At 39.7% G+C, this 142165-nt stretch overlaps 10 protein-coding genes, 1 long non-coding RNA gene and 3 pseudogenes across 21 annotated transcripts in view; 7 read left to right on the top strand and 7 right to left on the bottom strand.

Moving 5' to 3' along the window:
* Window positions 1–3310, top strand: part of LOC146470530 (uncharacterized) — a 23961-nt gene extending 20651 nt beyond the window's left edge. For all 3 annotated transcript variants that reach the window (XM_085122026.1, XM_085122027.1, XM_085122025.1), the window contains exons 7-10: window positions 755–887; window positions 1659–1783; window positions 2009–2122; window positions 2632–3310. In XM_085122026.1, the coding sequence (XP_084978152.1) occupies window positions 755–887; window positions 1659–1783; window positions 2009–2122; window positions 2632–2735 (476 nt within the window). In that variant the 3' untranslated portion in view covers window positions 2736–3310. The remainder of the gene's footprint in view (window positions 1–754; window positions 888–1658; window positions 1784–2008; window positions 2123–2631) is intronic.
* Window positions 3311–6177: 2867 nt separating this feature from the next.
* Window positions 6178–25590, top strand: LOC146470529 (uncharacterized). Of its 3 annotated transcripts, none has more exons than XM_085122645.1 (10): window positions 6178–6345; window positions 15445–16671; window positions 17073–17344; window positions 18557–18652; window positions 19327–19443; window positions 20092–20236; window positions 21702–21834; window positions 22515–22639; window positions 23799–23891; window positions 24343–25590. In XM_085122645.1, the coding sequence occupies exons 1-10, from the start codon at window positions 6288–6290 to the stop codon at window positions 24438–24440; spliced, it is 2364 nt and encodes a 787-aa protein (XP_084978771.1). In that variant the 5' UTR covers window positions 6178–6287; the 3' UTR covers window positions 24441–25590. The 3 variants fall into 3 exon arrangements, with proteins under 3 accessions (XP_084978771.1, XP_084978773.1, XP_084978772.1); XM_085122647.1 differs by having other exon boundaries at window positions 6211–6345; window positions 19333–19443; XM_085122646.1 differs by lacking the exon at window positions 6178–6345 and adding an exon at window positions 10022–10166.
* A 5364-nt stretch (window positions 25591–30954) lies between these two features.
* On the top strand, window positions 30955–53418 carry LOC146470527 (organic cation transporter protein-like). Of its 3 annotated transcripts, none has more exons than XM_085122627.1 (10): window positions 30955–31052; window positions 43835–44138; window positions 46181–46409; window positions 46813–47011; window positions 47683–47898; window positions 48235–48369; window positions 48898–48992; window positions 49749–49860; window positions 50540–50612; window positions 52024–53418. In XM_085122627.1, the coding sequence occupies exons 2-10, from the start codon at window positions 43851–43853 to the stop codon at window positions 52231–52233; spliced, it is 1557 nt and encodes a 518-aa protein (XP_084978753.1). In that variant the 5' UTR covers window positions 30955–31052; window positions 43835–43850; the 3' UTR covers window positions 52234–53418. The 3 variants fall into 3 exon arrangements, with proteins under 3 accessions (XP_084978753.1, XP_084978754.1, XP_084978751.1); XM_085122628.1 differs by lacking the exon at window positions 30955–31052 and adding an exon at window positions 31058–31131; XM_085122625.1 differs by lacking the exon at window positions 30955–31052 and adding an exon at window positions 42033–42148.
* On the bottom strand, window positions 35064–35970 carry LOC146470528 (uncharacterized; annotated as a pseudogene).
* A 3955-nt stretch (window positions 53419–57373) lies between the features above and the next one.
* On the top strand, window positions 57374–60067 carry LOC146470526 (uncharacterized). Its single transcript, XR_014867016.1, has 3 exons — window positions 57374–57495; window positions 58862–58939; window positions 59501–60067. It is a non-coding gene; the product is annotated as an uncharacterized LOC146470526 (long non-coding RNA).
* A 257-nt stretch (window positions 60068–60324) lies between these two features.
* LOC146470525 (uncharacterized) lies at window positions 60325–61826 on the top strand (annotated as a pseudogene).
* Window positions 61827–62539: 713 nt separating this feature from the next.
* LOC146470524 (uncharacterized) lies at window positions 62540–65352 on the bottom strand (annotated as a pseudogene).
* Window positions 65353–67982: 2630 nt separating this feature from the next.
* On the bottom strand, window positions 67983–89298 carry LOC146470523 (DNA-directed RNA polymerase II subunit RPB2). Its single transcript, XM_085122624.1, has 23 exons — window positions 89123–89298; window positions 88786–89012; window positions 87431–87543; window positions 86344–86887; window positions 85985–86181; window positions 84938–85057; window positions 84501–84564; window positions 81577–81983; window positions 80921–81032; window positions 78160–78314; window positions 77194–77392; window positions 76195–76363; window positions 75335–75431; window positions 74670–74764; window positions 74006–74127; window positions 73380–73460; window positions 73248–73295; window positions 72227–72316; window positions 71821–71928; window positions 71059–71172; window positions 70415–70575; window positions 69085–69280; window positions 67983–68387 (listed from the first exon to the last, which is right to left on the bottom strand). Exons 1-23 carry the CDS (start codon window positions 89139–89141, stop codon window positions 68286–68288), a joined length of 3540 nt encoding a protein of 1179 aa, XP_084978750.1. The 5' UTR covers window positions 89142–89298; the 3' UTR covers window positions 67983–68285.
* Window positions 89299–91345: 2047 nt separating this feature from the next.
* Window positions 91346–97568, top strand: LOC146470522 (uncharacterized). Its single transcript, XM_085122622.1, has 2 exons — window positions 91346–91468; window positions 95477–97568. Exon 2 carries the CDS (start codon window positions 95504–95506, stop codon window positions 96755–96757), a length of 1254 nt encoding a protein of 417 aa, XP_084978748.1. The 5' UTR covers window positions 91346–91468; window positions 95477–95503; the 3' UTR covers window positions 96758–97568.
* Window positions 97569–97965: 397 nt separating this feature from the next.
* Window positions 97966–105259, bottom strand: LOC146470521 (uncharacterized). The gene is made up of 4 exons (XM_085122623.1): window positions 105144–105259; window positions 103781–103865; window positions 102693–102733; window positions 97966–101833 (listed from the first exon to the last, which is right to left on the bottom strand). Exons 1-4 carry the CDS (start codon window positions 105162–105164, stop codon window positions 101099–101101), a joined length of 882 nt encoding a protein of 293 aa, XP_084978749.1. The 5' UTR covers window positions 105165–105259; the 3' UTR covers window positions 97966–101098.
* Window positions 105260–107100: 1841 nt separating this feature from the next.
* LOC146470520 (SCO-spondin-like) lies at window positions 107101–118102 on the bottom strand. Of its 3 annotated transcripts, none has more exons than XM_085122619.1 (2): window positions 117930–118102; window positions 107101–113145 (listed from the first exon to the last, which is right to left on the bottom strand). In XM_085122619.1, exon 2 carries the CDS (start codon window positions 113085–113087, stop codon window positions 107844–107846), a length of 5244 nt encoding a protein of 1747 aa, XP_084978745.1. In that variant the 5' UTR covers window positions 113088–113145; window positions 117930–118102; the 3' UTR covers window positions 107101–107843. The 3 variants fall into 3 exon arrangements, with proteins under 3 accessions (XP_084978745.1, XP_084978746.1, XP_084978747.1); XM_085122620.1 differs by lacking the exon at window positions 117930–118102 and adding an exon at window positions 113752–114929; XM_085122621.1 differs by lacking the exon at window positions 117930–118102 and adding an exon at window positions 113431–113586.
* Window positions 118103–123054: 4952 nt separating this feature from the next.
* LOC146470519 (RING finger protein 37-like) lies at window positions 123055–130316 on the bottom strand. Of its 3 annotated transcripts, none has more exons than XM_085122616.1 (4): window positions 129921–130316; window positions 128003–128969; window positions 126296–126442; window positions 123055–124725 (listed from the first exon to the last, which is right to left on the bottom strand). In XM_085122616.1, exons 1-4 carry the CDS (start codon window positions 130287–130289, stop codon window positions 124466–124468), a joined length of 1743 nt encoding a protein of 580 aa, XP_084978742.1. In that variant the 5' UTR covers window positions 130290–130316; the 3' UTR covers window positions 123055–124465. The 3 variants fall into 3 exon arrangements, with proteins under 3 accessions (XP_084978742.1, XP_084978741.1, XP_084978743.1); XM_085122615.1 differs by having other exon boundaries at window positions 124322–124725; window positions 126296–126454; XM_085122617.1 differs by lacking the exons at window positions 123055–124725; window positions 126296–126442 and adding an exon at window positions 127457–127700.
* Window positions 130317–130361: 45 nt separating this feature from the next.
* LOC146470518 (F-box only protein 22-like) lies at window positions 130362–134329 on the top strand. Its single transcript, XM_085122618.1, has 2 exons — window positions 130362–131019; window positions 131972–134329. The coding sequence occupies exons 1-2, from the start codon at window positions 130390–130392 to the stop codon at window positions 132410–132412; spliced, it is 1071 nt and encodes a 356-aa protein (XP_084978744.1). The 5' UTR covers window positions 130362–130389; the 3' UTR covers window positions 132413–134329.
* A 1232-nt stretch (window positions 134330–135561) lies between these two features.
* Window positions 135562–142165, bottom strand: part of LOC146470517 (uncharacterized) — a 7150-nt gene continuing 546 nt past the window's right edge. The window contains exons 2-6 of the mRNA XM_085122043.1: window positions 142096–142165; window positions 139783–139948; window positions 138242–138753; window positions 136698–136942; window positions 135562–135662 (exon numbers count right to left, since the gene is read on the bottom strand). The exon at window positions 142096–142165 is cut by the window's right edge and continues 37 nt beyond it. Coding sequence (XP_084978169.1) covers window positions 135601–135662; window positions 136698–136942; window positions 138242–138753; window positions 139783–139948; window positions 142096–142165 — 1055 coding nt within the window. The 3' untranslated portion in view covers window positions 135562–135600. The remainder of the gene's footprint in view (window positions 135663–136697; window positions 136943–138241; window positions 138754–139782; window positions 139949–142095) is intronic.

The following is a 142165-nucleotide window of genomic DNA, read 5'->3' as shown; positions in this document are numbered from 1 at the left end:
CCACCAATGCCAGCATGGAGTGTTGAAAAACAAAAGAAGGATGAACAATGGAGGCATTTTTCTTCAGTATATTTTTGCATCCCTTGAGGAATTCTCGCCAATGTAAAAATAAGCCGTTTATCGGCCTTCAGCTCGTGGTTATGTGATTTATTCCCCTCGTGCTTTGCCCTCGAACGCACGATCGAGGGGAATAAATCACATAACCCCTCACTTCAGGGCGATAACTATTACATAAATCTCTCATAAGCGATTTTTGAGTTACTGGAATACAATCTTGTGTCAGGGAAAGTTTGCAAAAATGTCTTCTCAATCTAACAGCTATTCCGAAATACGATTAACTTAACGGAGCCCTGGTAAGAACGTCCATTATCTTGTCCGCATGTTTTGAAGGTGACAGTTTGGCTTGAATATAAATGTGCAGTCCAAGAGACCAAATTATCCGTCACATATATGTATACAGGTTGGTTTTCGTATCGGAAGCACACTGTACTACTTCTCAGTAGTTTAGGTACACATAAAGTCATTGTGTTACAGAAGTACTTTACCCCGTAACTTTTATGAACATTCTTAAAAACCGGTTTTCAGGACCAAAGCATCAGAAAATGGAAAAGTCCCAACTCTTCCTAAGCTCGAAAACTAGACGTTCTTATAAATAGATAGTATTCATCCTCTGTCAGGCCAACTCTAGATCCCTCATGTGTGCCAATACAACAAGAAAAAGAAAAGAGGAATAAAATCTTGTGATTGTTTGCAGTTGTTGGGCGCGGAATTGTTGTGCATGCGGAGGACGGTGGAAAAGCTCGTATCGCCTGTGGTACAATCAAACCAGTGCCTTCTTTGTATGTGGAGAAAACACTGCAGTATGTGGAAGGAGCTGGATTTTCCCGGTACGTTTTTAACTGAAACCCTAAATGTACAACCTGGTGTTGGGTGAGGAAGCCTACATCACAAAGTGGTTTACAGAAGGGTCCTTAATTAATACCAAACCTAAATTAAAGTAAGATCTACACTAAAATTAAAGAAACTAGCAATAGATAAGTCAAAGTAAATTAAGAAAGGAGATAAAGTTAGGTTAATTACATGCTAAAATTCATGCTAAATATATACTGAAAATAGAAAATACAAATTAAAAAATTGGCTTTGGACAAGCCACGCTTAAATGCAGTTATGGTGGGTGTCCCTCTTAGAGTAATGTCTGGAGCATTCCATACATCAGCAGCGAAGTTTAAATTTTAGAGTAGTCTAATGTACCCATCTTCTAGAAGCAAAAGATTTACAGAAATTAAGCTTAGATCTAGTATTAAAACTGCTATTGAATGAACAGTAAAACGAGTGCATTAAAAGGTTGTTAACAGAATTGCATTTTCCCCTTTATTTACATACATATTACAAGGACACATAGAGTTGGAGGGTTTATCAAGGCTAGCTTAGATTAAAGATCTTGTGCTGCTTCGTCCCCCAGATGCTCTATGGCTTGCTAGTCAAGCGTAGGCATTATGTTGGGCTGCTGTGAGAATTCCTGCGGGAATTCCCGTTGTCGCTGTCAGGGCTGGAAGTATAGATTTTTAACCAGAACAAATCTTCCTATTGGCTAGGCAACTGTCAATCATTTACAAAACGGACTGTTCCTTAACTGTGCGTGTGTTTTATTTTTGTAGGAAAAACTTCGTAAAGATGGTTTCTGAGATACTGAATATTTCGAAGTGGAGGTTATTTTACCTTAGGATAAAAAAAAGCAAAGTTCAAGGATGCGTGACTGTTAAATTTGGTATCATTGGAAATGGTAAGTACTAATTTTTTTAATCTGGTGGTCCATGAATTTTCTTCTTTATTTGTCATTTTTATCTTGAAGTTGGCATTTCTTTCAAGAGGTTTCAAAATTATCATTTACTGGGATAGTTGTACTATACAGTGATTTCACATCAAGAGAATCTCTTCAGAAATCGGTATGCTTAACATTGAAGGAAAGAGTTTTAAATCGATCATTTTCTTCTTGGTATCATTCCAGAAAAGCAAATCGATGAGCCTTCCAAAGCTTTTGATCTCATTTTAAGGCGCTCTCCAGGAAAGTTAAAGGAATTTCAACCAAGGAGTAGATGCCGCGTCGCTTCTTCGACAAAAAGTAAGGAACGTTTCGGAGTAACTACAAAGCACAGCTTGTGTATGTGTTTGATATCTACTTTAGATAATTCACTTTGCTTTACAAATACTCAGTCTAGTATGGTATAAAAGAGTCCAGCCAGTCGTTAAGAAACATTGACGTTAGCATGGGTTATTTACCATTCAAAGACATGCATTTTCTCCACTCATGAAACAATATTATGTTCCCTTAATGATACTGCCGAATTTCTCCAAATAAAACGGATTTAATTGCAATATTCGAGAAACCAGTCGTGGTTTGTTCCTTATTCCTTGTTAGATAACTCAAAAAAGTTAACAATCCTTTACTTGTAGAAAGTATGTAGGTTCATTACATACTATAGGATGAGCTTCCACGCATTGCCCGTTCAGTTTCCAGTAAGATTGGAATAGGCCTCACTCAAAGCCTTTTAGTGTAAGCAGAAATAACAATCAACTTCACCTAAGCGATGCTCAGTATTAACTTTTTCATTTTTCCCTTGGTCTCCTTAGAAACACCGACTACTGTACCCAGCGGCGCACGAGCCAATCACGGGAGTACTTTGATCATGTTTAACATGATCTTAATCTCTGCACTTGTGGCGTATTTGGGATGAATATTTTCCCAAGTGGGAGTATCTTGTTCCTCTCTTGGTAGCGGTTAATCATGAACTAGTTTCAACAGATCAACGCATGTCATTTGGAATGAAACTTACTGTTTTATATCGTTCAACGTATCATATCTAGTAAGGAAGGAGATCAGTGCACTAAGCTGTTCAGCAGAAGGTCTTTCTTTAGTAAAGGTGCTTTGTCATAAGAGCTAGCCTTAAAGTAAAGCAAAGAAAAGAGAACAAAAAAAAAATTACAAATGGGTGCGTTCGATTGGACTCCTATTGGCGTAAGAATACACTGAAAGAGCGAAAGCACCACAGATCCCTTATCTGAAATTTTGAGTGAGCAGTTTCAGTGTGATCTGATATTGCACTTCAGGTATACAGGCTAAAGATTAATATCTGAAGACAATTTCGTTAATTCTCGTGCTTGAATTCGGCCATTTAGAGGCACCCTTATAAAATTGCAAAAAAAAAAAAAAAAAAATTTTGAAACATTTGCAAACAAAATGTCGAATTGGAGTGGCTCAACAGACGTACTGACCAACTTGTATGGTTGTGAAACCAGTGACAATAAAGCAATTGCGTTGTTCTGATACATTTGTTCGTATTTATTTATTTATTTTTATTGTGATGTTCCTTGTCACCCCTCAGTAGTGACAGTGGTGATTTACGTTACGAAAATGGAGTTCGTTTGGCAAGCATTTGGAGTTCCTGATTCGTACCTAGCCTTATTTTCTGAGGTCTTTGATTGAATCCCAAGATGATAGGACTCGAGGGGATGATTTAGAAACCAATGGGACAAGTCATCTGGGTTGTATATTCAGGTGAAATTTCGCAATACATGCAATCTCGATTTCCAATGCAATTTCCGAACCAATGCAATCGCTTAACCCGATACTGACCCAATATTCCCCTCGCCACGGGAACAGCTGCTGGGCACAGTTGTTCAAAGCCCGATTAAGCTAAACCTGGGTTAACGTGAACTTTGGTTCAAGTGTAATTTCTAAATAAAAAGGATTCTTCGGAAAGCTTTTTGTCCCTCAGTCTTGACCTAGACTTTTCTCTACCATTAGTTTAAAATTAGCCTTTAAAAACATTTTTAACGAATGGAAACCTCGGTTAACTTTTAATCGTGGATTAGTGTTAATCGGCTTTCGAACTACCGGGCCCTGGTCAAGAGGCTGAATAGTGCGCTACTGATTTGAAACAGCAGGTGAATTTAAAGCTGAAATGGTAGGTTGTTGGGAGTTTGCTTTTATTTTTGGCCAAAATTGTGCTAAGACAAATGAAATGGTGATCTTCTCTTTCCAAGTGTATCCGTCATTTTAATGAAATTTTAAAAAGTAGCAAATTCCACAAGGTGTGGCCCAGCTTAAATCTGCAAGAAATCCTCCAGTCAGGATTTATTCGGTTGATAAAGGGTAATTACATAGAACACGTAGCGTTTTAACAATCTCTGAAGTAAAATTGTGCATTATTGAATCATCCTTTATTTATACACGTTTAGTAATTGAAGCGCAAAATTATTCTTGAGGGGTTGTATATAGTTAACATTAACTAATATTTAATTTTCTTCAAAGTACAAGTTACTTATAATAGCTTAAAGTACCTAAAAGTACAACCTGCACACACCGATTTAAAATTTAAAATTTTCTTATGATAAATTTGAACCAAAATTGCAACTTATGGAATTTAAAATCTAGTGTCTTTGGTAAATATTGGACAGAATTGACACCAAGGTTAAGTGCCTGTCGTTGTTGTAGTCAGACACAATGTCTCAGAGTACCGCTCCTATTTAGCTATAGTATAAGCTGACTGATGTCCTGCTTCCTTTTCAATTTTCATTTGAAAAGTTTCAATATGCTCAACGCTTCGATCCAAAATCGTAGTCTAGAGAAAGGTATTGTATAACCAAAACCTCCGATCCCTCCCCGCGCTGGCCGACCGACCCACTTTTCGATAGTCTTTGAAATAGAGGACAATGAAGAAGTCGAAATGATTTGATAACATAACTGTCACTAGAGACTAGTTTTTGATCATGTTTGTTTGTTCAGTTCATGTATCATACATGAACTGAACAAACAAACATGATCGCATGTGCGCCAGTAGTTTTCTGAGACCTCATGGTTAGAGTTCAAAGGAAGTCGGAGTCGAAATAAAGATGTACACTTAGGACTTGTCTAATTAAAGGGCCTTAGTCAGCCACGCCTTTGTTTTTTTTTTATACGCGAGAGTTTGGCTATTATATTTTAGTATATACCACACAAGTGAATAGTACTTTTCGCGCGCGCTGATTGCTAGCTCGGAGGTGATTAGCCAATACTATTCACCTCCGGAGACTGACAAGATGGCTTCCCATTTTGCCACGGTTACTTAAGAGGAAATTATTTTGATAAACGGGGCGTCTGTTAAAAAAAATACATAAATGGCAACAAAGTTTTGTTTGACGGCATTAAGTGGTAAATTGTTTAATCTTTTCAACCTCATATTCCAAGGCGAAAAATGAAAATACAATCCACCCTTGTTTACGACTACTGCCGAGCACTAAAATTACAATGAAAACAACGAAACATCTAATATTTTTTAGAATGGTTTCAACAAAAAGACGATTTCACAGAAAAATATGGAAGAAATGACTCTGTAGGAACTAAACAAGTGCCTCCAAAAGTTTTATTTGTCTGCAAGAAAGCGAGACGGAACTTTCTACAATAAGAAATCGCTTACCGCGTGGCGCGCGAGAGTTTAAAACTTCATACCATTTGTCGGTATATTGTCAGAAATAAAATAATTTTTTGGTTTTCTAGTTATTCAGCTTGTGTGGTATATACTAAAACAATTATTCACCTCAGTGTCGGTGAAAGTGATTGATATTTACCTCGCCGCTTTGCGGCTCGGTAAATATCCATCACTATTCACCTCCACTTCGGTGAATAATTGTTAATTATTCGGAGCATGTCGAAATGAACGAAATCACTGTGAAACTACTAAAGATAATGAAACATACTATCAGGAACACAACTTACAGTAAAGCAATAAGATTTCGCTTCACAATACAATATCAATAATTTCGACGGCATCGAAAAAGGCAGAGGCTGACTAGGGTCCTTTAATTAATTATTAATATTGTTCCCGTGACTGAGTGTTCATGTGCAGCATCGACTTGACAATAACCACACGTCACGGTTGGAAAGAAACATATTGTTTCCGAGAATTTTTAAAAAGCCAAAAACAAAAAAATGTTTTGGTTCCCTATTTGGCGTGTCTTTGGTCACCTTTCGTGATTTTTTTTGTTTATGTAACTCTTAACCAGTTATCCAGATATCAAGTAGATTAGTTAATATATAAACAGAGAATACTAAATATTTGTTCATCTGATCACTTTTGCGTGACTAATTTATTTCGCAAGCATCCGTCAATCTTGTGTCAAAAAGTATGCAAATTTTCTACCTTGTGATTTTAATCTCTTGCTGCTGTTTGCTGCAAGCTGATCGCACTCGCGGAAGCCTAGGACTAAACATTGTGTAATATAACACTAGTTACAGAACGAGGTTCATAATGGTTGAAGCGAAAGCCTTGGTGGTTCTCACAGTTGCCAAAATAATTCTCTTTGCAGGTAAGTCTGAGTATTTCAAGGTCGTAAAATGCTTATGTAACCTTCAGGGACTGCAATTTCTAACTCGACTCAATTCATTCGTGTACCTCATCCTTCGGACGCCGCTTACAATCAATTGATAACGAAATTGTCGCCGTGCTTCCTTTCATGATGTATTCATATATGGTTTGCAATTTGTCATGTATTGGCCTGCATCTAAATGATCGCGGCTTCCATTGGTTTACCGTTCTCACGGGCCGTTCTCCCCCATCGCCCGCACGGCACTGGTAATTTTACCAAACGAACGAATTCTGTCAACAGCAATGGCACAATCCACTGTACAATCCCGGCACAATGGACAACGAAATACACGCGTGCAGGAGTGGTTTTTAAAAGGTTTTTATCTGCCACAGTGGTCCAATATAAAGTGAATATAACGCAATCAAACAACAAGAAAAAGTCCCTTTGTCATCGTGAGATCATAAGCCGCTTATCACACTGTTCATAATTATTGAGTTTTGCTGGCCTTCGGGAGTATGTCGGGAAAGAAAATAGAATACTATACTGACTAAAAATTTCTTTGCTCCAAACAAGAAAATGTATTTGGATCAGAAGATGTCAAATACCTCTTGAAATATCGGGTTGGGGTGATATGTTTCCGCATACGGTATGCGAGGTTATTCATTAAAGTTTAAGGAGAAACAAATGTCTGTTACGTTGCTTGGCATATGATATGAAGTACTTCACAGATCTCGATCTCCGCTCACTCAGGCACTCTAACAGTGTTCTAAGCCTTCCCGTTCAATCTTGTGCAGTAACGCCGGCACAAATGTCACGTTTTGAAGCGGCTGACAATATTCACCGAATATACAAAACACGTTAATGTTCAGCTTTGCTCTTATCCGTCTTGTTGGCAGCCTGCGAACGCAGACGTATTTCTGGCTGTCGCTTCTCTCCGCTCGGTGGAAAGAAGCGGTGTGCGACAAATGCAGACTGCAGACTTGCAGACTTGCAGACCTGCAGACTTGCAGACTTGATGGACTCAACATACTGGCCTTTCCCAATTCATTTTAAAAATAATGTTGTGTAACCTCCGCCATTCCACATCACGCGCTGTCCGCTTAGTACGCTTTAAGGCTACTTGGTTACTTTCACGGTTGTCCTTCAGGACAACCGTGAAGACTTGCCGACCTGCATACTTCCGGATTTTCGCGACTTTGGAATTTAACGAGAATTGTATGCTAGTGTTGTTGATTCCATGGAGTTTTGCTGATTCACTAGCTCGCGGCCTGTGTTGTTTACGAAATTTTAAGAGCTAAAATCTCGCGCAGGTATTTTAAAATTCAAACTAACTTTGGCATGGCGACCACTTGAGCAACACGTCTACATAATTTTTGTGCTATTCTAACTTTGAACTCGGATATCTCGATAACCAATCAAAATATCGGAAAAGCCTTATAATGTCTTTTGAATAACGCTGTGCAGCTAATTCGTTCTTGCCAGGCGTTCGATACCCGATAAATTCAATGCAACAGGCCTCGTTCGTCGGAGAGTTTACCCGATCCTGATATTTTAGAAAATAAAAAAAATCACTAAAATTGTATTTTTGTCAGAACCTAGCCCTCATTATGCTGTTTGCTACATAGTTTGACAACGTTTTCTCAAAACTGGCGCACGCAAGAATTTTATTCCTGAAGGAAAATCGTGAAAGTAGCCAAGTATCAAAGCGTACCAAGCGGACAGCGCATGATATGGAATGGCGGAGGTTACACAATATTGTTTTTAAAATGAATTGGGAATGGCCAGTATGTTGAGTCTGCAAGTCTGCAAGTCTGCAGTCTGCAGTCTGCATTTGTCGCACACCGGGAAAGAAGCTGTCAAACACGTCTGCGTTCGCAGGCTATCTTGTTTGCCCAGTCGCAGAAAGTAGAATACACATCGTGGCCCTCCTCTTCAATCCTTGTGAAAAGTTGTGCTACCTGAACTGCTTTAGACTTCTTATTTAGCTCTATTGCGCAGTTTGCCAGATACGAGAGGGGTCCCAGGTCGAAAGTCCGAGAAAGCAGCCTTCCTTGTACACTAAAATAAGTGATAAACGTGAGAAGATTTGGAGAGAACCGCACCTATTGAAACCTCAAAATTCTTCATTGACTCCCTGACTTTGAAAGTTATCTGATGTGGCGAGAACACGACTCGTCCAAGCTAGATGAAATTTCTTCCAACGGTGCAGGCCGTCGGTAGGCTGAACCCCGAGGCCATTTCACATCATTTTGCTCTTTTAACTGTGTGATGAGTCTTGTCACCCGCTGTTACCATGTAAGAAGGGTTACTTCATTGTTAACGATGCTTAATTAGAAATCAGCAGTCAGACACTACAGCTAAGAAAGTTCGTGCCTGTAGCCCAGTAGTCTGTCAAGCACTGAGTGTGCAGCCAGGCGAAGAATTTATTTGATTGGATAAACCCACAACAGACAAAACTTGTGAATAACAAACTCACAAAAGTTGTCACAGAATTGTCATCTGAACAAATCTAGCTTAACAACTTACTTCTCTAAGTCACATGCTTCATACTGAGTCATACTTTCATGATAACTTAATCTGAATTTCTGAGACGATTAAGGCCTTACAAACAGATATTACACCCGAAACGAACCATTGGTGTCCCTGGTACAATGAAATCTCTCAGTGAAGTATGCATAAGAGCTGTTTTAATTTTTTGGTTTTCTTGTTTGTCTTTAGTTTTAGAACTTTGTAGTTCCGTTCTGCGTGATCAGTTTTGGGTGCCTAAGTGATTCGAAAGTGCGAGTGACCCAGTTGGCCGTCACTGTAACTGGCCTTTTTTTCCCCGCATTCTTAACGACGTACTTTCCCTCCAAAAACAAAAGCGAGTAGTTTTTCAGCGTTGGGGACGTCTAGTTTTGGAAACCTTTCGCTAAAGAAAACCCTATATTTTTCTTCAAAGTTTAATCCGAATTTTTGAGGCGGATCATTATGTCCTTCCAAACCTCCTGTTTCAAACAGACATTCCACCAAAGGGAACTGTCAATGTTCCTGTTTAAATTATTCAGACTATTCATCATCCTTTCGAAGGTAATAAATCAGTGTTGAGGGAAAGTGTCATGGGGTTTTTGACCTCTTTAAAATGGTGGAATAAGACCTTCACATAGCTATAAAACAATTTTAGAACAACGAGAGGAAAGAATTCAACTCAATTCTTAAAAGGAACAACTCGTGATCTGTTCTAGCGCGTTTTGGAAACAAAAATGCGAAAACTTGAAAAAAGTTAGCCAAACATTTTTCAAGTTTCCGCAATACATTCCAACCTACTCTGTCTCTGGCCAGAGGCACTAATCGACAGTTTTATTGCACTGGAGTGATAATTTATAACAAAACAAGACTATTGTTTTTTTGTTTCTATTGACAGACAAGCATTTTTGGGTTTTGAAATGACATCAAATTCGCGTGATAGTTCCGCTTTAATGTCGTCGTCGTGTCTGTTTTTTCTACAGAAGAAATGAACTCTTCTGTTTCGAGGAAACTTTTTTCTAATTCTTATCGTTGATCCGTAAGGCGAATTAGCTAATACCTGTTTTTGAGTATTTATCGTTTCTCCGTGGAAGAAATGGACTTTATTATCACCCTCTCGTCAGCCAATCATGTTTCCCATTAGCTTGTGCGTCATAAAAAGCTTTGGGATCTGTGTGAACCTGCAAAAAGCTGTTTAGTCCGATCGAGGCGTTTGAAGTTGTTACATGAAACGCCGGGTTTAGTCATCTGACATTCAGAAATGGTGTCATGGCAATGTGGCTTTCCGATATTGACATGCTTGTTTACATTTGCAAGTAAGTTGTTAAAAGCAATCTAAAACATTTACTCTGAGGTTGATAGTTGCTTGTCGTGCACAATACTGATATGTATAATCCCACCGCGCCGAAGGTGATCTGCGAACAGATCATGAAGAAGCTAAATCAGAAAAACTTAGCTTCGAGTCCAGTGGAACTTAAATAATACTGTTTAGATTTAAGTCGGAATTCTGTGAGCAGCGTTACAAGTTATCTAATGTTTATTCATTTGTTAATCACCCAGTGGAGTAAAACCTTTTTTTCTGTAGATAAAAAAATTCAAACATCCGAGAGAAACAAGGGCTAATGGGGTTTGAAATTGCATTCGGCAAACATTCTCAGCTTCATTTAAATTGTTGTGAATGTCCATGCACTTGCCAATTCAAGCTCACTTGAAATGACTTTGACTGATTGCTAATTTGTAATGCCACTGTGGTCGTACTATCCAATTAATTCGTAAATAGCACGCCGGAAAACCCACCATCTACCTGGATTAAACTCTAATTAACAGCTGTCGAAAACAAGATACAAATGCTCTTTAAAATGTTCCTACATCCGTCGATTATATGGTTGAGGCTTTTGAAGTTTACTTTTGTTTAACGCACGCCGGTTTTTCATTAGGCTGTGAATAAACTGCTTCAATGAATTTGTTTGTTTTGAAAAATCAATCTGTCACGTATCCTTATTTTATCAGTACTTAATTGCCTTGTGTTGCGATTACCGTATTTTTCTCGGTTAAACGCCGGCCTCGTGTAAACGGCGGGTCAAAACTGCCGATTTTTAAATAAACGCCGGGTGCGTTTAATCGGGGCCCCGGCGTGTATTAGCATGTAATTAAAACTTAAATAATCAGTTTGCACACATTGGCTGACACAAACGAGGAGAACGTTAGCGATAAACTTAAAACTTTGTACTCATATCATTTACTTGCTCCTACATCATTCATATATTGTTTATGTGCTGTTTGTTAGTGATACAAATCTTGATTGCAACATGGTACACGTGCCGTATGTACGGTACCATAACACTGTAACTTCGGGTGATCCAGGGGAAAATTGTCCAGCACTGACAAACTGCCCCTAGGTTTCCGAGGATCGGTAATAACAAATCAACGTGGGAAAATGGCTGAAAATCGCATTTGATCAATAAACGCCGGACCCGGCCTCGAAAAAACGCCGGGTCAAAACTGCCGAATTTTAAATAAACGCCGGGGTGTTTAATCGAGAAAATACGGTAAGTGTTCAATATTCAAACACTAGTAACATTGTAAAAATTGCAGATCACGTATTACAAATACATAAATTCATTAAAAAAAAAATAACGCTCTGAGACGTCTTAAGTCCTTGAATTCTTGAAGTATCTCAAATTGTTTTGGAGATATGTCAAAACTTTCAAATATGGCAGGATATATTTTGACAAACTATTTTTAGTTCTGCAATTTGTCTTTGTTTTATTTTTATCTGTTGATAATCAGTTCTTTCGTATCCGTTTTGTTATGTAGTGGAAGATCTGCAAGGTTTGGTGCAGCTACTACATCTCATATACAGGGTGTTTCAAAAGTTCGTGGACATTTTAAAACGTCTATACTTCATCCAGATTTCTTATATTTCTCTCCATTTTCTTGCAGATATTAACAAATCTTATTGTTTATCGATTTTCAGAACTTTTGTATGAGTCAGATAAAAATCCCCGTTGAAATAAATATTTTCCCGCCAAAAGGTGCAAATCTGTAACGTGTGTGTTTCTGTACTTTCCCGCCATTTTTGTCTGTTTTCAGTAGCAACTACATACTGTAGATTTTCCACGTCTTGGTATAATTTTTAATTATGAACCCTAAAAATGCAGTCTATTTAAGAGCACAGGCAGCAATTCTAGGATCATCTGGAGTATCTGTTCGAGAAACGGCTAAAACACTGCAAAAAAGCAAGAGCTGGGTAGCGAAGTGGTATTAAAGGTTCACAAGAGTTTTACGACAAGCCAAGAAGTGGTCGACCATCAGTCCTTGACAGAACAGCAAAGAAAGTTATAGAAAAAGCAAAGTATAAAAGAGGAAATTCTACAAGAAAATCAGCAAACAACTGAAGAACAGAGGTCTGCCTGGATCTGCACCAACAGTGTGGAGGTATATGTCAAGAAAAGGATGAAAACCTTTGAGACGAAAAAAGCTTCCATTTCTGAGCAACAACCAGAGGAAAGCTCGCTTAGTATTCGCTTAAAAATATCATAAATTGACAGCAGATGAACGGGAAAATTCTCTTTAGCGATGAGTACCTTAAAAACATTTTTCATTTTCCGAACCCTAAAAACAATAGCGTATGGGGCTCACAGAAGAGTCAAGTTCCGCCATCGTACCAATTTAAAGGAAGCGCCAAATGGATGGTTTGGGGTGGCATGACAGGCTGCGGCCTTACTGCCCTACATTTTATCCCGCAAGGACAGACTGTAACGGCAGAGTATTACATCACAAAAATCCCTGAGAGAGAAGTGAAGCCTCTTTTCAGCCGAAGATCTACAACAGAAGAGCCTGTAAAACGAAAGCTTTTCACAAACAATAGCAATGCGACCCTCGTTCAAGATGGCGCACCAGCTCATACGGCGAAAGCAACACAGCAGTGGGGCTAGAGAAACCTCCCGAATATTATCCAAAAAGATGAGTGGCCAGCAAATTCACCTGACCTTAACCCCATTGAAAACCTATGGAGCATCATCGACGAAGCTGCATACAGAGATCCGATCCCTAAGACGATGGGAGAACTAGAATCAAGGTTACGGCACGCCTGGCAGAACATACCGCTAGCAAGCCTAAGGGAGCTAGCTCGTTCCATGCTGCAACGGCTCAAAAACGTTATACAGAACAATGGGGGGCACTCTGGATATTGATGTTTCAACAGTGGTCAAAGGAAACAATGTACATAAAACTGGAAAACCTTCATTAATATCGGATTTCTAAAACTATCATTTATTTGTATTAAAATAAAGTGTCCACGAACTTTTGAAACACCCTGTATAAGATCCTGTATTGATAATGCATATTTGTAGATTTTTAGCAGACTCGCACTCAGTCGCTATTTACGTGTTTTGTGGGGTGAGAAGATTAGATACGAAGATGGAATGAGGCGCGCGGGGTGTCATGGGAAGAGGCGAAGGAAAAATAGCGACTGGCAGATTTCGATCCAATATGGTGTTCGTCCGAAGAGTGATTTCTTTTTTGTTGGCTTGTAATGTCGTGCTGCCGTAATAGCTTCTTCGCGGGAATATTCGCGGGAAGACGAAATATGACTGCGATACTAACCTTCGATCCACAATTCACTGAAAAAAATGTCCAAATCACCCACATCGTCTTCCCGCGAATGTTCCCGCGGAGAAGCCATTACAGCAGCACGACGTTACAAGCCAACAAAAAAGAAATCACTCATCGGACGAACGCTTTAGCTCGTTAAATACCAAACTAGAACCCGCAGTGAATTTTGACTGCAAGAAATGTCTAAAATTACTCCGTTTTCTTGGAAAAGAGCACTGCACGGTTCCACGCACGATTGTACGGATCTGTCAAACAAAATATGCCAGTCACTATTTTCCTTCACCTCTTCCCATGACACCCCGCGCGCCTCAATCCATCCTCGTATCCAATCTTCTCACCTCACAAAACACGTAAATAGCGACTGGGTACGAGTCTGGATTTTTAGTATATGTCGATCGATTGCACATTTTAATTAATTATACATTTCGTATTTTAGACTCTTATCTATTCTGATACTCGCATTTCTAGTTTTGTATCTATGTAAATACGCAATTCAGCTTTCGGGCTGCCAAGTATTTTATCAATAAATTCAACGCTCTTCATTAGAAGTAAAACTCAATAGCTTTTGATCACAATAACTTTTCCTTATTTGTTCTCGGATGCCTTGATCATACGCGTGTTGGTTGACATTTATTAACAATCCACCGTAGTGAAAAAGATGGCTGATACTTTTTACTCATAATTCACCGTACGAGAACCCTAAAAACGCTCATAAACACGCACAGAAACGTTTTTAAAACTTCAAACCTCAGCATACGCAATATTGTTATTACAGGGAAGCATTTTGCCAAAAAATATGTGGCTTTCTGTGTACCTATTGGCTGTGTTAGGTTCGCAAGGTATCGTGGTAAAAGTGTACAGCCCCTTACACAACAGAGAGAGTTAAAAGTTCGTTTTATTGATGAAATGGTTTTTATGATAGGAATAACAACGTGATGACGACTTTTCTGAGTCTTCTTCGTTTCTACTCCCACCGACGTAGGACCGCAGTTTCTTTAGAAACTAACCCCCTTATCCATTTGTTATATACGTACTCGAGTGTTTACATCAGGTAACTTATGTAATAGCAAAGTGGTTACTTCAACGAAGTCTTTTAAAATGAGGCCAGTGAAACGTACTGCGGTGTCAAATCCAGGTTTACACAGCATCATGAAACAGCTTAACGGCTACCTAACCTCCCACGCAGTCGTTTTTAGGGGACTCGTATTACCTACGCGGCTACCGTGGTCGCAGACGTTTCTTTGTTCTCTTTCGTCCAACAAAATTGAGCCACGAAGAGGCGACAACAAAAATCTTTGGGACCGAGGTACAGCACAACCAATTGGAATTAACCGTTATATAACGAGACGGAGGGGGATAAATGTTAGTGGTAGTTCTTGGTGTAGAGGTAAATACCAAACATTATTCCCTGACACTGAGAATATAACAAACCGATCAAAAACCGGACAAAATTGACCACTTTAATTTTGACACACTGGCCATAGGACTGACATGCAAAAACGGGCCGGACAACGTCGGGAGGTAAATAGAGTATGAGAAGCAATTCACACCGCGTAAGTCACACTTTCCACTGGTTAAATTTGCCCAGAAACAGAGAACTTACGTATTCTATGTTGTAAATTTCGTTTACACTAAAAACTGTTGCAACTGCCGTTCAAAATACATTACATATTGTATCGCAGATCATGTCATGTTGAATATTGAAAGAAGTCTTTCAACGTGTTCAACGCTGTTAAACAAAAAAGAGCTACGCTTTATTTCGTTCGAATATTGGAAAGTACAACAAAAGAAAAACAACAGGCCACAGCGGGGAAGAACAGTTTTTGAGCAGCGATTTGAAACATGTCACATTTTCTTTTAACACTCTTACACTTAAATAATAGACTTTTGAACTGTTTTGCGAGAACATCACTTACGCCCAAAAGTTTTTGGTTCGTTTGTGTTTTTGTATTTATTGGATCGATCTATTGATTTCAGGTCTTGCCTCGTCGTCCCATGATGATTTACAAGCCATTTTCAGCATGGGTGGAATAAAAGGGAAAGTCGTTTTTTCACAACCTCAACACCACGGTCCTACAAGCGTGATGGTGGAATTATCAGGCGTTAACGAGACCCTGAAATGGAGTATTCATCAGCTGCCTATGATCTACGATGGCAACGCAGCTACAAGCTGTGTAACAGGAGCAGTTGGGGAACTATTTGACCCCATGATGGCTAAGAAAGCTGCAGACTACAGTACACAATGTCAAGCTGGTAGTAACACTAGATTCGAGAAATGCGCGGTTGGAGACTTGGGGATAATGCTTGGAGACATAGCGCCAAACACAGCACAGAGCAACCACACAGATCAGAAGTTGAGAATTCCAGCTGTAGGTCCACACAGCATCATGGGTCGGACACTGGTTCTTTACAGCGGCGCCACACCCAAGGCGTGCGCACTGATTACTCCTGTACGTTCTATGAAAACAGCGGTGGCAGTATTCAGGGCTCCAGTCGCAGGGTTTGTTTACCTCAGACAAGTTGACGAGCACTCGGACACTAGTTTGTTTGTAGATCTCTTCTTTGTCAACAATGCCCAAGCTCAAAGTCAATTTAAATGGCAGATTAATCAAGGAGTGGTGGACACTGATGCGTCTGACCCAGCAACGTACTGCAAGAAGAGTCTGGGCGAAATGTTCAACCCAAAGAACAGCAATGGGGCAAACTGTAACCAGACAATGCACGCAAATTGTCCCATTGGTGACTTGGCATCCAAACATGGAAATATTACTGTTTCACTAGCATCCTCAAAACAATCAACGAGCAAAATGGCATTCACCGACACTAACTTGCCATTGAGTGGCGAAAACAAAGTCATCGGTGAGTCGATTGTTTTGTTTTCCGTTAACAACCCAGGAAAACCCATGGCCTGTGCAAAGATTGAAAGCCTCGAGCCTAAAGTACTGAAAGCTTCTTTCAAGGCTGCCGTCAATGAAGGAGTGGATGGGTATTTCAAGTTCACTCAGGCTTCCCCTTTTGATGGCACGACAACTGAAATCAGCCTAACTGGCCTGAACCGCAAGGCCCAAGGTCATCACGTGCACGCATACCCGAGCCCGGAATACAAGCACTTGTCGGCGAGTGAATCTTGCCAAGGGATTGTTGCTGGAGACCACTGGAATCCCTTCAATATAAATATTAAGACAAGTCCTGCTGCAGGAACAGGTATGATATTTTCACAGCTGTTTTTATAGTGTACTAGAGTGAACGCACCTTGAAAGACGATTCTGATAAGTGAAAACGCATTGGCAAAAGGAATAAACACTTCACCGACTCGCCAAGTCTAACATTCGGGTTCGTTAAATCTCGTGTTGATCTTACTTCTCTCTGGCGCACCGTTTATGACCTTTTGAGAAATAAATTGACCCGTTGGCTGACTTAAAACGTGCCTAGTTAGATGGTCATTTTAAAGAGAAACTTTGACACATGTCCACAGTTTTATTACAATACTCTTTTTTAAAAGTACGACGTCGACCTGAAGGACTTCAGAAAGGGTTTCAATCGTTGGCTTCCAAACTAAGTTTCAGCAGAATTAAACACACTTCTTCCTTTGTTCTTTTCTCTAGGAACAGATGATGAATATGAAATCGGCGACTTGAGTGGAAAGTATGGTTCTTTCTTAAATTTTACGAGCTACAGCAAGGAGCATATGGACTACAATCTGCCGTTGTTTGGTAGAAACAGCATTCAAGGTCGCTCGGTTGTTATTCACAAGTTGAAAATTCAGGACAATAACGCGCGGTGGGTTTGCAGCAATATTAAGCTGGAAGGCGCAGCCTACGTCATGAAAGCTTTCGCGAACTTCTCTGGGCCGACCCTGGAGGGAATGATTATAATTGTGAGTTGAAAAAAAAGTAACGTAAAACATTTCAATAGGCCATTTCCGAGTTGCTTTGAACCTTATTATGAAAGCAAGGCTAAGTACAAAGTTTTTTGTTTTGAACATAGTTTTCATTCATATGCAAACAAAATTTAATTTTAATATGAAAAGTTTTGCAGTTAGCCTCGCTTTCATAGGGAGGTTCACAGCAACTCGGAAATGGCCTATTCCTTCCCATTCGCCTCGATTAATAAACTTGCAAAAAAAGTTCAATCAGTGTTTTTCAAATAGTGACCTCAAAGTAATTCATGACATCGGGGGAACCCAACGAGAACATTCAAGCAAAATAATTAAAATGCTGTTTCCTGTCGTTTTCCTTTAGCTAACAGAGTTTGTTCCGTGTTCAAATTCTTTAGCTAAAATTTTAAGTCGAAGAAAGTTTTTTTGGGCCGGAATCTTACCTCCCCCTCCCCCCAAGTCCCTAATTTCCGAGTTGCAGTTGCTTTCCGAAAATGCTAGCTTGTCGTTCTCAGCACTTTTGACGCTGAAATTTGCCTTTCCGAAAAAGCAGTTTGAAAAGCGAGCAGTCAGGAATGACAAATTAAAGGTGCGCATGCAGCACAATGTGAAAAAATTAAGCGACGCTCATCGTGACAGACAGTACTACTGAAGCCACGAAACATCAAGACACAAATCTTTCTTCCTTATTTAATGCCTTGATCACCTAAAAGGCAGGCAGTAAACGCTACCAACAGTGCAGACAAAGTCGTTCGCTCACGAGCCCGTAAGATTTCTTGCTTATATTATCCATGTCAGGCTGCTTAGGAACTTTTAAAGGAAACCGCCGGCTCCCTCAGGCCTCGTATTATTGGCCTGTACAAACATAAACCACATCAGTAATCGTGCGATTTGTGACGTTAGCTGTGTAACGAAAATCTTTATCAAACAAACTCGTGGACCGGAAAAACACTGTTTCGGAAGAAAAAGAAAGAAAAATAGCTGTTTCGGTATTTCGTGGTCTAGCAACGACCTTACATATATAGCTTCATAGCTTCAAATCAATGGAAGGTTGTTTCTGTCATGAAACAAGTGGAATTGCCGTTCATGGTGATTTGAAGTGACAGCTTTCCTTGTTGGTTTACAAACTTCAAAGGAGTGCTGTCATGATTATAGCGCGGGATGCTTAACTGTTAGAAAATATACTTTTCTTTTCTTCTTCTTCTTCCCCAGGACCAGCACTTTTCTAGTGAGCCAAATGTTGCTGCCCCCGAGAGTACGGTTTTTGTTGAGATCACCTATATGGATCAGTCCCAAGCCTCGCCTACAGTAAGCTGTTATTTAGAATCTTATGCTTTAATTAGTTTTCTGCTGCTATCAGGCGTACAGTTAGAAGGAAGCGATGAACAAAATGGCGTGAGCGAAAAATATATTGTGTGTTGAAAAAGGAAAGAGGACTTCCTCTGTGTTTGCCAGGTTTCCTCGTTTCTGGGATGCATAATCTGAACGCCCGAAACATGCTATCAGCTATTTTTCAAGAGCACAGACAATAAAAATGACGTCAGATGTAACGCGCGCGCTTTCTCAACGGAAACCAAAGAAAATTCCCCTCGTTCTTTTTCCATGTTATTGCAAAAAACAAATCGACGGCAGTTTTCAATGGTATTTTCTCCAATAGGCCATAAAATGACGCCATAAAATGTTCAATACTTGGCGGTGAAACTTGCCTGTGCCACTGGTTCCACTTAAGTTTTGAACATTTTATGACGTCATTTTATTGTCTGTAAGTGTATTGACCATAGAAAACTGCCGTCGATTCGTTAAATATCCTATATTGGAAGTGAAATATATGACCATTACAGTTAGTACACAACTTAAGTAGTTGCGAAAAGAAAACGCGAAAAAATTCTTATTTTCCCTGCCAATAACTTCACACCATGTCTGCCAACTGATAAATCTGCTTATCATATCTGGTAATAACTGTCCTATCAACCTCTAATCAGGATAAGCACAAATGGGGCATATACAAAAATGCTGTTGGAGATGATGCTAGTGCCGAAGTCAGCAAGAGATGTTTGAGTTTGCAGGGAGACTTTAATCCTTTCGAAGTTGATACTGAGGTAGGAGGCTTTTCTACAGGAAATTCTTATCAACCACGCGTGCGATTCTCACCCAGTTCGTTCATACCCAAATCAAATTGAAAATTGGAAATGTTTCCTGGAAGGTGGAAGCTCTTCAAATCACGAGAAAAAACCCTAAAGGGTCCTAGAGCAAGATAAAAGGTAGCAACAACTTTAACTCACATATGATGCCTTTAATATCTGAGATTAAACTGAGGCCCAGACCTAATTGGCGGTAGGTAAACAGCCTCAGCTCTTTACCAACCCAGTCCCCCGTGCATTTACTAATTAATATACTAAGGAGACGGAATTGAGTGCTTACAACCCGATATTGAACAATTAAGGCTTTCAGCTTCAGGTTCATAAATAAAAAAACGGTAGAACTTAATTTATTAATGAGAAAGTTCTGAGGTATTTTACAGTTGAACACCTTCACAACGGCTTCCTCCGGAGAGAATTTATTGTGCCTTATGTAAGGGTGACCGTTATGGGAGCATTTTTATGGAGAATAGATCAGCTGTCGGCATTTTTAACAGGGAGATGTTTATATCATCATCGTCCCAAATGTGCGGACGGATCGTCTCAGTGGGTCGACTATTTATCTATCTGTCTATCTGGTTATTGTGCCTCCTTTTGTTGTTCATTTAGGGAACCTATTCTTCGGCTTGCGGACCATCCAATCTGCTCCGCTGTGAGTCTGGAGACCTGAGCAAAAAACACGCCCCTGTTATGGTGGGCGGTGGTCGGCAGCTCTACAATGATGCCAACCTTCCAATGTTCGGCAGAAACTCAGGTAATGATGAAAGTGTAAGAACATGTCATTTATCTTTGTTAAAGTGTTTGTTTTGGCGAGTGCTTGTCTCGAATTGCTGAATTGTCGCATTTGATCTTCATGCCACTATCGTCTGTAATTTATTCAAGAAAAAGGATTTAGTTTAGATGATCGTATCCTTTGCAAGGCATGTCATTTCTTTGGTAGAGTCTCCATTCTCTTAATTTAAAACAAAATAGATTGGTTTTCTTATAGTTTAAGCGCTTTTGAGTTTCTTCGAGTGTAGCCGTCGCAATGGCCATGCAGTTTTCTAGCCGGTACAGTATATGATCTTTGACCTTACACAAGGTGCTCTTTCCCTAATCATTATTCTGTAAAATATCATCTTTGACAAGGGTATTTTAACATGTAATATTGTGGCTGTTTCTTATGTATGATGCACAGCAACAAAACATACCAACACCAATACTACACAGCATTAACAAATCACCAACACCCCCAAAGTCAACACCAACACCAATACCAACGTCACCAACATCAAAACCAATACGACTACCCCAAACATTAACACCAACAACAAAAACAATACTATCACAACAACGACAACAAAAACTGCAACAGCCACAACAAAACCAACATCAATACCACTAAGACTACATACGACGACCACGCCTGCACCAACAAACAACAGCAACACACAAAGAAAGTGAATCAACATCAAAACCAATTTAAAACAACAACAAGAGCAACAACAACAACAACCACACCACCATCAACAACATCAAGACCAGCACTAACACCAACAATCGAACAAAACATCAGCACCATGCAGCAACAGTAACACCAACAGCAAAGTTACAAAGCACTGGTGTCGCCTTAAACGTTTCACCCTCAAACACAAAATGTTTATTTTTCAAAGTATAAAAACAAGCAAACAAACAAAAAAACAAACAAACAAACAAACAGCGCCATCTTTACGTACTGCACGGAAGCTTCCATTTGGAACACCACTCTAAAGCATTTCACACAGGCTCTGAAGTTGGAAACACATTAAATGTCACAAGAACTCTAAGACTGGGTGGATCCTTAATCTTTACTTAGCATAATTGCCATTAGCAAAGCTAATCCGGCAATGGAGCGGCCAGCGGACGCACAATAGGTTAAATTATACATGCAGAACATATAAAGAACTAATAAATTCCGAGTAAGTGCCAGACTTGACGTTGTCAGGTGGTAATGCATTCCATGCTGGGATTGATCTTACATAAAATGAGTGTTTGTAAGCGTCGACTGAAGAGAACGGTAGACTTATCTTAAAGTCATGACTCGCCCTTGTACGGCTGTACGCGGGCACAGAGGTAAGCTCGTGGGGGAGGGAGATGTTAACGTGACCTCTATGTATTTGATAAAACATGCAAACAAGTTTCATCGATACACCCACCTGGATGGTTGTCGGTAAACAATAAATGAATGTTGTTTTATTCAGCTGTTGGTCGTGGCATAGCAGTTAACGAAAAAGAAAATGGAGACGGCCGTCTTGGTTGTGCAAACCTTGTGGCTGACTCGACCCTATTTGTGGAGAAATCTCTGGGGTTCATTAAAAAAGACCCGTTCTCTAGGTAAGTATAATACCATCAGATATGTATTTGTTACCTTTTATCCATTTTACCCCCCCCCCCCCCCCTATGTTTCGCTGGTATAACAAGTAGCTATGCTAAAGACCAGACTTAAAGGGAAAGTATCACGCAAATTTGATGTCATTTCAAAACCCAAAAATATTTGTCTGTCATCAGAAACAAAAATACTACGTGGCTAGTTTTGTTATAAATTATCATCCCAGTGCAATAGAACTGTCGATTAGTACCTCTGACCAGAGGCAGAGTAGGCCGGAACGGATTGATTCTTGAAATATGTTAAGGCGTTAACTTTTTCAAGTTCTCGCATTTTTATTTCCAACAACTGATTAGGAGTTGTTGCTCTCAAGAATTGAGTTGATTTCTTTCCTCGCATTGTTGTAGAATTATTATGTAACTATAAGTGAAGGTCTTATTATATCATTTTTAACAAAAGAGGTCGAAAACCCCATGACACTTCCCCATTAAACCAACAGATTGCTCTGACCACTAAGCCACTGCGTCTCCACAATAAGCTGCCAAGACTCTCAAAAAGTCAGCAACAAAAACAACAACAACAAATTTATTGAATAAATGATAAAATTACATTGAAGGACTTGAGAACCCGCAGGTAGCAGGTACCTCAGTCTGGTGTTTCGCTTGATTTTTGGTTTCTTTTCTTTCAGTGCCGATTTTGCCGATGTCGTATCCAGAGCGCTCAACATTCCCAAGTGGCGGTTGTTCAACATTCGCATTGAAAAGGCCGAGGTTGACAAGTGTCAAATAGCGAAGTTTGGGATCATTGGCGAAGGTACTAATTTTTTATTTGATACCTTTTTTTGTTATTTATCATATTATAGTGTCTTGAAACCTTAATATAACCAAAGCAAGCACTCTAACCAATGGAAAAACTTTAAAAGCCCAATGAACCAATCAGAACTTGATGGAAGTACGAGCAAATGTCCTCTACCGTTAGACTACGCGTTCGAGTATCATCAGTATCATAACCATTGTCTGGGGTTTTACTGTTCTAATTGGTTTAGGAACGTGAGTTTTGTAACCAATCACAGAGCGTAGCAAAGCAAATGCGAACTCACTTTCGACTCGCATTAAAACCTCTATCGCAAATAACCGTATAATCTTTTAGCATATAAATCTTCTATCTCACGAATTCTGGAATTTGATTGGCTACGCTACTCACTTGCTATTGTGTGATGGATAGTACGTGGTGAAAAGACACTCGACAAGCGCAGTTCAACCTTCGCAATGACAATTAGACTTTCTTAAGGTTTTGAATAACAGCAGCATTAGGGACGGAAGCTCCTTTTGCTACTGCGCATTCGATCTGCGCATCTCGGGATGGTCTGAGAAGCCATGATTTCTTAAGAATGGCGTCTTCTAATTCAAAGGTATTTTTCACGGTTTATGTTTATATGGGAAAAGAAAATCTTAGCAAGAGCTATTGGAATTTAAAAAAAAAAAATGGGGATAACCACGGATTTTCAGAGATAATCTAGTGGCAATTTGGAAAAAATTAATACATTGTTATGTATGTCAAACCTTTTAAGAATTTTGTTGCCTAATTATCTTTGAAAAGTGCATGGTTACCCCAAGTTTCCTTTTGGATTTCAACAGCTCTTGCTAATAAGATCTTGATTTCCCGCATAGCCGTCAATCGCACAGTGAGGCACCGTCTTTGAAGGCAAAGACCGTCTCGTGACTTCCTCGGTTAACTTTGATTGTCATTTTAAGTACATTTGACGCCGAAAAACAGGCTGTGTTTATGTAAATCACAAGTACCTATACTAGGCGTTTGTTTAGCATTCATATATGTAATTTTTTCATGAAAACTCATGAATTAAAACTGGACCGCGGGACTTTTCTCTAGTGTTGACTAAAAGAGATCATTTGAGAATATTAAACCTACAATATAAGCTTGCATTGGAAACCGTTGTCACATTCTTTTACAGAGAACCAAGTCAGCCAGCCTGTACAGCAATTAGAGGACACCATAAAGAACAATCCAAGTGCACTTGGCCAGTATGGACCGAGCGAGGACTGCGGTGAGTGGTATTAAACAGAAAGAAAGACCATCGTAGTTATTTACGTAACTTAAGCAGTTGCGAACAGAGAGACTGAAAAAAAGGAAGGCTTGAACGGGATTCAAACCCATGACCTCTGCGATGCCAGTGCAGTGCTCTACCAACTGAGCTATCATGCCATCTGCATGGGAGTGGTCATATTGTGAGTTCATAATATACTCGTGAAGGATGAATAAACGAATATGAACATATGAAACATATATTTGAACTACGGATGAAAGATTAGATAGACGAAAGACCCTCGCAGTAACATACCCTTCACGGGAAGATTGTTTTTTTTTTTAGATCTGTAGCTAAATATAGCTAGATTACACTTTCAAGATATCTTGTCAAGAACTTTCTGGTAGAAATATTTCCAGACACGAGGCGTTTTGGGAAAGTTGTTTTTTAATGTTAACCTTTACTTCTGCAGAAACCACAAGTGGAACACGAAGCAATGACGTGAACGTCTTTACATTGGTTATGGCCGCTTTGGCAGCAGTTGCTATGACAAGGCTGCGACCAATATAAGTTCCATTGTTTTTTTTTGTCTCGATTGCTTCATTTAGCATAGTATTTTATCTACGTGGACTAGAGAGGGATGAAGGCATTTTCTTTTGGGATTTTTCCGAGCGCACAAAAACTCAGACGGAGCTGAGAAATTCAGTTCGTTCTGAGCTAACTATGCTGAAACCAGTGGCGAATCCAGGGAAGGGAACCGCGGGCGAGACTGCTCACAGTTTTCTATCTTTCAAATTAAATCAAATCAAACCAAGAACTTTATTTCAACACGATAACAGAAATCAGCGGAGCTGGTGGGGTCGTCCGTGTGATCGTCGAGATCGTATACTATCTTGCTTTTATATATCATGTTGAGCGCCATCACGGGAGATTTGCCCAACCTACCGTGGGGTCTGTTGTCAGGGCGTGTAGAGCTCCATTCGGTAGTTTTAGCATTGTTCCCAGATTGCGTTCCACATAAAAAAGCAAGATAGTCGCCGTTTGATCAAAGCGTACAACCTCTATGAAGATTACATGAAAAAATAGAGGGGTGGGGGAGGGGGGGGGGGGGGGGAGGGAACCCGCGACGCACAACCTTACACGATATCCTGAATTCGTCTCTGGAAACTTTCATCCCGACTAAAATGACGTGCTTACAAGACTCATGTTATAGCCATGAAATCTCAGTCCGGATTGAAAAGTGAACCTGGGCGTCTAAGAGCATCGTGCTTTCAATGAAAAAAAGGACATCATCAGGCCAGTCTTCTCCAACATAACCTCACTTGTGCCTGGGCTGGCTGAAATTCATCGTGTAGTTCCAACCCTGCTGAAATTCGCCATGTAATTAGGCCCTGTAGGAACAGTCCCAAAAGAATGCGCAATAATATTGTCACAACAATTTCAATTCTGAATAAGGAAGATAGTCAATTAGAAAAATTGCATGCTGTGCCTCGTTACTTGTAGGTAAATAGGATAACATTCCAATCCTGAGTGTGCGTAGGATTTATTCCTGGGATATATTCCTATATTCCTTTATACACGTTTATTCCATTGCGCAGATGCTAAAATAGTTTGTTTAATTTTTAATTTGGTGCTTTATTAAAATATCTGTGCTTCGCATTTAATACTAAAAGAAAGTAGTCGTAATTGCAAAATAAAAGGAGAAAAATTTTTTTCCACAGTACGTTGTTTGGGTTTTATTAAGTGATGGGCTGACTGAGCAATACAGCCATACACAGTGACCGCCTTTTTCTAAGTTTCTAATGCCAGGCCAGATAGTTCCATTGTGCTTTCTTTAGAACCTTCAAAACTGACTTGGGATGGTATTTATAAATGATCTTGGCTGCACGCATGTGCATTTTTTCTAAAAATTGAAATAAGGTTTTCGGTGTCAGCTACCCCAAATTAGTATGAACGCCGTGCGTAATGGAGAGTAAAACGACGCTGAAGTAGAAATTATCTAACCTACCACTTGACAAGAACTTTAGCAATCTCAGAAAACAAGTTTCTCTGCAAACAGTTTTATTGTTTCCTTAAGATGAGGGGTGAGGAGAAGGGGGGCTTGGGAAAACAACCAGCTACAATAAACTGGGATACCGCTGCCTAGAACAATATTGCTACTATTAGTTTTTCCCGGAAAGTATACTATTTCAATCATTTAGATCAGGATCTGCATTCTATTATCTCTTTTCTCACTGGTTGAAATCTCATGCGTGACAGTGGGGTTTATGCATACAATATTTTCTTTTACCATCCAAATATTATACCGTAGCGGTATAATCCCCTAATTTTTTATCACACGATCTACTCCCATGAATGGGTCTCTTCACAACACAGGTCATTACTATCCTTCGCAACACAGCTCTCCGATAATCCGTCTGCATAAACTGAGCAAATGCGTACATCTCCTGAAAAACCGTTGAAGCAATTTGCCTTTTGCTCAGTAATAGAGCATCTATTATCAATTTCTGTTCCTTATACATCAGGTTCATCATGCCGAAAAAAGAATAGGAAACCGGCTTTCCGTATCGATGGATGTGCCATATGACACGAACAACGATTTGGGGTATGGTTGAATGATTACACTAACCTTTAGTGAAATCACTAAAGCATGCTCTAAATCACGTCCTGCGTCAGTTATTCGTGTGAACTCCCTGAGTAAAACAATACACAGTTCTGTTTACGAGTTTCACAAGGATTTCGGCTTGCTTCAACAGTATTGAAAAGATTAACAAGTTCTGAACTGAAAGCAATTCTTTTACTTCAAAAAACTACTTCCAAACCGTTATTGTCAGTCATATTTCTTGCTGGCCCCTGCGTTCGATTTTGTCAAGTGTTTCCCTCTCAGCAGCGGAAGTCTTTCGATATCTACAAGTGTTTCGTCATTAATGTTTTTAAGAGAAAAATGCCAACTGCTGATGGTGTTATAGGAATTTTTGATGAACTGAGGAGAATCAAGGTACAACTGAGAAAGGAAAAGTTTCTTTACTTGCTTTTAATTGTCATTTCCGCGGCCTAATAGCCCTTTTCACGGTTAATGTTTCTCATTTGCATTACAATGTTATCCAACGTGGATGCGAGGCAATTTCGGGCTAAAACAATAAAAAAGCCCGAAATTGCCTCACACACATGCTAGATTTCATTGTAATTCAAATGAGCAGAGTTAACCGTGAAAAGGGCTATTTGCTGGCAACTGAATAATTTTAAGAGCTAGTCATACGTGGTCTGTTTTAGAAATTTTTGTAATCAAATAATTTTGGACATGACAAAGAATGTTGTTCTGATGAACTAATACAGCTAAAATCGTGCATGTGACATTCAATTTGTTTTCTTTTCTCACTTTCGAACTACGATACTAGTTTATAAAAACTAATTTCATTTGTAGCCACGCGATGATATCGATAACTAATCGATGGCTAAAAATTTTGTGGCCTATCGATTATTTATTGATCATTGATAATAATAAATGACTAATCAACTGATTACCCATCGATTATTCATTGATGCCACCGGATGGCATTGATGGCATCGATTAGTTATGTCCGGAAACATTTTGTCGCCTTTGAACAAGCTCCTAAGTGAGGAAAAGGGCGAAAAGACCCAGAGCCCAGCGCGGTCTGTTCGTTGGCTAATTTATTTTGAATATTAAATATAAGTCTGCTCAGAGAATATACAGGTTTTCAAAAACCTACTCCGGCTTATTTTGGACCAAATACATAATTATTCATGTTTTGTTGAAAATCCGTCGCTGTTGACCGCTTTGGGCAATTCGGCGCACCACGTAACAGTACTCTGCTCGCAGAGTACTGTTAATTAATGCCTTTGGGACTGAAACGAACTGAAATGAATTTAGAGCTTGCGCGGCAGGTCATGATTAAACCCCCTCCCTCCCCCACCCCCAAGAGAGCTTGCTCGCAGGCTAACCCTTTTCCAGTCAGATGTAATCATCGACACATGTAAGAATGGCCTCCAAACAAAGGCACCGGGCAACGACATTGCTAACAAGTGGACTCAGTAAAAACGTCACGCCTTTTCTTCCTCTTTGTACCATGTCAATTTCTCCTCGCCCGAGCTCTATCCGTGACAGCAGGAGAGTGAAATTGCTTCACTAGAGTGTCACAACAGAATTACGCACAGAAAGCAACAAAAACAACTGGTCCATATCGAACTTAGACTGCGAGTAGTCCCTGTTCTTAGGGATACTATTAATGAATGATTTTCCAGTAATCAGATACCTATGTTATGCGCACAGGATTCTGGGATCGCCAGGGGGGCAAACATTGCAAGTCGCCAGAAAGAACTGTATGGCATAAAGTTGTTTCTTCGTCAAAAACAGTAATTTCGGGCAAAAATAACGCATTTTCGCCGTAATTTGTGAGAAGCGGAGGTGACTAATGTTGGTGCGTGGAAATTGTAAGATTTGTGTTATAACTGGGATGAAATCTATCGATAAATGCGAAATGTTGATTGTGCAATCTAATGAATCTACACCAAGTAATGGTGACCAATAGTCTCGAAATAATACAAACGTAGGTATTAATTTGAGGGGATTGACTCAATAAAGCCTTTTCAGTTGTAATTGTATGTGTGCCGATAAAACAACCTATGCCAGGAGGTGATCACTGTGCTATATGAGTGTATAAATATAGGGTTGACAAGCCTTGAACGCGCTCACGTGCGTGTTTTAGTTTTGCCCTCACGGGTATAGTTTTGAGAACACCCTCTTATTTATGAAATGAGCGGTGTCCCCCGTAAATTTCCTTTAAGAGCTTGATTTTCTTCTTATTAAATGCCATTTATGGTTTGTAGGATTTGCGTGATGTTCACTGTCGCATGTTTTGTATTTTGATCTCAAAGGTCATTTCTGGGTTATGCGTATCGTTTATTAGAACTCTTGTTGTTTCTGTTTAGCGACTACCGTTCTTATGTACTTTGTGGCATTTGATTCAGGTTTGGTATGGGCCATTTCAGTGCATCCGGTGACAGTATAGCCTCTGTTTTTATCACTGTAAGGATAGGATTTGAAAGGTGTACATGTATCTTGCAGCTTTTGTGTTGCTGAGCCCGGCTATTTGCTTTTGCGGTTGTCACAAGATGTTGTGTGTCTTATCACGGCTATCTGTCTTTTGATCCTTTCTTTATCATTGTAGCTTGTTTGAAAGCTATGCAATGTGTTAAATTGAGGGCTTAAGTCCTCTTTAGTCCGTTTGTGTTTTTGTTAATATCCGGCTTCGCCGATCCGCTCTGCAACTGTGAGGTTTGTGTAGTGGGAGCTTTAGTTAGTATCTTCCTCCTGTGTTTTGATTACGCCACAGAATGATTAGACAATTATCCTGAGTTAGCATTCTCGTTGCTCTGGCCAGGGGAGATTTCCCCGTGTTAACTATCACTGGTTTCAACCCTCCACAGCGCAATAACTCGGTAATTTCCATCCCCTCGCACAATAATTTCTCTTCTTTGTTTGGGTAAAATTTCAGCAGCCATGAAGTTATAACACACGTACGTAACTAAAAAGAAAACAATCTCGACACACATAATTACAACTGAAAAGATTTATTGAGTCAATCCCCTCAAATTTACACCTAAGCTGCCTAAGTTTGTACTTTTTCAATACAATAACTTGATCTAGATTCAGTAGATTTCACAATCAACCTTACGCAAGAGTATTTATCGATAGATTTTATCGCATCAACCACACAAAAACTTACAATTTCCACGCACAAACATTAGTCACCTCCGCTTCTCAAAAAATCACGGCGAAAATGCGTTACTCTTTGTCCAAAACCACTGCTTTTGACAAAGAAACAACTTTACGCCATACATTTCTTTCTAGCGACTAGCAATGTTTGCCCCCTGGAGATCCCAAAATCCTTTGCGCATACATGGGTCTCTGATTACTGGAAAATCATTCATTAAAGGCGAGCGAACCATCCACCGCCAACCTGAACCACGAGGTTGGCAAGCGCGCAAGGAAATTGCCATCTGCGACTGAGGCCAGACCCCCGGGGTGGGACTCTCATATGAAAGGGGCTGGGATGTTCATCGGAAATTTTGAATTAAACCCCTAAAGGAGCAATCTGGGCATAGCCCAAACTTTGTTGACCCCCTAAAAGAGACCATTTTAAAACACAGACAAATAAAAAATACAGTAACTTTTCGCGTGCAACCCTAAACGAGACCTTCACGGCTAAATATAATGGCGTTTTGCCCAGAACACAATAAGTGAGACCCAAATCCGAAATTTACACCCCTAAGAGACTCCTAAGCAAGACGACGAGCCTCCCCACCACTTTCATATGAGAGTCCCCCCGGGGGGCCGGACGAGACACACTTTTCGCGCGCGCTCGTGTGGTTCACTCGCTTTACTAATCCTAAGAGAAATATGAGAATACACTCAGTTCTTTATAAGAATGTCGAAAGTTAGCCGGAACTCAATGTTCTTGTTGTTAAGGACATTTCGTAAGCCGTCTAGACATGATCGGAAGTAATATAGTATTGAGCTTTGTTGCTGTTATCACGTTTGAAGTATAAAATAAAAAATAGTAGTTTTTATGCCTATTAAATGTCGCGGTTTTAAGAAACATTTTAACCTCTAGAAAATCCCGAAGAATAGACAACTTTTACAGTATTAGCTCAGTTTACTGTCTATTAACAGCGGACAAAATGTATTACAGGATTCCATAAGAGACCATAAGACAAATTAATCAACTTCTTAAAAAAATATATTTGAAAAGCGCTCTTAAATTACAAGTCTCAGCCTTGACAACATTCTTAGAATGTTAATAACATTTTGAAAAATCCCAGGCTCATTTAAGTTCTTACAGAAAAGGTGGCTTATAAAAAAAACTGCGCTTATGAAGACTGGACTGGAAGGAAGGCTTTGAGAAAATTAAATCGCACGGCTTCCGCAGTTATAAACCTCTATTTCTGACCACAAAATTTGCAAAGTAAATAAAATTTTCTTATTGCTGACGGGCTTTCAACTTCAGGAAACCCGAGAGGAAAACAGCGAGACTCACTTTTCACGCCCCCTATGACGTTCAGTAAACAAAACCTTTTGTAAGAGGTCGGGAGAGGTCATACTCACATACAGACAGCTTGACGACGCAGTTTGGACACGCACAGCTCCTGTTTGAGTTTGTGGTAAGTTTCTCTAATAGTTATTTTGAGCAAAAACGTTTCGGTTTCAGTGGAGAAATATCGCTGATAACTGGCCGAAAAGGTTTGTAAATGGCGCGTGAAAAACATAGCCACTCGGATTACCACTGACTTTAGTCTGTTTAGATAGAGAGATGGGATGTTTCGGTCACACAATCATTTCCTTTCTTCCTTTCTTTCCCTTCGACATAGTTTACTGAGCTTAAAACCTTGTAGCCACTGCGATTGTTGAATTAGTATAAGTTTTATATAAATTATTTCAAAAGCCTGAAAAGCTAGACACGGTATGATGCGAAACTGGAAATATGATTACTAACTATTACGCTCTTCATTATATTTTGTTTATATTTCTTAAAGACCAATATGTGCGGAGTGATCAAAGAATTCTATCGATAAAAGCAACAACAGAATTCAGAAACGTGACCTACATCTGAGAGAATTAAGAATAAGTAATCGGCCGTAACAGGAGGCTTATAGACAACTCATAAACCTCACGATAACTCACACTACCTAAATATATATTGCTTATCAACCTCTTCTTTCCTTAGTTGTAATTACAGTACTGTGGAGCATTTGAACAACTCGTTTGTCCCCGCTGCATGGCATTTGCCGAGTTGTTTTCAAAAATTCCTAATGCCCGGAGGTATGACCGGGCCGGTGGGGGGAGGGGGGGGGGGGAGATGGACACTATTGGTAATGACTGGTAATGACTGGTTACTTATGGGGAAGAAAGCTCGAATTTTTCTCAAATAATTTTTTTTAGATAATTGTTAAAACAAGAAAGGGATGCAAAGTTTCGTGAAAACAGCCGTTAGAAATCTTAATAAGAACGCGAGCTATCTGAAAAACAAAGTTTTGTAGGAAAAGCGGTGAGCGAGCGACGGTGTCATAATCCAATTTATGCGGAACTGTGTTGAGATATTACGCGGCAAATCTTGAATTACCGGCAAATTTGCATATTTTTGTCTACATCGTGTTCATCGCATGTCACGGCGTTGTATGTAAAATTTTCCTGTGAAACAGCGTTCCTTTTTGGATTCAAGCATTGCGTAGAAGGTTGTTATGAAGAAAGCGAAACTAGAAAAGTCACCTTGGGTGACAGTTAGGAAAAAACCCGGCCCAAAGAAGGTCGAAAGATCATTTGACGAAACCAAAAAACTTCAGCTGGCGGAGAGCGACAAGGGTTCTTGGTACAACCAGTCAGATTTTCTACAACTGCCTCGGCAGTAGAGAAATTCAAGAACGAGAAATCGGATAGTGGAGAGTCGAACATCAGTTCGGAGTCCGAAATCGTAGATGCCGGCGACAATCCAGCCACTTTCGCCGTTGTTGACCGGCTGAAAATAAGCAGCGAACCTCAACACGCAGCCTCGTGTACTGACATGATTGCGGTGAGAAGTGCGTGTCTTGTGTCAACTCCTCTGGGGCTGCCAGTTTCATGTTCTGCGTCTATCTGCAGTTTTCTTCTTTGTTTTGGTTTAGCCGGTGGCTTTTTTTTTCCCATAACGAAATCACTTTATAATATAATATTACAGTAACACTAAATGCTTACATAACTCCCCAGGGAATGCTTCTTTGTGTTTGATTGGCCGGCGGCGTGAGCGCGTTGCCAAGTATTTTAACGAGGTGCGAAAACTCGGAAAATGTTTCGAGGCCGAAAACACGGCTTTTGTTTTTGCGCGAATTCTCCATCTTCAAATGAATTAATAGGGTATGTAGATTTGCCAGATTTCAACGAAATTTGGCCAAAATGGTCATCAGATATTAATGCATCAAAGTGTGTCAGGCTTTTACGAAATTCAAAATATTTTTCCCGTGATGTGTTAACATCTGACGGGACTACAAAAATTTTCCATTGTCCATCTTTAGGATGGGTTTTCTCACAAACCAATAGGAATAAAGAAAAAGCCTGACACACTTTGTTAGCCTATTATCTCCTGATTGATATTGTGCAGTCTGTTTGGTTTTGCGCCTTTACGTGAGAGTGGGTAATTCAGTTAAGTACACGTCGCTAGTATTGAGTTTGCAGACCTCTGAGCGCTTATGTATCCAACAAAATAAAAAAACATTGATATTTTCGCAAACTTCAATTTATCAGCTTTACAGTGATATATAGTTTTCCGTGGTTTTATTGAAAGCAGCGCGCGTACGCTAGATTTCCCTGAAGGCACTCGCGAAACATGGAAGTAACCTTAACAAAAGAAATTTAATCCTCGGTTTTGGTCATTTCTGGCAAGAGTTTTCTTCCCGGTGCCCGGTCCCTCTCACTGTTCACCTGATACATGTGTGAAATCAATTCCTACGGCAGAATTTTATCCTGTCTTCAGGAAAGGGACAAAAGTTCATCACAGGATAAAAAAAAATCCATAGGCCTTAACTCTGGAAATGTGTTTTCTTTCCTTTTTCGGTTCCGATAAGTACAAGATTATATTTTAGTTTGTTTAAATTTTTGCCACACAAAGAATCAACATCTTCTCAGCTACTGCTCAGCTAATAAACTGTCTGTAAGCTTCAAGAAAACCCACTATATGACAATTTACCCAAGCAGATCAACCAAAGTTCAAACAAAACAAAATAAATATATACGCTGCATATTTTTTAGCCATAATAGAGAAAGCAGTACACCCTACTTCAAACTACTAGACATACTCAACATAGACAACATTTTTAGACTTAAAATTTCCCTGCTAGCCCACAAAATCCCACAAAATGAAGCCAATATCCCTTCTCTGGCGCGTTTACTGTTCAACAGTGTTGCCGGCCGAAGGCCAGTACTCAGGGTCGTAACATGGTATATCCGGGACCCATTGATCCCTATTTTCTTGCCGTAATTTTGATCCCTGAGCCCCATTTTCCCCAAAATGTTGATCCCTGAGCCCTGATGAAAAAAATTGATCCCATCCATTTTTTACACAATTTCAACTGAGAAAACTTCTTTTATGTCCATATATAAAAAATATAGAACACGTTCAAATGGGCTGATGAGAAAAACATTAACTCTAAGTCTTAGTTGAAGTTGTAAGTTCTATCATAACTTTAAAGATATAGATGAGTTGACCTCTGTGCATTATTGTTAATCCAAACCTTAAAAGTATAGGCCACTTCCCTTTACGTATCACACGTCTTGAAAGATGTTGCGGTGGAAACTTGAGCTTTTCATATGTAACGTTCATCAAGAGTATCTACTAAGGTTTATTACTAGTGTTGCTCATGATAATACGAGCAAGGCAGGTTTTTAAGCCGATCAGAAGAAAGCATAAGAATCGAAATTCGAATAAATCAGTATAATTTTAGCCAAACAGCAGTAACAGTGGTTTGTCCCCAGTGGAATTAACAGCACTGTAAGGAACTTCTGAACGAAGGTCTTCCTCTAGCTTTCCAATTCCTGTACAGTACGAATATCTACTTGCTCGAATAAATTGTCCAGTAAATGTCCGGTCTCTTGCAACCAAATATTTCACGTGGGCCGTTGAATCTACAGGCAGCAGACATACCTTTTGGCATTGAGATCTTTTTCCTCCTTCTGGCTAACAGGCGTTAGTGGTCTACAGTGATGTATTATTGAAAAAGTGTAATCGTTTGTCTCACGATGTAGTCACTTAATGATGTAGATCTCGACGTTTCAACTGCGTACTGCGAGTGTTTATCAGGAATTGCAACACTTTGAACTTATATGACTCCAGGCTCGGTTCTGGTTGATCGGTTCTTAACTGCTGGGATTGGTGCATTTTGTTTGAGCTGTTGCCTCACTGGTCCGTTGTCTTACGGATCTCCTACTGCTGTGTTTCTTGGTCAAGGGCAACCAACTTTTGGAATTTCTTTTCCGCCATCCCTATTGATGTTGTTGGGGTTTAGATCAATTACCAATAGCAAGCCACCTGCTTAACATGAAGTGAAGAAAGAAAAATGAAATGGTGCAGGCCACAGGTTCTGCAGCTCAACAGCTTTTCTGTATCAAGCCCGCCATTGGCTTTTCCTGATTTAATGACTAGATTGTCAAAGGACATATCTGGTTGTAGGTCTTCCAGACCTACTCCTTCCAGCTTCGAATCTAATGGGCTCTGAAAAGTTGTCCACCTGACCTTGCTCCCCTTCCTCCTCATCACCACTTGACTCCGATGAATCATCTGATTCAACTGACCCCTGGAGCAATGCAACTAGGCGTTGTTCTTCATGGTGGCTCAAACAGAAGTTGTTTCCATCTTTTATTATCTCAACTTTCTCAATGTTACACTCCGGTGAATTTCTGTCGTCCTGGAGCCCAGTCTTGTATACAAGGGGATCTTCATCTGACTGTTCCAGCCATCTCAAACTCATGCGATCTTCCAGGAATGCATCACCGTTATGGTGGAGATCTTCTGAAAGAACTGCAAGGAAGAAAGGAATAATATACCTCTTGTAGTTGTGCTTGAGAGCAACTACATCTCCTTTTCAGTTTTGAAAAGATAATCTCCTATTCCTCGACGGCGTCATGAGCTGTAGATTGTCCTTCACTACCTTGAACCTCTTTCAGTAGATCGATTTCTCCATATGCCGACACATTCCTTCTGAACATACTCAGGGCAAGTGGAAGTGTACCAGGTCTTTCTTTGGTCTTCCCTCTTGTTCTTTGTTGTCGTACACCCCGTCCAAATTCTTTCGCAAAGCCCTGCAATGCCTTCCTTTGTCTCTCCTTTTCCTCCGCGCTCGTTTCTTCGCCCACATCCTCGTTACCCTTGCCGTGGGACTTTCGAAGCCATTCCGGTGCCTTTAGACCCAGCTTTCTCTGTGTATAATGGCTTTGAGGACCGGTATGAAAGATGAACGAGGATTGGTATAGCCTCTCTATAGATTCTAAAATGCAGCTGGGCCTCCGCGATGCGTAGTCGTTCATGTCTGGGGTTGGGCGGAAGGGTGTTCTCATTCCACTAAAAAATTGCTCCTAATCTAAGGTGGTGAAGGAAGAAAACAAAAGCCCTTCTTTTAAGTGGTCAAAGTCATCAACAATCTCCCTTACTTTCTTGAACGACTTCAGAAGCATCGAAAAGGAATCTCTGCAAGGTTTCGTGAGTGCCAGATCTGGGCCCTGGGGGCATCGCTTCCCTGTGCGAAAGTAAGCTGCTCGTAGTGTTCATTGTGGTGGCAAGGTCTTTCAGTGTCGCAATTCCTTCGTCCAGTGTTGGTCCTGCTCCCTGGTAGGCAAAATCTTCATCTAGTTGGAAAAGGTCTATAAAGGCTGAGAGCTGCCTGCCAAATTGCTTGTAAACACTCATACTCGACACCAAACGCAGGGCCTTGTTGTTCACATCGCAAACGAAGATGTTCTCTTGAAATGACGTGATGTGTGATGGAGAGTTGAAGCAAGGTAACCATCTCGAAAACCTTCTGATTCACCCAATGTTACTGTCACTTTGTTATCAGCGAAATAATTAAGAGTGTGGTCAGATGCATCAGAGAATACTAGCTTTTCGGAGGTTTTCGTCATACCTAGTATTAAGGATGGTGCTTTCTCAAAGACATCAATGACTCGGACCTGGGACTGGTTGAGTTACTGTACGCATCGGATGCCCTTGTTGTGGAGACTGACGTAAATTCCATCAAGACCCTGGTATATGCATAACGGTTGTTAGCCGCCGCCAAAGGCATAGTAATTCTCGGCTCTCATCTTGGCGATTGATCTCTACCAAAGTAAACAAAGTCGCAAAACTTGTAAATGGATTTATTGCAAGACAATCCAAACAAAGTAGTGTTAGCAGTCAGTTGCTCTCTATCACCATTTGGTTCAGACGTTAATGAAATAATCTTGGCAATGTTTAAATTCTCTGCTCTTGACCAAATTCCGTCGTGTCAGCAGAGTTGATTTGCCTCTGTGAACTACGCCATTCCAAAATTATTTCCGATACGTCGGGCGCTTATGAATTGGGTGGTGTCTAATCCGTCCACTATAAACAAGAAACATTGAAGGACGCCCGACACCATTTCGTTTTATTCTTTGGCTGAACGCTTTTGCTCTCTGCTCGCTTTAAAATCACACGCACGTTGCCAAGACGCCAAGGACTCTGGCAGGAAAAAACACAGAAACTTGCATTGGTACACTCACCTCCTGTGGCAGCTAGGTGAGTTACTTCGCGAAGAAGTTCTCCTTCGGTATGAAGCGCGGTGTTTTGATCTACACATTAATAGCCCATTAACAACCGTTAGATTCAGTGGAAGATTGGGACATTTCATGGACATTTCTTTTGCAGAGTTTTACAAATATCGTTTTTAGTTTGATAAATGTACTTTCCCGAGGTCAATCATTAACATAATATTTGTTCAATTTCTCAGCTAGGGCGGGGGGAGGGGATAAAAAATTCCTGTATCAGGTGTAAGGCAGTGTGTATGGCCCAAAGGGCTCAGTGAAATTATTGTAGTTCAATATTGTCAATTAAGTCTGTAAATCAGCTGTACCAAAAAAAAAAAAAAAAGGAGCCAACGGACGAATGAAGACTGAAAACATTGTGCAGGAAAAAAAATCACCCATTCCCTGCTCAAAAATCAAGTAGTTGGCCCCCAACTGGTGGCGTTCCATTCTGAGTACTTTATAATAAAATTTCCGCAGACTATGCTACGTGAACCGCGTATGCAACATTCCTTTCACTAATAAAACCGTGTATTTCACAACTAAAACTAAAGAAAATAACTAATAAAAGCTTTATTACTTTGCTTTCACCTAGTTAAGTCTCCGGTGTTCCACTTATTTTTCACTAATTGTAGATTATTTATCATACAAGCATTTATCAGCTATACAGTAACGGAATGTGTCCTTTACTTTAGCTGAACCGATCTCGGTTTCTCATCAGAGTTCGACATAACCCTAAACACGATGCAATTAGAGCAGATTTATTGCAGTTATTGAATTGCGAGAAAACATTTATTTTGTAACGAAGCGCGCGAATTCATTGTACAAGTATACTACTTTAGACGGCCATTCTAATTATTTAAGCACTAATTAAAGGTTAATTTATTAGTCAAAAAATACTAACCTCGATTTATGGTCGCCCTTTGACTTTTTGGAGGCGATGACTCGGCGATAAGGCGATCGGGACCTATCAGTAAATCAAGTAAATTCCGCTTTTAATGAATCGGTTTGTCTATTGTCCTGTATTGTTATGCTTGAAGACTTGCCAGGACACAGGCGGCCCAAGCTCAAGCTGTGAGTTGTGGTGATCATCTTGCATAATAACCGTCAAAGAGTTTGTATGGGAATATTTACGATCGGGTTTAGGAGGTAAAAATTCCGAAAATTTCTCAATAAAAATTACATACCTTGTTTATACGGTGTGCCGTTTTTTGTTTCTCTGTCTCCTTTTGCTGATTTGAGGTCATTTTAGCGAGTTATCGTTTCCTGGGTTTCACACTCCTAAGAGAAGGGCAAGGCATCACAGTCCCTTTCGGAGCGCCCCTTCCGAGAAGCGAAAAATCCCACCACCAAATGATCGAGCAGCCACAAATCCAACGCAGAATCCCAGCACAAATGTCCCACTTTCATTTGAGATAAATAGCAACGCAATCCGGGCCCTGCAGCTGACGCCAAGCGGCAGTTTAGTTTCAATAATCCCAGATCTCAACAGTGTAAATGCCTGTGTACACATTCACTACGACACACGACCGTTGAAAACACAATTTTTGTTTTGAACCCCGGGTGCCCTCGGGTCAAATCGACAGGCACGAATTTGAATCAGTTGAATGATTGATTGAGACAATGGTCTCCTGTCGATTTGACCCGCATGACAGGAATTGCCCCCAGCCGGAAGCAAGAATAGGAAATGTACGTCGGCCAGGAAATTCTATGGACAGAAACCTTATTACGCGGAAAAATATTGTGATAAGAGACTTTTTTACCGTGTGTTCATGGTGTGACAATTCTGATCCCTGATTCGAGCTCAAAAGCCTTGTGATCCCTGATCCCATTCTTCTGAGCCCTGAGCCCTTTCCTCTGAGCCCTGATCCCAGTCATATTTTGGGCTTTGAGCCCTGAGCCCATATACCATGTTACGACCCTGCAGTACTAGTACTTTCTCTAGTACTTTCTCCAAGTAGCGGTTTTCGGCCGGAAACACTGTTGAATAGTAAACGCGCCAGAGAAGGGTTTCTACGGCTCGGAATGGCAAAAAAACACCACGCGTGACTCAATCAACATTTCCTTGAAACTTTATTTCAACATAAAGGTAAAAGGCGACTTTAAATATCTCTACTCAGTAAAAATTTCAACCGATCGTGTCGCGTGAAAGTAAAGTCTCAAGTTGCAAACAGTCATTACACGACACAAAGAGAGGGTGGTCGGCCTGTGGTTGAACTCCTCGCATGCATTAGACTGTTCAGAGTCCCCCTATCTTTCCGTGGGATTCTCGAGACCGGTACGCTTCGATGGAACCGCCGTCATCTTGGTTTGTAAAAGCGAGCGTGATCTGAGGACAGTGTCTAAACTACCGAGGGGAGCGGGAGTGGGTGTTAGTGTAGTGATGGAGGGGAAGCCGCCTCCCAACTCCGCTCCCCTCCCCCTCGGTAGTTTAGACACTCTCCCCAGATCGCGCTCGCTTTTACAAACCAAGATGGAGGCAGCTCCATCGAAGCGTACCGGTCTCGAGCCCACGGAAAAAATAGGGGGACTGTGAACAGTGTACGCATGCATGTGAACACTTACAATATTTCGAGGCAAAATCTTGTCCTGGTACATCGAAACTTGAAATAACAGGTATGCTTGAGGTACGATCTGTTATTTTACTGCAACATGTAAGAAATCTAGTTTGGGTATACATGTAACATTTATAGTCAAGTGTTAACAAAATTTAACAAAAGGGAATTTTTTTGTGTATTTTAATTCTTCGAAAAATCGCAGTGGTCACGCAAGCACTAGTTAACACATTTGAAATACATTTAGTTTGTATAATATATTTTCCAAAGAGAATGACAAAGTTATCGCTACAATACAAAATGTAATACTCCAAACAGTTTTTCTTTGCTGAATATTCCTATACAAAAAATTATTCACAGTTAGAGTGAGTGATAACTAATGCCACAGCAAAATTTGTAAAGGCCGATTGCCGTGGCAGTTGTTTTCTGATAACGCAACGTCAGAATGATCGACAAATTTCATTATCATTATCATTATTATTATTATTATTATTATTATTATTTATTATCACGCAAGTAGCACGTTTTTCACTAAACAGAAGAGTGACAATTTGCTCAGTTCTTAAATGAAGCAACAGCAAAGAGCGACATTTTCTACCTCACAGTCCATAGCTAGGGTTAATGACGTATTTACGTTTTTATAACTACAGTGTAGTATCCAAGTTGTATATACTTGCCGCTTCAATACCGCTGATATGAGATAAAATTCCATTTTGCCCGGCGCTTTGGCACATTTTCGAATATAAGGTTTCACCTACACGTGGTATTGCTCACTGAAGACGAAACTTCCATCAAACAAACGTTGCGGTATTTTCATCTTTCGTCTGTCTGCCTGTCAATAAACGACCTTTATCGTAGCTAATTGAACAGCATTTTCTGAGTCTTTTTGAGTATTTTCTTCCGTAGTAAAGAAAATAACATTGATTTAAAGTTGGTTACAACGCATTCACCTTGTTAATAGATACATAAGTTTGCTGAAAGTAATCCCTAGATCCCAGGCGCTTGCTTTTTTCCAACGGGCCCTCACACAATCTTGAGTGAATATGACATTTAAAAAAGAGGACAATGAATGAAGTTAATGTCGGGAGAAGAAGAAGGGGGGAAACTATTGTTTTATCTAAGAGGAGGGTACCATGTGGTATAGAGACACAATACTCTGGTCTTAGAAGGAAAGGTGACTGATAAAACTTAAACAAAAAAAGAGAAAATAATCTTCAAAAACCGCAATGGTCTCAGCAGTCATTCTATCGCTGTGGCTACTTTAATTTGAACGAATTTTGAATCTCCTTCAGTACACACATACCCTTGCACGTAAAAGGTATTCAACAATAATCCGAAGTATTTCCGCACTACAGACGTCATTTGATAGTAACTGCAAGTTTCTCATGCTCACAAAAAAAGCAAAGCAACATGCCGTACCTCTAAGGCCTTTATTCGATTCACCGATGATGATGATGATGGTGATGATGATGACGATGACGATAATGGCGATGGTGATGATGATGATGATGATGATGATAATGATAATAATAATGATAATGATGATGATGATGATGATGATGATGATGATTTTAGGGCTTATTTAGGCATATCTGGGTTTCGCGAGCGCGAAGACGGGCAACGCTTGCGCAATGCTAGTCACGCAGATTTTCTCACTCTCGACCCCTTCCGACTAAACTAGACGCCTAAACTAGATATATACGGTCTTCGTTGGCGGTAGCCTCCCACGCAGTCGTTTTGAAGGGACTCGGTAAGGAGATGGTCAGATTGTTGTTCGACTCAGTCTTTCAGAATATCAAATTCCATCAATGTAAAGACTTTTGTTCTTGGGTCATCGTAGCTTGATCAGAAATATCACCGCTGTTTGTATTCCATCAATGCAAAGTCAGTAAACTTAACTTCATATGCTCAATCAACAACATCAGATGATCGATAACTTTACTAACATGCGCGTGCGAGGATTGTCAGTTTTGTCGTCAGCAAACACCTTCCTGGCGTTGGGACCTGGATGACTGGAGATATCGTTTTGGCATTCACCCAAAGAAACGCAGGTTGCTGTAATAGTACGAACTTTGACCGCAACCGGACTTGTCGTCTATCAAGGACGGAAATGAGCACGGAGCCATAAATGCAACCGAAAATATATAGAAACTGCAAAATATGACATCGCGGAAGAGGAAATACAGTTTCTAGTATCGAGCAAACCACTCCAAACCAAGAACGCACATTGCTATTTACAACCATTTTGCGTCATTGTTTATAAATAGCAAGTTTAAAATAGCTATGTGCACAGTGATGGCCATAATATGCAACAACTTTGGTCATTTTCTGGTGCTCTTCTATCCGGATCGGAGTGAGAAGGGTGGACTATTGCTCGCATTAATGGGGATGGTTCATTAAATGCCTATTTTACAGGCATTGGAACAGTAAGCGCTCATTCAAATATATAAATGTAAATTATAGCCGTGTAGCTGTTGAAGATAATATTATGGCCACTCTTGCACTAAAGTGAAAGCATGATTTCTTCTACCGGCTCTGATATCTCAGTTGTTTAAGATATATAGTCTAGGACCTGCAAATTGAAAACACAGATACCTTGTTCTTCAGCTTTCAGAATTCTCGTCTTCGCTTGTCCAGCTCAATGTAGTGCGGCTGTCACGACATTTTATAGCCTCCAACGCAGACGTCCTTAGGGGTTCGTCACGCGTTTCCTCGTGGGGGGAGGAAACGCGTAACGAACCCCTAAGGGAGGCTAGACATTTAATTGACAGACTTTTCTTTGACAAATCTAGGATTTTTAAAAACTGCAACTTTTCGCAACTTTTCTGAACCAAAGGCGTTTTTCACGCAAGTCGATTAGTAATTTAATGAAACGTTATCGTTTGTTGGGGGATTCAGATACACTTTGATATGAAATATTTACTGATTTTGTTTCGTAAATTTCGATGTACCAGGAAAAGAATTTTGTCCGCAAAGTTTCCACGATTTCAAGTGTCAACAAAAATACTGAAAATAGGAATCTTTAGACTTTGAAAACTGAATGTAAATAAGAATCCTCCAGCAATATTTTCATAAGACCGTATTCTCAGAAGGATGCACTTAAGGTGGGGGTACACCTGAATTTGGATGGAATTTTCAGAGGTTTAAGGAAGGGATAGAAGAAAGAAAATGATTTTTGGGACACTAACAGACAGTTGATACCCACGCAAGAGCATCCCAGGTTGTTAGTGGACTAACTTGGTATCCGTCTATTAATTATTAACTACAAATTCTAATTTTAAAACTTCGCTAAATCTTCAATATTCCTTATTTCTCTTAATTTTACTACTCTTTTGAGAAAAATTATCTCCTCCCAAATATACCTAAAAGTCACCCAAAAATTTACAAAACACCCCAAAACATTGATTTGTGTAATGAGCATAGGGTTTTTGTATTGCTTGAAACGCGAACGAGATATTTCCGTTGAACCGATTTTAAGCGGCGTGAAAACGGCTTTCAGGTGTACCCCCGCCCTAACTTCAAAAGATCGTTCTAATACGCTAAGCCGTCTTCCTTCCCGAGCAATTTAAAAATGCACCAATTTAGCGCCGGCTGCGACGCGATCACGGCATTTCACATAATTTATGCCGGAATTCTCGAAAACGAAAAATCTTTGGAAAGTTTTATTGTTATTTTCGTAAATAGTTCTCTAAAGGGATTCTTCTGACAAAATATGAGGAAATCCGAAAGTTCAGTTTTGACCGCAAGGTCTCGATATTCTCAGGCGATATTCTCTTAAGTTAGTTCCATGGCGTAAGGACGTTAAATAAATAAATAAATAAATAAATAAATAAATAAATAAAAGTAATGAGCTAGAAACTGTTGTCTAAGCAAAGATTTATTCCCGTAATCCGTGAGAAAATGTTTTTTGTCACATCGTAAACAAAATCAAAAGGTCCCCATGGAAAACCTTTAAAAATAGCCTTATAACATTTTTCACCTCTCTCTCACAAAACGCAGAATTCAAAGTCGAACGTCAATTCAGATCTTACGGTGGTAATAATCGTGTCCTAGTTGGTTCTTCATTTGGCTTTGCCAGACTCAAGTTGACATTTTCTTCTCTTGACTTAAAGGGAGTTAATCGCAGACATGGGTCTCACCGTTGATGATGTTTTGGAGAAAATAGGCAGTATGAGCCGATACCAGTACAGACTTGTGATGATTATGGGTTTTATGAAGATGTTTGGATACGCCTTCCAGGCAATGATCTCCACATTCCTTAGCGCTGAGCCGCCGTGGCGATGCAAAGACAACAGTTCTGCATGCAACCTTACTGGAATCTTTAGACCAGGAGATAAAAACTACACATTTCGCTGCTCCATTCCTCGTGGCGATTGGGAGTTTGACACGAGTGAATTCAACTCAGTTGTCTCCGAAGTAAGTAACAGTTAAGTAACCGTAATTCAATCTATTCTTCTAGACCTGCACACATTGAGATGCATCTGCTGGACTTAGCAAACGAAATAACAAGGAAGTCAAGTTTTGCTAAATATTCTTGCTTTGTCACATTTCTATATTTACATTTTGGAGGATTGGATACCCTCGTATAAAAGCTATGTGGGTATGTTTCGTCCTAAGAAGCATGGCTTTTTAAAACGGGTGTAGGGCTTGATCTGTAATTGGGATATTTCATGTCAATCGTCTAATAGATATTAGTATAAATCTACTAGTGTTCTATCACGAATGCCGTTGTCTGATTGGCTACGCTACTCGCTATCTATTCTGTGATAGATAGTGAGTAGCGGTTTTCAACAAAATGGCGGCCGCTTCATCGCGTTTTCGAAGTGTCTGCGATGAGGATATAGATAATTTACTTGCTTATTTTTGCACGACTAGTAGATTTTTACTAGAACAATTAGATTATTCGCTCTCGATTTCTATGCGTGATAGCTGATTCGGGCTGCGCCCTCATCAGCTATCACGCGATAGAAATCTCGAGCTCATAATCTAATTGTTAAATAGATAACTACCATTTTGCTTGACAGCGGAAAAATGGCGAGTTTTAGTTATTTGTATGGTTTGGTCTGATGACACTGATTTTTGCTTGTGAGGTACGCTGCGTAGCCAGCGTTTCCGTTGGGGTGTGTGAGGTTTTGTGCGAAACCCCACGAAACGCTTACTACGAGGCTACCGTGTGACGCAGACGCATGTCGGCTCACGTAACACAAAGTGCAAATCTCGTCCCCATAGCCCGCTTTCCCTTTGGTCAGCACTTGCTCCACTGAAAAAAGGCTCCAGGGACGAGATTGGAAACTTTAGGAATATCATGTGTGCATACGCCCTTAGAATACGGTAAGAAAAAGTCCAAAAAAAAAAAAAAAAAAGTCACGTTTCACTTGCTGGAGCTCACGTTCACCGATGTTCACGCGTGAGGCAAGTACCAAAGCAGGCGTAAGTTTAAATTTTCCTTTTTCTTGCGTTCGCGTTTGCATTGGCGCTAATTCGATCACATACCTGTACTTAGTTATACTTGCTTTTGCGTTTGTCTTTGCTTTTGCCTCGCACGTGTAAACCAGGCTGACACGGGCAAGGGGTTAAGAATAGGTGGTGCACACTCCATACATAAAAAAAAAACAATTTGGACTTACTGCTCTGAATTTCCACATATCCTGAGAAATGCAATGAACGACAATGGTTTCTTAGACAGGAGAATGGGTGATATACTCTTGAGTTTATCTCAACACTTCACATTTCTGCAATATGAGAATTGCAACATTTGCAAGAGTAGGTGAAGGAATACAGGATGTTACAGGTAGTGTAATGGGTGATATAATCTTTACACTCCCTCAATACGAGAATTGTAGGTTAAATTGTAAGAATTAAATTGTAGGTTAAATTGTAAGAGAATTGTAGAAGATGATACAAGTAGAACTCAACCACTTACAGTGTAAAACCTCTATTTAAAAGCCCTGGGGGCTTATTTGGGTTTGGTTTGGGTTTTCCATTATGGTAAGGGGAGGGAGGGGGACTTAACATAGAAGGGGGAGGGCTTATTTAAAACACTCGGACCTCCTAAACGGGAGTTTACTCCGGTATTACATTTGCAGAGTGTCCACATTTACCATTCTTCTCCTTCGATCACAAAACTCGCCAACTTTTCAGACATTACAAAGTAGAGAAAAATCACCATTGAATTAATAATCTGTGGGACGTTACACACTGTTCGAAAAGAGTAGAGGACGTAATCCTCGGTGCGGTGGTCTATTTCTACCTCTGATTTCATCTGTCTTTCACATTCATGCATGGGTTGGGTGGGTGGGTGGGTGAAATCAGTACATGGACTGATGGCGGCTGCCAGTGGCACATTTACATGCTGACGTCCGATCTCACTCCACAGAAGAATTGTAAACAGCCATGAGACCAGGTGATATGTGCGGTATATAAATACATCACCATATGATTCCCCATTTTACTTTCAGTGGGATTTGGTTTGTGACGCATCAGCTCTGTCCAGTCTCACCAAGTCTGTTTTGTTCCTTGGGTTTTTGATCGGGGTCCTGCTTGGTGGGGTACTGTCGGACAAATTTGGCCGCAGGCTGCTGGTATACCTGCCCTGCTCCATGTGTAACTTGTTGGCGTTACTCGCAGCGTTTGTTCCGTTTTACTGGCTGTATGTCCTCCTCAGAGTATTGGTTGGTGTCTGTGTTGGTGAGTAATGCATATTTTAACCCTCGGGAGAGGGATATCTCCCATTTCAGAACTTAGCCCAACTTCGCTGTACACAGAACAGTCTTCCCTCCTAAGTTTCTACCAGTACAATGTTGCACGTAGTCTGAGAGAGCAGAACTGGCCGGCCAGATTAGTCCGTTCATAAAGTGAATTTAGCGAAATGGCAGGCATTAATTAATGGAATGGTCCACTTTGAGAAAGGATAGGTAGAACCATTGCTTCAAAATAACACATACCATTAAAACAGGTACCGATCGATCTGGTCGGCCATTCAGCTGACAAGTGTTTAGCGCCCTTCCCATTTGTTGTTTATCAGTTCGTGTATCGTGCAGGAAGCGGTTTGCAAAACCTTTTTATCGTTAACAATCCTCTTTACCACCAGGCTGTGGTACACTCTGTGCATATGTCTTGACGGTGGAGTATGTGGGTAAACGTCATCGTCACGTGGCGGGAACAGCACTGTGGTTTTTCTGGCCTACGTCACTGATGATGATGGCGTTGATGGCTTACCTCATAAGGGACTGGCGCACACTCAACATAGTAGGAGCAGCCCCAGGCCTCATCCAGATCTTCCTCTGGTGGTAAGGATACAGCTGCTATACACGTACACTTATGGAATTTGTTAGAATGGTGTAACGATGTTGGTTACTATAATAAACTTGGGATTTTAAAGGAAATAACCAACTAAGATTTAACCTTTCTTGGTGTTAATATTGTCATTAACACTTCGTTTTGTTTGCGTTAGTGGTACGTGAGCAGAAATAAACTGTTTCAGTGAATCACACAATGAATGACGTTTTTGAGTGGAAGCAGATGTTCCATACACTTACTTGGGGCATTTTTTCCACATCTTCAATATTTAATAAATTAAATCATTTAATTATTTTTTAAAGGTTTGGACGTCCTCTCGACGTCCTTTCGTCCGTATTGGTCCCATAGACAAGGAGCTCTTTTTTCCCTTAACCTGCGAACAGATTCCTAAGGTAGCTCTCTGTCGGGAGGAAAAATTCTCTTGTATATCCGGTGAGGCCTCTTCGCAGGTTGATGTTCTCCTCCCAAAGTTTCAACAGGAAAGCCCAAAACCTGATTAGGCATTTACCTGCTGTAGATTGGAATCTCATTTAAGGGAAATTTGTGACACTGGGAGATGCTTCGTGCTTACAACGAAAACTGCAGTTAGTTACTGGCCTTGTGGGTTTGTGGGTAGGGTGTGGTTTTATCTGCACTGACGTTTGTTTGTTTCCTCCAAAAGGTACATTCCTGAGTCATGCCGGTGGCTTCTTGTGAATGGCAAAGAAAAGGAAGCCTTGGAGCAACTCACCAAGGTCGCAAAATTTAACAGAAAGGAAATGCCCGAGGAGCCTCTTTGTCTTAGTGATGGAAAGTCAGTAGAAAGACTTGGCGACATCCGCGACCTGTTTAGTTCCATCAAAATGATATCCAGGACACTAATAAGCTGGTTTGCTTGGTAAATATGAGATCTATAGGTGACATTTTCGTTTTCATTTACTGCATTATAACATCGCCCAATTATCTCAGTTGGACAGGAGCAACAGACTGCTGAGCAGGAGGTCGTGGGCTCAAATCCAGGCCGCACCACCAACCAGGTTCTTTAAATAACTCGCTACTGAGGCATTTTGGCATTGCTTAAAACATCTAATAGAGAATAAAGATGACACGCTGGAAATTTACAAAATCGTTCCATTTAACCTTATTCATCCCCTTGAGAAACAACTACTTGAGAGGCTACTGTTTTATTGATCAACTTTGATTCTTTTTATTTTATCCTTTATTGTTTCAACAGGTTCGTGATTGCGTTGGTGTATTATGCTGTCTCATTCAGCGCGGGAACGTTTGGCGGGAATCGTTATTTGGTGTTCTTTTTGACCAGCCTCGTAGAGATTCCTTCCAACTACACCGCAATAGTGGCGTGCAAAAAGTGAGTTTGTTTACGATAACCTGATTTAGCTGTACAATGGAGTTCCATCTTGGTTCATCTCGTTATTATGCACTGACGTCTTCCATGTGTTTTTCTTGAAATAGATCATGGGTAAAAGCCAATCACAACGCGCAAACGTTCGTTATTGCATAACAAAAAACATATAATAAGGTAGTTAGTATTCCACTAACTTCATTGTACACGATATGCTTGACCGTAAACCGGTGAAATTGTAAAACTTTGTTGCCGTATTCTCCTGTCCTAATATAGTAAAATGGGGGTAGAAGTGGAACTGCCTATTCATTTTGCAGCTACAGGACGTTTAAAATATCAGTTACTAGTGTAGGAGGAGCAGAGACCCGATATTCGAACACTCCTTCATACTTAAGCTTTGAGGCTTCGTTTTAAACTCAATTTCTCGACTGCAAACACGAATAGCCAGATAGAATAAGTGACGATCAGGAAGAGCGCTGTAATCCTTATAAACAAAATCATAGCATTTTTTAAAACTTGTCTCTTTGATTCTAGGATTGGCCGAAAGAAGACCACTATCATTGGGCTGATAGTCTCAGCTATTGCTTCGGCAATCGCTGTCCTCTTTCAAAGTGATCTCTCAAACACAGGTAGAATAATGTGTAACTGATAGTACTATGAAAGGAAAAATAATAAAAAAAGAAACAGACAATGGAACCAGCTCGGCTGATAAAGAGGCTGCTCCTTTACATAAGCCATATAGTGTTGCATTTTTGAATTATTTCTGCATATAGGGTTAGATATTTGTGTTTTGTTACGTAGACTGTATATCTAGGTACGACCCAACAAGGTGCAAAGCTTCAACATTTTAACATTATTTAGTAAAAAAAAATTATACAGGAGATGTCTAATTCAGCAGGGCTGGCTTAAACGAGTCCCGTATTTGCGCTCGAAATAAAATACTGATATTAAGGACATAATTTACATTGAAATCAGACACATAAATATGTACAAAATTATCAACTAAAGAGGATGGAATAGCACTTTTGAATTCAGTATTTTATCATGCTTAATTGAAGGCTGCCTGTCTCTCTGTCGGACGCGTGCATTTTGACCATCATGATGTCTGATTATGGTTTGCCGTTCCTCCAAGAATTCCCTTGGTATCTCTCAGATCTTATTTTGGTGTCATAGGAGCACTTCGTGCGGGTAAACTGAAGATTCTTACCCACACCTTTTTACCAACACCTTCAGTTAACTAAAGACAAGAGTCATCCCGTGATGTTCTCTTGCCAAAGACGTTTACTGATTACGGGTTTGCAAATCATCCGTAATGGCTCTTTTTCTTTAAAACTTTTATCCTTTTATCAGTCACACAAACTGGTCTTTTGATTTTTGCCTCACAGGTTTTCTGGTTGCCAGAATCATCTTTGCCTCAGTGATCGCCAAGTTTTTCATCAACATGGCATTCGCCACGATATACGTATTCTCCACTGAACTGTTTCCAACCGTCATCAGGTAGCCATGTTAACTTTCAATTCGGAAATTGTTTGGAGCGTGCCCGCTATGAGTGTTGGACTACCCACAGTAGGAAGGCTGTGCAGCCCCCTCAACCCCCACCCCTCCCCTACCCCTCATCGATTCGTTCTTATAGAATCGACGTACAGCTAGAATAGACATGCTTATTTTAGTCATTAATCTCTAAATTAAAGTTGTTTACACTTATAGACCTAATCAGTTACAGTCCTGAGCTTTGAAAAAGAATATCTGAGTTGGCAATTGTCGCATTGTATGTATGAATTCCCATAAACTCGCAGGCTCGTGTTGGTGATAAAGACGAGATTTTTTTGGAATTGTCCTTCCAAACAACGTATGGTAGCCGGTCTTGGACCAGTGTCCCCCCTCTGGTCCCCCAAACGGCAGCCATTCATGTAACCCCATCTTACCTCCTCTTTGTTACCAAAGTTGTGCTAGATGGATGGATGGATGGATTGATTGATTGGTTGATTAATTGATTGATTGATTGATTGATTGATTGATTGATTGATTGATTGATTGAGTGAGTGAGTGAGTGAGTGAGTGAGTGAGTAAATGATGACTGATCGACTGAGAGATGAATTGATTGTAGTAGCTACTGGTTGAAAGATCGATCGATTTATTCAGTTGATTGACTGATTGATTGATTTTCATTTTACAGGAATATAGGTGTGGGTACTTCCTCTGGCGTTGGGCGAGTGGGGTCGATGGCTGCACCCTATGTTATATGGCTGGTAAGATGATACAGAATGAATTCCTATTCATTGTTTACCAAGATGTGTAGATCTATAAAAATAATCATAGCTTATGGCGAGTCAAGACAAGAATTTAACATTTCAGCGTTTAGCATTTTTCGTTCGTCATGATGAACGAGACTAGTGGTGATTTCTTTTTATCTGTCCAGTCAAAACGTCCCATAAAATACACCTGTAACAAGATGAGTTGACAGACAGTTTGATTTGATTTGTTTTTGTCTGTTTCTTTGTTTACTTGTACTGATGCTTCACAAAAGGGATAGAAGAAAACTATGACCCAAGGGACATTTAGTCCGCATTGAAAAGTAGAATTAATTTTTTCCTTCCTTCCTTCCTTCCTTCCTTCCTTCCTTCCTTCCTTCCTTCCTTCCTTCCTTCCTTCCTTCCTTCCTTCCTTCCTTCCTTCCTTCCTTCCTTCCTTCCTTCCTTCCTTCCTTCCTTCCTTCCTTCCTTCCTTCCTTCCTTCCTTCCTTCCTTCCTTCCTTCCTTCCTTCCTTCCTTCCTTCCTTCCTTCCTTCCTTCCTTCCTTCCTTTAAACCAATGTTGAAATGAGTGTAACATCTTTACTTTGTACAAGAAAGGTTGCCAAAATGAAATCCTTCTAAATTGTGTCCGTTTTCTGCTTCCATACCTTTCGGCTATATCTTTTATTGCTTATACGGTTCCTGGTACAGTTTCCGCCGTGCTTACTTGCATATACCGAGGACTGACCAAAGTATTATGGGCTCGCAAAGTTACGAAAGGTTTGCTTATAGTGACTTGCCTCGTTAGGCGGCACCCGCGGTCAGTTTAGGCCCGTTTAAACTGTTTCAACATTTGCTTTAACATGCGTTCAACACAGTTGTTGAGCAAAATGTCGGGAGCGTTTGAACAGGTCGTTCAACATTGTTGAAAGCATAAATTTATGTTGAAAGCATGTTGAAAGTGCGTTGAATCAAATTTAAATTGGTTTAGACTTCCATTCAACATCGATTCAACATTTTCTTTGTTCTTCAAAATGCTGAATGGCGTTGAAACCGTTTGAACACTCCGTTCATCCAACATTTGCCCAACATCCGTTCAACTTTGGGCAAATATTGACACCGTTTAAACGGGCCTTTTGTAGACTGCGTACCAGGAGCGTACAAGCGATACAGGATTAAAGGCAAAGTAAAACTTTTTTGTTATTAACAAGGTGAGATGTGTTTTGTACGATCGAATAGAACTCCTCTGTGCCCTATGTTCAGGGTGTGGATTAGAAAATCAACATAAATTATAAAATTAGGGAAGAGAGGGAGAGGTAATAGATTCTCGCGCTCAAAAATAGGATTGCTCCAAGACTGTTGAAATCTTTTAATTGCATCTAGTGTGCATCATTTTAGCAGTTGTTCTACTAATGTTCTCTCGTAAGGTTCGTTATCATGTTCTTCTGCCGTACTCGCTCATTGCTGTGCTGTGTTTTGCGGCTTCTGTGCTGTGCTTCCTGCTTCCTGAGACCAAAGATGCCCCGACGCTCGAGGTATTGGCTTCTGTTAACACCAACAGTTCCGAGGATGTGGAAAATGAGGAACAAGTGGAAGAAGCCGGGAAAATCGGGAAAGCTGTTGACTCAAAATTATAAGGCTTTAAAATCAACAATTTGATTCTGACTTTTTGAAAGAGGCCAGTGTCGACGCTAGACAAAAATATTTTGAAGCAAAGAAAGATAAGTTGGCATGGAGGCGCTCAAACTGCATGCATATTTCAAGTTTTGCCTCGTAATAGGTTTTATTGTACTGTAGGTTATATTTACACAGGAGACGGTTTTAATATAGTAAAGCATAAATCTCTCAGATGCGCCGGCCCCAAAATAGACCACCCTCCCTCAAAATCTAGGACGCAAATATCTCTCTTTAATAATAAGCCCTCGGAGATATTAACCAATGGATTGTTAGGATTATAGCTGTTTTTATCTGTTAGCAGTGGTTTGAAGCAGTTTTCATTGTCAAGCCCAACTAATTTTGAGACGGAAAATCCTTCCAATATTTAGTAAGGTGTGGCTTCCTAAAGGCCGATTTAGACGGTACAGCTTCTGTTTACGACTGTCGCATGTGATTTCTAGAGCGCAAAAAATCGCACACAACTCTCGTTACTCAACATTGCCTATATCATAGGATTTTAAGACATGTTTTAAAATCCTACGACATTTTTTTGTGACGTACACGACAGTCGTAAGCGAGTTGTAGTTTTGATTTGCACGAAACTATTTGTGTCGTAGGCCTGTCGTAAGCTTGTCGCATGCGACAAAGTCGTACAGTGTAAATCGATGAAAATCCTTTAATCCTGTAACAAGAGAACAACTTCTCAGTTAATAGCTTATTATATATACAGTATGTGCTATACGGAAAGGTATTACCTGTATAGTTTTGCAGTGCAGTAGATATGTACAGTCTACTGTTGCTTCATACAGACATTAAAGCAGAAATGTTATGTAATCGTTCAGACCCGAAAATACTGGAAAGTGCAACGTAACACCGATACAAAACGATTAATAACTATGCCTCGATATAACGAACATTTTGGTTGTTTTTCCGCAAGTTCGATATAACGAGGTTTTCGACATAACAAACCAATCTCCCTAGTACCTTGGCACTTCGTTAAATCAAGGTTCCACTGTACCTTCTGAATTCAGTAGTTGTGAACGCGCGTAAAAGTATTTTGTATGTTTTTGAGATGTAATCAGTAATATTTTTGTATCGCTTATCATGATACGGCTTTCACGTTAATGGAACTACCGTATTAAAATAAAAGTGATTCATTCTCCCTACTTGTGCCTTTGAAATATTTTTACATTATAAACATCCCGTCGGCAAAAACAGATAGCTTTCTTTAAGATTAGTGATTTCAAATTAGAGCCGGCGCAGATATACTATAAGCCCTATTCAAAAGAGGGTTAATCTTTGTTATAGTCGAATCACTGCAGTGTTTTACAAAAGCTGATTATGCAAAACGATTATGCAAACTGAGGTTATTCGACCCTTATTCACTTACGTGGTGATTTTTAATACTTAATTTTAGGTAGCCTTTTAAGCCCTAATAATGATCAGCATCAAATTTCTCATTGTAATATCAGTGTTAATTTAACTCTTGAGGTTATGAGAATTAAGGGTATGATCACCCAAGGTGAATTTTCTTCATTTTTTAATAACTTCTCCAGAGTACTTTTATAAGAAAGTATGGGGACAGGAAATAGGAAAAGATGTTTTTTGATGTTAGGGGTTAAAGGGGAAGTATCATGGGGTTTTTCATATCTTTTGTTAGAAATGATGAAATAAGGCATTCAATCAGCTGCCAAATAATTCTAGAATGGCGAGAGGAAAGAAATCAACCCAATTCTTGAAAGGAATAACTCGTGATCTGTTCTAACGCATTTTGGAAACAAAAAATGCGAGAACTTGAAAAACATTAGCCTAATATTTTTCAAGTTTCAATCAAACCGGCCTACCCTGTCTCTGGCCAGAGGCACTAATCGACAGTTTTATTGCACTGGGGTGATAATTTATAACAAACTTGACAATTATTTCGTTGTTTCTGCTGATAGGCAAACATTTTTGGGTTTTGAATTGCGTGATACTTCCCCTTTAAGGGGTTAACTAAAAGGACGGCAATCACCTTTCTTTATGAACAGAGGGAAAATTGAATATTTGGGTGTCGAATGAGGTAGGTTAAACCGAGAATTTATCGAATAATTGTTTTTTTTTTCTCTGATTTCTCAGTTAACTTGTTTCCCTCAAAACGTAACGCATCTTTTCATATGGCTATACATGTACGAAATAAACAACGCCAATACGAACAACGATTAGTTTACCATGTTCTGATGTAGCCGCAAATACATTGAAATAGGCCGTGGATTAGCCCACTGCAAATGAGCGTTAATGGTTTATTTGAGTTCAGTTGAATCTGTTGCATGTGAAAAAGTAAGTTTCATCAGCGAAGTTTTGAATTTAAAAGCCTATAACCTGACTTAGCAGTTGTCTCCGTTGCAGACTAGCTAGTTTGATTCTAGTAGTACATGTATTACTCGTGCCTTTGAAATCTATTTACAATAGACATTCCGTCGGTAAAACGGATAATTCAGATAATTGAACCACGAGAAGTTATAAAAGAGTCATTTCTAGCTTACTTTAAAATTATTGATAGATTTTAAAAAAAGCCCCAGTCAAAAGAGGGTTAATCTTTGTATTTGTCGAATCACTTCTGTTTTACAAAAGCAATCGTTTTGTGAACAGAGAACCGGAAAAAGTCTTCTTCATCGATAATGTAGACGTACGATAATATTTAGCTTTATTTTACTCCATTATTTTCATTCTTCGCTCAAGCCTAAATATTTATTTTCTTTCTTGTATTACATTTTTGCTTCATGGAAACTGAGTTCTTCGTATTTTCGGTAAATTAACTTTTCAATCAGGGAAAACACCACCTCTGGAAACTTATCCTTAAAAAAGTTATTATTTCCTCTAGAGGGTGTTTTCAGCTGTAAAATTGGGAAGTGATATAGCCTTTCTCTAATGAACGTTTGTTTTGTTTAGCTCGCGCGCGCTCACACCTTTTGAGCCAGAGTTCGCATACAGATTAGTTTAACGAGCCTCATTAAAATCCAACTTCGCTCGCACACTTTCACACCTCAAGGTTTCTTGTTGCCAACTCAATCATTCTCAGTTCAATTTTACTCTTCTTTTAGCTTTAAACTAAAATCTGTTTCGACAGGATCTTAGTAAAACTTGATTACTTTCAGGCTAGCGATTGGAATTGCTGTACTGGAATTCAGCCTTTCAGATATCTTAGGTTTTCCAAATTTTTGCACGAACAAAGAAACTCTATCTAATTTCTTATTCCTTTCACTATCCGACTCCTCTCAGCTGCGAACACCTAGTTTTCGCATAGCAATAACGTTTATCTTTAGAAAAACCAATTAACTTTAGCATTTCACATAAATATAGCTGCTTTAACTCTGTAGAACACTGTAGATAGACTGTAGCGCATTCTGTGGAAACACTGTAGACACACTGTAGTTCCGATCTTCTGATCCTGTGCTGTAAGAACCTCAACTTTCTTCACGAAATAAAACAAGTTGGACCAAACCTTGGACTTCTAAAATCTGTCCGGTAACAATAATCAACTGCATCACTGACATCCACAATTGACCGCTGCATCTTTTACGAAACTGTTTAACGTTATACAACAACAACAACAACAACAACAACAACAACAGCAACAACAACAACAACAACAACAACAACAACAACAACAACAACAACAACAACAACACTTTATTAAAAAACAGACAGTTACAAGGTGTTTATATACCTACCCGCAAATAGCTGAAGCTAGTCGAGGCGGGTAGGTATGTTTATACAAAACTAAATACAAATACATTTGGTGTTTACAGCTGAATTGACTAAAATAAAAGTTAAATAAGTAGTAAACAAACAAGTGACGCAAAAACAAAAAGATTCGCTAGCTGATAGAAATTAAAGGATTGTTACATATTCACAAGCTTTTCATTATTTCAAGAATTGAAGAAGGTGTAAGGTAAGCATTTTCTTTTTTTAAAATGTTGATTAGTATTTCATGTATTTGTTTTTTGAATAGTTTTCTGTTGTCAGACTTTCTAATATTATCCGGTAAAGAATTCCGTAGCCGTGCGCCAAATCGAGAAAATGAATTCTTTAGTTGATCAAGACGTGAAGACATGATATAAAATTTGTCGGCGGTTGCTGACCTGGTGTTGGTAACGTTATTTAACTTCTCTCCTTTCTTTATTTGGTAGTTTCATTGATTCAGGATTCGTGTTTGGGAGACAAGAAATGAGTGCACCAGGTGTTACGCGCATGAATGATTATGCAAAGGTTATTCACTTGCGTGGTGATTTTTTACATGAAGTTTTATTTAACTAAACTGAAGGGCGGCTGGTCGCCTTACTTTATGAACAGACAAAAAACTGAATATTTTGGTGTCGAAAGACGTAGGTTAAGCCGAGAATTTAACGAATAATTGGTTTTACTCGGCTAACTTGTTTGCTCTCAACTCCCTCAAAACGTAATCCATCTTTCATATGGCTATACATGTACGAACAAACGACTACGAACTGACAACGATTGTTTTGCCATGTTCTGATGTCGCCGCAAATACATTGGGGTTGTGGCCGGGATTAGCCCACTACAAAGGAGGTTAATATTTTATGCGACTTCAGTTTAATCCGTGGTATACAATGGGCATTTTCAAGTTTCATCAGCGAATTTTGAATTGAATTGGCTATTACTTGGCAGTTGTCTCCATTGCAAGATCAAGAGGAACTGAGCTTAATTAAACTCTTTCTTGTCGGAAATAATTTGTTTTGGGCGTTCGGTAAACGAGATTCGTTTTCAGTAGATGAGAAATAGCCGCGAAAGGCATTAGACACACTTGAACGCTGGTGAAAAGGTTATTTGTAAAGCCTTTATTCTTTAAAGAATATGAGAGTTGCAGTGATAAGTTAATTTAACTGGAGACACGACAAGTGAAATACAAATTCATACATTTCATATACAAGTAAACTGGTGGCCGGTTTAGAAAACAGCTGACCCTTCCGCTAGAACAAAAAACAACATCAAGTTTACATCTTTACCTAACTAACAAGCGATATCACTCCGCGCTAGGAGACAACGCACAGGAATTTATTTAACAATCCATCCTTTCATTTCTGACTCAGGTAAAACAAGAGAAAGATTAAAAGGATTACACTCGTCTAAGTTGAGTACAAGCCATTAATGCATTCAATTGTACAAGACAGCACTGAAGCAGATGAGCAAATTCCGTTTTTTTAAGTTACACGGCTCGGAAGAACAGTTATTTCACTTAAAAGGTAAGCATTCTGCACACTGAGAACTGAGCTGTTTGACTGCAGATCGCCCGCACCTTTAACTAAGTTATAGCTGTTCGCGCTGAACATCTCTGTTCAAATGATTGCCTTCCAATATTCCCCAGTATAGTTGGCGAACAATGTTGCATAACGGTTCTCGATACTCTTCATTAGCAACCCAGCCGATCGAAATACAACGTATCGTTTTGTGGCATCGGATACCTTCACGCTCGGAGGACGCGAAAATTAATCGTCTCAACTATTGCTATTTTCTCTCAGTTTTAATAGCAAAGGGTGGATTAGTAGTTCACTGGTTCATTCGCTGAATACAGGCAGCCAAACAGCGCCTCGATATGCTTAAATTTGCGTAGTTTAACAGTTATAAAAACATTCACGAGTTAAATTTCCTTTCCTGGTGCACGCATACAACTTAAGGCTATGTTGTCACCAGACCGGTTCCAAATGGATCCGATCCAAAAATCGGGCCGGATTAGGTCTTTTGTTCACATGGCTCTTGCTATCCCGTCATCGGCATGTAAACACCAAGCCTGATTCATTTTGCTACCAACGGCGCAGTCTAAGCTTGAATGCTTGTTAAACTGATCGCATTTTGATCCTGAGTAGATTAAGTTAACATGCGATAATTACGAAAACAACGATGACACGAATGATCTGTACTTTACTTAGCATGATTCTGTTTAATGGCTTTTAAGGCATCTTAACCATCACATTAAATTAATTCAGTGTCAGAAGCATCAAAATAGGGGACAAAGGCACATAAAACTGCTATTTAAAAGCGTTTCTTGATTTGATTCACTGACTCTGCTCTAGCTAAATTAAAAAATGGCGTCTTTTAGCGCTATTAAAGAGTGATGATCTCCCGGGGGGGGGGGGGGGGGGTACTCCCTTATATGGACAATATGGGTATGTGCGGCGCCAAAGGGTATGGTTTTTAAGCCGCTTTGGTCATAAATAGGATATCGATTTTAGCCATTTTGCCGCCATTTTGGTAATAAATAGTTTTGAATTCGTTTTTTGTTTTTTTAGAAGAAACTACTTCTTCATTATGATGTTTACGGCTACGGCAACGGCTTGTGACGCGCTCCGGTCACGCGCTGGGCTCCAGGAGAGTTTTGAACTGAAGTTGACCAGACACTATCAGGTCATAAATAGGGTATCAAATTTTTGGTCAGGTCATAAATAGGGTAGGAAAAATCGCAGATTTTGGTCATAAATAGGGTAAGGGTTTTGGGAAGCGGGCCGTACACCCCTACCCAATATTTTGGGAGTACCTCCCCCCCCCGGGGATGATCTAATAATTGCGACGAAAATGAGCTATAGCAACTTACTAAGGGCTTGATTTACGCAGGATACCCATCTGCAAGCTGAATTATGTCTCAGTCAGTTGGAGTAATTCTCGCTGTGCTATTCTCCTTCATCGCCATTGGTAAGTACACCACCGTTTTTCACTTTTGTGATATTCGGCTATTCAGCAATTACAACTATGTGACATAAATAACTACACACTAAACTGACACGCAATCAAGAGAGAGACAGACAGATTGACATGCAGACAGACAAACACAACACATAGACAGACAGGCAGGCATAGAACCAAGCGCTCCTTTTGACTAATTTTAGTTAATTAATTCAAAAGGGAGCTCATTACTTGGAACTTACAGTACTCATACTAACCTTTTGCTACGGCATTTTCACAGATCAGTCTATTTTTAGATACGTATGGGAATACTACTAATTTCCGGCGAAAATTTAAGTTTCGGTCCATCAGTGAGAATAACGCAAAACATGAGACTGATTAGAAAGGCTCTTGTGGGAGACTGAATTTGTGGGAACTTCAATCTGAAAATTATTGAGTCTGTAAAAACGCCGTTACATGAATATACGTATATAAGAGTTGTACGCTGCGGGCACTGGGCTCCTGACTCAAGCTTATTTATTTTTTTGTTGTTTTGTAATTTCTAAGTTTCTGAACTTTTCTCGATTGCAGGACAATGCAAATCCCCAACCTTTTGCAAAGATGCGGCAGAGGTGAAATACACTGAAAAAAACCAAGGCGCCAACGGTGCCACGTGGGAGAAGTTAACAACAATAACGGCAGGTTTTTCTTATGAAAGTGGCAGGGCAGACCTCTGCAGAGATAACTACGAAGCCCATTTAGTGCCATCGAAATTTCACTCCCGAATTTCACTTTCTCGACTTTTTCCCCGACTTTTTTCCCGACTTTCTTCCCGACTTTTTTGTCGACTTTTTTCTCGCCTTTTTTCCCGACTTTTTCGACTTTTTTCCCGACTTTTTTCTCGACTTTTTTCTCGACTTTTTTCCCGACTTTTTTCTCGACTGTTTATTCGACTTTTTTCCCACTTTTTCTTACGAGGCCCATTTAGTGCCATCGAAATTTCACTCCCGAATTTCACTTTCTCGACTTTTTTCCCGACTTTTTTCTGGACTTTCTTCTGGACTTTTTTCTGGACTTTTTTCTGGACTTTTTTCCCGACTTTTTTCCCGACTTTTTCCTCGACTTTTTTCTCGACTTTTTTCCCGACTTTTTCCCCGACTTTTTGCCGCCTTTTTTCTCGACTTTTTTCTCGACTTTTTACTCGACTTTTTTCTCGACTTTTTACTCGACTTTTTTCTCGACTTTTTTCCCGACTTTTTCCCGACTTTTTTCCCGACTTTTTTCTCCACTTTTTTCTCGACTTTTTTCTCGACTTTTTACTCGACTTTTTTCCCACTTTTTCTCGACTTTTTTCTTGCCTTTTTACTAGCTTGTTACGCGGTATTACTTTAAGTATACGTCAGCTAAAGCGAATATTGAGACATCGCGGTTTGAAAAGGAGAGGAAATCGCAGCGATCCACGACAGGTTTGTCAAGCAGTTGAAGAGGAATTACATGGCAGCGGCAGTACTATCGGATACAGGCAGATGACTCAAAGGCTTGTGGTCAACCACGGACTTGTTGTTGACAAGGAGACGGTGAGAGAATTAAAAATTGTAGATCCTGACGGCGTATCTGCCCGGATCAAGACATAGACTACGAAGAAGGCAGTTCAAAACAAAAGGTCCAAATCATCTATGGCATATCGACGGATATGACAAATTAAAACCTTTCGGATTTTGTGTACACGGCGCCATTGACGGCTACAGCCGACCGTATTTTGTGGTTAGAAGTCGGCCCCTCCAATAACGATCCCTCTGTTATAGCTCAATACTTCGTTGATTGTGTCAGGCAAATCGGAGGAACACCCCGGGTTATACGAGGGGATTGTGGAACAGAAAATGTCTATGTTGCAGCTCTACAGCGCTTCCTTGGGCGTGATGGAAATGACTCAATGGCTGGAGATAAAAGTTTTCTTTATGGCAAATCAGTCTCCAATCAACCTATTGAAGCCTGGTGGGGTATACTTAGGAGGGGCTGTGCAGACTGGTGGATCAGCTTTTTCAAGGACATGAGGGACTGCGGCCTATACCGTGATGACGATGTGGTTCAAGCTGAATGTCTTATATTTTGTTTCATGCCTGTGATTCGCCATGAACTACACAAGGTAGCTGTACTATGGAACTTGCATAAGATAAGGTCTTCGACTAATGCTGAATCTCCAAGTGGTCGACCCGACATGCTTTATTTTGCACCAGAGGGTACTGGAGGAGAAGACCTCAAGGAACCTGTGGACCTGGAAGATGTTGATGTTGCAGAGGAAAGTTGTTGCCAGAGGTCTCCAGAGAGTGGTTGCGTTGATGAGTTTACTCAACTAGTTTCGATTATAATGCAAGAGCAAAATCTGAATATGGCCAGGACCGCTGAAGAAGCGGTCTTGTTATATTCAACCTTGCTTGAGGGCATTGAAGATCTACTCTAACTGCACACAGTTTTTGTTTACTCTTACTTGGATCGCGAAAAGGAGAAATACCATAACCTCTTTCATTTAGACATTTAAAATTTTTCCACCGACCGCGAGAAGAACAGTAAGTGTTTTAGTATCAGTGACAAATATTCAAAGAGGGAAGCGATTTTGTTTTGCTAAAGGTTTATAGGCTTTTTATATTGGACGTCCTCGAGGTCCTACGGTGTCCTGTAGGAAATTGTGTTTACCTTGTATTATCCTTCGTTTACTTAAATGGCTGAAATAGGAAAACCTTTTTCAGTTGTTGTCTTTTCCATTTGGTATTTATCTGAGACTAACAAGGACAAACCTTATATTGTTATAAATCACAGTTCCGCAGGGACTTGAAGTATTGCTCGTTCTTTCCTTTCCTAAGCTAAGGAAAATATTCTCTAACCGCAATAATTTGAGTCTCGTTGTATCCTTGTAGTCCTGTTCATCTAAATAAAGACCTTCCATTTTAGAACTAATGTCATAGTTTCCACCTTGCCCATGAAGAACAGCAACTGAACCACCTGATGCACGGTGGGTTGGGGGGGGGGGGGGTGGGTGGTGGTTGTTATAAAACGGGCTGCCTGCCTTACATTCCACTGAGCATGTTGTCGTCCCAGCTATGTGCAGGCTGGCGCGTCAACTCTTGACCGTAATTAAAGGGTGTTATGATGGGTTGTCTGCGGGAGATAACTATATTTTGCTGCCTAATTACAGAGGAGGACTGGTTACTGGGAAAGTAAAACTTCTTCCTGCGGGTTCCCGTAAACTCTTAAGGGCAACATCTTTAAGTTCAAGGTTACAAAGGTTTCAAGATCTTCAGTAACTTTTATTTTTGTCATACAAAGATTAACCATAACATGGCAGAGCTATGAAAGTGGAACTCTTATGGCCTGTCCAAACAAATGCTGTATCTTTATTTGAGGCCCTTTTATTAAATACACCTGGAACCGTTACTATATCATCTGAATATGAATATACAATACAGTTATTTCAGTAACTTCGTTTGGTGGGTGAAGCCTTGCGTTATGAGGTTTTAAAAACGGGTTTGCTTAGGCAGCTGTTTCTGCAGCACGCTGGTATGGATAAATTTCTTCATTAAAATATAATTCACATTTCCTCGCGATGTTGTCCAATAGAATTCTAGGGAAGTAACTGTAAAATATAAAATTCAAAATACTTCTGTTAACTGAACCCAACTCTGAGCTACGAGAAAATGGCATCAATTTTCTATGAGCACTATAAGAAAGACTATAAAATGCTATTGCTGCATAGCCTGGCACATAAAATACTAAACACGACTATAAAACTTGAATATAAACGTACACAGCTATTGCAAGTAATTTTATCGAGCCAGTACAGCCTTGCCTTTAACAAACACCTGACATACCATCCCTTTTTTCTTCCCCGCCTATGAAAGAATTTAACACAACTAAAATGGCTTAACTGTTATCGTCTCATGATCTTGTCTGGTTGGAGGTCTTGATGCCTTCATTTGCCCGACAAAGTTATTTGAAATAGCTGTGTTATATACCTTACAAATTAACAAACTATAACAAATCATAGAAAAGATTTCCCCGAGGGATAATTTCCATCACTCCTTGCAGCACCGTAACGAAAGCTACAAAAAAAAAAAACCCTTTGATAAAAACAACAGTTCATTCAAGCAACTACTTCATGCTAAGGAAAATCTCCAGGAGTCAGCATTTGTTAACACCTCTGACATTTGTGATCTGAAGTCTGGAAAACTGTCATACCACTAGAGGGCAGGTCAACTACTCCTGAACAGGCATGTACAGTAACATGGGGCAAATTACCCAGCTGTGCATGAAAAATGACCTTGATTGATGAAACTGCTAGAGTGGAGCTGCCTGTGACATACCGAAGCAGGCATGCCAATTCCTTTTCGTTAAGACTTCGAACATATCTCCTGAAATACATATAAACAGTTTGTTGCCCTTTTGTCATTGCATTAGGGTCGTCAAGAGTAATCAGTGGGAGAACTTTTTCAGTTGTCGCATCCAAAGAACTATAAAGCTCAGACTCACTGTTTCGTGGTTGGGAGGCACAATTCTCTGTGCATACCTTCACAGAGGCCTTGCTTTATGGCATCTGCTGCCATTACAGCCTTATTCCACAGCTAGGTCCTTGCTACGCTGACAAGAATTGCTTCCAGATTACTTGCATTTGGCATTTTAGTGACTCCGAACTCGGACAAAAAGTCCACCAAAAAATCAACGTCTTCGCTAGAAAGAAGCTGAAAACTGCATTTTGCAAGACTCTTTTGTATCCTCAAGCTATCATAGGAACTTATGTATTCCAAAATCCTTTTAGGAAATTCTGGTCGCTTACGTCTTCCTTCCCAGCGAGAAGAACAGCAACAAAAATTTTATTAAGTGAGGTAGGAAAAACCCCAACCATCAGAAATCCGTGACTTAGAATTCTATCCAACTTAACGTAAGTACTTTCGTCTACTGACGGAGAAACTCGCGGTACATAACTATTTGTACCGTCAAAATATATTGGGAGTAATTTTTCCCAGAAAAGGCTAAAGGCTTCCCTCTTTACCCCGTCGAAATCAACCGCGGGCTCATTATAGAACTTAAAATTTAGAAAAGACTCCGTTACACGTTCTTCACTGTATAAGCTCAGCATATCCTGCACAATGTTGACACGGTCTATGGTGACACTTCTGGTATCTCCATTATCAATCAGTTTCTCCAGAACTGTCATTCTCCTGTCGGAAATGCTCTGTTACAAAACAAAATGGAAATTCGTAAGTAAGGAGGACTGGGAAGTGAGGGCGTGACTTGCTGGGTTGGGTGGAAAGTGCGCGGCTCTGCTTGAATTATAAATTTCGTCTGTGAAAAACAACAACATTTGAAAGGGACAACTTAATCGCAAAAAAGGTTGGCAAGCTAGAGTAGTGAGGGCAAAGCGAACTACAGCTGTGCCTGTGCCTCTTTTCGTCGACAATTTTTCTATTGCCCCACATGTACACCCGGGATGTACAGTGAGGAATCCTCTGGCAGTAGCATCACCATCACTTGTTTGACGCGTAGACTAAAGACGTAGAAGAAATATTCCAGCCTCGAAAATATATTGCACATCCACTACACGGGACTAGTCTTTTGGAGATTGGCTAAAGCCCCATACAGCATGCAATAAAAGTGTTGAGATAACTATAGGAATGAAACTGCAACAATATGGCACACGTACTCGCTGTGATTCTCCCTATGTGTCCTTCGGTTCAATAGCACTTATTATGTCTTGTAAATAACGCTGTCGAAACCGATACCCTGGAGAACTTCTCCTTTCTACATTTGGAGCTGCTTCTTCTGCCTGGAACTTCATTTAAGAACATTGAATTAGCACCGAAGTAAGAAACTAAAACATAACTTCTGCCTTTCTATACAGAGTCTCAGGAAAAGCAAAAGCGGATTTTTCTTTCTATTCATTAAATGCAACACGTCAATCATTAATCAGCATGTCAATCATTAATCATCACAAGGACTTGTATCCATAAGCGTTCATTTATCCCTTTCAATGCAAGAAACTCTCTCTACTCGTTAGTTATCAATATCACATTTAAATCAGCAGTCTAATCCTGTTATGATGCAGGAAATGAAGATAGATGTCGTGGTTGCTGTGTTGATCGCAATTTAACTAATTGCTTATTAAGCGGGAAAAAAGGATTTTCATTTGTACTTTCCGCAGTTCACATCATTTCATTTCATCTTGCATAAGTTATAAAACCCTTTATAATTCATAAATACAAAGGAAATGAACATTTGGTGAAGGTTTCTAACTGAACTTCTGACACAGACGTACCACCACTGATGCACACTACTAATAGCAATGCCAATGTTAGCTTCATTACTGTTCATTAGTGAGATAAAATATCGAAAGCAGAACTGTGTGGATATTTCTAAGGGCTCACCTGTACAATCCCATTGTTAATATCCATATGGTCTAGTGCCTCATATTTTATCTAGCATTCGAGTCTTTTAGCATTTGTATACTACCTCCCTCATTAAAATTAAGCTTTTCCTACCTTCTTACCTCCCCACCAACCTACCGACTGACTGACTGACTGGCTTACATGCACTTAGTTTTCTGACTTGAACAATGAGTTACCCATTACCCATTGAAATCTTCTTCAATCTTTACTCAACTTTGGGCTTATAGGAGATAATGTCACAGTTTTTCAATGACCATGAAATTCAGAATCCGGGTAGTAAGTTAATCAATTGTGGCCCTGAAAAAAAGTGAAGGAAAAAAAACTACGAATTTTTAAGAAAATGCTTTTTCTGCGAGATGGACTCTGAAACGCTGACAAGCGTCAACAAATAGCTAAAACTATCATTTCTATATGTTTGCACTGCTCAAAATCGCGCGCATTTACAAGGCCCTAAAGCTTTTTGCTGACTTGCAAGGTCCCATCTGTAATAAAGATCCCCAAAATAAAGGAATAAATCTAATAGTTTATTAGATATAATCTTGTAAAGTTTGCTTATCATTTTTACATAAATTATGAGCTAAATTTGGAAAGCCCTAAATTTCTCGAATTGGGTCTTTGCGATTTTGTTGAAACTCTGTTCAGCGCAAGGCACTAATGCGCACCATGTGTAGCCGAGAGATTTTTACGAAAAAAAGCCGGCAACAGCAGAATTTCGACTCAAACCTCAAAGGGGCGTGGCACTATAACCACGTGACATTTACTCCGATCGCATACTGAATTCCGCACTTTTTCCGCTCACTGAAGTGTATCTAGGAGCTTATTCGCGCCTGTCTTCTTCGAAGTAACTTTGTAGGCCGTCGGACTGGTTTTGGTTCAATTTTATCTTAACACGACTTCTTTGGCTTCTTGGGGTTTGGCAACTTTAGCTCATTCGTACCCACCTGCCAACAATATACCCGAGTACCCCGTCCCTGGGAGTACAGGAATTCCCCTCCCCACCACCGCACAAGTAGTCAAATGTTTACATGCCGGGGACAAAGTGATGATAATTAACAATTATTCCACGAGCGCGCGTTGGATATGAGATGATAGATAGCCAACGAGGCGCGTAGCGCCGAGTTGGCTATAATCATCTCATATCCAACAAGCGCAAGTGGAATAATTGTTTTATTAAAAACAACCGAGAAATATTGCTAGATCTTACTGATTTCGCTGTGCAAGAACGACCAGAAGGCAATTTAATGGTCGCCATTTCTCGGCCATGGTATAATTGCTCATATACCATGGCCGCTTAGCCAATCAAATCCCTCGAATTGCATTATACAATGATGCAGTTTTTAATAATGGCTGATATACCATGGCCGCTTAAGGACGGTGCCTACTAATACCGAAGTATTTTTGCGTGGTTTATGACTATGCGGGAAAAGCAGATTTTAGCAAGGGCCATGGAAATCCAAAAAGAAAATTGGGGGTAACCACTCATTTCTAAGAGATAATTAAGCAACAATTATTCTAAAAAGCAGTAAAATACAAAGCAATGTATGGCGGTTTTTTCCAAAACTGAAGCTTAATTATCTCTGAAAAATGCATGGTTACCCCCAATTTTATTTTTGAATACCTAAATCACTTGTTAAGTTCTGCTTTCCCCGAATAGTTTTAAACCGCGCAAAAATATCCCTGTATTAGTAGCCACCACCCATAGGAAACCCGAGTATCACGAGATGCGCAGAACGTATGCGCAGTAACAATAGTAGGCACCGTCCTTAACCAATCAAATCCCCGGAATTGTATTATACCATGATCCAGTTTTTAATAATTGTCAATATCATCACTTTTATCCTCACTTTGGGACAAAGTTCATAATTATAACAAGAACAACATAACATCTCAGCGAACTTGAACGCAGAAAAGTGACCCACGTACAAAGGTCACAAGAAGTCGAAACTCAGTGGTTACGATCCCACATTGAAGAATGAAATCACCCTGAGGTTAAAATGACATGATGACACGTTTGACATGCCACCCAAAGTACGTTGCTGAAACGTAGCCTGTACAGCAAGCGTATCCGCGCGGTCAAAAAACGAAAAAAGACTCAAAACCCCCACTGAAACACTTGCTACGCGGTCTAAGCCAAACGACGCCAGACACTTTGATCCCTGGATGTCAATTAACGGTACCATGCCGCGTCAATCAGAAACCCCGTTCGTGGGATTTGCGGGTGAAGCGTTTCCTCTTTCTGCTCTCCCCTCCCTCCTTCCTCCATTTTTTTCGCTCTCGTCCCAGTTTTCACTCGTTCAGAAAGCGAAAAACGCACAAACCCCAATGAAGCGCTGCCTCCCACGCAGTCGTTTAGAAGCGCTTGCTGATACATTTTTCACAAGCACTGGATATTTCTTTACCTTTTTGAAATATTGGGAGAAAAATTTAAAAGGGTTATTAAGCCAGCTTCCTTCAAAGGCACGCTTTCCTTCCCCCAATTTGGATATATAAATTATATGAACTGCACCAATCAAGTAATTTTATATGGCATGGCATATCATAGATGGACATTGTGGGTATTGAACCTCTATGTATGAGCTTGGGGAGAGGGTGGAAAAGGGTACAAAAACTCAGGGACGAAAGGATCACCACGTGGCTCCTTTAGGAATATAACGTGATTTTATTAATTACACAACTTAATAATTTCCTATACAAAGAAGTTTTACAAAGAACCCTATCGTTGCCACAAACGTTCTCCTACATGGATACAAGCCAACCTGAGCTAAATCGAATAGTTCCATCGCACATTTGAGAGTGCGTTTAACTACTTTTGCTGTACAAATGAGATTTGTTTGGGCTCCTCCGTCTTCTAGGAACTCCACTGGAGAAAGGACTGTTTGAAAACCTGTCAAACAGGTACGATCGTGTCAGTTTGGCTGAAGGTCCCGGATATGTATCACTCATTTGACTGGATCACACACCATCATCCGGGGAGCGATGCTCATGGACATTAGCTCTTGGAAGAGTAACTTAGCGGCGTATGGCATACGAATACGGGACACCTGCAAACAAACACAAACGTTATAAACAACTAGTTGATACATTTGTGGATCTCTTTTAGGCCCGCTTTAAAGTTATTTCTAAGTAATGATCAAAGATTAGGGAGTGCGTTTGATGATCTCTATCCCAGGCTCTCTCTCCTTTGCCAAGTTGGTGATGATGTCATCCGCCCCTGCAAAATCTGAGGGAGGATGCCAGATACGCGTCCCAAGATCCATTCATTCATTGTCCAATACAATCTCGACTCCAATCTGTATTAGGAGTGCGTTCTTTCTACGTCGAACGCAATTATTGTAAAAAAGAAATCTTAGAATAACTGTCAAAATTCCTGCGCGCTGATTGGCTCCTAGGTATTGTCTATAAGAGTACAGACAATAAAAATGAGGTCAGGTGTAACGCGCGCGCTTTCTTAACGGAAAATAACGCCAGTTCCACTTGTACTTTTTCCATGTTTTGTAAAAAACAATTTGAGGGCTATTTTCTATGGTCTGTACTCAAAACAAAACTTGGCAGTCAGAGAGTGAAACCACTCGCTTCCACTTGAGGTTTGAACACTTTATGGCGTAATTTTATGGTCTATAAGAGTACAGATCATTGAAAACTGCCGTCGATTTGTTAATTAGAGGTTCTCGGGCAATCCCGGGAGGAAGGCACCGTCCTTAAGGTGTTAAACGCCAACAAGTTGGCAATTTTCTTTACCTGTGTCTTGTTCTTGCAGCCTCTGCATTCAAATGTGTTATTTCGTAAGTTGGCGATAGCGATGAGTCCGCACAGGTTACACACGTGACAACTGTATGGATCAGACACCTCAAACAACCGCTCATTCAGGAACTGTGCTGCACCGTGTGCAATCATACAGTCACGTTCCATCTCACCGAAACGAAGACCACCATCACTAAAGAGAAAAAAAAAATTAAAAAAAAAAGAAAACAAACAAAAAAAAAAAAGAGGACGAGACCAATATTTTTCCAATACAGATTGAACAAGCTAGTTAGATAAGGTTTTTATTATATGGACTCTCCCGCTTGTTGCTTTCCAGTCTGCATGAAACTTGTTTATATTCAAGCAGTGCGAGAAAAAGTGCAACTGAGAAAGTAAAACTTCGACATCAAAGTTTGAACAGTTCCTACTTCAGAAACTCTTTGCTTCTTTCAAACGCACGTTTTAACGTAAGCCGTCCATCTCAGCGGTCAGAAAAGGAAAAGTCGGACCGCTCTGGGAGCCAATCAGAATGCTCCTTTTCAGCGTGGTCCAGTTCATTTATATTATAAGAGTGCTTTATAAAACAGATTTTGCACTTAAAGGACCCTAGTCAGCCTCCGCCATTTTCGACGCCATCGAAATCATTGATATTGCATGGTGAAGCGAAATCTTATTGCCTTACTGTAAGTTGTGTTCCTGAAAGTATGTTTCATTATCTTTAGTAGTTTCACAGTGATTTCGTTCATTTCGACATGCTCCGAATAAAATATAATAGCCAAACTCTTGCATATAAACAAAAACAAAGGTGTGGCTGACTAGGGTCCTTTAAACACAGCTTATCACAAGCATGAAACTTCAAAGAAAGTAATGTGAGGCACCACCCACATGCGTCTGTTCAATCATTTTTCCTTGAGAGCGGAAATTTGAACTCGTCCACTTGTATGCGTTTTCACTATTTTCTTTTGCAGTTCTGGCTTGCACGGCTGAAAATGATCGTAGCCCGGCTACTTGTTAGCGAGTTATATCGATGCTGTTATGACACCCACCTCCGTTTTCATTTTTTTTTCGTCCGCAAGTATAGGATAAATCTTCAATGTCAACACCATTTCTTAAAAGCTTCGTCTTTGGAGCGTTTTTAATGGTTTCGTCCGTATTAGTAAGGATGGAAGGCCAAGCCGGACAAAAAATCTCTATTTGCAAATGGAGCGACCTGCACCGTTTGCAACGTCTTACATGGTTGGTCGAGAGGACAAAAGTACGAACAAAAGAACAATACCCCCAGCTCTATGTACACTGAGCCTGAGTCATGGACAAACTTACTACTCACCGTGATCGACCCTCCATAGGCTGCCTCGTAAGAATCTGAACTGGACCTCTGGCACGGGAGTGGATCTTGTCGTCCACCATGTGCTTTAGACGCTGGTAATACGTTGGACCCAAGAAAACCTGAGCGTTCAGCTTTCTTCCCGTGAATCCATTATACAAGACCTACGAGCAGCAGAGAGAGGAATTCAAACTCAATGCAACACAAAAGTTGCAATCTTTACTGTGACTAAATACAATGATGCCAGGGTTAGACTCACAACAATACACTTGGTTGGGAGTGGCGGGAGTACATTCCACGCCTTGTGTTTAGCTCAATTTGCTGATCTATCCGGATCGAAACAGTGCTTAAGCGATCTTTCAGATCCCACCAAATCCTAATCTTTTCGATTTGGAACTTTCTCACTTCAAAAGCGTATTCATTTTCAGTGGAAAAAAGTGCCCGACTTTGAGCTGTATTTGTTACATCAAGAAATTCGTAAATAGGGAATCGTTACACGGGATTGCACTCCGCCCGATAGAAAGAAAGGAAAGATGGACTGACTAATAACTAAGACCAGGTTACAAGGCACAAGACGGCGTGTACTGACTGAACTACGGAAAAGTCAGAACAGTTGCGTTACCTCTCAAATGTTGTGTGACACTTACCTCGTTACCTCTCAGGTGATATCCATAGTCGTTAAGCAGTTGAGATACCTTCTGTACATTCACAGCGTCGTTAAAGGGCGTGGCATCACCAATCTCCCCTTTGTTAGCTGACACCTGACAATCATTATTTTCGTGAGCAACAAAAGACAAAAAATGTAATAATCTGCTACTGGAAAACACAGTAAGTTTGCTTTCATATACTTGCAATGATCCCTCAGCCAAAGGACCCAAAGCAATTACTATAGAGTTTGGATACAGTTAGCCCTGATTAGGGCGGGGGTTACAAAGTGAGATACACAGACATCAAGTCTGAAGACGGGCATAGATTTTTATTGACAGGCCAGGTCTGAAAACGGTTTTGGGGAATGGCGTATTTTGGTCCAAAAAAGGGTCACACCAGGGTAAAAATTGAACGCAGTTCCCCCTTCCCGACGTCAACGCATCATGAATCGTACGAAAATAGCGGAAGCAAGTGAGACCTAACTACAGTAGATGGGTAGTACCGACGTAATCTAAGGTTACGTTGCAAGAACAGTCTATTTAGTTTGCGACTGTTAGTTGCTTGTTAGAATGCTACGAAGTTTTTTCCTGTACAAAGTAGAGAATTGACCAGTCGAATGATAAATCGGCGGATTCACAGCCAAAAATCCCAATGAAGTCAAGAAAAGACAAAAGTAACCTGTTTAGAACGTCAATTTAAAGTAGTTATTCGTCTTTTATAAGCTGACGCTGAGATTGAGCAAGAACAAACTGTCACTTTACCTTTCCTTGCAGACACTCGATCAGATGACCGATTGTCATACGGCTGGGAATGGCATGAGGATTGATGATCACATCAGGAGTGATACCTTCACACGTGAAAGGCATATCCTAATACAAACACAGACAATAATGAACATACTGAACTCATGTAATGGTACTACTAAACGAATGTTACGGAGCTAGGTCAGACATAATTTTTATCGAAGTTTAAAATAAAACTTGGGAGCTATTTATTCGAGAAAAATTCTTTAAACTCCTTTACAGTCAGTCATATCAGTCAGTCATATCAGTCAGTCATATCAGTAAAACTGATATCAACTGTTTTGCAAAGTATCAGGCCACTCTCAAGGATAAACGGAACCGATTACAATCCATCGTGTGCAAGTTGAAACCAATCAAAACTCACCTCTTGGCGGTATGTTATTCCACAAGTTCCCTTCTGACCATGCCGACTGGCAAACTTGTCTCCAATTTGAGGAACACGAACTGAACGGACCTAACAAATGTAAATATAATAACAGCCATTAGCATATATCAAACAATATGGTAAGAATAAATGGACACCATAAGCTAAAACAGCGTATCACTTTTGATAATTAGGCTGATTATCAGTGTGATAATTATGTTTAATATTCTTGGAGAAATTAGCTTTCAAAATCTTGATAATTTTAAAGTTCCTTTCTCAAAAACTATTTAAAAGTGCTATGTTGGCCGAGCTCTTTCAATTTATAGAGTGGATTGATTTGTAGCAACAGTAGCCTTGTTGTTTATGCTGTGTGCTAACAAGGCTAAACATGTAGACAAAGATTCTCCTATTCGGTTGACTGATAACTTTGAAAAACAGTGAGAAAGCAATGATTGCAAGCAAACAAACAAACAAACAAACAAACAAACAAACAACGTACGACAAACTTATGACCAACAAACAGAACAAATCAAAACATATGATTCAAACCGAACCAAGGCCTAATTCGAGGTTGCAGAAAAGAATCCAATCTGCATTCTTTTCAACCTTTTCACCATTCACTTATCAAATTCTGCTATTTGCTGTTTGTTATTATCAAGCTGATTCAGTGCGATTCTTGCCAGCTTTTCTGGGCTTAACCTAGAAGTCAAGTGCGTTGGATTCAGTTTGGTTCTGATTGACTATTACTGTGAAACCGAAGCTTCATCAGTTCCAGGAAGTAACATGTCACAAAACGTCGGCCATATTTTTGTTTACCGTTTAAACCAGTACTAGTGTGTACGCGGCCCAAAATAATTAATTCAAAATGGCGCCGAAACGATACACAACAGCCAAACCAAAGAAGTTTACGTTTTGGTTACACAGGTCACCAAGAAACTACAAGCAACACGAGTAAATACCACGTTAAAATTGGGCCTACAGTAGGTACCCTCCAAACATTATCAGAGAAATTCAGGGTTACCTTTATTTTGGTGAACTTGTATCCTTCTTGGTTAATTGTTACCATGACCTTGGAAACGCAAAGAACAACAGAACATTATTAACAGCATGTTACAAAAGAGTGTGACGGTGATGACAACATTCGAGAGCCTACCTGATCGACGATGCCTGTTTCACTTGGGCGAAGGAATGTGCTCGAATCTTTCTTGGTGAACCGTCGAGTTGTCCCTTCCAGCTGTAACGACATCATACATGCATTAACAGACGTCAAATTATTATTCCCGAATAGGAGCACAAATAATACACATTAAAACACTACCCAAATATGGAAATGGTGCACTGAATATTCGTCGTCCGTAGCCAACAGATATCCTGCGACATACGTAATTTTGTGTGTCGGGGAGAAAAATGGCAAAATAAAGATCATCTCCAGCTCTTCAAAACTGTACTTTGTTATCAATTTGTTGAATAATAAAACAGTTATTCTGCTCAATCTTGCGGAATATCCCCTGATTTTAACCATTTCGGCCTATGGCCTTGTCAGCTAAGTATAAGGCGATATTCCGCCCGATTTCGCAGGGTAATTGTTAACTGTTGGGAGGGCAACGTTCCGTAACATTTATTTCAAGGAACTAAAGTTAAAAAGAGTATGACAATACAGACTAAAAGTTTAAACGTTCACAGCTGGAAAAACCCTGCTTTTCGCCCTTGAAGGGTTTGTTGTCTTCTTGAGGTGTGGACTCCATTTTTCTTTCGTTTTTCTACTGTGCTATACTTTACCTCGTCATCATTTTCTGGCAGAGTTGTAGTCTTGCCTACGATGACGTCATCGCCACTCACTCGAGTGCCAGGAGCAACGAGCCCGTCATCATCCAGCTTATCATACACAGCATTGCGCATGCCTGAAAACGAAATATCACCAAAAATACATTTGAATGTTTCATGAGTTTGATTAATATTGAGTACACTTCGGAGATTCAAGTCAAGTTTTTTCTGCTTGCACTTGAGTTCATATACATTGTACGAGATTTTTTTGTTGAAACGCTGACATTTCAGCAACACTAAAAAAAACGCACAGTAATGTTCTGAAAACTTCAAACCTGGCATACATATTGTTGTCAGTACAAGGGTTAGTTTCGCAAGGTATTGTGTTGAACTGACACTCGCCATCTTTTTTCCGTACGGTTGATTAGGAATGGGCCCCACATACAGTTAAGAGTCCGACGTGAGGACGAAAGGCTTGGGCTTTGGTTGCAGTTAGAATCGATTTCAAGTTGTAGCGACACGACTTTGTACCGAAACGAAACGTGAACAATGAGAATTCTCAGAACGAACGACTATTAGTGTGGTAACGTAGTATTGTGTATGTACTACGGTGACAAAAACAATTTGGCGATGAAAACTCCCTTCGGCCCTGTGTATAGTGTGACTTGCACGACCTTACCTTGGCAAGTATCTCTAGTCGGCTTTTCAAAAGTTTCTTCTTGGTCCATTCCTCTTTTGGATTCTTGATCGCGATAGGAGCGGTAAAACACAGATCTGGTAAAATTCAAAATCTCTATTACTTACGTGTGTGGATCAGCATCCAAGGTAAACTCAGTGGAATGGGTATGGAAGAGGGTGTTCAGGGCCAGTTTGCAAGGCAGGACTGCAGGGATTTTTTCTGTAAACCAAGTCTTGGTCTCCTCACGTTGATGAGAAACGGTCAAATACTGGTCGCCAATGCGGAAAGGTAAGGCTTTCTTTGACCGCATATAGCTATTTCAATTAAAATGTTGTTTATGGGAAAAGAATGAAAGAAAGTATGGGTCTAGCTGTAAATCTGTTGTAATTCGACTGTAACTTCACGGTTCTCAGTGTGATAGGATGGGAAAAAACTTTGAACATTTGCCTCCGCAATATATTTTCTGTACGGATGAACCATGCCTTGTTTAGTGAAATCTGAGACTAAATTACCCACACTACCTTGCGGTGTTGTCACTTAGGCTTCAAGCTTTGAACCAAAATAGTTGTTTATTAGGTGCAATCTCGTGCGCTGATTACACGAACACACATTTTGGCGAACAAAAATGTTGCACTTCACGATACAAGCAAAACTTGTCTATTTACCTGTACAGTCCTCTGTCAATGGCTGAGGCGTTCATGATAACTGAATCTTCCTGATTGTAGCCAGTGTAAGATGCGATGGCTGCTATGGCATTGATTCCTGACAACAGAAAAGGAACGAAACAAAGATTACTACAAAAAGGAGAAGACCAGTGAAACAGAAGGTGCACTGCCGTTGGGGGAAAAGTCTGCTCCAGAAACTGATAGAAATTTAACCAAAACGAAGGCCAAACAGCGAAATGTACAGTGCTAAGTTTTTCATCTGATGATCGTTGGGAACGTGGGCCATACATGCAGTATGTCGAAAATGAAGGAAATCTAAAGAAAACTTTAATAGAGACGCAAACTTCAACATTGGCCTTTTATGGACCACCCCTTCAATTTTTGTTTCTACTAAGTACTCGAGCAAGTATGAGGCTTTGAAAACTTATACTTTTTGGTAAGTTTTCGGCTACAGTCAACACTAACACGATCGAAAACAGTGATGAAAACAGAGGCTTTCGGAAATTGTCTCAATAGCGGGGACTTTCGAAGACGCATCGTTTTGAAAATGCCTCGTTCATAGTGTGGACGGAACACGTGACTTTTCAATACGATGACGTAAATAGCGTCACACGAGATCGGTTCCAGTCCTTATCCGCACATGTATACATGCGCAATCGCTGGTGCCAGTCGCTTTCACCGTTTTCGAGCGTTTTAGTGTGGAGAGGTGAAAACGATACGAAAATGCTGGTATGGACGAAAATATTTTAATACGTCTTCGCCGAGATGAAAACGGAGACTTTTGAAAACGCATCGGTGTGGACGAGGTCTGAGTTTACTTTCCTATCCAAGGCTTTTAGAGCAAACCATGCTTTACTCACCAGCAGGTAGTTCTCTGAATCTTAGATACTCCATGGAGCGTGTGGTGACCAGGGGCTTCTGTGGGTAGTACAGCACATGGGCCAGTGTGTCCATACGAACATGGTAGTTTGTGATGTACACACCCATGGCTTGTTTTCCCATAGCGGACTGGTATGTGTTACGAGGAGACTGAAAAAAAAATTGCAGTGCAAAAACATAGTAAAGGTTTCAAAGCGGATTGATTCTAAGATTATTTCAATTACTTTGAAAATTTTGAATAATATGGCACCTCCGTGCAGGCGTCTTCTATTTCCTCTTCTTTCCGCTAAAAGCAAAAAGGAGATGACTGCCAGGAGGCTACCTCGCAATCTGTCAGTTTCCTTTGCACACGAAACGTTGCCCCAATGTTTTATCCGCTGCTTTCGGCTTCGTTTTGTGACCAAAACGGAAATCATGCTCATAATCATAGGTTTTTATTGAAAACGACACTCATGTCCAATATACACAAACGGATACGAATCGTCAAAACACCCTCACCAATCGTACCATTGGTAAAAGATTACGATTTGTCAAAGACGCCTTACGATTCGTACCATTGGAACGAATGGTAAGCTCCTCAGTCGATCGGAATTCCATTGGTGAAATGCATCTCATTAGCACTTGTAAGCCATGCGAAAACGAATGGTCGATTGGTACCATTGGTACAAATGGAAAACTAGTCAGTCGATTCGTACCATTGGAACGAATGGTAAGCTCCTCAGTCGATCGGTATAACATTTGTAAACTGCATCTCATTGACTGACTTGTAAGAATTTCCTGAAGGAATTGAAGGCCACATGCAAAAAAATCCAGTGAATCTGAGCTAAAACAACAAAAAGCTATCTGAAATGCATTATAGGTCGCTTATGCACCAAGCCCTCCAATTACAAATTACTTCCAAATTACTTTCAAATGACTTACTACTTCTTAACTACTTCAAACGAGGCTATACATGAGTTGCAGTATCTAACTGAACAAACCTGGTTGTGATCCGGGAATGGAATAATGGACGCACACACTCCCAGGATCATGGCAGGGTGGATTTCACAATGAGTGTAAGTTGAACAGTACGCCTGGCCCTTCTCCACCAGCTCGTCAGGTGTCATGGATACCATCACTGTTTCTTCTTCATTGACGTCAATATATTCCACAATTCCACCTGCAACCAAGTCCTGCCAGCTGCGAAGGTCAAAGGAAGTGTGTGTTATCTAAATTTGAAAACTAACCCTCTTATTAAATCAAATTAATTTTCTGTCCAGTAGTTGTACGGGGTGAAAATTTTCTGAATTTGAAAAATCTCAGCTCCCCTGGGGTCCATTTATTGAAACTTCTGAAGAGTGTTTAGAACTGAGAAGTATTTTCAAATCCAGATCCCGTCAACTAGTTATAGTTTTTCGTGCCAACTTCATGTAGTCTTATGTGTTTCTTAATCTTGGAAAGTGTTCAAAATGTTGGTAATGAACAATGAACATGGAAATAGTCTTTCAGGCACAAAATATGTGAGCTTTAAGAAACGTACTTCACCCATTTTTGTCAATGAAAATAAGGTCTGGGGCAGGGTTAGGCTCCCCCTTGTAGATCATTATAGGCAACAGTCTCGAGACATGAATCTGAGAAGGAGAAATACATCACTCTGACAATTATTCTTGCATTACGACAATCTGAAAATATTGCGGCAGCTGCTAGCAAACAAGAGTGGTGTGAGAAAAAAATACTTTCATCCTGGATAAAATCCTCTTGCTTAACTTAAGACACAAGAAACAAACCTAATTTAATGGCCTTAGCTCCGACAAGTCTCCTGTAGCTCAGTGGTAGAACATCCGAACTAGTAATCAGAAGGTCTTAGGTTCGACTCCGGAAAGGAGTACTCAGATTTCCTTTTTCCGAGTATGCCTGTTTCACTCACTGAATAATACACCATTCTCAAAAAACAAATTATTGCATACCTGTAGTTGTTGTACTCTCTTTCCTTCAGTTGATCAATGTGATGTTTCTTCAGCAACAATTTCTGGTTCTCTACAATCAGCAGTGGGCGACAGATTCGTCCTGCGTCTGTGTAAATCCTAATCTCTTTTTCTCTGAAGTCTCTCACCATGGAAACCTACATGTAAACAAATCAGTGCATTCATTTGCCTGTTCATTTTGAAGTTACTGGTATGGTTCCCACAAAGACCATCACAGCACAAGAATAAAAACTGTATGAAAGTGTTGAATCTTTGTACAAAACAATCTCTACCTCAATTGAATTATATTACAATGCAAATCTAAACATTGTGAACAATTTCCCACTCTTGAAATAAATTAATGTTAAATTGTTGAAAACAATCTAATTTCAAATTTCATCGGAAAGCATGGAAATAATATTTCTGTGTCGAAAAGAAAGTCCTTGACAAAAGTTGATTATCACTACCATGTTGGATTTCATGAAGTAATACTGTACAGTTGCTCTATTGCTTCACACAAAACACTTCTGCTTACTGAAAAAAGCAAAAGCGGCAACCGTATGACATGATAAAATCCAAAATGGCGGCATGCTGGAAATATAAAAGTGAAAATAGGTGATAATCATATTCACATTTTTGGAACCCCGCCTTACGACCACCTTGTTAATAGGAAAACCTTGTTATTACGACCACTTTTTTGTGCCCCAAATGAATTGAAAGTCCAGTCATTTCCTTAGTTTTACAACCTCGTTAATCCGACCACCCCGTCATTACAACTGCATTTTCGCGGCCCGAAGGTGGTTGTATTAACGGGGTTCCACACTTGAGTGTTATTTCTATTATTTTTTCAAAAACTAAAATTTAGAATTCAAACATTATTAATTTCCAACAATTTAATGTCAATGTATTGTCAGAGTGGAGGTTCCCTTTAAACTTTGAAAGAGAAAAGAGCTTGTGTAATCACTGCAAAAAAATTTCCAAAAGGCTCCATTTCCTTTAGTTTTAGCATAATAAATCTGATGGCCAGCAACAATAAAACAAGCTTTCAAAGTTTATTCAGCATGTTCATTGTTCACAGTGTTTTTCATTTGCCCAGTAAGTGTAACAACATCCCTCTCTATGACATAATGGCTCAGTATACAAACAGGGATTGAAGAAAACTTCAATTTCAGGGAGACTGTTCTGTGGAGCTGCACATAAATGGGAATACCCATAAGCCCAATTGTTTGATAGCCAAATAATGCTAACCCATGATTAATAGTTAACAGAGACTTTCATCTTGCTAGTTAAAAATGTTTTAGAAGGCTACTTTTAAGCTAGTGGTTAAGAAACGTCTAGAAGGATGTTTACTGATTAGTAACCTGAGTGAAAGTTCCTGTTAATCCAGGATTAGCTTATTCAGGTTTTAAACAACTAGGCCCAGGTTTACTCCTTTCTCATGCAAAGCTACATCTACTGTACCTCTGTTTATAAGTGTTAAACAGAAGACAGTTTGTCTATAGGGTAGACATAACCATGTCAGACAAGTGCCTTGCCTGACAGCAAAATGGACTTTTTTCCAGCCAATGCAAAGAAAACATGTTGAGGCATATCGAGCTCAAAATGTTTCACAAATCTCCTCAAAAACCAAATCACCTTAGGACACCCAAACACCCTTATTCTTAAATCTTGCAGCAACATCGAGACTTGTCAAGAGAACTGGTAGGGACTTATCATGAACCCCAAAAATTTTACCGTATTCTCCCAATAGAATTGCTTCATGTTCCAGGCTGTTGCAACAATTTTATAAAGCTAGATGCAGACAGGCAATATTATCATTACAGATATAGACTGCCCTTCTTATAACTAAATGTACATGCCCAGCCATAGTTACCAACAGAAAAATACAATTAGTTGTTAGTAAAAGTGGGCATTAATGGTTCAGTGGAGTTAATCCTGCACACCAACATACATCACATTCTTTGCGTGATCTGTTGTCAGTGTACATGTAGGGCTGAAATAAGAAGTACAAACAGCATCAGATGGATACAACAAGTACATGTAGATGAAGAACCCTGGGTCAATAGGATGACAAACCTTTACACCGGGAGGTAGTTTTGGAAAAAGGAGGGAGCATATCCATTACAAGAGCCCTGTTTGTTGCCAGACCTCAAGAGGGTTTGCCCAGACATTTGATCTCAAGAGTGTGGATGTGCATGTACAAAACTACAATTAATGACCAAAATTTTAGGTTCTAACTTTCAAATAATTGTGAAGTGTACATATAGACTTGAGCTGGGATGCTCATGTTTAAAAAAATATGCTATTACTAAAAGATATATAATTATTTAGAAATGCCTAAATCTGCATTGATTTGACTTCCAAAAGGTGCAACTTGAAGGTGGTGTTACTTGTTTGTTGAATAACAAACTGTTTTCATATTGGAACTGTCATGATGACATTCCAATCTGATATAACTTACATGTCCTACAAGTTGTAACTTTTGGGTGTGAAATGGAAGTTTACATCTTTCAGGAACAACAAGTTGACGTCTTAAACATCTATTGTAAAGATTGGGCACTAAATTTTATGGTATACTCCAAAATCTCAGAAAATCCCAATATCTCCACAACAAGATCACAGAGTACATTGTAGACATAAGCAGTCTGCCAGCTTCCTTGCTACTCAACTTCGTGTTTGAAACAAGTTCAAGAAAGCCACAAAACCAAAGTTTCAGGACACGCAATGAACACTGTATGTACATCTGTACATGTATGTGTATTACCTCAGACACAATGATATCCATCTGTCTCCGGAGTCTCCTTAGTGTGCTCATCAGCTGATCTGGATCACGATGGATTCCCACCCAACAGCCATTCACAAATATCTTTGTTGCACTATGGAGATAAATGTTTATTAGTGCATAAAGAAAGAGTGTCACTTTTAATTGAAAGGGGATCTAGATATACAATTACTATGTTATGCTTCTAGCTAATTTATACTGTGTCATATCACAGCTATTGTACATGGATATGGCTTTTTTATCAAGGTTCTTATCCTTTCACTAAACAGTTTCACTGGAAATTCTCATTTTTTTTTCCCAGTGTGGTAAAATGTTCAGTCTTTAAACCCTGTGACCCCTCAGCAAAACATCTACATGTATAAGGCATCACAGTTCTAGGACAGGGAACATGTCCTTTGTCATGCAAGTTGGGTGATCAAATTTCATTTCAAACCAAGAGATGCAGTTCTAAATTAACATAATATTGCATGACCTTCTGGGATAAACAAAACCAGCATTTCTAAATTGCAAAAGAATGTGATGTGGAATATGATTACCATTACAGTTCTTCCGCAACTTTAATTATTGCTATGTAACCTTCCCACAACAGGAAAATTTTATTTATCTCAAAGGTTTCACTCATTTATCGCAAATCTCACTTGTTGATGGCGGATGGTGTGATTTCTTCCAGATTCTCCATAGTCCATTCTTCCAAGAATTCCAGGATGGGGCTGGGTTGGGAGCCAACTGAAATGTACGCCATTAGAGCCAAGTTCTTCACCAGTCCTACGGCATGACCTTCTGGTGTCTCAGCTGGGCAAATCATACCCCAATGGGTGTTATGCAGCTGCCGAGGACGAGCAAGTTTACCCTCTCGACCAATAGGGGAGTTAAGACGCCGCAAGTGGGATAAAGTTGATGCAAACGTCAGTCTGTTGAGAACTTGTGACACGCCGGCGCGCGACTGATGAGCTTTCTTTTGATCACCCCAGTTTCCTGTTGCTAAAGAGTACCTCAGCCCATCTGTAATCACTTTTGGTTTGAGGGCCAGTTCAATGTTGAAGTCCTATAAAATGAAATGGTACAAGTACAGTTACAGACAAATCAAGTACATATTTGTTGTGGTTTAAATTTGTTTTTGGTTTGAAATTTTCAACCTCTTTGATTTTTATTTTCTTTGTCCTAAACCAGAGTGAAGAAAATAAAAAGCAAACTGGTTTGCAAAAGTTGAAACCAAAAGCAAAATTAATGTGTCTGGTAATCCAAAAACAAGTCAAATAATACACTGCTATGCCCAACTGCATAAATGTACACTGTATGCTGGAAATGTTTCTAATGGTAAATGTCATTATGAACAGCCTAAAATTCAAACTGAGCAATAGAAAAAGACTTTTCAGCATCCCAGTTTTTGATGTGTTTTATGTAAGTATGGGAAACAACCAATTCTCCCCTATAATGGTAATACGTAGGCCCTGAAACACAAACTAATCAACACATGCACTACAGGAAAGAGCACCTTAAAATTAGTAAAAAGGCCAAGTTTGAGAGTTTAGTCTTTTAAAATAGCAAAGATATAGTTCTGTTAAAGTAAGAAAGTTTGAAATCAAGACTCAAGTTGGAGACAAAAAGCGGTGATATGGAAAAATGGGAACCTCTTGCAGAATATATACTCACTGATAGATAACATCACTTCCTCTCAATCAATTGCAACTATCTTCCAATATCCTCAAATGCTGGCAACCATCCCATAGATGCAAATAATGTATATATGCAATCTGTTCTTTATCTATGCTGAGTAAGGTCTGTGTAAGTAACACGTGCAGTTACCTGTGTTTCGTTTTCTTCCCTTTTGTACCATCTTAATGTTTTTTTTTTCTTTTCATTGTAATTTGTTAGATCTATTTTTAACTCGTGAATGCGCGCATGCGCAATGAACGAGTTATAGCGATAGCTGACTCTCGACTTGGTCGATCAGTCGATCAGTCGATCAGTCGGTTTTGTCGTTAACTTTCGGGCGTGCGCAGTGAATGAGTTTTAAATTCAATTAGTGGAAAAAACACGCGAACATTTGTTGTTCATGGCGCATCAGGAAATTCTTATTCAATATGTAGAGAATAATTTGACGATCATTTAGTGCAAGAATGGCGATTTTTCGTTCAATCTGAGCAAAGTTTCAAGTTTTTTCAGTTTTTCAGAAAGTCCGGGGTCGTAAACTCAATTAGTGAAAAAAAAAAAAAAAAACGTGAAAATTTGTTTCACGACGCGTCAGAATTCTCTCATTCATTCTGTAGAGAATAATTTGACAATCATTTTAGTGTAAGAATGGGGATTTTTCGTTGAATCTGAGCAAAGTTATAGGATTTTTTCGTTTTTTTCTACGAAGTGCGGTTTCTTTCAAGAATTAAAAATAATTTAATTTAAAAATAATTTAATTAAAAAATAATTTAATTTGTCAGTTTTCACGCGAAAGCGGAACGTGCCATGTCACGCATCATTGACGTCGTAAACAAAATTATGCAAATTTCTGGTGAAATGAACACTTTTAAGATCTTGTCAGCTTTCATAGAGGTTTCAAAGGGAAAAAATGTTTCATTTTCGAAATTTACAACTGGTAATTTATGGGAAAGCAAAAGGACGCGGTCGATAAATAATTCTTATTTAGCAAGAGCTTGTCATAGTTCATTATTTTTACTTGAGGATTGCGTGGACTGAACTCCAAAGGAAAAATTTCACGCATTTATGTCGGGCATGAATCGTAATGCGATACTTTGTTGAACATATTTCCCTTTGTGAGATCGGCTTGCCCTACAGTAATTTTGTAATTTTAATTCCCAAAAAAACTTCACTTGCCCATCGGGCAAGTGATGGTTAGAATCCACTAGCCCGATCGCGAAATCCAGTAGCCGCGGACTATCACACAAATTTGCATGACGTAGCTGCACATGGCGTGCTCCTATAAACTTTGAATAAAAAAAACATGTGATATTTTTTAATCGGCGCATCAGAATAATCGGCTTATTCAATCTGTACAGAATAATTTGACAATCATTTTAATAGTACAAGAATGGTCATTTTTCGTTACATAATCGGGCAAAGATATAATTTCTTTTAGCTTTTGAGGAAGTTTCCGTAGCCGTCTAAATTGCAATTACTATGTGTCATCTGCATTCACGAGTTGGCTCACAGGAGCCTTTGATTGTGGATTAAAAGGTGTTGTAAATACTATTAGACTAAGTGTGAACATTGTAAGTATAGTAAGTTCTGTTTAAGTAGTTATTTCTAAGTAGTATCTAGTATTCTTTATGAAAACACACACAAACAAAACAAAATTTAAAAAAAGGTAAGAAAATTTTATAGACATCTGGCTGGCAAAGTTTGCCTGTCTTCATTCAAACGTCTGCAAAAATTCCTGAATTCACAGAACCATATCTTTGCTATTTGCTATTTTAACAAACAAGACTCTCAAAGTGGCCTTTGAACAAATTTTAAGGTGCTCTTTCCAGCAGTGTGGATTGTTTTGCGTTACTGGCCAAACACAAAAATTTTAAATTAGTGTAAAATTATAAAGGTCTGCGGCAAATACCTTTCCTCTGTCAATGAACTTTTGTGCATACATTCTCACTTCTTTCATGAGGTTCCTGAACAGCCTGAAATTTTAAAAGTTTCAAAAGAATACTTTCAAATTGTATCAACAATTCTTTTAATTTCAATTACATGTGATATCTTTTAAAAATAAATTCATAATGCAGCACAAGACCTGAAAATTTATTTTTATCAAGTAAGATACAGCATATTCACAACTTGTAAACTCTCAAAATAGCTGACCCCTCTTTGAAAATTAACCTATCTAACAGGCCATTTTCATGATGGTGTCATTTTACTACAACTACCACAATTCATTTCCTTTTCCTTTTCAAATTCAAATTTTGTAATCACAGTGGACGGCAAAGAAAGTTGTGGTAAAATGACGCCATAGCGAAAATGTCCTATTATAATAGGCATAACATAGTTCCTACTGACCCTCTAAACAGAAATGCCAGCAAAGGTCCTGCCAAGTCAAGCCTTTTGTTGCCATAGTGATCTCGATCATCCAACTCTCTTCGACCAAGTGCTGCTATCAACAGTCTGTGAACCATGTAACTGTACAAAAGATAGCATGCCGTAAAACATGATCAGTGACCAAAAAATACATTAATATATGTTTTCTTTGTTTCACATGTAAATTACCCAACCTTAAACAAAGGGAAAATAGAAATCAACCTAGGTTGAAATCATTTTAACCTGGATTCATTTTAACCTACAACATATACACATATAGAGCAGACTAGAAACATAATTATACCAATGTTGAACATGGACATTTTTCAACTTTTTGATAATAATGGCAAATCTTACACACCTCGTGAAGTACTTTGACTTATCTGATCTAGAAGTACTTGGACTGATCTGATCTACTGTAGGTTAAACTCATCGTTAGTGGATGAGCTTGGGGGTTGGTGCCTGAAAGACCGGTGGTGCCACAGGTGAAGTGAGCTAAGCAAGGTGCGAAACCATGGCAACCCTGTGAGCAGCAACCACCCGGCACCGTCACACTGATAAGATCAGTGGAGATAAAACAGACAGTATACAAATAAAAATACTTACCACATGCACCACAAACCATACTTACCTTAGGGTGGGAAGGACTGGGAGCAACAAACTTAGACAGCACAAGCTCCGGCAAGTGAACAGATGTGAAATGAATTGGCACAAACATGTGAGCTGTAAGAACCCAGGGGCCCCTGCAAAGTAGGGTAGCTGCCCCGCATGTCCCAGCACTTGCCTTGATTTTAACTTTGCCTAAATTACATTTAGCCACTTATCAAATTTCACTATTTTGTACACTAACATGGGCTCATATAAAATGCTATATTTCGTTTGTAACTTGTAATCTTTCCCAGTGTGGATTAAATCCCAACCAATCGTTTGAAGGTGGAATATTGGTAGCTCAGAGCTATGAAATGTAATGGCTAGGTTGCAAACAGCAATTTTTATTGTTATATGTCTTGCATGGGAATATTGACTCACCCTAAGAAGTAAGCTTTCTTTGTTTCACAGAAATCACTGACACCAACATGAGGGAGCATTTCCTTTTGAAGGATCTCCCTTGCATACTTGATCCGTTTCTCTTTCGTCACACCAGGTCTGGCACCACGAGTACCGATAAAGTTTAGGGCTACATTCTGCTCTTGTACGACAAAAGCTTCATCTAAGGATGGTTTTACCTACAAGATACAACAGACTTAAAATCGATGTACAGTGCACATGTAGATGTTCATGGCAACAAATACATAAACATAAACAGTAACAATGTCTTCGAAGAATGTCTTTCAGCTCACTGTTCTTCTCTAACAAACTGTATTGTACCCATACATGTAACTTCTTACCATTTCCATCATTTCTGGATCATCAAAATCATAAATAATGTGCTCTAGAATGTCTCGATCAGCCACAAAACCCAGAGCCCTGAACACAATCATAATTGGAATTTCCTGTCTGATGTACGGCAAAGACCCAACAATCCTCTGTCCAATCGCACTCTTGCGACCTCCTTGGCTTCCTTTTGCCAACATTGACACCCACATGGTACTTGTGGGGCGTGATGAATGTTCCAGACAAGATCTGATTTCTGCAGTGAATGAATACTTTGAATCCTTTTTGGAGAACACGTAAACTGTATTAGTAGCCATTTTTTCTTGTGCAATAAGCACTTTCTCTGATCCATTGATGATGAAATAACCTCCAGGATCCAAAGGACACTCGTTGAGTTCTGTCAAGTCACGATCAGTAAGGCCGCTCAAGAGACAGTACGTGGATCGCAGCATGATCGGGATTTTTCCAATGAACATCTTACTGTGTTGTGTCACCACAGGATCTTCATCTTCTCTGATCATAGTTTTTGTGATATCAACATACAGAGGGGCTGAATAACTGGAAAACAAAATTAATAAAGTATGGGATCAAAATGCTGATGTTTAATATACATGTGTGTTATGTACTTATCAAAAGAGAAGCTAAAGGAACCCAATACATATCATAGTTTGGTTAAATTCACATTTCACCTACATTTCTGGTTCCTGTATAATTTGATCCCAACAGCTTCAATCTACAAAATCACTAATATTATTGACAGTATGAGTCACAAATTGAAGCAATTTGAAGCTTTGATCTGACGTTGACATACATACAATTAGGTCAATGAAGACTTATCTCTGAACCAAGTTATGTCCTGGGACCAGCAACTAGCATTGCACATACTCTACAATCTCTTGACTCTTCCCACCTGCTCAAATGCTGGGGGGGGGGGGGGGGGGAACCCATGCCAACCAGGGAGGCGTGGTAATAATCCTATTTGACTGTAGTTGCTTAATAATCTTACATAAACAAGAGTTACATTACATGTAGGTCTCAGCGACTTGCTGCAAAAGTGCACCTTTACCAAATCTTGTACATGGATACGTAAGCTCAACTTACGTTAAATTCCTCAGCCTTGCCTCGTTTGGCATCATAGGACTTGGAGCACCATCTTTCTCCCAATGTGTTGGTTTTGACAGGTAAATTTGTTCAAATTTGAGTAAGAATCTTGGCTGTGAAAAAAGAAAGAGTAATTATATAAGAGTAAAAGAGCAAAAAAGAGTAATAATTAGTGAAGATTATTAGTAATAATATTGTTCTTCACATTACTGTAGCTTCCCGATTAAAAAGGTTCAACTTTCTCATAACAGTTAAGAGAGGTTAACTGCTTTATACTGTAATAAACTAAATTGTATATGTATAATCTTCTACATTTTCTATCTTAAATTTACATTTTCTATCTTAAATTTATATAATCTCATACACAGATCTTCTCACTCTTGCGGAGAGAACATCTGGTAAAATCTGTTTACTTATGTCACGATGTGTCAGGAATGTGACACATTACATGACTGCACAAGCTCAACATTTGCAGCAAAAAGACTTTGCTCACAAATTGCCTAAGATAGACTTTCAAGAACAATTTATTTCTATAAATGTCAAAAATATTTCACATACTATACTCAGAAAAGAAAATCAACAGATTTCAAGGTTTAGAAAAGAAGAAAGCCACTGCTACGTTTAATTGACGATGGTGAGCAAAGTGTGTGTGCTGTATTACATGTACAAGTTAGTTTTATGTGCCAGGTTACGAAGCAAAACTTTTCGTGAAACTTTGAGCAGAGACAAACAGTTTGTTTAATGTTTTAATACTGAATTCAAGAAACGCTTTGATGGAAGAATAGAAGTGTCAAAATATATTTTTGTAAAGCTTAGCCCAAGCACGCGCAAAGCAAAAGTTGGAAAATTTGTGTGAAAATATTGATGTGCTTGCAGTGGGTCATTTTTATTGAACAATCAGATTAGCGAATGTGACCGATTTTACCAGATGTTTTCTCCAATGACAAAGCATCTGGCTACAAGATTGTGTATATGGATTGTTTGTAATTTATTGTTTGGCCCTAGATAAATACTTCACTAAATTGTTGCTGAAGGTCACAATGCGAAATATTATTTTTTTGTTAAGGGGCAAAGTAGGTCTAAGTGTTTGTTTTGAGGGCAGCTAGCTTTTCTTCTGAATTCAAACCAGTTTGAGACAAAACGGGGTGACGAAGCAGGGGGGGGGGGGGGGGGGAGTCTTACAAATTAAAGGGAAAAGGGCTAAAATTAGTTGTTGACGGGAGGGACTTTCCCTGTGACTTCCCCTTAGATCGGAAGCAACATGAACTAAGCTTTACATGAAAGTTTACATCAGTTCTTGTAGCAGCCCCAGTTTAATTTTAATAACATCAATGATAGCGCTCAAAAATGCTTACAGGAGTTTCTGTATCTGCAGTCATGTGTAGTGACTCCGCTTGCAGATCAATTTCAGGAGAGTCTTCTACGATTCTTTGCACCGACATCTGAATGAACTCGTCAAAAGAATCCAACTGCTGGCGAACGAGACCTTTCTCGTCAAAATACGAACTGATAACGATCCAGCAGGCTTCCTGCCACAGATCTCGGGTAATTTCTTCTCCCTCTTCGTCTCCATAACCAACATCTGTTATAGAAGCAAGGGGTTATAAAAACCTGCATCCGGCTGCAATTTTGTTTTGATCACTATAATTGCATGTCATTCAGAAACAACTGCATCAAAAACATGTTTCTTACCGTCATCGGGGTCATACATGACTCCTATATAACCTGCAGTTGTTTATGAACTTGATTTAAACTTGGTTTTACTCGATGGCGATGTTAGATTACCGATTGAAACGGATTGTGATTTCCCCTTCTTTTTCCGTACTGAAAGCTTCCGCCATGACAGCCGAAGCTGAAAGAAACGGAGATGACCTGGGAACTAATCTTAGGGCACAGGATCACCACCCCATTCCCCTCCTCCCACCCTCATAACCACGAGCAGAAACAACCTTCCCTCCCCCGTGCCCCCCCCCTAAAAAAAAAAACAAAAACAAAACAAAACAAACAAATCAAGGAAATCCAATACGATGTATACGATCAGTATACGATGCAAAGGGACTGACTTGTAAAGGTTTACAAGAGTTTTTTAGTCAAGTCCAAGCAACAACCGTGGACGGTAATCCTGCTGGTATACGTTGGATCAATAGGCCTTATCACGGTTTTCGACGCCATTTTGACGGGTAGGCAAACAGGCTTGAAATAACAGTGTTTGTATGGAAATCCAATGTCAAATAACTTTCATAAAACATCGCTTCTGAAAAATTCATGAATTGGAAACTTTTGGCACTAGGAAAAGGATTTTAAGAAAAAAATTGGAGGGATGTAGCTGCGACAGAAAACGTCCAGTCGTGTTTTGAACTTTCCATACATTTCCCTGTATTTTTTCCCGCGAACCATTTTTAGTAGCAGTTCACGGCTGGTTCGCTATACAGACAAATGTATGGAAAGTTCAAAACACGACTGGACGCTTTCTGTCACAGCTACATCCCTCCAATTTTGCTCTTAAAATCCCAATTCCTAGTGCCAAAAGTTTCCAATTCATGAATTTTTCAGAAGCGATGTTTTATGAAAATTATTTGACATTGGATTTCCATACAAACACTAATATTTCAAGCCTGTTTGCCTACCCGTCAAAATGGCGTCGAAAACCGTGATAAGGCCTATTGTTGATCTGATCGGCTTAACAAATACAAATGATAAAAGAAGGAGAGACCGATACAACGTAGAATTATGGTTCAAAGGTTACTATATTTTTTTAGTCATCTTCCCAGTTCCCACCTGCAAGTACACTCTTGATCGGGACTGTATCAGAAGCCTTGATACAACTTATGTGTCGATAGAAAATAAATAAATAAATAAATAAATAAATAAATAAATAAATAAATAAATAAATAAATAAATAAATAAATAAATAAATAAATAAAATCATATATTCATTTATCTTCTCATTTTGTTTGTTGGTTTTAGGCTTTTGCTTTAAAAATGCATTCCTTCTGACGGAGTCACGCTTTATCAAGATTGTCGTGAACGAAAGAACCAAACCGGAACAAATGAATGAATGAATGAATGAATGAACGAACGAACGAACGAACGAACGAATGAATGAATGGATAAATGAAAGAAAGAACAAACGAATGAATGAACGAACGATTCAACCAATCAAGAAATCAGCAGTGAACCTGAATCAATCAATCAATCAATCAATCAATCAATCAATCAATCAATCAATCAATCAATCAATCAATCAATCAATCAATCAATTAATCAATCAATCATGGATGGATGGATAGATAAAAAGAGAAACACAGGAAAAAACAGAGAATGCTAGAATTTGCTTTCAATGTAAGGAGGGGCCGGTGGAAGCCATGCCAGGTAACTTTTATGTGAGTCTGTGACTTTACTAAGTCATTTTTCAATCAGCTTACCGGATCAATCATACCGGCAGATTCCTGACAGAAAACAAAGCCACACTGCGTTGACCATTCTCCACATACTTCACTTTAAGAAAGACTTGAAACTCTTTTAGACCATTTAATAAATTGTAAATTGATTTCGTAAACTAAACACCTCTGAGCAGTTCAAAGAAAAAACCTTATCTTTAACGAACTTTTCATATCTTTTATGTTTCGGGACGCGGTTTATAATCGCTCGCTACCTTCAAATTAGCAGCCATCATTAGATCTGTGAAGTGTCCCACCTATTTAAAGGGCTATTAGCCTATATTAAATGGATATTGTACCTTGGTAAGCTATAAATGTACATAGTGGAGACAAATAAACTACACGACTGCACTGTCTGTCAGGTTTACAGCGGCTGTATGAAGCCAGTTCATGGCTGGTGTGCGGCTGGTATGGGCTGGTATGGGCTGGTATACCTGTGGGGAGAACGCAATGCATTGTTGTTAGGGGAAGGAAATTGCGCGCAAAGAGAGACGCCAAAAGTCAAAGACAACAAAAAGCTTAGTTTTGTTCTTTTCCGTCAGCAGAGAGCATCTCGTGGAAAAAAGCTGGCCATGGAACTCTAACAGTACACCGAAAGGTAAAGGAATATTCTAATTATTTCAGCCTTTCCTAATGCTAATGTGTTTTAGCAAGCTGGAGAACTTTCGTTTTGTGGAGTGTGTTCAGCTAAGGAACTCGTTGTCAGCAGGTTTCGATGGTAACCACCCCAGCATTTTAAACGATCAGCGACCACACGTTTTCGAAGATAATTTAGTTCAAAAAGTCGAACAAACTCGCCGTTATCTGTCTAATTATTTATTCATAACAACCGGCCGGTGAGTTTAGTGACTGCGCTAAGGAAATTGACATGAAATTCGAAACTTTGGTACGTTTTGAAATCCACAAAACGCCATCATGAGACCTCGCATGACATTTTCTAGAGAAGGTAATTTCCTTTCGGCGATTAACTTTATCGTCTCCCCCTCTAGTGCAAAACGAACGTAGAATTTAATGTTAATTTTGATGCCTAAAACCGTTCCAAATTTTCCTGGTGAACTCTTAACTTTAACAAAATTTGTGTCTTCTAACACAGCGTAATCTTTATTAGAATCTTACGCTTCGCGATCTTCGCTAATAACATTCCTTTCTCACGAAAACAACATCAGAAATTAATTGTAGATAATTCAGTTGTTTTCGTTCATGTAATGTAACGGCATGTAAACGGCAGTTTCTTGAGATTAAATCTTGTGAAATCGGAAAAAAAAAATAATGCGTGGTTAAAATGTCAACAAATTTTATAAGACAAACTTCGATCGAATAATTATGTGCTCCAGGGACAGTTGAAATGCTTTTGAAATTATTTAATCGATTCAACATAAAATAGGATAGTCTGCCTTTATTACAGAGTAAATAATTAGAGAATTTCCTCAGAGTTATAGTCGCCGGTACTGATGTTGAGAGAGGAGACAAGATGTTACAAACATATTTTTTAGAAACGTGTCGCGAATTACATTTCAACGATTAAGCTTTCTAATAAGCATTTAAAGCTTTGTATCTTTCATACTTTTTGCTGTGGGTTTCAAACAAGCTAAGGTAGTGATTTCTAGCTCATTACAGTGTGTACGTAGGGTTACTTTGCACTTTTAAAGCGTGCTTCTTTAAAAGATAAACATGTTTGACAACTGATACCCATAAAGCGGCAGATGTTTTGTGTAGCCTTTTCAGGCAGTCTGTTTTTATGGCGATCAGCAATTTACTTTGGTGTTATAACGCAAGTATAGCGTAAAGAGCCTCTACAGGTTTTATAAAAGACAAATACATGCAGCTATATATAAGCAAAGGCTGTAATATATATAATCATATTATTGATAAATCTATTTCTTTAATTAAGGTACATGTATTGCTCAGGAGACTACACTGAAGTTCTTTTAGTATGCAAATCTTGCATCATTATTCACTAAACAGTGCTTACCTTTGCATCATGTGTGTTTATGCACAGTCTGTCAAGACTGAGGGCCCGTTCTCACGTATCTGTTTTTGTTTGAAAACAGATAATTTTTCCTCTGTTTAAAAAAAAATTCTTGTCCACTCATTGCGTTTTTCAATCGTTTTTGCCCGACCACACAGTCCAAACGCTAAAATTATATTAATTATCAGAAAGCGCTGGCATCCTTGACAGAGCGTGTCCATTTACCAGTGATATGAGCCCCCAAGACAGCTACTGGTGCAATTTTTGTTTGTTTCTTCTCATTTCACTCATCTGCCTCGAAAATTTGGATAGAAATAGTTTAAAACATGTTACAGTCAGATCAAAAATTGAGTAAGTCTAAAGGAAAGAGCAAGGCTGACTCGTTTGTTTGGACAGATGATGAAGTGCAGCTTTTTCGTAAAGTTACAAATTATGAATGTGAAGTTTCTAAGACATCGGAAATGTTGGATTTAGTCTTATCTCTTGTATGGGGTGGAATGGATCTGATACTGTGACGTCATTGTTTTCGAACATAAGCACAGGAAAACAGCATTTTCCAAAAATTTATCTATGCAGGGCTTCTGATAATTCGCGGGGGAAAAAGTCAAATTTCGCGGGATTTTTGGAGACAAATTTGCAGAAAAAATGGCCGATTTCGCAGGAATTTTTCGCTGAAAAACAAAGAAAAAAGCCAAGAAGAAAGATTCCAGAAAAAAGATATATTGGAAGGATGTCAAATTCAGGGCAAGAAAGAAGACACAAAAGTTCATCCAACACAGTTCTCAAGGCAATTGTACTTGTTTTGAGCTACAAGAAAAACATATAAGCTTTACCGAAACGCCCGGCCGGTTTAAACCTCCTTTTTCAGCTGCAATTTAGAGCCGAACACAGCAAAGCAATAAATTTCTTTTCTCTCTTTGCTCTCTTGTGTTGCTTTGCAGTTTACAAGGCAAGACTGTTCGTGATCGAAGGTTCAAATCCATTTGTGAAGTCACAACATTGTGTCTTCGATCGTGTCCTGTACGTACGATTAAACTTGTGCCTGCATTACCAGAGCTGCATTACTAAAGACAGCAGTTTCCTTTTCTACTCGGTATAGTGTCACCAAAAAGTCTTCTCATTTCTTGTGCCCAGTTTTTCGCAACATTAATCTAAGAACACCTGGTAGTTATGGTATGTTATGTTTACTCGAGGCAGTGACAAAATTTCAAGATGAATTTGTATTTATGGAAAGTAAACAGCCCAGTAGCCAAGATAAGTTTCAAATATGTTGTACCGACATGTATTTGGTAGGATTTTTAACGAATTTCGCGGTATTACGTGTTTTTTTTGTGAATTTCGCGGGATTCCGCGGATATACCTGAATTTCATGGCTCCGCAACCGCGCGAAATATCAGAAGCCCTGTCTATGGAGAGCATTTCTGGAAAGTTGCGTTTTTGGTGACCATTTCACTTGATGTGTGTGAAAAAAAAAAAGCCAATTGGAAAAGAAGAGGTTGCATTTTTAAGTGAAAAGGGAAACTTTTGTGTGGGGCCTGAAGAAGACCAACGCTTACTTTGCTTTTGTAGAAGTAACGTAATGCTCAAATTTTCAAGATTTGCTAATTTGAAGGTGTTCTTTCAATCTAGTGATATTGATTGCCTTTCTTTCTGTCCATTAAAGAAAAACAAACTGATGATGCTCAAGATTTGTGTGAAGACTTATAAGTGGTTGTTCTCAGTTACCTAAGTGAATTGTATTTGCACAGACATCTAAAATTACTGTTTACTAGACTTCATCTTTTCTGTCATGAGTGATCTCATTTTTCAATCCAATCGGTACTTTCTGGACAAAACTGAGTAAACAGTGAACCAGCTTTATCAAATCTTGCAATCTGCTGATTGAAATCTAAGTGATGTCTTATCTTTGGATTTAAGGTACACACTGTACTACTTCAGGACGAATTTCAAGTTAGAGTTTGGGCCTATCTACATGGTCTTGTTACTCTGTACCTGAGACAACCCTCCCCTTGAGACAACTTTAGCGAGCATTAATTATTATTTTATGTGAAATTGCGTGAGTCAAAGTTGACCCTACTTAATCATTCATAATGATTCTGAAATATTTAATATCCTCATTCCCCTTCTTCTTTGTATATGTTTGTTTAATTCAACTGGTCATGGTCAAACTTTATTGAGAGCTGCCTCCTTTAATACATTTTTGCACCAATAACTGGTTTTAGAAAACAAATATGATGGCCAGGATAAGATGTATTAAAAAGTAAACAACAGATATTCATTTCACTTTGAATAGAGTAACTGTTGTTCTACATCGTATCACCATGTCCAAGTCTTTCTATATCTTTGAGTTTCTTTCCTTCATTTATCAGAAAGTCAATATCTAATTATATAAATTTCATTTCTTGTAAATAAGCATGTGATTGTGAACCCAAAACAGCATGCATTTTAACTGGGCCATCTTGTCCTGGGTAGGCAAGTCAAACTGTTTATAATTATGAGGAAAAGTTGTCCCACCTGCATGGGTTATCCTACCTGCCAAACCCTGGTTGTGTCACGCGCAAAAGTAGACTTGGGCCAGAATTGATCAGGAAAAGATGTTACTATTCAACCTGAATATTTTTGTTTTGCCTATCACAGGAAAACGTTAACACTGTCGAGTGAAAGATGGGCATCTCTGCAAGCATAGCACATTCTTCAAGAAAGTACCGTACCAATGAGGCTTTGCCACGTTCCCAGAAGTCCAGACATTCAGCCATTGAGGTTGAAGAAGGTAATGAAGATGACTTGGCCAGTGTGTCGAGTTTCAGACCGGTAAGCCCGATAGCACATCAAGATGCAAGAGCTTTTACTTTGGATCCAAAACTTGCAAAACTCCGGGAACCAAAGCCACATGTTAACAGGCACAGTTACTATAGCAACTTTGAGCCCGGCAGCCATGCTGGGAACAGACATATCTATAACAGAAGTTTGGAGCGTAGCTCAAGAGCTGGGAATGGTTCACAGTCCACGTACAGTCTAGCTCGAGAACCCAGATCAAGAGCTTTGGTCTCAAGTAGCTCTAGTGTGTATGCTCCTGCTCGAACCATGCAAGACGTCAGACAGTATTTGATGAGTAATCCAGAGCTACTGGCTGGTAAGAAGAACAGGGCGCTAAGGCATCCTGCTGAAAGTGATCTGTATGGGCTGTCTAACGATCGCAAACAGATGAAGACTAAACAAAGTGTTTACATGGGGCTTATAAACCCACCAGTAGTTTATGGTATGGGTGCCAGACCAGATGATCGACAACTCAGGGTTGATCAGAAGTTGTATCTTAACCTTGTTTACCCAACTATGAAAGCAAAGGAGTATCACAACCAGGCCATCAGATCTCGCCCTCCACTTAAACATGACGGCATGGTTGTTGTGAGGAAAGATGACGATATGCGGCAACCTAATGGATACATTAGAAGGCCTCCACCTCAAATGCAAGTGTCAAGAGTTCATGAAGCACCGATGTTAAAAAGTGTTCCTGAACCAATGCATCGTGAAAGAACAATCTCATCCGTTTCACAGAGGAGTAGAGGTCAACCGCAAAACTCAGCCAAGCGGCCTTTCAAAAGAGGAAGCAATGACTATTTTCCACATATTGTCCAAGAGCCGCTCCCAAGTCGGTCCGTTAAAAGTGAGCAGCAAGCACCTAGGTACAGACAGATGAACGGTTTTGTTAAACATGAGCAATCGCCAAAAAAGACTACAGAACGATTCAGAGACAATGGAAATGATGAGGTGGTTTTCACCTTCAATGTGGATGATCTTAATCTCAGGAAGAAGTCAAGCAAGGAAACAGAACAGGTTGTGCCTCTTTATTTCAGGAAATCTTTGGCTTACAGCCCAAAGTATGAATACAGTGATGACCTTTTGTCAAGTCCATTGTGAAGATGTAAAACTGACAGATTGCATTCTATCGAGTGTGGAGGTGAAGCCCTCTCAATTACTGAGTACAACTTTATTAATGGCTGAAGTTTACAGAGACATCACTGTTGACAAAAAAATTTAAATTGAGCGAGTTATCTGTCAAATTCAGGAACTTGTGGTGTATTAATTCAGCCCATAATTACGACACTTCATGGGTGTAAGCATAAGCATTAATTTTTTTGTTGTAATTTTGTAATAAGGAGGGTGAGGGAGGTGGGCAAGTAAAAACTAAATGGGGAGGGAGTGGGTCAAAATCAGAGTAGACTCTCTGAGCTTCTCAGCTAGATCCACCAATGATAAAGCAACATTAGTTAGAATACACATACCCTTCTGTGTTACAATGATCTACCATCTGATGATTTAACCTCAAGGTTATTTACTCTAGTGAAGTTACATTGTGAATTTTTGTGAGACTAAATAGGCAACATACATGTAGTTTTGTAAGACCAAGGAAAAATGTGGTTTTATCACGCTGAAAATATTAAGTTTCTTTTAAGTAAGGTAGATCACTGAGAACAAATCCTAAGAAAGGCTAGGGTGGGAAGAAAAAGTAGCTTTGATGTGCTGGTAAAACTGCATTTTTTGTTTGGTCTGGACTGTAAAAGGTTTCAGTTTTTGTCTGGTGATCATGGGCTGCTGATCACCAAATAATTTGTGGGAACTTTTAAATATCCATTCGCACAACTATTTTTATGACCTGGTTCCCCATTGTTAAGGTCTGTGATCATTTTGAATTATACAGCCATCAAGAAAACAGTAATTTGTACCCATGTGTTTTGTTATTTAATAATAATTACTATTGTCATGTAAGGGGTGGGGGGGGGGGGGCACTCAACAGTTTATTTTGGTGGATGTCTATTCAGACAGCCTCAGTCACATAAGAAATTCAAATGTTTTCTTTGGCAAACTGTCAGCTTCAAAATTTCATTACATTGGAAAACTAGTTCTTTTTGTTCTCAATGGAGCAAATATGATGGAAAAAAAGGTCAGTTAGTATTTTCAAAAAAAAACAACAGGTAAATTCGGGAAATAAAAATTTTGTTTCCTAAAACTTTCTTCAGCGAAAGGTTTCAGTGAAAGCATCAGAGCAAATCAAAGTGTCAGCTTGTACAAATATGCATTTAAAGGGTACAAAACGATCTGAGAACACAGCAGACAACATTTTTATGTGTTTTGCTTTATGTTCCTGTTGGGTGCCCCGAACTACGTGTAATAGTGTTTCATTTTAGAATTATTCAGATTCACAGTACCTAGAACAAAAGGACAGAAAGGTGTGTCATAAAACAGTCAAGTATAATTTTAAATCCAAATACTCCCATCCATGTTTCCAATACATTTGTACATTTGGTTTATTTTTTTGTACATACGTACACTGGATATTTGACCAGTGGCATTGAATAGTTTTTATCGTACCATGCCAGACACCACCATCAGGTGTACATAATTTTTATAATTTCTCTCACTTAAACTGGTTGACACAAAGTGTATGTTAATTTGCAGCAGACCTGCACCTTTCAAAAATTCTATTTTCACTGGACCCTGATAACCTGAAACTGCATTGTTTTTTAGGGTTGGGATCATTGTTCTGTTGTTCGTTCTTTTGACCAACCATGTAAGACGTTGCAAACAGTGCAGGTCGCCCGTTAATCTGTATGTATAGAGTCGAACACCCCTCCACATACACCCATGTACAATGCTGTGTCATACTTTCGACACCTTGCCTGGATTTGATTGGTTTTCTACATTCTTCTGCAAACTATTTGATGGCTTTTATTTTTTTCAAACTGCAAGAAAGAGACAGAGTGGCCAAGTTCTACATACATGTCGCACTCATGTAAAAATTCATCTCACAATTCCTGGATTTAGTGTGTCAGTTGAAACACTTTGTCATCATGAAGTCTTGAAAAACATGTCGAAAAAGTTAGTTGCCAACAATAAAGCCTAGTAGGTTTCACTTGGCAATTTTTCTTGCAACTTCTCATTCAGTTTTGTTGCAACACAAGTTGCATGAAGAATTGCCCAGTGTGTTATGTCCTGAAAATGAGTGTCTTGCAATGCAGAAACAATAAAGCATAATAAATTCTCAAAAATTTAAATAAGATAAATATAAGATTCATACTGCAGTCCTTCAAAGAAATAAAAAAAAAAGATGATTAGTATTAAAGATTAATTTTTGTAATTATAATAGCAGCAGAAAGTGTAGATTTTAATAAATTACTCATTCAAATGTATGTGTTAAAAACTGTACAAATCCTATCAGCCATTGTGAATCTTTGCACATGATATTATATACAATGTTATTTAACAAGAACCTGGTATTCAGTTTGACTTATTTTGACTGTGTTCACAACATTCATAATTTTGCGACATAATGATAATTTAACTTGGAATAAATTAGCCTGCGGAACAGGCGTGATGATTTTTTTGTGTTTTTCAAGCAAGCGTGAGGCGAGCATGGAGTGTAAGTCACACACAACGGGAGGAGTGCGTGACTCATGCTCCACGCTCGCCTTTGCTCACCTGAAATCATGCCTGTTCTGCAGGCTAGGAATAAATAGGCCTTTTGCAACAGCTGGTCATGTGACTACTTTCCATAAAATTATGTGCAAACAATCCATTTGGGAGAAATGATTTATGAGGAATAGAAAGAACATAAAGAAATTAGTTAGTGCCTATTACTATGTCACAAAATGGGGATTTCCAATTTAATAGGCTCAAGTATTCAAGTATTCAAACCATCACAAAATCTTGTCTTTGTACGGCACTGGTCTGAAAATTTGTGAAAGGGAGGACTGGATACAATAGCAGGCTGTATTCACATAGCAGACATAGGGTATTGTACATAGTTTTGAGGTTTGAAAAAGTATGATTTCAAAATCCTAATAACTGTTCCACTTTCTCAACATGGAAGAAAAATGGGATTTTGTCTTGCAAATCAACAAAACTGCAATCACATACAAGCTGTACATATTTACTGTTTTAATCCACAAACTGAAAGAGTGCATGAAATTAGCTGATTCCCAAGTTATTTCAAGGAGGATCTGAGATTAATAATGGGTACCTAAATGGCTTATTTGAGCAAACTAAAGGCACTACATGTGTGTGCCATAAATGTTAGTACATTCTTTTGCTGTGTTCTGCAAACAACTCCATCAAAATAATGACCAAATTAATATTTAAGGGTTTATGATGTTTTCAAGGAGAAACTGGAAACAAGTGAATGAATTTGCTTTGTAAACACAACGTCTATGGATCTTTTAAAAAGTTATGAAGGTGACGAATCTAGTTCAGAGGAGCTGACAGAAACGTCTGAAGAATCCCTCCTTGCTAGTGGTGACTGTGCATTGGCAAATTTTTTCACTTCAATTTTCAAATCCTGTGGGAGCAGCAAAGAGAAATCCTGCCATATGCAAATGTTTTGCAAACCTTATTTGTGGCTAGCCAGGCCTGGAATTTGGTATGTACTGTAACCATTAAGAGTTATATGTCTACAAACAGAACAAAGGTGGATGCCAGGAAATGGACACATTTTCCCTTGTAGAATGTAACTGTTTACATTACTTGGTGACAAACATGTACCTGTCATGCGTGCAGCATAATCATGTAACAGAATGAAATAATAGTGTGACAGAATTATTTTATTATTGCTCCAGCAAAAAAAAAAAAAAAAAAAATGACCATTTTTGTGTCCCGTGTTTCAAAAACAAGTGTACAGATATTGAATACACTGTACATGTACAAGTATTGATTCTTCATGTTAATGTTATTGATCATTTCCAAAGGAAAGTAGTACATTGTTCTATATTACACATGTTGAAAATTCATTGAAATTCTCACACGTCATATTTTATTCCTGTTTTATGCCTGTTGCCCTACTCTTTCTTTACAAGACGGAAAAAATTTTCTATGGGATTAATGTCAGGGCTTTGGACTGGTATACATAATTGAAGGGCCTAGTGGAAAATGGACACAAGTGACAATTTGGCCTTAACAATCCAAATTTCTCTTATGTGCTTTTATTTAGCTTACAAAACTTTCTAACAATCGTCATGATAACAGATCCGGTAGGCCAATGTAGACCGTCATTTTGGACAAAATTGGAATTCGAATTTGTCAGATCATCACTTGTGCCCTTTCTCCTGGGGTCTTTAATTGAAGGGGTGCGTGGAAAAAAGCCCTATTTAGTGACATCTGATCTCATGTCAAATTCTCCTTTACTCATAGAAGGGAGAACAAGGCAATTTGCTAGGAGAATTAAGTAGTCTATCAAATGTCACTAAGGGCTTTTTTCCACACACCCATTCAATTGTTGCTTTTTTCATGGCACTCAGCTTCATATATAAACTGTGGTGTTTCCAGTGGAGGAAGAGGTATATCTTCCTCAATTTCACTATTGTTTCCACTCTCAACTTGAATGTTTTTCAGACTTGTAACTTTCTCATGTGATGACACCTGGTCTTGGTTTTGAGGTTTTAGCATCTTTAACTCAGCATTAAATGACTCCGATTCAGTTGTACACTGGCTCTTCACAAGGTTAAAATCAAACATGTCCTCCTCCAGTTCACAACCAAATTTTACCTTCACAAATTCGTACACATTGTCTAAAGCTTTCTTTAATCGCGAATTTTCTCTGTTGCAGTCTTCTAAGTTCTGACTAAGTGAAAGAACTTGCATTTGCAAATCCCTGACTTGCCCTTCAAGATCTTGTATGGTTGATTTCTCGTCTTTAGAAGCAGCACCACAGTCAGATAAAGAGCTAGTGGATGAAACAGAGAAGTTCTCTGCAGATATCACCAGACTGCTGGATTGCGAGCATTCAGTCCCTTTTTTGCTGTCAACCACATTTCCACTGTTTTTGATTTTCACTGTCAATGCATTGTCCCTTTCACTGACTTCTTTACTTTGTCTATCTTGCAACATTTTTGCGTGCTCCTGTTTTCGTTTTTCTTGCTCAATTTCACATCGCTTCCATCGTTCTTGCAAAATTCTTTGCTGTCTGCAGTGATTGTTGAACTGTAACTGCAGTGAAATCAGTGCCTAGAGAAGAAGAGAGGGAATAAAATGTAGAAAATGTCTCAATTCATCTTGCTAACATTTGTACAACCAAAATATCTTTTGAATCAGTGCCTTTTCTATTTTTTTTCCGGTGAAGCTAATTCAGTTCTGACTATGACTGATAGGCACTGCTTGAGAAAAGAACCCTAATTCCTCCCGCCACTCATGGTAAACAGCAGAAATCAAGCCTATTAAATATTCTAGATACCAATTCTTAATTATAAAAAAAACTTGAGCCTAAATTTGAACAAATACATGTACATATAAACTGACACAGTGCATGGATTTTAAACTTTGGAAAAACTCACGAAAAAAAGAAAGTCATAGTTTTATAAAGAAAGATAAAAAACCCTTTAAATTCACAAAAGTTTAGGGTGACAAAATATAACGCCTTCTATAACATAAAATTAATCAAATTAGAATAAGACTTTGAAAACCAGAGAGTCGCACTTTTACCAAATGAATACAAACTTAAAATGAATTGATAAAAATTAAATAAATGTACTAGAACTATTACACTGGGTGTCTCTGGCTATGGATGTTCAAAAGGGAAGTGGATTGAAACTTGAAAAAATTGGTCAACATTTTCAAATCCTGTTGTTGGGTCATGCAAAAATTATGTAAATTAAACATTGCTTTCCTTCAAAAAGTCACTAATGAATGATTATCTTGGTACTTCGTGAGCATATTAACTTTTGCTCACAAGAAACTGTGTAGGTATCCACACTACAATAACTTTACCAAAACACTATCAATATCCCTATGACATTGTCTCTAACTAAGCTGTGATGGAAAATTCCTGTAATTACATGTAACAATTGGCAAATCCTGATTTCAGTACCTGTTTGACTTGAGTCATTTTCATGGCCTCTTGGAGAAATTCTATGAGACAACAAACAGGAGCATTGTTGAGAACAAGTATTACAAATTTCTAATTTAATTTAAACTAATCAACAATACATTAGCATGGGGGAGGTGCCTGTGAGGTTGGCAGAACCAAGAACTGCATTTGAGTGCAGCAGGTAACCATGACAACCCTGTGAGTGGCATCCACCCAGGCACTGTCACACTGCTTATCAGTCGAAAACTAACATTCTTACCATATTGTATACTTACCAATGGGCGAATAGGGTAAGGGAGCAGCAACTTTGCGAGCGAATGCAACGTGAAGCAACACTAACGAAATGACCTGACCTCAACAGGGGAGCTGTAAATTCCCGACAGCCCCTGTGAAGTTATGCGGCCACCCCAAATAATTCGAACGGAAACTGCTGGCCAATACTGTCTTGAGTTTAACTTAACCTAAATTGCATTTAGCCACATTAAAATTAAACTTTGAGTTGATGTGAACTTGATAACTGTCTATTGCGACTAAAACTTGCCTCAAAGATTGAACACAAACAAGAAAAATCAATATCAGCAGTACCTGTGTAATCACAAAACTGGATCACTGATGTTGTCAAACTCAGTTTGGACCTTTTGTATGTCAACTGTGTAGATACAGTCAACTCCCTTTTTTGTGGACACCCTTGGAACGGCAAGTTAGTGTCCTTATAATAGCAGGAATTTATTTCATTCAAACGTCTGTAATTATTTTTGGTGGCGATTTAGCTGCTGTCCATATTATCGGGGTGTCCACAAGGTGAGAGTTGTCTGTACCAGCACACCTCTAAAAACAACTTTTATTTGTACTGTCAGTCATAGCTACTGAAGGAATCGTTATAAGCTAGGTAAATTATTCACAACTTTTTAAGCTGTGAGCAACATTATAACACACAAGAATAAAGGAACGATCAACAATGAAATGTCTCCAGTTGATATTTAAAAACTTCTCTTCACTAGCATCATAAGAAATGTAATTATTTTGTAGAACAGTAAGAACAATGTGCATGTAGATATCAGGGCTTGACGTGTTAGGAACCCACTAACCTGATGCCTTCTGGTGGCAAACTATTGCATCTGCAAATTTCCGGTGGCTGACCAAAGCTTCAGCCTTTCTGTCTTGCTGATGAGCCTTAAATGAGACATTTTTATATAATTTTAAGTGCTATCCCAAAGTGTTTTAACACTTAAAAGTGTTATTTTGATGTGATGAGGAGGTATCACATTTAATCTTGTCTCAAAACAGAATAAATTTAGGGTAACAAATCTGTATATTAACCCCTTTGGGATACAGTAGCTTATAATTTGGAGTTGCACATGATCAAGTCTGTGCCATCACACCATAAAAAAACTATAAAGAGGTTTTAGTGAATTCCTAATTGAGAAAAAAAAAAACATTATAATCCCCTTTGTTTTCACTTGAATCTTTATCTTTCCAATAACAATCCTTGGGACCCTAAATCTCAGGAAACAGCAAGATTTTCTGTAGGAAAAACTTTTACCAGTGACAAGAAATACTGAAAAATTACACACAAGGCCCTCCAAAAATAAACCACCCAAATCTCAAATGCAAGCATCCTTTCCAATACTAAGAATTGCCAAATATAAACCCATGGACTGTTTAATAGAGTTGCTGTTTTAAGCTGTTGGCTTCATGCATCTGAAGCTGTTTCAAGTAATATACCAAACACGAGACACAATGTTTCATCACATATCAAACACCGAGAAGAGAGTTGAAAATACAACGCATAGCGCAGTATTTTTGATGAACTTTGAGGTTTTTGATATAATTTGTGATGAAACACTGTGACAAGTGTTTGATATAACTTCTCAAACAAACTGATTTTGAAGGAGAAATTAAGAATGCAAAAACAAGGAGTTTTTCACCAGATATCCAAACACGTCCGGGTGCATGATTTCCTTTGTCTTTGGCTTTTGAATTATTAATGAGTTTGAGGAGCACTTTTCATTGTCTGGATGAACCAACAATTCTGGAACACGAAGTTCCTTCCAAAAGAGGTTTAACAGTAGCAAATGGTTTATACATGTATAATAAGCTGATGTGGCCTCAATGGATCGGGACCATCTTCTACTAGTCTAGCAAGCATTTTGAATTGTACTCCACTGATGGGTACCCAGAGCAAAGCCTGCATCAGACACAGAGATTTAGTGAATTTATGCTCATAAGCTGATGAGTAATATAATAAAAGCTCGTGGCTAGGATAGAATAACAAAGTGCGTTTTTACTTAATGTGAACAACTGGATTAAGCTGAGTGGAAGAAGGGTGCCCGGGAAGTCCCAGGGGCCTCCACTGTGACCAGCTGGCCCCTAGACAATAATACGCTCCCATGGCTGGCAATCCTCACAACCCAGCCATTAACTGCATCTTATAGTGAGACTCAGACTTACCCAGTTAAGAGGGGAATCCATTATAACCGTCAAATTAAACGTTAGTATCGATTTCTGTTCCCACAAAAAGCAATGAGTTTGTGTACAGAGTTCGAGAACACAACACGAACGAGTAGAGCCTGAGAACGAGAAAATACGCATGTGCAAACAAATATCGCCGCTACCTGACAAGTGTTTGTCATCGCTGGCGTTGTTTTGCATAAGAAAAGAAAGGACAGACGAGGACAGACCATAGTGGTGAGTGGAGAAATACTCAAGTGAAGGTAAATTCATAAAGTAGGCATTTGACATGCATTTTTTTAAATTTAGGAGTTGAAACTGTGGTAAACAATATGTAGAGAACAGAGTGACTCTGGGGAAATCAATCCATAAAAATCAATCGATACAAACAACATCAATCAATGTTAACTTCAAATTATCACAGATTGCCATCGATTGATATTGGTAATCAATAACAATGAAACTCACAGAAAAAATAATCAATTATTATTTATAAAAAAATACTTATTGGTAAAAATCGAGGCTAAATTACAGAATACAGAGCCACTTTAATATTTACATGATAATAGCATCTATTGTGTCGTTCTATTGTGTTATGTGTCGTTCTTATGTGTGTGGACCAGAAATCGATAACAATCAATATCCATCTTGTCATTTATTTCATAATTTGTGCATTTGCAGTTCCAGAAAAAATCCATATGGTGAATTTAGTATGATACCCATGGAAGGTCATTGGAAATTTCTAGGGGGGGGGGGGTGTTGGGGTCTTAGAAGTCCAAATTTTATAAGCAAAGTATGAAGCTAAATAATTATTGGAATTTCCTGGTGGGAGGAGGGATGCAAATTAAACCTTCCATGGGGGTGGGAGTATGGATATGTTATGAAACTACGCATTGATGATTTGCAGTTTTGTTATTTCAAGCTTATGACCATTTTCTGAACTCGGTGCTATTGTTTAATAAACAGGGGAGACAGGAGTTTGTTGTTGCAAGCATTTTTAATGTTTATCATTTATTGAGTCCAGATGGGGTATTCTCACATTGGATCCCCTGACATTCCACCAACCAATGTTCCCAGTTTGTCTTCTCTTCCCCTCTCTGCTCCTTAGGAGGGGGAAGAGGAGAGACCCTGGGAATGAGGTTGGCATTCCACTTGGTGTTTAGCTAGTGGTTTATGGGTTTTTTAAAGGATTTGTGACATTTTCAGCTGCCTTTCCTACACTGTTGACTGCATCTTGGGTCTCTTTAGTGGCAAACTAGTACATTGGTTATAGCTGAAAAAATTCTATGCAATCACCAATTATCTTTATTTCTGCGAAAGTCAATAAAATCAAGTCCTAATTAACTTTTACGATCTATGCATGTTTATTTGTCTAATGCATAGATAATTATTTAGTCACTGTCTTAATGTCCAGACATTAAGTGTTAACATAACAGGCTGTTATAGGAAAATGATATTGATTTTAAAATCTGCTGGAATAAGAGAAGTTTTAGCAACCTGAAACAAAATCTGCTTAACAATACTCAACAAATACAACAAATTGAAATGATGCATTTAGTTATCCTCGTTTATAAATGATACAAAACTGTAGCTTGCTTTAGTTGGCAAAACGTGTACACTCAAACATTTACTGAATAGGTCCATGTTGAAATTGTCAACAAACAAGGAAGAAGTAGACAGGAAAATGATGGAATTAATACAGTATTAGACTGTAGGTGGGGCAAATGTATAAAAGCAATAATGTGCAGTTCCAGAAAAAATCCATACCCACCCCAAAGAAGGTCATCAGAAATTCCTTGGGGGAGGCTAGCGGAGTCTCAAAGTCAAAATTTTAGAAGCAAAGTAATTGGAACTAAACTGGAATTTCCTGGGGAGAGGGGGGTGCAACAACATGAATATAATTGCAATTTGATAATTTACATCTTTATGGTCTAAAATCCATCAAACATCACCTGTGTTATTTGACTTTTCATTTAATATAGTATGTGATGCATAAAAGCAATAATTGAAGTAAAATTGTTGACTTGTCACCAATGTGCATGATTATGGTATGATGAATGATACAATATCCATAAAAAATTAACAACTCTCTCTAGGGCATTACTAGCCAATATATAGATTACAAAATTAATTATCATTAGCAGCAATTTAAATTCTTGGTTTCTTGTACAACAATATTTTTATAATAAAATATTACATATGAATATTTATTTCTTAATGTGTGGCTCACTCAGTTCAGATCCAAGACTTACAACAACGATGTTCCCTTTATGGGATATCCCATTTACAGTATATATTTTTATTTTATTTTTTTTTAATACCGGCTGTGAAGCCAAATTTCTAAACCAATTTCAGAGCTAAAACAGAAAAATCTTAGACATTTCCTAACTTAAACTCTTTTGTTTAGACTTTTATAAATAAATTTTAATTTCATGCTTTATGCATACAATGCATACACTGTATAGGTTTTTTTTACATGAAAAAATGTGAGCTCTTAACTTTGATTAGTCAATTTTCATTGCTAGGCAGCAACAGGAGATGTGAATAAACAGGCAGTTCTAGGGCCACTTGGCTTTTGTAGCCATAATTCTTCTATTTTCTCCTTCAAAGTGCAATAAAAATGTGCATGATTTTGTGGCTCCCATATGTAGTAAAATATACCATAACAATACCAATAACATTTTGTTTTTAAAATGAATTTCAGTTATAAATATAATTTTTGATCCACCTTGAAAATCTACTGTTAATGTGTGTGAAAACACTGTATTTTCCAGGGGTTCCACATCGAGGGTTACCCCAACTAATGATCCCTCCCAGGAACCATTTTTTCTTCTTACCCTTTGATTCAGGGAATAAAAATCCCCCACCACTGTCCCGCTTACAAGAGTCTTTAGCATTACTAGCGTAACCTGCACAGAGCATGTTAGAAGTGATAGGCCATGTCTCTTTCTTGTATGCTTTTTGGCAGCTTGTGTGCCCTACTACTGGCATGTACACTTGTCTTAATTTAGTGGAGGGGCTGTCTTTTTCTGTGAGGCCCCATCCTAGCATGACACCCATTTTACCAGGGGCTACTTTGCGCCGTTGCTGTTTGTTTGGTAAACACACTGGACGTACATAGTCAGTTATGTTAGCCTTTTCTTTGAGTTGTATCAGGGCTAAATCTGAGTCAAATGTCTTCCAGTTAAAGTTAGGATGGGGTACTATGTCTCTGCTGTCAATCATTTGGACATGAGGATCTTTTAGTCCAGATGAAATGTCGTGTACTCCAAGATAGACTTTAATTCTAGAGTAACGCTTCTTTGTTAGTTGGTGATAAACACAATGAGCAGCCGTTACTATCCAGTCCTCTGCAATGAGAGATCCACCACAGTGAAAAAGGCTGTTAACTGTCAATGCAACTTGCCATGGCCATAGACCATGAGGTGATGTACCACCGCCAAATATCCGTAACCTCTGATGCTGTACATTCACATAACTTAAGCTAGATTCTCCACATACAGGCAAACAGTATGGCACATAATCAGACCAAGTGCCATCACTTTCACAATGCCGTAACCTTGGTCCATGCACATAATAGTGTTTGTAGCAGTGATAGACAGCAAAGTAAGAGCCGTCCTGATCAGTAATCTTGAAATAACCATTTAGTGGTTTTTCGGGGTCAGGACATGTACTTGGTGATCCTAGGTTAATTTTTGGTGGATATGTTACTGGAGGAATTACAGGAGGGCAAGGGTTTGTGTTGCAGTTTACTGCCTGTGAATTCTCTCCCTGGCAGGTCATTTCAATTGTCAAGCTTTTGCATGTCCTTACTCTGTGTTGCATACCGCCATCACATGACTGGCTGCAAGTATCCCATGAAGACCAACTGCTCCATGCTGCACAGGGCTGTATTTCACAGATGTTACTCTCCACTTGAACTGGCCCTGTAACCCCAGAACAGTTCCCCAGGTGAAATGGATTCACTTTCTTTCTGCAGTATCGCGATCGGGTACGGGTTCCCCTAGAGCAAGTTGCAGAACACTGGGACCAGCTTGTCCAGGAAGACCAAAATGAAGCATTTTGATAGCTTGCACCTCTACATTCGGCGATCTTGCAACTTTTAATGACGACGTTTTTGCCATGACAACTTTCACCTCGATGATGTGGCTTAGGATTGATACAGAATCTAAACTTTGCCTTGGCTCCAGCACCACATGATGAAGAACAAACTGTCCAGTTAGACCAACTGCTCCATCCACCATTCACTGGACAGTCATTTTGGTAGCAGCTTTTTACCTGCATCAGTGAACCCAGACAAACATGTCCTTCACTTGAGCTGCAGTTCCTAATTCTTTGCTGCTTTCCTAGCCCACAAGTAACAGAACACTGGGACCAGGGTGACCACTCATTCCATTCACCCTTATCAGGACATGGCCCCTTGTAGCAGGCCCTCATGTCAGTTTCGTTTCCAGTGCAAGGATTATCGCTTCCACTTTCAGCAACCCTGACATGTGAGTTCTTGCATGATCTGGTCCTTGCCTGCTGTCCCATATCACATGTTTTACTACAGTCTGTCCAGTTTGACCACTGTGTCCATTTTCCAACCACTGGACAAGATTGCCAAGAACAGTGCTCACTCTGGCGGGGATCACCAGTACAATACTCACCCCCATGTTGGGGAAGTGGATTGTCACAGTTTCGGTATCGGGATTTTGTTCCATTGCCACAAGTTGTGGTACAATCAGTCCAATTGGACCAGTCACCCCACCCCCCATGTATAGGGCATGGTAAAGTAAGACACCCTTCTGCTTCAGTGCTATTGCCAATACAGGTTTCACCTCCATGACTGGGTAAAGGGTTGCTGCAAGTTCGTGTTCGTGATTTTATACCACTGGAACAACTTGTACTACATTCTGACCATTGGGACCATGCAGACCATTTACCATGAATAGGACAAAGTCCTGCTGTGCATGGTTTGATTTCTACTCTTTGACCAGAACAGTTTTTGCCCCCAAACTTTGAAAAAGGGCTACTGCAAGTTCTTTGGCGAGATTTTGTCCCATTAGCACAAGTCTTGCTACACTCACTCCACAATGACCACGTTGCCCATTGGCCTTGGACAGGACATGGACCAAGGTTACAGTGCCTAAGATCAGAAGAATTTCCTAGACAGTTTTGACCACCATGTTGAGGTGACGGATTGCTGCAAGTTCTGGTACGAGATTGTGTCCCACTGGCACACGTGTTGCTACAGTCACTCCACAGTGACCATGCTGTCCATTGGCCATGAACAGGACATGGGCCCAAGTCACAATGTCTGTCTTCAGAAGAGTTTCCTGGACATTTTTTGCCAGCATGTTGAGGTGGTGGATTACTACAAGTTCTACTACGAGATTGTGTCCCACCGGCACAAGTTTTGCTGCAGTCACTCCACAGTGACCATGCTGTCCATTGGCCATGAATAGGACATGGGCCAAAGTCACAATGCCTGTCTTCAGAAGAATTTCCTGGACATTGTTTGCCACCATATTGTGGTGATGGATTACTGCAAGTCCTGTTGTGAGATTGTGTTCCCCTGCCACAAGTTTTGCTGCAATCACTCCATGGTGACCATGCTGTCCAGTGACCATGGACAGGACATGGGCCAAAGTCACAATGCCTGTCTTCAGAAGAGTTTCCTGGACATTTTTTGCCACCATGTTGAGGTGGTGGATTACTACAAGTTCTGCTACGAGATTGTGTCCCACTGGAACAAGTCTTGCTGCAGTCACTCCACAATGACCATGCTGTCCATTGGCCATGGACAGGACATGGGCCCATGTCACAATGCCTGGCTTCAGAAGAATTTCCTGGACATTTTTTGCCACCATATTGTGGCGATGGATTACTGCAAGTCCTGTTGCGAGATTGTGTCCCACTGGCACAAGTTTTGCTGCAGTCACCCCATGGTGACCATGCTGTCCAATGACCATGGACAGGACATGGGCCAAAGTCACAGTGCCTGTCTTCAGAAGAGTTTCCTGGACATTTTTTGCCACCATGTTGAGGTGGTGGATTACTACAAGTTCTATTGCGAGATCTTGTCCCTTTATTACATGTATTGCTACAGTCACTCCACAATGACCATGCTCCCCAGTGACCATTGACAGGACAAGGTCCAAAGTCACAATTTCGAAAGTCAGAAGAATTCCCTGTACAGCTTTGGCCACCATGTTGAGGTGATGGATCACTGCAAGTTCTAAACCTTACTTGAGACCCACGGGAACAAGTCCTTGAACAATCAGACCAACGAGACCAAGAAGCCCATCTTCCATCAATGGGGCATTCCTGTGAGCTACAGTTTTCCATTTGGGTTAAAGCCCCATCACATAAGTTGCCACCATATTGAGGAATGGGGTTGCTGCAATTTCTGTGTCTTTTTCTTGTACCTGTTAGACATGAGGCACTACATTTAGACCAGGAAGACCAGGCGGACCATCCACCATGAACTGGACAGGATCCCAAATAGCATATTTCCGTTCTAGTACTCCTGTCAGTATGAGGGCAAGGATTGCCCCCATACCGCGGCCTTGGATTATCACAGTTCCTTGTCCTAACTCTGGTTCCCCAAGAACATGTTACACTGCATGGTGACCATCTGGACCAAGAACCCCATGCACCATCAGTGCTGCATGGCTCTTGGATGCAGAGGCGTGACTCTTTGGATGCCCCTCTGCAGCTGTCACTACTCATTCCAGTGACAGGGTTTTGGCAAGATCTTGTCCTTACTTCATTTCCAGAGGAGCACGTTTGGCTGCATTTGCTCCATTCGGACCAAGCCGTCCAGCTTCCTCCACAGTCAGGACCGTGACAGCTCCTCATTCTGAGACCTTCTCCATTGCATTGTCCCCCACGTCTCCCTGGCGGGGGATTGGTGCAGTGTCGTCGCGATATTTGTGTTCCGCTTCCGCACGTCACGCTGCACGCAGTCCACGGACCCCACTCGGACCACTGTCCGTTGATACAGCTGAACTGATTGTCAGTTACGTAAATCAAGGGATTGCCTTTTAAGCGATCTGGCTGTGAGCAGGTTGTACTTAATCTAGAACGAGAATGGATGTATTTTGCCTTTGCCCTCAGCCAGTCTTTTAACCACCGCAATTGACAGTCGCAGTAAAACGGATTACCACTTAAAAGGACAAATATTCCTGCCTTCAGTCCAGCGAAAGTCTTAACTTGAATTGTTGAAATGTTATTGTTTTCCAGCCTCAGTATCGCCAGTGAACTAAGTTTTCTAAATAACGTCACCGGTATATTCGTTATTCTGTTGCCTGTAAGGGTAAGTCTTCTAAGCGTGCTCAGATTTGAAAATGTTTCTTGGTGAATGAAGGCCAAGTAGTTGTTTGCGAGTGACAACCCTTGCAACGAATGTGTCCCTCGGAAGGCATTTTCGGGAAATGTCTTCAGTCTATTGTAGTGCAAATGCAATCGCTTCAGTGACGGCAGATCTTGAAACAATTCCTCGGGGATACTCTCAAGTGCATTATTATCGAGATAAAGCTCCTGGAGGTTGTTTAATCCGTCAAACAGGCGCCCGTGGAGCGTTGACAGCTTGTTAAGACCTGCGTTGAAAGATCTGAGCTTCGCAAGGTCACGGAATACCGTCGCTGGAAAATCACGCAATTGGTTTGATCTCAGATTCAAGGTTGTTAAATGCGTTAAATTCCTCAAGGCGTCTTCCGGGATAGTTGTTAGCTTGTTGCTGTAAAGTGACAGAATTTCCACTTGAAGAGGAATAAAAGACGGGAAAACTGTCAAGCTTTTGAAGCCCTCTTCGAATCCGCAGTACATATAAACCATGTTCATTGCTGTGCATTGACACTCTCTCGGACATTTATTTATTCCCTCTGCACTTTGAGACAAATCAACTGGTATCGGACTTGATAGAAGTAACAAACTCCAAATTATTCTGCAATACAACATCTCTGGTGCGGATAGATTTGCTTGTTTATTTTGTGGAGCTTGATACTGACTGCTAACCCTGAAAAACAAAGTTGATAACCACGTGTTATTTCTTTACTCTATTAGGAACGTGTCGTCAACTCACACGTTTCGTAACTTTTGTCCAAGCAAACGAAGGGTGAACTTCATTTGCCAGATTAAACAATAACTCAGTCCTTAGGGCAACTCTTAATTATAATTAGTCATTTTGTTGTTATTTGGCTAGCCGCCATCATTTCTGCGGCAAATAAGTGATTTCCAATACCAATTGCACTGTTCAAATAAATTCCGACACTTCTGGCATTCTTGTTTGTAGATGACTTACAGTAAATGACGGTTCTATCCACGTGCGTTTACCTAAAGCACCTAAATGAAATCACGGTTGACTGCTGACGTCTTTTCAGCTCTTTTAGGGAACTTGTGTCTTAAGTAAAACCGAATGAGGGGATGTTTATGGCAACTGGTCGTTTTATGTTAGTTGTCGACAAGGCGCTTACTAGTGTTCACATTTTGTCTGAATATTCGCTAATACTGGAAGATAAGCTCTTCAGGTAAGAAACGTGGTTGACTGCCAACTGAAGGTATTGATCGTGCATGGACAGATGCAATTTACACCGCACGCTACGTTACATTTCAGCCAACTTACCTGAAACCGCCACTTTCAAAACGGCATGTTAAGTTTGAAAATACGCGCGATTTAACTTCAACTGATGTGAAGATATGTTATCTAGGAAGTCTAAAATCTTTTAAACCCATTGGTGTACGTCCCGTATAAAAGTCATTCTTGAATTCTGTGTCCAAAGCGACAGCTTTACGTTTAGTAATGTGCTTATGTAAACAGCTTATCCATCCGAAGTAAGCTTTGGTCCGATCAGTTAGCTTTACCTTCACGGTTGAAAGGAGTTCATTTGAAAGAAGCTATTGTACGTTGCACAGAGTCGTCTAAACTGACCTACAGGACACAATGCCTCGACTAATTACTCGCTAACAAAGACGTTTATTATCTAAGATTTAATCTTGAGAGTAAATTGTCAAAACATTGGCAAGTTTCGCGGCCTAGAACTCGAGAACCTCTCGGTTGGTATGCTCAACCTAAAGAGAAATTAATCTTGAGTTCTCTGAATACGTTGTGAATGTAGAGATTTTTCCGATGTGCTTACTCAAGAATATTGAACGTTGTGCATTGAGCTATTATTAGTGGAGGTACATATACTTCTGACACTTGAAAAACACATTGATTGCCCTGACACAAAACGTGATCATCTGTATCCTGATTTTGCAGCCCTATTTTGCTTATCATCGCGACGTGTCACGACCAGCCCACTTCAAAAATGCAAACTACGGTCACACTGGTGTATTCTTATGTTTTGCGGTAACTTCAATCATGCCATGATTCCGGAGAATTGTCTTATTTGTAGTTTATTAATGCGAGTAAATTAGTTTTTGAACACTTCAAATTTACATTACATAACAAAGTCGGGTATCTGACCGCGATAAAAACAGTAACTTCTAAAAACACACACACAATGTGTAAGCAACAATATTCCGAATGTGTTATGCCGTCAGGAAAGTAAACCGCGATGTTTAATTAAAGAGAGGAAAACAGTCCTTTGTGTTGAAAAACCGATGGAACGTTTCTTGACCACCCCGGAAGGTCTGCGGAAATTGCAGTTAACCCCGTCCATTTATCGCGTGATCTTTTTGCGTGCCTTTTTCGAAAATAATGACCATAAACCATATTTTGTAAACCATTTACGATGACAAAGGCTCTTTTGGGGGTGATTGAGGTCCTCAGCTTTTAAACACGCATGGTCTACTGTCTGTCCCTTTGTAACAGTGGTGCGCATGCCTGCTTGCGAGGCCTTTTTCGGGTGAATTTTATTTTTGACTGAGGTCGTGTTACAATTCTATTTTGCAGATCAAGTTGTCCTCCTCCCTGAAGAAGTAGAACTGAACTGCAGAACGTCTGAATTTTAAATCCAAAGGAAGATACTGGTCGATTCATTACATGACCTGTTTCGCGTAAAGTCCGATACCATGCGAGCCCCTTGTTGTAAAGCACTTCGCCCTGACTCGTCTGAAAACACTTTCTGGAATCTTTTAAATTCTTGTTGGCGTTAAGGTCCTGCCAAATAATTGTTTCTGTACGTGACTGAAGGTTTACTCAACTGTAATGTCACCAATTCGAGACTTTGGCGACAAGCGAAGCAAATTTTATTACAACCTTCATTCAATTTTAGCTAATTTTCCGCGAGATAATTCACATTTTTTGTAGGGGTTTATCGGCACAATTAACCACTTCATGCACTTGGGATGCTTGAAAGAACACGCGATGGATACTAAATCCTACAATTGTGCTTGAAAAGGTCATTGTGTCTCTAGTTCGGTAATCCCAAAGGAAACTGTGAGGTTTTTTTGGGATTAAAGAAGCAACTCGTGTGAGTCAGAGATTCTCCGCAACTTTTTAAGGATAAGAAAGTCTGGGTGAGGTAAGGGTCAAGATGACAGCATGAGTACACCATGGCGAGTTACACATCACTGGCTACTTTCATGGATTTTTATCCTTCGCGGGTCGTGGAAATAAATGCGAAAATTCCACGGCATACTGCATCGATTTTGTGAAATGCACGTACCCGCAACGCGAAATAGCTCTGGAGCCAAGGGCAGATAGCCGGTCGGGAAGGGACCATGATTTCTCGGGCGAAATCGGGACTAGCAAAAGTATCAACGGAATTCCTCGGGAATTCACGTATCTAGTGCATGCCCACAAATTTTGAGTTATCCTTGCATGAGATAATCTCAAAAAGAAAAGACGAAAAGTGATCGCAGTAGACAACACGTTCATTATCATTGTTTACGTCTAATTACCGCGATAGTTAATTTTCCGTTTCAAGACCTCGCAGTTTATCACATGATCGTGTGTGTGAAAGAGAAGCAAACCAAACTTGAGCCAGGGGGAGGGAGAGGAATAAGAGAAAAGGAAACGCCTTCAGTGGCTCTCTCCCTTTCACAAGGTGTTTGAAAAGCCACGAACGGAATTTTTGCGAGTTTTGTACTTGCCATAGAGAACCAAACTCTTCCCAGGGTCACTCCTCTTTCAGTCCATTCTCGCTCCAGGGGACAGGTAATCAAAAGGACTTGGGGGTATTATCCGCTGGTACCATTTCGCGTTCTTCACGCATGCGCGCTGGTATGTGGGGTTCCCAGTAGGAGTCAATCTTGTTCCCAGAGCCCGCGTTACCCTTATCCAGCGGAACGGGGAAACAAGGACCTGTCCTCGATTCCCGTCGAGTAGGAGTCTCCCTTTCAGTTTCATAAGGAGTGGGACAAAATGCGGGCACGTCGGAAAGGGGGAGGGAACCAGGAGGAAAAGGGGTGGGACTGAAGGAAGCAAATGGGGCGTCAACCAACTTAAAAGTGGGGAAAAATGGAGGGAAAGGTGAATGAACTGGAGAAAAAGAAAAGAAAAAAGTTTAAGGAATCAAAACAGGCGGGAATCAGGGGAGCAAACCAGTGACTGAAAAGAAAAAAAAGGGCGTGAACCCTGACCGGAAACGAGGAGAAGGGTGAAAATAGACAGGAAACAGGGAACTAAAACGGAGAGACTGAGAACGAAAACCTTGTGAAATTGCGCATGCGGGTAGAATAAGGAAAGGAAATAAGGGCCAATCTCGTTCCCAGAGCCCGCGTTGCCCTTATCCAGCGGAACGGGCAAAGAAAAGCGGGCTCTGGGAACGAGATTAAATAAGGGCAGGAAGCGGGCGTACAGGACATGGCAGAGGTGAAACTAAAGCCAAGACTCTGTTGGCCCCACAACTACCTCCCACCCACCCCCACCACACACACACACACACCCTACCCGAAACCCACTCATAAAGCAAGACCGACTCCGGGCTATTCTCTCAAAACTGACTCCTGCCTAGTTGCATAGCTGTTGGAGAGACGTGGTGCTCACAATAGAGCGAGGTCAAGCTTCGGGGGGGATCGGTAGTCTGCGCTTCAAGCCATCATTTTTAAAATGCGGAAAAATATTCCAATAAACATGTCGAGAATTGCGTATGGTTCCAAGAGATCATTGCTTACTAGGCCACAGAAAGAACAGAGGCGAACTCAAAAATCAGAGCTAAGGTTGTAATCCGAGTAAATAGATGACGTTCGACGGTGCTAATGCTGGTTTCCGCGCGGAACAACAAAAAATCAGTGATGGCGTTTGTTTACTCTGTTTGCTTTGCCTATGAATATTTCAATATTGCACAAGCGAGTTGAGTTAAACACCCACGAAGACAAAGGAAGCGTCGCGGAGGATGAAAACAATTGCAGGAACTTTTCCGCAGGCTATCGGTGCTGACTGTCACTCAACTGATGATGCGGACAGGACGACAAATTTAAATTAAAAAATGTTCGCTTGCAGGCTTAAATTTGAAGTGTAATTGAGGGGTGTGGGTGAAAAATAGGCGGAAATTAGAGTAAACTTTGTGAAACAGATGAAGACGAACTTGATATTAATTAACAATATCTAAAAAACTGAATGTAAAAGCGCTGGAACAACTTTAGTTGTAAATCAACCGGTATTGTTACCTGGAGACTCAAATTTCGGTTTCACTGGTCACAAAATCGCAATATATGGCTGATGGAAGATCCATGTTACTTAAATGTCTATAAGAGTGAAAATTCAAATCACACCTTTACCTGAAAGTTCTTTAAACTAGCTATATCTTATCCGTGATCAAACATCGATCCGAACTTATTACTGATATCATTTCGATGGCTAAAATAATACTTTCTAGTTTTAAAATAAAATGAGATTACACTGAGGCCTCTTACCTAAATTATTAAGAGTTCCAGTTGCAACAATGCTGCGTGTTGATCCAGATCGTACATCAGTTCAGTATCAGTCACAAAGTCGAATCCATTTCGGTCAGTATACACCCGAAAATATAAACACTGTGATGCTATGTTTATGGTTGTGCTATTTATACCTATTTTACATTTTAAAGGTTGCGGTTTTACCTGGAGGTCGGCTCTGCAGATCACATGACTAAAAATACTCAGCTCACACCCAAACAACAATACAAGGCAACCTATAACAACACCCTTACACGTGCTAACACCCTGTTCGGCGCGCGGCGGCATGTTAATCGTATCGATTAACACATGTTTAATAGACTTAGACGATGTCTTCGATTTCTAGCGCCAAATTTCAATAATTGATTACGGTCGGATAAACGATCGATGAAAAACAATAATATTTCTCTTCTTTGAAACACAATTTCCGTGATCGATTGGTAATCAATTTGTCATCGATTAATTATAAAAATTGGATCATTTTATAATGCAATTCTGGGGATTTGATTGGCTTAGCGGCCATGGTATATGAGCCATTATAACACTGTGCCCGAGAAATAGCGACCATAAATTGTCTTCTGGTTGTTCTTGCAAAGCGAAGTCAGCAAGATCGGGCAATATTTCTTGATTGCCTTTAATAAAACAATTATTCCACTCACGCTATCATCTCAAATCCAATGCGCGCTCGTGGAATAATTGTTATTAATTAATACCAATATATTAATTTATATATTTACCAAGGTTTCGTTGACTTGTTTACTGAAGCGTACAGGAAGCTAGAAAAAGAACTTAGGATCGAGTCCAGATCACAACAAAACTAAACAAACTGAACCGGATTCGGTTTATGTCTTACGTAATCTCCGTAAGAGAGCCGAACAGGAAATAAGTTAAGATTTTAACACAGGGTTGCCCAGCTTCGCAATAAAATGTTAGTGAATTGTGCGACCCAATGTTCAACACTATAACTTTGTTTTCGAGCTAAATACCGGATCTCATAAGTAACCTTTAGGGCCAAAAATAAAAGGCAAAATCTCTACCCTGTTTAAGAAGAGTGATCAGACGACTGAGAAAACTGAATACCCCGAGGCGGACTAAAATTGTTCTGCGAACAGGCGAATACAGACAATACAGCTCCAACACCGTATTTGCCACTGTTGACTTTATACAACAGAGGCGTACTCGCATCAGAGAACTGTTTTATGGTTCAATGATGAATGAATAACGTGCAAATTAATTCCAGGCGAAGCATGCTCCCAGGAAATCTGTATTATATTGCCTAGTCTTCCAGCTTCCAACTTTTACTCGGCTCTCAGCCACAAGTTACCTCTGGGTTTCCTACTCGTTCGGTTGCTGCCAGGCAACTGCTGATTGTATTCGCACCATGCCAACGACAAAAACCCGAAAGATCAAGAGCCTAGTACCCTAGTATATACTCACGCCTACTTGGTTTTTGTCCGAGCGATTTCATGACGTCATCGTCTGTATATACGGCGGTTGCAGTGGAGGCAACGCGCACTTTGTTTCCAGCCCCTTCTAAGCACCTTTTCACTCGCCCGCCAACAGAAACGAATGCACAGAGACCAAATTGAAATTTAGAGGTGTGTGCGTTTGCAGGGGGAGGGGGGAGAGGGAGAGGAAGAGGAAGAGGGAGGAAGAGGGGGGGGGGGGGGGGAGGATTCCATGACTATCTTTCATTTTAAAAAGAAATGACGGACGTGAGATCTGAAAGCAATTGTGCTACAAAACAAACTTCCCCGCTCTGTATTGACATAAAAGAACTGAATTCAGTAGATCTACCGTTATCAATCAAGTTGTTTGTTTTGTTTTTTCAACTGGAGCACCCCTTGAGATATACGTTTTTCTAGGTGGGGTGAATTTCTCGTCATTCTAGCCGATTTATCCTGCATCATCCGATTCATTCGGTGATCCGATTTAAGTTCGACGTGTTCCGGCCTTAATTCACTTTTGTCTTACGAATTTTGTGGTACCTTTAGGACGGCTTTTGATAATAAAACCAGCTGACCTGAATTCCTGTGGCTGGAACCCGAGAGTGTTTTCAGAAATTTAACCATAAATTTTTACTTAAGGGACTCAAATTAAGAAAGGAAGTGCTTTGGTCGCAAAATGGACGATTTGTGACCATTTGTGGACACTGCGAAAATCAGTGTGCATTTCTGTGTATATGTACCCAAATCAAGAAGTTCGATGTCTCGTGATTCTCTTTCGTGGCAACGTTAAGTACCTCTGCACTTTTCTCAAAATAATAAACTACGGCTATAAATTACATAGAACTGAACGAATATTTGATAAGCAATCAGTAACGAGTAATGCTGACTTGTGTACAGCATTCACACCAAGTGATAGCGCAAACTCACAAACTAAACGCGCCTACGTTCCCGCCTGTGCGATATTCAGCGATAAGAAACTAACCTTGTTACTCTGAAACCGTTAAAACTTACTAAGAGTATTTTCAAGTTATCTCACCTTGATTGATGTTATCAGCAGTCTGAGCAGTGTAAGATCCAGTTCCGTAAACAAAATTCAGAGTTACTCGTATCTTGATCCCACCATGCTTCGTAAACGTTTGAGCGCAACAACTCTCTGGCGCCAAAGTTATGCAGTATTGGTAGATAACAATTGATGCCGCGCTAACATATCGCTTGCAGTATTAAGGTGTGATAAGGCTCAGAGTTGATAGGTTTGGAAATAAGGCTGTTATGCTGCTTATCTCGTTCTCCATCTGATATTCTGGAGAATATTCTCAATTAGATAACGAAGTTGTCAAAACAACAAATGTTGTCACTAATACGACGCGCGTTGACGGTAAAGCAACGAAACTAGAGTGCGCGCGGAAAAGTCAGAGTATAAACAACAGTTATCAGGCATTTTAAACATCACCAAAAAGGAGAATTAATTTCGGTTCCTTCACACTCAGAAGATAATTTGTTCATATCAAAACAGGAACAATGTAGCGGGGTGTGGTGATATGTGCAATTTTAACAGGATGAGCTGACGGAAAAGCGATTTTTTATCATAGACCGCAAAATGCTAACAAGGCGAAAATTTCTCCCGGAATGAGCGCAGGCCGTGGTTTCCGTTGGTAAGGTGTGCCCTCTGAATACATCAAAATAATTGCTTTTAAAAATCAGTAAAGATTAGCTAGACCTATTCTGATTTCAATACAATGTATTACTTTTACCACAAACTATACCCTCTGATTGGAGGATCTATGGAGAATCTACAAAACGGACTTTTGACAACATACGATCGAAGAATGTGAAATATCTCTTGCATTTTGTACCAGTGTCAATTTCATTGCTGAAGACTGAGGGTTACTAAACGACGTAACAATTGGAATGTTTCTCAAAGGTGATAGTAAAAGAGTGCCCTGTTTTTCCTATTCCGGAAATCAGCCACTCCGCAGTGAAACCGGCACCAACCCAGGGCGAGCATTTCTGATAATACGACACTAATTTTCGCTGATTTTCAACAAGTCGGTCAAGAGTTTTTCTTGAGACGACCAGATCCTTAATTACCGCTAATGAGCAAGCAACTCAATTGAAATGTGCCAACTTGAAAACACGGGAAATTTCGTAAACTGTTGTTGAAACTTGAACTTTGATTATCGCGGTCATTCGGCCAGCATCCGTCAGCTCATCTCATCGATCGTTCGCTCGTTCTATTCTTCCACTTGTGCGTTCGTTTGGGTCTCAGTTTTGTCTAGCGCTTCCTCCGGTTTGACTGGTTTACTTTGTAATTCATGGGCATCAACATTAAATTAATTAAATACACTTAAGTTAAAACTGAAACATTGAGATAAAGTTTGTTCACGTTTTCATACTCTAATATCTGAATTGCTATTCGAGAAAGACTTAATTCTTTCTCTTTTAATTTTCAGCTCAAAACTTGAGTTCGAACGGCAAGTCAAAGTCATTTGCGTCACTTTGCTACAGTAATTTAACTTTTTTCATCAACCCCGAATAACTCGACCTTGTTTCCATAGCCCTTAAATCACAAAGACCATACCCGAGGTTTTTCTTCTCAAACTAAATTGAGCGGCTCAATTCCGTCTCACAACAGAGAAACGAGGTACAAATAACGCAAACAATTGATCGTATAAAAGACCCCTTACACCAATAATCTGCTGAAAACACAGACAATACTAATTATGTCGGGAAAGGAAGAGGCTTAATAACAAGATAATCCTCGGATTGGATAGATCAATCTGATTAACTTGGCTGGAAAAATTTTGTTCAAAAGGTAATTAGTCTTCAAGTTATTGCCAATTATTGCACTATTGCTCCGAAGGTTATTATGTGTTTTTTAGGCTACTTTCATGTACTTTCGTAGGCCAACCCGCCCTTTTTTCCACAGTTAGGTTAACACCACCTAAATACGCCTCTGCCAACATCTTGGACCAATAAGTTTGAAAACATCCATTGATAATTTAATGTAATTTATGGCCCATTAATAATCCTTAACGGGCAAACGGTAATTCAATAGATTTCTGGCTCACAGCTGCTTTAGTCAAGTATTGGTTTCATGACTGACCCTGAAACGTTTTCCTCGCCCGATGTTTAGTGCCGTGAATTCGACGAGAGGTAGACGGCTCCTTTCGGGTTTAATAAAAAGTTCGGCGGTGTTATCAAATACTGATAATGGTAGGTCTTAATGGCGAGACAAGTGCAAGAGGAAGATTATTTCTCGAAACCATTGGACTTAGTAAAAGCCTTGTAAACACATTAATTCTGGAAAGTATCATATTCCATATCACTCTCAGCTTCAAAACACGATGTTCAAAAACAATTCTGATAACCGCACAGGCCAGAAAAAAATACAGGCACGTCTGGTGATTTCTCACTGACAACAAGAACGAACCGTGCCAAATGTAACAAGTGTCTGTTTGTTAAGGGAAAACCCATTAAGGATGTGTTAAACCAGCTAAACCAGTTATCTTTGGAGGCCGAGAAATGTTTTGGGGTTTGGGGGTTGAAGAGCAAGCTGACCAATTCTTCGTCTACGTTGAAGGATGTTGTCCCAAAACGTAAAACTAAATGCAAGGCTGATTGGACTGCTAAAAAGGGCAATTTTATTGCCCAATATTCCGGTTAGACAAAACTAACCTTTAGTTAGGGGCTGCAAAAAGCTAACATTGCTGATCCTGATCTATATACACAAAGATTCGGCTTTACTTTGCTACTGTTTCTACAAGTGGTCCTTACATTATTCAGATGTTGTCCCAGTAGGCTTAAAAGCTTAACCAATCTTAACCGCTATTCAGATGTCTGAAGTAAAGATTAGCATATTGTCCGGCCTCGTTTTAAGAGCCGGGCCCTCACACTAAACAAAGGCATCATCCTTAACCCTTTTAGCCCTAACAGTGATCAGCATCAAATTTTCCCTTGTAATATCAACCCCTGAGGACATGAGAATAAAGGATATGATCATCCAAGGTGAATTTTCTTAAAATTTTAATAACTCCCCCCCAGTTCTTCTATAAGAAAAGTACGGGGACAAGATCGGAGAATTTGCTTTTTGATATTAGGGGTTAAAAAGGGTTAAGGGGTGCGCGTAATAAATCAAGCGTTCTGCAAAGTGCGGATAAGACAGAACAAGAAAACATAGGATGAAGTCTCTCACCATAGTTTCTTGGGAACACTTAACACCCCCCACGTTTAACACGTTGCTGTCTTTTTTTCGTTTGTGTTTTTAGATAGAAGCTATTTAAATTTTAACGTATAACGTTTGGTCTTCACATGACAGTAAGTAACGAAAGCTCGTCTTATTCCAGGTTTTGTTATCGCTCGATAAAAAAAACGTCTGCCCTCAGGGTAATTCATGATGACTGTGCGTGATTGAAATTAATCCGGTCTTGGAGGAAAAAAAGTACTGGTCTTAGAATATTTCAACATTCTAATCAAAACAGCAGTTACAGTGCTAAATAGAAACTTTTCATCTGGAAGTTAAATTAATGAAATGCAAATATTTTTAACTTGATAAATGAGTACGCAACTTAAGCAGCTGCGAAAAGAAAGCCTCAATTCTTGAATTTCTTTTCGCAGCTGTTTAAGTTACTTATCATCTTCCTCAAGTGCAAGTGTCCTTTATACCACACGCTTTTATCACGCTTCAGTACTAAAGTTCTTTTCATTCGTTTATTTTTCATTCGGTCACCTCTTCAAAACAATTGTACATTCCTAGTTTATTGCATCATTCTCACTCTCTCCCCGTTGGCTTCAAACTTCAAAACAAACTGTCGGCTTCTTGCAAACAGGCTCCCGAGTAGGGTGTAGAGCGAAGACTCTGGTCCCAGACCGAGCTCTTCGATACCCCACTTGGGAGCCTGTTCACAGGCTAGAGCACTTCGTAATTTGGAAGCTTCAAGGCGCTTTTCTAAGCCAAAAAAAAAATTTCTAGAGAAAAATACACGCTTTTAGTTGCTTGTGTTCACAGACAATAAACAGCGCTAAGATCATTTCAAAAACGGTGAAAATGGCCACAATTGTTGGGACGTATCACCTATTATGCACTCGAACAACATCAATTTGTTTGAACTTTGAGTTGCACATCTTGCATGCCTGCTCACTGTTTTTCTGTTGTGTTACATCCAGCAGACATGCTCGACACATTACATGCTGACATGGCAGGTGAAATATGGACATCTCAGAGAGATCCTTACCACACGACACGCACAGCACCATTGATTTTCTTTTGATGTTGTTTCTAAGAGTTTCCGATGGCGGTGGTGCAATCCTTTTTCGCTTTTCTTTCAAATCTGATGGATAACCATATCAGAATATTAATGTCATCCACATACTACTGGCAGTACAATAAAAAAGGCTCACCAGGACCATACCTTGACGACAGTCGAACCTGTATTGAGTGGTCACCCTCGGGGAATGGCTAAGTGAACACGTCAAACACAGTAAAAACGACATTCTGTATAACATTTGATAACTTAGTGTACAGTTTACTTTATGTACAAAAGCGCTCATAAAATCACTTACTTGGTTAAAAAACTGCAACGATAAAATGGTATGACAAAGGAGAACATGATACAGAAACGAACTAATAAAACATTAACGACAAGATCCTACCGATTCAGTATTGTAGGTCGTTAGAAATTCAATTGCCTGGCACGCCATTTATTTGAGTGGTTTCCTGTTAGAAAGTGACTGTTTATAACAGGTCAAGACAATAGAAACGGCTCATTGGGACATAGTAAAGGGAAGCAATTTTCGCGCGCGTTCGCGTGTTTCGCGCGCTTATAACGGACTACTCGTAGACTAGAAAATAGTGACAGCCTCAATCAAAATGAGCACCACTTTTAAATGTTTTCCGAATTAACGACATGCACCCTAGCTTTAAATCTGCCATTCCTGATCGTAGACATTTCAGTCCCAAAACAGAATCAAAGGGATAAAATTGGGTTCTGTCTTTTCATGCATCATGTAGCCTGCGAGCTCCTTCTCCCCTCTCCCCGCCCCTCCTCTTCCCCGAGAGCTTACTCGCAGGCTAATGCATCATGCAAAAGTTAGCACACCCATATTGTCATTGCGTTTTTATTTTTGTTGTGTTTTTCCCTGCCCAAACATTTGGTTCTGCGTGTACATTGGAATTCACGGGCCGGCAGGAAATATCCATCAGGTAATTATCCTTGCTGATGTCACACTTACGAGCACACCTTTCTCCCACCCTTTCTCCCCCACAAATTGGCTATACACCTGGGGCCCGTTTCTTGAAAGTCCCGGAAACTTACCGGGCCCGATAAGTATATTTTTAAATGTTTTTTCGCCGATTACACAGTGATTACAGACATGGTACTTGGCCAATGTTTTCATTGAATTATAAGATTTAAAATTTAGTATTCAAAGCTAACAAGAACTGACTTCTGTTAAGAAACATTTATCGCCAAAGACACTTATCGGGCCCGGTAAGTTACCGGGTATTTCGAGAAACGGGCCCCTGGGCCGAGTTCTTCAAAGTCGATTAAGTTAATCCTGGGTTAACGTTAACTTTGATTCGAGCTTTTAAACTACTAATCCAGCGACAATAAAGATTCTTCCAAAACATATTTGTCTCTCAATTTTGACTTAAACTTTTCTTTACCATTAGCTCAAAAATTAACTTTTAGAAACATTTTTAACGTGCAAAATGAAAACCTCGGTTAATTCTTCATCAGGGATTAGCGTTAATTGGCTTTAGAACAGCCAGCCCCTGATCTGTACCCTTCCCCATATTCGACCCGGTAAATTGCTCAAGAGCTCGTAAGTGTAAGACACCATCCTCCTAAAGGGAGATCGATCAAAGGGCAGCGTACAAACAGTGGAATGATGAAAACTTACCTGTTTTTGATTGCGTGATGTTGGCTTGTGTAAGTGTTGGCTTTTCCTGAAGATCTGTTCGTTTTCTTGTGAACATTTGAAGTCCTTGAAGTGTCCGATGCACTGCTGAATCAAGACTTTTAGAGACTGCTTCTTCGTGGCCAAGTTCTAGGACAGCCTCTACAATAAAATAAGTAAAAGTTACAGGTGACTTAACTCTTCAAAAGGTGAAACTCTGAATTTTTTAAAGCCGAACTTTTGATGTTGTTGTTTACACTATTAGTAAAACATTTAGGTGTATTGTAAGAGTCAAATTAATGTGTTCTCTTGATAGAAAGGGTACTGGTATTATTATAAGCCCCCTGGATGAAAAAAAAAAAGAAGAAAAATAAATAAAGAAATATTAGTGTATTCTCACTGACAGTTGTTTTCAAATGATACACTTATTGACTGGCAAATATAGTTCACAACCACAGTTCAAATATATGTATTTCATATTTTTCAATTCTATTCTTTGCCTCTACAGATACAGTATATTAAGAATTCACAAATTGATCAGCTCCTAGTTGGTTTGAAAGCTCAGTTGGTAGAGCACTGCACAGGCATAGCAGAGGTCATGAGTCTGAATCCTGTTCAATCCTTTGTTTTTGCAAAGTTTCATTAAATAACTGCGGTGGTCTCTCATTCTCTGTTACATTCCATATTCACTCAATGAAATTATGTTATATGTCGACTCATAGCCAATTGAGTGTACAGCATTGAATTGGGTATTAGCCTCCCACGTAGAAGTTCTTTAGGGGTTCGTCACGCGTTCCTGTGGGGCAGGAATGTGTGACAAACCCCTAAGGACGTCTGCATGGGAGGCTAATTGGGTATGAGCTTGTTTACATCTACAACAAGATTGTACTATACACACCCAACAGATCACTGAAACCCTGGATGATAATAAATTTAACTAACCAAAAACGATTCTATTTTTCCTCAACAGAAGCATTTCTTTTGTCATTTATCTGCATACCATATACAGCAGTGCTGCTGATAAGCACCAGTGATAACTCATAGCCAACACTTGCCTTGACTTGACTTAACACTGCTAACAGTGTCAAGTTTGATGAGAGCTTGTGTACAACAAGATTGAGAGTAATAATATTTTATAAAAACAGACAATTCCAGAAATGCAAAAGAAACTTTTCTACCCAAAAAATTTCACCGCCATTTTGTGGGACTTCTCCTCTCATCATATATTCAGTACATAAACCCCTTCAGGTGGCTGGTATACTGGAGGTTAATGCCCAAGGTTGAAAGATTTTCTGTTAAAAAAGAAAAGTTGGTCAAGAAGCAAAGCCTTGATGGAAACTGTAAAATTTTGAGGACAACTCTGAAGCCAAAGTCATTATCACCTGATAAATCAGCAAGCTGGAAAGGGCTTTATTTATTTTATAACCCTCTGATTATTCCTGAAACACATGGGCTTTACTGCTGAGAAGACAAAAAAGCCTGTGAGTGTTTTTCCTGTCAAAAAAATTGGATGACAGTTATCAAAACAGAAAACTGTTATCATCTGACAACTGCTCTCTCATTTTTTATCATGTGATGTGTTTTGGCCAATGAGAATGCGCAGAAATTAATCGGTGGGTTATAAGAGCTGATAGCCTTCTAGTAAGGAAACAATCAGAATACATAATTTCTCATGTTCAGTGAATTAACAGATGTAACTAATCATCTTACCTGTATGCTCTGTCGATACACATGGATTAGGATGTAAAACTCCTTGTTCACGTTTTGTACCAGATAGTTTCTGCATACTCAGAAACCCACTTTCCCTATGATTAACACTTTTGTAAGATTCCCTGAAAGATGCTTTACTGTCCACTTTCAATGAGGAATGATTGCTTTTACTGGAAACGTTGCTATCTCTTCCAACAGTTCTTCCACAACCAGATGTATTTACACCTGATGTCAACAGAAACTTATCAATCCTTACTTTAAGAGCACCGTTTGGTACAGGTTTGCATGAGTCTGAGAATACTTTTCCAGTAAATGGATTAGATGGCAATCTTCCCCATGATCTCTCTGCTGTGATGTGCTTTTCAAGCGTTACTGTATCAATATTGTGGCCGGATGGTAATAACAAGGGTACTGTCATGATTTCACATGTAATGGGATCAAGGAAATCTTCTGGAATAGAATCACTGCTACAGTTTAATGAAGGTCCAACAGTTCTCTCATGTTTCACCCCAGGAGAATCACTATTTGCTTTTCTGCCACCCTGAATTCTTTCCTGAATACCTAAAGCAAATTCCAAAATTTCTTGTTTGCAGAAAGCTGATGGTTGTCCCCAAATTTCAACTTTCCCAATAGCAGGTACACTGGATCCACTGAGTCTAGCAATTTTCAATGCTACATGAGTAACAGTTTTAAGCAAGTAAAGCCGTTGAAAGTCCTCCTGTTCAATGTCTGCCATCTCTACAGCATGGAGCCCTTGGATAGGGTACCTCTCTTGAAACATTTTGTTTTGGAGATGCACTGTTCTGCCTTCCTTGCCATCTAACCAAGCAACTTGAGTGAAGAACTGAGAGTGCTCATCTTTCACTGAGGCAGGTGTGATGTTAAGCTCATAGCTGTGACTGGAAATGAGTGTACATGTATCTTTTATTGAAGGTATGGATTCAGTAACTTGTTGGCTAACCCCTGCCTGGACAGAAGAGTAAAATGTAAAGTTTTTTTTAAAAATTATATAGAAACACTGAACATTTTATATGTAAGTTTCATTATCTACAATCATCATTTTGCAGTCTTGTTGCGTTGGCTTTGTATTTAACTTTCTTTTTCTGTAAAAGCAATACTGAAGACCTGCTGAGCTACTGGCCCATTAAAATCTATAGCTCTTTAATCTATAAAGTGCTAAGTTGCCTGATAAGCCATGAAGCCACCAAACCAGCCATTGTCTATTCATTTTCCATTGAAATGATTTTTTCTTCCTACACTGACAAACCACCCTGACATTTCCATATTAATAGAAGGACCCCGAAGACAAACAAATGGGAACTGGGATTTGCCCTTTTTAAAAGGGAAAATCAGATTTGACACACTGGGAATGGAATTTGGGCCGGGAAATGGCATTTGTAACCCCCTGTCAGGAGCCTCTTAAAATGCTGCTTTCCCAGTCTGCAGCATATGACAAAACTCAACAAGATCTCATGCATGCAGAGGAATTTTCTAAAATAAATAAAAAGAGAATTTTCTGAAAACTTGCACATGCACTTGCCATGCTCTGCAGACTGGCTATGAAAGTGACTGTATTCTGTGATTGCTAATTGGTATTGATTGGTATTGATTATCGATTTTATTCATTGAGCATGCTGGGGAATTATGTTGCCTGCAAGAAAAAACAACAACAAAAAAACAAAAAAAAAACAACAACAAAAAAAAAACATTACAATAACAACAACAACAACAACAACAACAACAAAAAAAACATTTTAAAAGGCCATGCTGCATGCCTGTGATAGGCTCGATTTCTGCCGCTCCATTGGGTCTGGTTTCATTTCCCGAACAGCGGCTAGTAATCAAGCCTACACTGCAGCTTGTGACATAGAGTGGTAACTATGTACAATTTATTAAGCACCACAGCTAGCGTCTGTACCTTGTTTGAGTCTGAAAGGGTTTCCTGTTTCATTCTTTTCTTCCTAGGGAACTGTGCAGATTTTCGGGTAGAGTTGTCTCTCTTTGCAGTAGAGGTACCTTTAGTTGCTATTCCCGCCACCAGGACTGCTATTCCTGATGAAATCTGCGAGCCTACTTTGGGTTTGATGATCAAAGATTCCACATGAATTGGAAAGGGGAGCTGGAAAAGCACCAGCGCTGGAGGCTTGATAAAATGAGCTGCAAGAAACCCTCGAGAACGTTCCCTGAAATCCATACTGACGAGATTACTGACAGAATATCCATCGGAGGTGACTACGTCGCAATCTACTCTAGATTCGAAGAAAGGATGAAGAAAATTCACGTGCATTTTGGAATTAACTTTCAAATTTTTGGAAACTTTGATTGCTTTGTAACCAAGCCTGCTTTTTTGTACTATGTAACCAGGCCTATCTTTTTGTCACTCCAAGATGGCGGCAAAGGAAAGCATCTGGGACATTGCCGAAATAGTAGAAATTGCTCTTCGTTTTCTTCCAGGTAGATACTTGGCAATAGCTGCACAAGTCTGTTGTCTTTGGCGTGACACGGTGGAGCGGATTCGAAGATCAAGAAGAGAGTGTGTCGTTTATTTATCTCCGGGCCATCAAAACTTTTCGGAATTTTCCAGGGATGTGGTAGATTTCATGAAAAGACAGCGTGTTGAGCCCAAAGCTGTACTGCTCTTCTCAGGAGCTCTGCCTTCGTCCAGTACATCTTTCATCAAAAGCTTTCTGCAGTCAATACAAAACTGTCTCCCGGTGAATTGTCCGTTCATTGGCTGTACCGGTCTTGGAGTGATCGGTTCCGGAAGTGCTAGCTCCAGTCAGCCATCTGAAAACTCAGAAGGCTTGTCGCTCATGATGTTTCCTCGTTGCGATGGAATTGAAATACACGACTTCCATGTGCCTCTTCGAAACAAGTACAAGAAGATCAGCGGTGTTAAATCGTTTCTTCCGGACATGACACTTCCCGTGAAGTTGGTAATAGTTCTGGCGCATCCATTGTCACTGGGGAAGCTTACTCATTTGACCTTGGCTTTGAGGTCGAAGTATGGCGATGATGTAAGATATTAAGAGGATCTATTTTAGAAAGATTTCCGCACAGCAATTATGCATACAATTTGCGACAGGGTTAGTAAGACAGTGGTGCATGTATTAATGTATAGCGCTTTGCGGAAGTCAAACTTTCTGTTAGCTTTCACCCAGGGGACCACATTGTAAAGATACATAAATTGTACATGCACCACTGTCACACTAACCCTCTTTCATAATCAGCATGCATGAATAGAGTTTGAGTCGCAGAATGTATACAGAATGAATATATCAGGCTGCGCAGAAATCTTGCTTTTCCTGAGTATTGCATGACATTTAATCATAATATAACCTTTGTACATCCTTCTCTCTCTACACACTTGTATAAATGTGTACTATTGTGACTGCAGCGCTGTGCAGTCTGCGGTTTGCTTCGCAAGTGCTTAGCTACCGCATCTGTTTTTCTTTGGCGAGCTACCCGCCATTTTGTTTTTGTTCACATGTAGTTTAATATTTATGCAGTTATCACAGTAATAGTAGTTCAACGGATGTTTGCTGTCCTTTAAAACGGCCTAAACGGTAAGATAAGTTCAAGAAGTATTGTACGCAACATTCTTTGGTTCATTTTTCACACTAGTTTTCAAGATTAGTTATAGCGAGTATTCTTTTGTCACGCAGATTGTTATCTCGGGAATAAGGAGTGTATCGGCATGTGCTGTAACCTGACCTGTGAATAAATGAGTTTTGGCCTCTATTTTACTTGTTTGCAACTCCTCCCATCATGTGCGACGGGAGGCCAGCCACAACTATCAGTTATCTGTTGAAGGATAAGCTTATGGAATGCTGGGGTGAATTTAGCATGGACTACCATTCCATCTAGTGAGAGTGTTATCATCATAACTGAAGCAAATGATTACCAGTAAGATGTGAATGTTATTGTGATTTAATATGAATTAAACTGAATGATGTTTTGGTGTTTCAGGTAGTGATTGTAGGTGGCTACAGTGATAATTATTTGTTCTACAACTCGGAAGTCACCTCTCGCGAGATTATTGGTCTGGTATTGGCTGGGAACTTACAGTCCACTTCTACCGTCATTACAGGTGGCACTAAAGTGGAATCTTTAGAGAATCTTCACGACTCAATTCTAAGACTTGTAAACTGCAATATACCCAAACAAAGCAGTTTCAGCTTGATGTTCTCATGCTTTTCCAGAGGAAGTATGACGTATGGTTATGAAAATGCAGAAAGCTCAGCCTTAAGAGAAATGTTTCCTCATGCAGCTCTTGCCGGATTTTATGGTAGTGCATCATTTGGATGTGACAGAGAGAAACTGAAATTAAGAGGCCTCAAGCCTGGAGGTAGAGATTTCTTGCACGTTGATGCATCAGTGTTATGTTTGGGTTCACTGATGCAGTCATAGAGGATGATTTCATGAAGTTGCATGTATCTCCATCATCATCATCATCATCATCATCATCATCATCATCATCATCATCATCATCACCACCAACATCATCATCATCATTATCATCTTCGTCATCATCATTAGCTGTCATGATTGATTACATGCATATTACATCATTTTATCTTTGCAGCCTTAATGGTTAGTTTATAAAATTAATACCAAACAACACCATGAGTATGAGTGCAAGCAGTCACTCGGCAGTTTACACATGCCATACACAAGATCACATAGCACCTTGAAACTGTGATCACTAATGTACATGTACGACAAACCTTAAGAGTCCAAATTCGTAGATTTTTTTCTGTACTCGTGCTTACACTCATCCCTGCATTACTAAAATGAACACAACGACATAAGCATGACGTAAGCAGCTATGTTTGTGCTTGTGCTTGCCTCGAACAAGCTTTCACTTAGGCTTCGTCATCCTCGGAGACCCAGGGGCAGTTAGTCGGGTAGCAGGGATTTTCGTGGGCGAAAGTTTACTGTAAGAACGGTAAACTTTCGCCCACAATAATCCCTGCTACCCGACTAACTGCCCCTGGGTCTCCGAGGATGAGGTTTCGTGTGCTTTTGAATTTATGAATTTTGTCAAGGAGTTGTTAAAAATACTTGAGAAATACCAACAGTAATCATACTTATTTCTTGTAACGAAAAAGTTGCAAGCAATTGTTGCTGTATGTTCGTTCAGTTCCAAGGCATCTTTGATGAGTTTTGGAATGATAAACACTTGAAGTTATAATTATTCGAAGTTAAGTCGTTTTATGGACTGGTGAAGACATTAAATTCCTTTAGAAACCGTAAATCCTCAACGTCAAATGGGTCTAACAGAATGCAACTCTCATCCCGGCGAAAGTGGCCAAACGTTATGATGAAGAATACATACGATAAAGTACTGATAAAAACGGAGCTACCTGAAGACGCTTCTTAATGAGAAGGCTTGAAAACGCTTTTAAAAGTAAAGACTCCATAACTAACGCACGTACAGTGTACATTAAAGTGCTGATAGAAACGGAGCCATCTGAACAGGAGACTCAAACACGCTTTTAAAAGTGAAGACTCTTTAAAAAAGGCGCTTGTAAAAGCGAAGACTGTTAAAACTGCTTCTAGAAATGTGGAGTTTTACGTTTGATGCAACGTTCTAGTATGGACGGGTGAAGACTAACCTCTAAAATCGCTGGTGCCGTTCATATTAAATTTTTTTATGGAGATGAGAGGCGATATGAATGCGTACGCGTTCTCGATAGTTTTAGTGTCTTGACTAGAGCTAGTGCGCAAGTACACTGACAATTTCCGCGGCGTTATTTTCTATTTACACCGGCTTCATTCCGTTTTTCATCGCCTTCAACGCTTGTTTACCGGCTCTTACAAACTGATACGACGTCTAACACCAATAGGTCACTATATATTTAGACGAAAATTTGTTGAATTATGATGAGGAAACGAGCATGTTCCTAGTGTATATATATAAAAATTTAATTTCGGGAAGCAGCATAGACAGGATTTCAATCTAGTCGAATTGTGAATTGTGTAAACATTTTTTTTCGATATTATCGTCCGCCATCTTTATGTGGGCGAAAAATTTTCTCCAGGACCCGCGTTGTTCAAAAGCAGGATTGAGCTTACCCACGTTTAGCATTAATTTCGAACTTTACAACGTGGATTGCTGGAAAGTCTTTATTGTTCTACATTAGAGTTCGACTTTTATCAGTTTTTACTAAAAGTTAGTGGCGGAAACTCTTTTTAAACAGGAAAACAGTTCAGAGACCATGTTTAACTTTAATCGTTGGTTAACGTAAATTCACTTTTGGACAAATGGGCCCTGGCCGCTGAACGGAATACACTGATATTAAAATGAGTCTAAACAGCAAGTGACGCAAAGAATATTTTAATTTAAACAAATAAGTGCCTCGCACAATTTTGCAGTGCATTACAGTACTTCGTTAGTATATGAATGGTTACCCTACGTTTTTTCGAAACATTACTCTGTCTAAACGCGTGGGTAGAATTTGTAATTACAGTGCAACGAACTCAACCGGGGCCACCCAACATTGATCAGCCAATCACAGGTCATGTTTACAACAAAGGAGTCTGGCTTTGGTAGTTTGTAAACCAATCAAAAAATAGAAAATTTCTTTAAATTTCAAAGTGTCGTTTTTTTCAGTGGCCCAGGTTAAGTTCGTTGCACTGTAAGTAAAACTAAAATTATTGATTCTGCAAGCTACCATGTGGAAAATACCACGTAAAAAATACCCAACTGTTGCCCAATTGCTTTAATTTTAAACGTAACAAACAGACTAAATATCCATATGACTGGTAGAACAGTTCACATTGGCTGCCAAGATATAAATTCCCTGCAAGAATAAAACATGAACTTTCGATCAATCAGGAGCTCGCAAAATCCAGCAGTAACTTTATCCAAGGTACGGAAAAAGATGGCGGCTGTACATTTTACCACAATACCTTGCGAACGTAACACAGTCAATAGGCACATAGAAAGCTACATTTTTTTGCGATATTCATCCCTGTACTAACAACAAGGTGTATGCTAGGTTTGAAGGTTTTAGAACTTTTCTAAGGGTTTTCGTACGCTAATAATTATGGGTAAATATAACTGTACCAACCACCATCTTTTTCAGTGCGGTGGATTGCCGCTCCGGCCGAGTTTTCCCGCGCTTTGTACGTGTTACATGCTGGGATACTCAGTACGTTTGTTTGCTTGGCTATCCCTTATATTAGCATATTGAAATGTCTACATAACAAGAGAACACAGTGGTATTTAAAAATATTTCGATTTCAACATAAAAAAGGAAGCAATATTTGCATTGCCATAAAACATTAACAGAAGAACTTCATTATGATCTCGCTGAGATCTGTACAGGCCTACAGATTTGGGTTGATTCCAATGATTTGCTTCTAACTCAACTGAAAATAGAACTCTGATGAATCGCCTGCGATGAACAAAACAGCCCGAACTGTTTATCGTATAGAAAGTATAACTTTCTAAGTCTGCTCATCTCTTTGAGCAATTCATATATATACATCTTGACGCAAACTTTAGATCGTTGTTCTGTTTAAACACGCAGTCTCAACAATTTCTGACAGTCTCACAGGATTCCTACGTTCCAGGTTAGCGTTCTGTCGCATCATACGGTCGATGCGGGGACTTCACTTTCCAAATTCTTCACTTGAAGTTGCTGAACTTCGCCTAGTAAAAACGAAAATTTACAATTAGCGCATTTTTTTACTTTAATCTGTCACCAATATTAGTCAGGTAGATTAGTGAGCTTTTGATCAGCAAAACCTTGGAATCCGCTACGTAGAGGCTATAGATTGAAGTTGTTGATTTTGTGCAAGTTGGACGCAGGTAAACTGGCCCATGAAAAGATAAGGTCCAACTGTTTTATAGTTGGACGGCTTACAAGTTGGTTTCACTTTCCAAAATCAGAAAACTCTGTTGTTTTGGCAGAACCTCTGAGATGGGGACAGAGGTATTAAAAGGTACCCATGTATACATTTATTTTATCACCGTCGTCGTCATCTCAACGGGACCTTAAGCAACGGCGACGGCAACGACAACGCCGCAAAACAATAGGTTTAACGAGGAAAAACAATAACTCTGCGCGTACGTTTTAAATATTGGTACATTTCTTTGCTGTAAAACAACAACGGGAAATGACCAAATTTAAGTGTTACGTGAACACACCACGGTGAATTTTGCATTCTCTCTCTTAACTTAAACGCCACTCCAACCAATTTGGTTCCTGGGCATTTCGCCGTTTCTGTAGAAGTTGAACGAGTTGAAATAATCGCAAAGTAGCACAAAAGTTATGTTTTCAATTAACGTTTTCATTGGCGTCGTCGCTTCTTAAGTTCCCTCGTCCGAGTTGTGGTCGCATCGTGATCATCATCATTACCATCATCACCACTGTCATCGTCATCATCATAATTATCACCTCTGTGTCGTTATTGACGTCATGATAATCATTATCATCAATTATCATCATGATTTTCACAGCCACCACTACGACCACCATTGCCGTCGGCATCATCATCATCATCATCATCATCATCATCATCATCATCATCATCATTTCGGACATCGGGTTAGTTCAATACACGATACAACGTTCCACGAAATTCTCCGTCTTGGAAATATTTCCCCTAGTACACAATTTGGCTTGGACATTGCCAGACATGTTCACTGTAACGGTTATAGCTAATTATTAAATGTATACCACACCCATATCGTGGAAGAGGTTTGCTCCGGCACAAGGAAACCGCAAGAGACCAGCCGGGAATCCGTTGACACTGATAGCTGATGCAGGGATAGGCGGAAAGAACACGACATTGTGTAACCATGGCAACTGATCATGTCCTCCAGTGGCAACATAAGGCGCGAAAGGTGCACCGCCAATAGAGTTTAGTCTTGTATAGACGAAACCGCTGTTCCAAGTCACCGCGGGAGCTGAGTTGGTGCTCTCGGTGCTGTAAATGTAAAAGAAAAATACAAAATATTCCAGGTTAACGTTAGGCTATCGAAACGAAATGTCTATCTCTGCTCCATATTCCACTGCCACAGAAAGTTTCATATTTCGGCCAGTTAGCTTATGTAATACAAACAAAGCTAAAACTGACAACTTGTGAAGTGGTTTATACGAGCAAGCCACGCCCTTCATAGTACGACGTCTATGACAAGAGAGTAGCACATCCCATTAGCTACGCAAGGGTGACATACTATTTGATCGATAAAGACTTGAATTCCGGAAAGAATTGACTTTAGTGGAATTAAGAACTTTGGCTAGAAATGTTCGAGAATTGCATCTCGTAAGGTTGTCTCTTTTTAACGAAAATGTCAAACGACCAAATTTTTCGTTTTCTTTAATTAAGTTTATTTCATTTCCAAACTTGTACGACTTGTACACTTGCAGCATAATCACCACAAATGCCTAAAAACCCATTAAGACACTACACGCCATATGTGAGTTTAATAACATTTTTTTTCCCTTCGATCCGGCTAAATTTAATTCCCTCTGTTAAGATTTTAACATGTTAACGACTCTTAAAGAAACCTGTTTTTCACTTGAATGGAACCCTCTTTCTTCAGGTGCATTTGCAAACGAGAAAGTTAAGTTCCATTCGCCAATCTGCTTTTCGCACCGCGCAATACTTTGTCATATTTAGTTCACCTCAGGTTTGACGGTTTGACATTGGTTGATACTAGCCTAGTTGAGGAGCGCATTTCTGGTTCTCCTCTTTTGGTTTTCGGGAGGGAGGGGGCGCTAAAAGCATTTTTTGCTCATTAATTATCATTGAATGGCCTAACGAAAGTTTGAATGACGTCAATATTTGTTTTCCTATGGACTATGTCAGCTGGGGCACGTGCGCAGTAGAGTCCGGTTGAGATAATTTGCATACAACTCGTCACGGGATTTTTGCTTTTCCGCCATTGCAAAAGCTTTCAAAAATATCGTAACAAACAGCTTCTCTAAGTACTAAAGAACGTTTGTAAATAAAACTTTAGGGAAATTTCTGAAGATGAACGCGTTTCAAACAGATGAAAACAGCTGCCTGAACCCTCTGATGGTATTTAAAAAGCCGGTTGGGTCAACGATTTCAAAGTGCTTCTCATCAACGCACGCATGGGCCTGGGATGACATAGTCCCTTAAATTTCCCCTCATTTTTTGCTTTCGTCCCAACCCTCGAGCGACAAAGAGTAGAAAAACGCTATCAACACACAGAAAAACCCAACAAAACATCGGAAAGTGATCAGGCTAAATTGATACCTTTGAGGAAATACTGCCTCTGATTCACTCAACAATAAGTTTTGCGAATATGGTTGGTCCAATGATGGAATAACGTCTGCCAGTTTCCATGGTGTTTCGCTTAGAAACGGCGAGCCTGATTGGTCAGCTAACGATGAAAAATGATGCAGTTTGTATGGTGTATTGCTTGGATATAAGGGCGGCGAAACTGATTGGTCGACTAACTGCGTGTTGTCTCCTTCCTTCCATGGTATTTCGCTTGGAAATGATGGTGTATTTGATTCATCAGTTAACGGTGTGACGTATGCTGTTTTCACTGGCGTTTCGCACGAAGCTGACTGACCAGCTAACGTTGTGAGGTCTGTCTGTTGCCCTGGTATCAGTTCACTTGAAGATAAAGGCGAACAGGTCTCTGATTCTTCCACTGTGACCTCTTCCAGTTTGCATCGCTTCCCGAGTTTACGGAGATTATCCGGGCATTCAGTCGTTTTCTTCCGGAGCCGTCTTCGGGCGTTAGCAAACCAACTCTTAAGCTACAGCAATAAAGATCAAGAAGATACTGACATTATCTAATTTACCTTACGATCTTAGCATGGTACTCTAAAAGTTTAGTTAGTGACAGCTTTTATAAGTTAGACAGTGTTCCACTTGGCAACGTTTCGTGGGACTTGTCTCCGTACAAAATCGCGATACGAATTACACGGAAAAGTAAGCAAAAACATAACCTCTGGGAACGCCTGCGAGGGGGTACAGGTATGTGCAGCGCCAAAGGGTATGGGTTTTTGTGCCGTTATACAGATTTTAACCATTTCGGTCTGAAAGTCTGGAAACAGGTATGGATTTTACGGAAATGGGTATGGCTTCTAGAAACCAGGTCTAAAATTGAGTGCTGGAAAATTAGATATTTTGGTATAAAATAGGGTCAGGGTGTGGTGAGCTGAGCCGCACACTCCCCATCAAAAGAAGGAGGCCGAAAGGAAGGTGCAAACGAGATCTAAAGCTTCAACGGAAGCCAAATACCACGGAGTTAAAACCTAATTCCTAGCATTTGATACTTCTTAAGAACGATAAAATGACCTAAAACGAAGGACAAATGAGACGTATGATCGGCCTCTAAACAAACATTACCAAGAGCCAATTCAACGAGAACAGAGCATCACTCCGCGAGAAATAAAGCAAATCAAACATTCCACGACCGGACTTGCCTTGAACAGCCTTTTAGAGCGAGGCGTGTGGTACACGGCCCCCTTACCCACGAAAAATGAGCTCATTCCGGACATGCAAACAAAACTCACTTTGATCAATACTTTGATCAAGAACATAGACACTATAGGATTTGGGATGAGACAGTAATCAGATGTAGATGCAGGACACGTAGCTTTGCTAATTTCTAAACAAAATGCACAGCTTTAAGTTTTTTTTTTTCAATTTCATCTTAGACACGACCACCTCTTTTAGAGTCTGCAGATGTAAAGTGACGTGACAAGGCTTTCAACCCTTTAATACCGCCACAGAATCGTTCCAATGCTCCGCTGCAATTTGCCTCTGTAACCCAACATCACCTGAACAAGGGTAAGTCTGTGTTTCCGCGCCAACATCAACTTCTCAGTCTCTGTGGGATATGGACCATGCTCTGTAAACCACGCCTGCAAAGCATTACTGGTATCCTTGGGGATTCCTCGCTTCTTACGAACACCAGAAGGGCAAATACTTTGGGGAGGAAGAAACCTAGGAAGGAAACGAATCAATTAGGACACAGCTAGAGAAAAAGTATCCAGAAATGAGTAGTCATGTGTTTCTCTGAAGGAGGGGACGTTGAGTTGAAAAGCACCCATAATTAAGCAGGGTAATGGTCCTCAGAGATAATAAAATGATCGAATCCATAACAGGTACAAGACAGTTATCTCGAGGACAAAACTACTAATTCTACCCCCAAAACGTGTCAACCAGGTGCAAGGATCCCAAAAAAAGGATATTAAACATCCTAAGTATCATGTACATGTTAACTCCTACCAGGTAGAATCATTACCCAGACAAATCCTCAGCTGTGCTAGTCTCCAGGCACCTAACTCAAAGTGATGCAGACTGGGAATGAAAAGAACTAAAGAAGATTGTTAGGGACCTCCCCATCCTACGTCCAGGGCTCTGTCATGCAGTCCCAGGGCTGCTCTCTAGCTCAAACACTGTTCCTTTCTTTGTTAAAGTTACCTGAGGAAGATTTCCCCCAAGTAATCTGGGGAGAGGTGGGGGGGGGGGGGGGAATTTGGGGATTCCTGCACCCTTCAAGTCTGGGGCGCTTTCCATTCACCAAAAAAAACCGGTTCAAGATTTCGGAATTTTTGCTGGTCAAATGGAACGGGTCCTTGAACTTGAGAGTCACGTGAGGAGGCTTACAGTCAACCCAGGTCACGCGTGAACGATATTTTTGAAGTTTGAACGGAGTTTAGAAATTTACATGTCAGTTTTGAAAATCGCCAACGAGATTTCAGAGTTCCCGTATAAATTTCCCTAGCTTATTGACGGTATAAAGCTATGAATTTTTCTTTACATTGCAAAATTGAATATTTGAAGAATAACAATTGTTTCCCAAGTATTTTGAATCTTTTTTTCAGTTAATGCGTCTTTTTCGGAACGATTTCCAGAGAAATGTCCAACATTCCATTCACACGTCAGACATTACAAAGCGAAATTCGAATGTTCATTTCATTCTTGGAAATACTGTTCACGCGTGACCTGGATTGACTGTAAACCTATCGTTGCTGGTCGTAGGTAAGTGACATTCGTGGTTTAAGAAAACGTCGAAAATCTCAGACAAAAAACTACAAGCAGAACATTGATACACTTCCGTAGCCATGTTGTTTGCGGCTCTTTCGGCTTGCGTGACGTTCGCGCTCGGACTGGGAGACTAAATCCGACACTCATCGCGAATGGAACACAGAAAATTCGGTAATTCCGGAAATTTCGGAAAGAAGGGTAAGCTCAAAAGGTAGTCCTAAATTTTCGGAAATTCTTTCCCGAACTTTTCCCGTTCCATTGGATTTCTGACCGGAAATCTCGGAAATTTTGACTGAATGGAAAGCGCCCCTGGTTTCTGCCCATTTTCCAAGGCTCTCCTGTTACCGCTTTTTCTCTTGCTAGATCTTACACAACGCTGTAGAATTTATCTCCTTTACTCCTGTTTACCGTCCTCCCTTTCCCTGTCTCCCTATACCTCCCAACCTCCTTTTTTATTTTTCCTAGTTCCCAACCACGTGTCCCCTCCTGCCACCGGTAATGACGTCTGTCACCACTGTGGTAGCTGTAATTTCTTGGAAACGAAGCAACTGCACAAGGACCCAAAAGCAAAATAACTGATAAACGACGAGAAAGAGACAACAAACAAGTTGTTCCTACGATGTCACGGTTGATTATCGAGGAATATCAGTAAAGTGACAATTTGACTGCAAGAAATACAATGTTTACTTAGCAAGAATCTTTGTTGACAAAATTGTAACTCAGATCAATTCAGTTTGCGTTTCTAAATAAACGTAACTATATATTGTGCTAAGATCGACTTTCGTTGGTATTTTCTCAAAACCACCCGTACTGTTCATACCTTAAATGAAGAGTTAAATACGTCAAAGCCCACAAACGAAGAACAGGTTTTCTCAATTAACCGGTGTCAAGAACCGCTTATCAGATCAACGCACAAGAAGAACGAAGAAAATACCATACTTTTTTCCCCGTAAATATCTAGTGGCAAAGTATAGGTAGAACTTTAGGGTTCTGAAATTGTCCAATTTTAGGAAATCTGTGAAATGGAATAAGTAATTGTACAGTTTCAAAACTTGCAACAAAATGTAACAAATTTAGTTGTTTAAGCTCATTAAACAAACCTTTGACGCAGACGATATCGCTGAACAGGATTTTGACATTTAGCTTCATAGTAATGCGCTTCGTCCCACA

This window comes from Pavona decussata, unplaced genomic scaffold (genome assembly GCF_977016875.1).
Source record: "Pavona decussata unplaced genomic scaffold, jaPavDecu1.1 SCAFFOLD_114, whole genome shotgun sequence".
In the NCBI taxonomy this organism is placed as follows: domain Eukaryota; kingdom Metazoa; phylum Cnidaria; class Anthozoa; order Scleractinia; family Agariciidae; genus Pavona; species Pavona decussata.
This window is presented reverse-complemented; position numbering and strand designations above follow the sequence as displayed.

Coding starts and splice junctions, on each gene's coding strand:
- LOC146470522 (XM_085122622.1), top strand. CDS start 95,504: ATGGGCATCTCTGCAAGCATAGCACATTCTTCAAGAAAGTACCGTACC.
- LOC146470523 (XM_085122624.1), bottom strand. Junction 81,984..84,500: donor AGTTCATTGACAGAGGAAAG/GTATTTGCCGCA, acceptor TTCATTTTATAG/GACTTCAACATTGAACTGGC. Junction 72,317..73,247: donor ACAAGTTCACCAAAATAAAG/GTAACCCTGAAT, acceptor TACATTTGTTAG/GTCCGTTCAGTTCGTGTTCC.
- LOC146470527 (XM_085122625.1), top strand. CDS start 42,123: ATGCCTATTTTACAGGCATTGGAACA. Junction 47,899..48,234: donor CTAATAAGCTGGTTTGCTTG/GTAAATATGAGA, acceptor TTGTTTCAACAG/GTTCGTGATTGCGTTGGTGT. Junction 49,861..50,539: donor CTGTTTCCAACCGTCATCAG/GTAGCCATGTTA, acceptor TTCATTTTACAG/GAATATAGGTGTGGGTACTT.
- LOC146470518 (XM_085122618.1), top strand. CDS start 130,390: ATGGCGGCAAAGGAAAGCATCTGGGACATTGCCGAAATAGTAGAAATT. Junction 131,020..131,971: donor GGTCGAAGTATGGCGATGAT/GTAAGATATTAA, acceptor TTGGTGTTTCAG/GTAGTGATTGTAGGTGGCTA.
- LOC146470529 (XM_085122645.1), top strand. CDS start 6,288: ATGGTTGAAGCGAAAGCCTTGGTGGTTCTCACAGTTGCCAAAATAATT. Junction 16,672..17,072: donor AAGTCCTGCTGCAGGAACAG/GTATGATATTTT, acceptor TCTTTTCTCTAG/GAACAGATGATGAATATGAA. Junction 22,640..23,798: donor GTTTGGGATCATTGGCGAAG/GTACTAATTTTT, acceptor ATTCTTTTACAG/AGAACCAAGTCAGCCAGCCT.
- LOC146470521 (XM_085122623.1), bottom strand. CDS start 105,164: ATGGATTCCCCTCTTAACTGG. Junction 103,866..105,143: donor TGGATTCCCCTCTTAACTGG/GTAAGTCTGAGT, acceptor GTCTCATTTAAG/GCTCATCAGCAAGACAGAAA. Junction 102,734..103,780: donor TTGCCACCAGAAGGCATCAG/GTTAGTGGGTTC, acceptor GTTGTCTCATAG/AATTTCTCCAAGAGGCCATG.
- LOC146470519 (XM_085122615.1), bottom strand. CDS start 130,289: ATGCACGTGAATTTTCTTCATCCTTTCTTCGAATCTAGAGTAGATTGC. Junction 128,970..129,920: donor CCCTTTCAGACTCAAACAAG/GTACAGACGCTA, acceptor TCTTCTGTCCAG/GCAGGGGTTAGCCAACAAGT. Junction 124,726..126,295: donor CATCACGCAATCAAAAACAG/GTAAGTTTTCAT, acceptor GTTATCCATCAG/ATTTGAAAGAAAAGCGAAAA.
- LOC146470520 (XM_085122619.1), bottom strand. CDS start 113,087: ATGTTGTATTGCAGAATAATTTGGAGTTTGTTACTTCTATCAAGTCCG.